At 40.5% G+C, this 128,370-nt stretch overlaps 6 protein-coding genes across 12 annotated transcripts in view; 4 read left to right on the top strand and 2 right to left on the bottom strand.

The window, feature by feature from the left end:
• The first annotated feature begins 12,052 nt into the window (after nucleotides 1-12,052).
• Nucleotides 12,053-76,939, top strand: vldlr (very low density lipoprotein receptor). Of its 3 annotated transcripts, XM_085413430.1 has the most exons (20): nucleotides 12,053-12,552; nucleotides 25,251-25,370; nucleotides 31,580-31,702; nucleotides 40,983-41,105; nucleotides 42,619-42,827; nucleotides 47,324-47,486; nucleotides 50,000-50,122; nucleotides 51,360-51,482; nucleotides 53,424-53,543; nucleotides 54,443-54,568; nucleotides 56,334-56,505; nucleotides 56,919-57,143; nucleotides 57,235-57,353; nucleotides 58,816-58,955; nucleotides 60,580-60,721; nucleotides 61,626-61,775; nucleotides 71,055-71,114; nucleotides 74,532-74,609; nucleotides 74,724-74,893; nucleotides 75,894-76,939. In XM_085413430.1, exons 1-20 carry the CDS (start codon nucleotides 12,480-12,482, stop codon nucleotides 75,927-75,929), a joined length of 2,595 nt encoding a protein of 864 aa, XP_085269556.1. In that variant the 5' UTR covers nucleotides 12,053-12,479; the 3' UTR covers nucleotides 75,930-76,939. The 3 variants fall into 3 exon arrangements, with proteins under 3 accessions (XP_085269556.1, XP_085269558.1, XP_085269557.1); XM_085413431.1 differs by lacking the exon at nucleotides 71,055-71,114 and having other exon boundaries at nucleotides 12,055-12,552; XM_085413432.1 differs by lacking the exons at nucleotides 71,055-71,114; nucleotides 74,532-74,609; nucleotides 74,724-74,893; nucleotides 75,894-76,939 and adding an exon at nucleotides 70,498-70,631 and having other exon boundaries at nucleotides 12,054-12,552.
• A 3,902-nt stretch (nucleotides 76,940-80,841) lies between these two features.
• kcnv2a (potassium channel, subfamily V, member 2a) lies at nucleotides 80,842-85,585 on the top strand. The gene is made up of 9 exons (XM_085411194.1): nucleotides 80,842-80,979; nucleotides 81,826-81,963; nucleotides 82,366-82,544; nucleotides 82,656-82,839; nucleotides 83,886-84,077; nucleotides 84,156-84,410; nucleotides 84,499-84,615; nucleotides 84,698-84,856; nucleotides 85,322-85,585. The coding sequence occupies exons 1-9, from the start codon at nucleotides 80,842-80,844 to the stop codon at nucleotides 85,583-85,585; spliced, it is 1,626 nt and encodes a 541-aa protein (XP_085267320.1).
• A 1,954-nt stretch (nucleotides 85,586-87,539) lies between these two features.
• Nucleotides 87,540-100,237, bottom strand: pum3 (pumilio RNA-binding family member 3). 5 transcript variants are annotated; one of them, XM_085413425.1, is made up of 18 exons: nucleotides 100,143-100,237; nucleotides 99,099-99,183; nucleotides 98,835-99,017; nucleotides 98,325-98,508; nucleotides 98,155-98,230; nucleotides 97,613-97,706; nucleotides 96,533-96,599; nucleotides 96,158-96,332; nucleotides 95,839-95,942; nucleotides 94,310-94,388; nucleotides 94,088-94,186; nucleotides 93,153-93,206; nucleotides 92,629-92,709; nucleotides 92,185-92,327; nucleotides 91,850-92,072; nucleotides 91,612-91,699; nucleotides 88,898-88,988; nucleotides 87,540-88,451 (listed from the first exon to the last, which is right to left on the bottom strand). In XM_085413425.1, the coding sequence occupies exons 2-18, from the start codon at nucleotides 99,169-99,171 to the stop codon at nucleotides 88,322-88,324; spliced, it is 1,944 nt and encodes a 647-aa protein (XP_085269551.1). In that variant the 5' UTR covers nucleotides 99,172-99,183; nucleotides 100,143-100,237; the 3' UTR covers nucleotides 87,540-88,321. The 5 variants fall into 5 exon arrangements, with proteins under 5 accessions (XP_085269551.1, XP_085269555.1, XP_085269553.1 ...); XM_085413429.1 differs by having other exon boundaries at nucleotides 98,841-99,017; nucleotides 100,143-100,234; XM_085413427.1 differs by having other exon boundaries at nucleotides 99,099-99,179; nucleotides 100,143-100,192.
• A 445-nt stretch (nucleotides 100,238-100,682) lies between these two features.
• On the top strand, nucleotides 100,683-119,344 carry cfap44 (cilia and flagella associated protein 44). The gene is made up of 34 exons (XM_085413423.1): nucleotides 100,683-100,911; nucleotides 101,974-102,127; nucleotides 102,739-102,901; nucleotides 103,480-103,582; nucleotides 103,656-103,872; nucleotides 104,069-104,183; nucleotides 104,629-104,793; nucleotides 105,444-105,602; nucleotides 105,690-105,737; nucleotides 105,971-106,070; nucleotides 106,389-106,483; nucleotides 106,564-106,773; nucleotides 107,058-107,168; nucleotides 107,260-107,412; nucleotides 107,942-108,151; nucleotides 110,524-110,666; nucleotides 110,776-111,055; nucleotides 111,348-111,397; nucleotides 113,013-113,175; nucleotides 113,355-113,485; nucleotides 113,818-114,029; nucleotides 114,106-114,250; nucleotides 114,356-114,509; nucleotides 114,664-114,905; nucleotides 115,042-115,294; nucleotides 115,384-115,587; nucleotides 116,300-116,495; nucleotides 116,568-116,684; nucleotides 116,887-117,017; nucleotides 117,139-117,255; nucleotides 117,974-118,175; nucleotides 118,413-118,573; nucleotides 118,704-118,838; nucleotides 119,123-119,344. Exons 1-34 carry the CDS (start codon nucleotides 100,845-100,847, stop codon nucleotides 119,342-119,344), a joined length of 5,328 nt encoding a protein of 1,775 aa, XP_085269549.1. The 5' UTR covers nucleotides 100,683-100,844.
• Nucleotides 118,686-123,102, bottom strand: LOC146665698 (tripartite motif-containing protein 16-like). Its single transcript, XM_085413424.1, has one exon. It carries the CDS (start codon nucleotides 121,499-121,501, stop codon nucleotides 119,810-119,812), a length of 1,692 nt encoding a protein of 563 aa, XP_085269550.1. The 5' UTR covers nucleotides 121,502-123,102; the 3' UTR covers nucleotides 118,686-119,809.
• A 3,398-nt stretch (nucleotides 123,103-126,500) lies between these two features.
• The window catches only part of LOC146665697 (E3 ubiquitin/ISG15 ligase TRIM25-like), a 7,269-nt gene continuing 5,399 nt past the window's right edge, over nucleotides 126,501-128,370 (top strand). The window contains exon 1 of the mRNA XM_085411192.1: nucleotides 126,501-127,271. Coding sequence (XP_085267318.1) covers nucleotides 126,501-127,271 — 771 coding nt within the window. The remainder of the gene's footprint in view (nucleotides 127,272-128,370) is intronic.

The following is a 128,370-nucleotide window of genomic DNA, read 5'->3' as shown; positions in this document are numbered from 1 at the left end:
AAAATGATGAGTGAATGATGTGAGTTTTCTTTCGGAGAGAATATGAAAAGGTTGTGTTGATTTGACTCAGTTGTTTAAGTTTCTGCCAAAGCAAAACATTTGTGTGTAACCAGTGTCCACTATTGAATCAAGTCAATCCAATATGTCTTTGTCAGTGAAAAAAAAAAAAAGGAGTTACGGTGCCTGTAGGCCTACACAATACAGTGTGTGAAGTTTTGGTTGATCTTTGGGTTTTGCTTGACACTAGGTTGATTCTATCAGTGAGGTTTGGATTGTTCTCTTTCTCTAAGAGAGAGAAAGATGGTTTGAACGTTGGACATGTTTGCAATGGGCCCCAGTATCTGTTATTATATGAGTGTTTTATTGTTTACGTTTGTTTTTTCTTTTGTTACAGTGCACTGAGATAAGAACATCTGAGAGGTGTGATCCACCGGTGGTGATATTTTGGTATTTTGTGAGTTCCTGATTTAACAAATCAGCTCTTTAATCCAGGCCTGAGAGATTGAACTTTAAAGCGCTATAAAATATTCTTATTGAAAACAGTCGCAAAGTATTTTTTCTCCATGATTATAATGAGCTTGGGAGAAAATTCACTTATATGGGACACTGATCCTGAAGCCTAAAAGGATTGCAGCGAGTCAATCCAGTCCAAAGAAGGAAAAACAAACAAGGAGCTGTTTCCTTTAAAATGATGACGTCATCTTGCTGGTGATGGAGCCTCGAATAGGCTGCGCGTGAGACTCCATTATCAGCAACTTCTGGTACGAATGTGTGTGAATGTATGCATGTGACTGGACTGGGATGGACTGACGACTAAAAGTTTTAACTGACTTGGTACTGAGACAAAAACGGTGCCGACTTTAGGATTATTAAATGTCCACAACAATTCACCCAGCCTGTAAAAGAAGGGTGGATGTTTTGTTTTGCTTTGTTTTGTCTGCAAGAACAGAAGAATGATAGAGACTAAAGAGCTGTAGTTTCACAGGAGTGTGAACTGCAGGCTGAACCCCTTGGTTGCTAATTTTGAGTTACTGATGTTTGCATTAAGAAAATTGTGTTTTAGTAGCTGTGTTTTAATTAATGTATCACATTATATTGTTGGGAATGTTAAATGCTAAAGTGAAGAAAAGGTTTGATCCCACTCATGACTGAGCATGTTATTATTAACCATAGTGGGTCACTATAGAGAGTCAATTAATTTTAGAAAAAAACAAAGAAACAAAAAACCCTCCACCGAGGTCTATGAATAATAGGGGAATGATAGACAGCCACACTCGAAATGGAGATATGTAATGATAAACACTGGTCCCCGTCTTTTGGGCGCTCTCTTGAAGTAGTCAACAATTTAAAAGTAAGATAAAATAACAGGGGCATGTGCTGAGGGGTGGTGCTGCACAAGAACAAGAGTAAAATAAAGAAAATATTGTTTTTAGTTTTGAGAAGTGCAAATTAAAATGTACCATTACACTCAGAGGATCAATATGAAGCTTGATATTTGTTAATTTTGAATGAAGTACATGACTGGTGACTGTTCTGTCCTGAGCTTTTGTTTTTACAGCACCCGCTTGATCACACCAACGGTTTCTCGCCACCGAAGAGGGGTACTTGCAAAAAATAAAGAATGGGGAGGAATATCATCAAAACGGGAAAAAGGTAATCCCCAAAGGGGGTGATAACGCCATAACTTTCACTTATGGTCAAATTCTCAAAATTTGACCCCGAACTCGAAAAATTCTTCAAACATTTAGAGACAAAGTGGAGATTTAGATAAATATAATGTCGTAAACCACATAAGGATGAAGTATTTGATTCAATAAGATGGTGAAATAATAAGCAGCAAAATGTTGATCATATTAAGTATGTTTATTCAAGGGTGCAGAGAAGATTATTATTATTAAAGACAACAAATGAAATAACGAAAACTAGAAGTGGAAAAAATTTGCGTTAACGGTAATAAAATCAAAACAAAAAGGAATACTAACTAAAACTGTACTGAATGTTCACAAAACTGACTAAAATTAACTAGATTTATAGCAAAATGTGTTTGGTTGCATTGATGTGTGCGTGCCCTATAGTGAAATTAAGGTAGTACGTTAGTCGAGTCGTCTGTGTTGCTGCTTCGTCCACGCGCAGAATCAGGTCAGGAAAAGTCGGGAGACAGCGCCAGAATAGAATTGAGGATGATTTTAATATGACTGTTTTGTAGACATAACAAGAGTCTTGTAGTGGAGAGGGACATAATGTCCTCCTGAGACCCAGAGAATAAGAAAAAAACAGGGAGAAAATATTTTCGTTTTTTCTTTTTTTTCTTTTTTTCCTTTTTTCTTTTAAATAAATCAAGTGTTATTAAAATAACAATCTCATAAGATGAAGATCAGGGACCAACCCAGAAGTCACTGACACTTCACTAGCTGTAAACTATTGGTTTAGGAATAAGTGATGGCACTGAACTTTCTATTTCACAAAAGTCAATTTATTTAGGATATCTGAGGAAGTACTGATTTTATTTGGAGACACAAAGGAACATTTGGCACTTCCCTCATCTCACATCTGTTTCATTGTTGTACCCAATCATTCTACAACTGAAATGCCTTGGACTGTTAACCATTTCAGGCAAGTGGAGTGAACCATATTTTGCTAGACTCTCATCAGATTGGGGCTTCCTTTTATTGATCTTTGGAGAGAAGTCTTCATTACTGGTATTATTCAGGTCTTGTTCACATGTTTGCCCCAGGGTTTCTCAGCCAAGAGGAGCTTGAACCCCAGATACTGTGAGTTCCTTTCACACATTGAGATCACTGATAACTTTCAGCAACGACGTGATCTCGTAGAAACAATTAGGTGTTATGGATTCAACTATAATTGCGACTCTTATTTTTTACTTTACTGGAAAACATTTCTGCATTTTACCCATATTTTATTTTTAACTCAAAATCAAAATTCCAGATTCTACTACATGTTGGTTTTGCACCAGATAGGACGACAGATTTCAGGTGGCCCTGTGTCTTTCTCTATTACATCTGCCACTGCATCTCGATAATCTTTGTGTGGCTTTTAGTGGGTCCTGACCCTCTCATATTTTGAAAAATCTATGTTTGAATCTCCCTTAATAATTCTGTTAAGAATTCTCTCCGCCTTTGTAAAAAGTTGGGTATTAGGAAAAAGTGAAATAAATATAAATATAAAGTCCCAATGTGTAGAGCACACATTAATAAATTAGTCATGTTCCCTGTGAAAGTAAATGAGCCTAATTCTTAAAGACCCCTGAAATTATTTACTAGATGTTTATTTTTTGAATAAAATAAGAATCTGAGTTTAACAAAACATTTTAAATGTAAATATCAAGCTTACCTTTCTCTCTTCCATAAAATGTGCTTGTGGGCACGCCAGCCATTTTGAAAAGGTGGGAAAAAAAACAATTGGCAAGGCCACACCCCCACGCATGTGATATAAGGTTAAAGGTACTGTTGTCCTCTCTAAGAAACATCAGGACTTAGAGGAGTGGCAAGTAGAGTATGAGAGCTACAAGCAAAAACTAAATGTGTACTACAGTGCGCAAAAAATGAATTACTGGGTCATCAGGGGGTCATGAGGGACATTTATGACACGAAAAATCCCACAAACCTTAAAAGTGCACTTGAAAAGCTCACACAAGAAGGTTAACCTAGCTTACCTAGAAGACCTCATCAGGGGGAGCACACTCCCCCTCCTTGAAGAGCTCCCCCACTTAACTCGCATCCCAAGAAAACAGCTAACCCCAGATAAGGCAGCGTGATGTATCCCGAGATAACAGGACTGGGACATCTAAATAAAGGTGTGAAACAATCGCCTTCAAAAGGTTATCAATTCACTTCAACCAAAATTAGGACCACTCGGTGCGGCAAGAGTTAATAGTCTCAACACCCAAGGATAACCAGAAGAGCATGATTGATATGATGGAACTGAGATTTTGTTACACTTAATTTTTGTAAAACACAAATAAAATTAAACTGAAACTAAGGATTTTCAGAAAATAAAAACTAGACTAAACTAGCAAAGAATTGGTAAAAACTAATTACAACTGGCAAAAAATTGAAAATCTGGAGTCGAAACTAAATAAAAAATAAAACCTAATGAAAATGGTGAAAAGTTTAAAACCCTGGTGCAGAGATTGGCAAATCTGACCAGGAAACGTTATAAAATGGATTGTCAGGACAGTCAGCGTTAAAGCCACTTTTGACAGTCCATACTAGGATGGCATTGGACATCTTCGGGGCGGAGGAGGGTTGGTGTGACCAAGGTGTGGTTTGGCTTGTTGTATGTATATTTGAGATCATATGGCTCTGGATGGACCAGTTACCAGGGCATGGAAGGAGGACAGACTCATTAAAGGAGGAGAAGGAATTTCCTGGGATTGGAGATCCTCTGGGTGAGTGGTTGATTAAAAGCATGCATAAAATAGAAGTTATCTGTTGTTATTGATTGGTAATAGATTGATAATTGGCCACATTTACAGCTGTATTGACTTGTTGTGGACGTAGTCGACTTCAGGTTTAAACACTCTAATTAACAGGTTGAAAATAGTGACATTAAAGGAAGAGTATGCAGCACCACCCTGTCAGACGCCAGTGATGGTGGAGCTCACTGATGAATCAGGTGAGCTGGATTCATGGCTGATTCAAAACTAAGATCCCCCTGCTGTGGTCAGTAAGGGGAGAACAGGGGGAAATAAAATCAAGAATAAAAGAGGCATTTATAAACGTTTAGGTGTCAAGTGAAACGGGACAAAAGGGGGTGTTATACTGTTATTTTCAATGTCAGCATTATTATTGTATGAGAATCATGCAACAAACATTGCATCGATGATCATTTATTGAAGCTTTTGACCTTATACTAACATCTGTGTTCCTGTGATTGTTATAACCTCTGATGAATCTTCTATTTACAGGTGTTAGGATAATGATATAATTTTTCATTGCAGGTGTAACCATGATCATTTTATACATATTGCAACTTGTTGCTCATTGTGGAGTTGTGCTCAAGTTAATAAGGGTTAAAAGCTACAGTCAGCACGAATGTCTGACTGATCTATTGAGGGGAAAGGCTTCGAGCATAGAAGGCCGCACGCGCTTACAAAACACTGATATCATGTTATTCTTTGTGATCTTTGCTTCACTTATGTCTTTAAGGTTAGTTTAAGTAGTGGCAGTTAATTAAACGACATTTATTAAAATATTAAATACCTGAGTCAGAACGTTACACGCAGATCACCTTAAGAGTCTGGGAAACTTTGTAGCTGCCTAACTTTTTTGAATGTTCTAGCTCCGTTGATTTGACACATTGGAATGTGTCAAAAAAGGGGGGAAAGTTGAGCTTTAACATCAAACCAGGATTATTTGAACATTTTATAACTTCATTTGTGTCTTTAATACCTTAGGAATGGTAAAGCTTAAGCTAATAGCGGTCCAAGAAGACGGACCTTTTAGAGAATCAGTGAAAAAGCATAAACTATCACTTTCATGTTTAATCATTACTCATTGAAATGAACTGAATAGCGCTTAGAAGATTTGTTAATTTCTTTGTCTTTTGTTAAAAAGAGGGGTTTCAATAATTTTCAGACACACCTTGCAAATGTGCTTATAATGAGTTGGCACTTGGTCTTTTGAAGGTCAGAAGCTTCGTTCGGCGTGATTGTCCGGACTGATATATTGTAGGTATTGACTTTGAGTGCAGAGGGCTAAATGCAAACACGCTTACACACACATAAGATATGATTAGAATAAGTCCCTGGGACATTCTGAATGTTTTAGACCAATTCTGAATCACTAGAAGGTCAGTAGATAACAACATTAGATTATTAGGGTTAGGAAGAGGGGTGTTTTGGTTTTCTGTCTCTTACAGAGAAAGGAACAGACACCAGACGAGGTCACAGAGATGCGAGGATCCTCCGTAGCAGAGACAGACACAGTGACTGCCGAGACATCAACTGGGTCCAAGGGTCATGGCGTTTGGGCTCCAGCTAGTCACCACAAAAGGATGGATCCCATAAACACAGCAATAACCATGAAGGGGTTGGCGGAAATCCAGGAACACCAGACCAACGAAGTTCGAGAGGCTTTTGGGCAAAAAGGGGGACACCTTCCTGTTCCTTTTCTGGAGAATACACAGATCGTTGTTTGAAATCGGGGCAGAATAATCCCCTGATCTGTGCCACGACTGAAGGGTTGTCTAACCCCTAAGGTTGAAGAATGAAGAGCAGAGGATCACCCAACTGGACGACACTGGTAGCTGCAGCAATAGAATAAAGGCTGAAAGCAGTGGGAGACAAGGAGAGTGTCATCTGGACCTGCTACTGTTGGAATCATAGTTTTTCTTGCATCTGAACTGCGCAAACACAGAGGTCATCCCACATATGGTTCGCCCCTCAGGGGGACAAAGGACCTCAGGAGTGAGAAGAGATGAACCCGGCCACACTGAATTGAAGGGTGTTTGTGAGGTCATTATTCTAATGACCTCATCAGGGGGAATTGTTAGATTATAATATTATTTTATGCCATGTTATACCCCTAATTAAAGATTGTGAATTATGTAGTTTTAGTTTGCATTATTCTCCTGAATTAGAAGAAGCTGATAACTATTACATTAGTTAAACTGATTTGCATTACATTAAACTGCTGACTTGTTGTGAATGAATGATATTGTTTTATGATGCATTATACTGCTGAGTTATAAGAAATCTAATTTGTCTGAGTAGAAGAGAACAGAGTGTGCTGGAGTTTTCTGCCCCATTTCAGCAGGAGCAGATAAACAGGAAGCCAAGGTCGTAGCTTAGGCGCTGTGTGAGAGAAAGCATGTGAATGTTTAGGCTTTGTATGATAAGGTGGGGGCACCAGAGGCTATAAAAGTTTGAGCAATGCTCCACCATTTTGAGATTTTGAGGCTGTCTGCATCAGTGTCCATCTCCCACGCGTGTGTTCATTAAAATCATCGTTTGACTCAACCCGGCCGGACCAGTGTTGTTATTGTGGTTTTTTCTCTTGTCTCCATCCCCAATATTTTGAACCTTAACACCATGTACACTGGTTTATATGCATGGTTAGAGATATTTAGAAGATTGTTTAGTTAGTTGGGCCAGACTTTCTTGTGAAATGGGATTCTTAGGATAACACATTTTTTAAAAAAAAAAAAATAGTACATAGTACAACTCAGTTTTATTTCAGAATATGCAGCCAATCTTTCCATCTGACACTACTGATTATATCCTATAAATATGGGCTAAAGAAAGCATTTGTTATCTTACTGATGCTGACATATTTTTTTCACCTGCGTGGTTTTTTACACAGGATAAATGGCTGGAGTGTACTGATTTCTTTTGGCCACCAGGAAGTGATTTTAGCTTACTAAGCTATCTGATGCTTGACACAGACATATCCTCATCATGGATTTGATTTGGACCTCATTTTGCTTTCAGGACTCCCTTAATTATTCATGGCATAGATTCAACAAGATGCTAGAAGCATTCCTCAGATATTTTGGTTTATTTCGATATGACAGCATCACGCAGTTACTGCAGATTTGTCACATTCATGATGTGGATCTCTGGTTCTGCCACATCCCAAAAGTGCGCTATTGGATTGAAATATGGTGACTGAGGAGGCCATTTGAGTACAGTGAACTCATGTTCAAGAAACCAGCTTTTGCGACATGGTGTGTTATCCTGCTGGAAGCAACCATCAGAGGATGGGCACACTGTGGTCATAAAGGTATGGACATGGTCAGCAACATTACTCAGGTAGGGAACGGATGACGATAACACATAAATAACTGTGTGTAATCTCAGTTTAATACATACTTTAAGTAAGAGAAATAGAGGGTAATTTAAGACAATATTATAAAGATTATTCTTGTGAAAGAAAACCTGCTGTCACTGTGAGGTTTCCTCTCCAGGAAATCAATCTCCAAGATTGGAAACATGTAAATCCCTCTAAAACCTTTTTTTTTTTTTTTTTTACATATTATTTGGTGCACAGATGCAACTCTGGTGCATTTCCAAAATGTCATAATACTCCTTTAAAGTTAGGGTTGCACAAGAAACACTCACATTCATTTCACTGCGGCTATTATGTTGACACAGTAGAAATACCAGTGTGCACCTTCCATTGTCTTCTGCAAAATTATCTACAGTTGCACTAGCTGGTAAATCAAATAGATAGAAACAGGCATTACAGCAGATTAAGATCAATAGCAATGGGCTTTTTTTTATAACTAACCTGCCAATCACCACTAAGCAGAGTAAAAGAAAGATGATCATTGTATCCTGAGTTGTGAAATTGTATTGTGCAGTATTGTAAACTGTTGTGAAATGCTATTGTGTCTGATAAGCATTCAAAATGATTCATTTTAAGAAATATGCATCAAGCTGGCAAATAAATTCTGAGCATTTTGTACAAGTGGAAAATACTACTTCGAAGGTTGTATCTCATACCAGACTAGATTTCTAAACCTTTAGATCTGTAATCAGTCTGTGGATGTTTGGAGATGACTGCTGTTGGGATTGAAAATGTTTGATTTCTTTTACCAAAATAAGTGGTTATAATCATTTTCATACATATACTGCAAATGTGCTCATAATAAGTTGGCACTCAGTCTTCTGAAGGTCATAAGCTTCGTTCGGCGTGACTGTCCGGACTGATATATTGTATTAAAGGGCTTAGAGTGCAGAGGGGTAACTGCAAACATGCTTACACACATAGATTGTGACTAGAATAATTCTCTAGGTCAGAGAGTCCCGAACATGATATTCTAAACCAACTTTGAATCACTAGAAGAACAATGGATAATAACATTAGATTATCAAGGCTAGGCAGAGAGGTGTTTTGCTTTTCTGTCTCTTACAGACGAGGAAGCAGATACCAGACGAAGTCACGGAAATAAGAGGATGCTTCGGAGCAGACACCAAGACTGCCACGTCTGTGCGGGAGGAAGATAGCCGCTATAATCTATGTTTTTGTCTCACTATATAATGTTGTACACTTGAGGGTCATCCTTTTTGTGCTACATGCTGTTGGTTCATGTAGAGGTCCACAGCATTGTGTAAACTTGTAATTTCAACTGCCAAAAGCAAAGTAAATCCTTTTTAAAAGACAAACCTTTCTCCTGAGATTCCTTCCAAAAATTCTGAACACGACACTACAAGAAAGACACAATCAGAGAGAAGCACTTCCTGTTACAGAATTATACAGTGGTTTCTGTATGTGTGTGTGTGTGTGTGTGTGTGTGTGTGTGTGTGTGTGTGTGTGTGTGTGTGTGTGTGTGTGTGTGTGTGTGTGTGTGTTTAAGGGGACGTGAAAATCTGGGACAGAGTGAGCCTAGGGGTGTATCAGCAGCCAAAAGCCATCACTAAGAATGAGGTTCAATCCTGTGATAAGAACTCTGAGAGTTTATAAAACCTGGCACCACGCAGCCCTGTGGAAATCCCAAAGGCCTGGTGATCAAAATGGGGGAGAAATAGTATCAGACTAAGAGAGGAAAAAAACCTACAGCTGAATTTGGCTCAGAAATTTGTTATTCAGTATTTGGAAAGTGAAACATATGCTCTTACAAAATGACTGGCAGTGAAACCAACACATGGTGCTCTTGAGGTGCTAGGTGATTTCAGTCTTTCTGTGCTGAAATGATAACACATTTGATCTCCAGGCATTCCACATATAAAAATGTGTAAATGGGATAATTCCTGCTTTTCTTATTTGGGTATTTGGATTCAGTACTTATATAATCTTCAAATGTATCACGTTTTATAGATAAAGCCTTATTTCCTCTTTGAAAATAGTCAAGGAAGAGCTAGAGTCCTGAAAAGAAATACTGGGATTTTTTGTTTTTTGCGCCATTGTTCTGTAATTACCACATGTGGCCACAGGGGCCGCTGTTAAACAAATGGTGCAGTGATTTCTTACTGAAAGGACACGAGTATATCCCGCAGACTTCATTGCACTGGTAATAAAGTCGAAAAATATATTGAACACAATACAAGGCTGCTGTTTTGTGAACCTATCAATACATTTAAAAAAATCGCCCAGGTCTTTTTTTCTTCTTCTAATCAGGATAATATATAGACTGAAATATGTCTGTGAAGGTATAGACTGAAAGTAATATACTGCAGTCATTAGTTGTATTGCTTCTTTTATCTGCGTTTATAGTTACTTAATGTAATCATTTAGATTTTTAGGGAGGAGTTGTTTTGCTTTTCTTTTTTGTCTCTTTGTCATTATTTTAAGTCTATCAGACGAATAGAGCCTTTTATGTGTCTTTGGAGTCCTTTTATGATCTTTTGTGTTTGTTTTGCAGTGCAAGTGCACTATTAAACTGAGAAACAACAGCGGCGCGTGGGGGTTGGTAGCTGAAAAAATCTTCCATTGCTTCTTTAACTGAGCGCTGTGACTTTTCCACTAAAAAGGTGTATTATAACCCTATCAGTAATCCAAAGGATAGGTAGCTTAATGAAATCAGACTGAAAATGGAAAACAGGACACAAAAAATAGCCCAACACAAGACACATTTTTGTCTAGGTTTAGGACATGTATAGCAGAATTTGTTTTATCCTTGTACTTTGACATTGTTGAAGGTTTAAAAATGAATCTATAATAGTATTAATAGTATAAAGCTGCTTTCCTCATGATCCCAACAACTCCTTTTTCAGTGGAGTGAGCTGGAAAGTGTTGCCACCCTCACTGGTGAAGGCAAAGGATTTCAAATGCATTACTACATTAGCTACAACCACCTGATTTTAGTGGACTAATAAAGATGGTAGGGTTCAGCAGATCCTATAATGATGCTTCCCGAAAACTTCCTATGCATTTTGGCCTTGTCTGAGTGTTAGGTCTATCTAACACTCAGGAGATTATGTCTCTTGAGACATAAGAGATTATGTGATTTGTTGTAAACGCCTCAGGGTCCCACCAGAAGAGCTGGAGGTGGTGGCTGAGGAGAAGGAGGTCTGGGAATTTCTGCTTAGACTGCTGGCCATGTGACGTGGGAGAAGATGGACGGCTGGATAAAAAGAAAAAGAAAAAACAGATACACTACTTGTGATCACCCATCCTCCAAATTAGCAAGGCGTGGTGTGGAATTAGCAATATCTTGCTCACAGAATTCAGCTGGCGCATGAACATTAACTTGTTGATTTAGAGTCTGTGCAACATATTGGAGCCAGTAATCTGGACCAGGAGTGTCAAACATAAGGCACAAGGGAAGGAATTGTCTCAACAAAGACAGTAATCTGGCTCCCCTGGATGGCTTTGGAAAACGAGACCTAAATTTTTTAATAGATTTTCTTAATGATGAAGTGGAGCTCCATTGTTGTAGTCCATTAAAGATAAAAGTATGTGCCCTACAGTTTGACATCCCTGATCTAGAGAATACAGAACATAAACATAACATATTCTATTCTAGTACAAGACCATTTAACACATGCCCAATCTTCTAAAATCAATGTAAATGAGAACTAGATTCATAAACAGACACATCATAACCTCACATTAATTTTATTTATTTATTTATTTTTACTGCTTTTCTTGCAGGAGTAGATCAAACTCGTGTTTCCATAAGTTATTTGCCCTTTATCTTTGATACAGCCACATGACAGACACTACTCAGGCTGATGACATCTCAGCCTATAGTTTCTTCATGTTTGATGCTAGCCCCACCCACCTATGCCATGTCACACCAATGAGGATGTGCAATTTTGATTATGCTGTTTCACAGATTTCACTTACCATTAATAATAAGAACAATAATAATTTTACCTCTTTAGGTGTGAAAACAAAGCTTATATACAGCACGTTTGCTGTATATAAGTATCGCAGTCATAGTTACTGCCCTTATGTTTGAAGTATATGCAAAAATATATTCATAATGGATATTGAAGAAGCCAACTGTGTCTTAATTTATCTTTGATTTAAGATAGAACTGCTGTGTTATGATACACAGTTACCAGTTTCTTTGAAGTGTTTCCTGCCATATAAAATGTGCTTTATTGTTTTATTACTTCATGCGGATAGCGAAGGGTTAACGTGTGCCGAAGACGTATTGAAGGAGGAAAAAAAAATCCTCCTCAGCTGTGGCACCAATACCTAACGACCTGACCGGTCTCCGCTCGTTACCGTCAATTTGGGGAAATGGATTTAGCCTTGATAGGACAGGACGGGAGCCGTGCGGGCTCGTGGTTGTAGAAGGAGATCAGAAGACGCGTGGTGTGCGCGGCGAACCCCTCCGTGTCTTATTCTCAGCGCTCCTCTCCCCTCGGCCGGACTCAGGTCTGTGTGGCGCGGCAGGCAAAAGCGGCCCTTCTGCTCTACTCATTCTTTGTGTGCGCATGTGTGGCTTGCGTGTGAACCGGCAAAATCAGAGAGCAAAGCAGGCCAGCGCGCGACAGGGAAGACGGGCAGTGTTGAGGTAGCCCAGCTAGCAGCCGCACGGTTTTTTTTTTTTTCGCACTGCCAGAGATGGTCACGTCCACACAGGGGATCCTTCTGCTGCCGATGCTAATATGTCTCCAACGCTTCGTTAACGTTCACGGTAAGTCCCGAGCCACCATTTCTTTTGTGTGTGCGTGTGTGTGCATTTGGAGTCACCGTACCGGCGAAACGCGCACCCTGTGCGGTGAGGTTAGCTAACCTTAAACGGAGCTGCACACCTGTCTTGGCTGCTCCTTGAAGAAAAGCCCGTGCTTGGCTGCACCTTGGGGCCACTCAACCCCTGCCGCTTCTAATCGAGGAAAGCTCTCAAACTGCGTCTTTCTTAAGGGGACAAAATGAGAAATACGTGCTTTAAATGAATCTGAGTCTGCATTATTTTAGCTCTATTAATTATTGGAAACTACAGGGAGGGGGGTGGCCCCGTTGGGTTCAACGCTGCTCGTTGGGTTCAACGCTGCTCGTTGGGTTCAACGCTGCTCGTTGGGTTCAACGCTGCTCGTTGGGTTCAACGCTGCTCGTTGGGTTCAACGCTGCTCGTTGGGTTCAACGCTGCTCGTTGGGTTCAACGCTGCTCGTTGATGCCCAATTAGCCCCACGGTCATTTAATTTAGCCCTGAAGACCCGCAGCCATTCAAATTGTAAACCCTTGTCGTCCTGATTTCTCCTTTACTTAGACTGTTGGGATTTTCTCCTGTCATCTCCACCCCCATCGAGCTTCGTAATTTATTTATTCATAAAGTGGAAGCGGACTGGGGAAAGGGGGTGGGTAGGCTGAAAAGCGTGGACACAGTGCGTTAACACGGAGAGAAAAAGCCACAAATAAGGGTAGCAAGCAGCCCCGCAGTTTCGGGAAAGGAGTATCAGCAGTTGACGGATTTTTTTTTTTTTTTTTTTTGGGGGGGGGGGGGGCGCAAATTACGTACTGCAGGGGATCCCAGTGAAGGCCCAATTAAGAGCAAAGTGGCCAAGCTCGAGCCGTTAGCAGCTGGTGGTACTTGTAGAGCTGTGCGCACTGGGGTTGCAGCTGTTGGTGATTTTCATGATTGGTTGTGGAATGGAGAAAGCGCTCTGGTCTGCAGAGTAACAGAAAATGTCACGGAGTGTCTGTTACAAGTTCAGAGCATAGCAACAATCAAAAGTTAAAAAGTTGCAGGGCTTTTGTTTGTTTCGGGTTCAGAAATGGGCATGTGGAGGTGGACTAAGCACAACTGGGCTGCATACACTCAAATATATGAGCAACTTTTTTTGGGAGAAATATTTGTATGTCACACAAACCCCTCACTTAAATTCTGTGATGCACCTGCTAAGTTATATTTTTTTAAACATTGTATCATATGGATACTTTTACATATGTGGATACAGACAAGGGGCTAATTAGAATGAGCTTTTAACTGCATTTAATTACTTCAGAACCATAGTCATACATCGATCCCCTCTAATCTAAACTCTGTATCAATGTAAAGATTGATGCGTAGATGTAGAGGGACCTCTAGAATTTATATATGGCTTTCCATAAATGGTAAACGCATCCATTTTTTGGCAACATCTGTGACTGAGAATATGAAGTGCTAAAATGTTGAGGAATTAAGCATATTGATTTTGGTCTCTATTGGTGGATTTCCCCCCCTTTAATAACTGCTAGAGAAGGTGATTTATTTATTTTTCATTATATTTTTAATAACTCATCTATCAGGTGTCCCAACACAGGCTTTTGTAACAGATTGTCTGTTACAGGGCCTCACTTCATCTAATTAGAGCCACTGAACTTCATGCTGCTTGGAGCATTTTTAATGGAATTGGCTGCCAAATAACATGGCTTGTTGTGTGATTTTTGGAGGTTTGTTAATGTTTAAGTAATATTCTAGTGTCATCAGTGTAGCATGGCAGCAGCTGTGATGAAGCCTCAAAATCCAGAACATAGCTTGTCTTTTTTCCCTTGATTAGGATGACTTCATAGTCTAATGGTTATCACATTTGCCTAACAAAATGGTAAATGGCCTGTATTTGTATAGCGCTTTACTTAGTCCCTAAGGACCCCAAAGCGCTTTACACTACATTCAGTCATTCGCCCCAGGGCACACACTGGTGCCCTGGGGCGCACTGACAGAGGCGAGGCCCTCTGACCACCACCAGTAGGCAACAGGTGAAGTGTCTTGCCCAAGGACACAACGACTGACTGTCCGAGCCGGGGCTCAAACCGGCAACCTTCCGATTACAAGACAAATGGCCAACTCTTGAGCCACGAACAAAAGAAAGATTACCAACTTGATCTTGAGAGAAGACTGAAATCCTTTGGGATTGTTTTGGGAATAACGGAGCAGCTGAAAGTAGGTTATTATAAAAGTGCTTCAGTATTGCTAGAGTTTGTTTCATGCATCCATCTATATTGGTCTAAACTGAGGTGCATACATGACTCTGGACCTGGTCCAAATGTCGGTATATGAGAGTACTGTCAGTGATTAGTTTCTTTTCTGATAATTGTGCACTGTGGATAGCTTAGTTTTAGCACAATGTTGCAGCCAATACTCGAGATTTTCCTAAGCCTTGTCAACACATACTATCTGGTTACAAGTTTCTGGATGCTTTCAAAGTTTTCAGCAACTGTGGCATTACTAGCAAAATGCTAAGTTTAGTCATTTACAAGCAAAGTTTAGGAATCTGGGCAGAACCCCTAAATGATTCATTTCCAAAGGCCTGAAACTTGTCTGAAACCTGCCCGAACCCCAAACTTTGTCCTAGTAATGTGGTAAGCTAATCAGAAGCACACACATAAGCTATTAACAGCTAATAAGAACATGACATAGTCAATCTCGCAATTAACATTTAAACATGTGGGGGATGTGAATATTGATGCTTTCATTGGCTTTTGAACTTTCCCCCCGCCCCCAACTTTTAACAGGTCTTTATGGCATCACATCATGTTCTTAAGCTATTTAAAGTGCTTTTATTTAAGGCTGTAAAGTCTCAAGTCCAGGAAAACAAGATGTTTGTCCTATATTTTTGCCTTCATGCCACTTGCTCAAAGATGGCATCTCTTTGTCCTCATGCAACTTGCATTAAGCTTCATCACTGTTGGATGACATCAGTTGTTTCCTAACCTCAAGGTCAGGTGTTGAACAATACCGTTACCTTTACAGAATTGAGCAGCTGCAGTATCACATGTGCAGTTTTTTTTAACATTGTACTCTAACTTGTGTCTATAGACATGTCTTACAAATTGAAAAATCTGTTAGTCCCTTAGGCCTGGCAGTATGCAGCACACTGGTAGAAACTCTGAACATGAAGTGAAATGCACGGATCAGTTACATCTTGAGTTTGCTCAACAGACCCAGATTCACCATTATGTATAATAAAAAGCATTAAATGCTGTGCTGTAGGGGTTATTGCACAGTTGAATCGATCAAACTAGTAATTTTGTGTGAAAATGGCTACATTGTAGTAAGAATTCAGTAATTTATAAATGTATCAGTCCCTTTAAGAAGCCTAAAAAACCCCATGTGTATCTTTTGATCAGTTTTATCCACTTATCTGAAGTAATGTTGTGGGAACATCAGGGTTTTCCAGACTTTCCTCCTGGAGATCCCTAAGGAGTTCCCAGGCCAATCGAGAGAGAGAGAGAGAGAGAATCCTTTCAGCAAGCTCTTTGAAATCGTGGATGCAGCACAATCACTGGTTAACCATTTGAGTGACAAGTAGTTAGGCAGTGGACTTACCCTCATAATTCTCCTTATTGGCTCTAATATTGACCAGAATTTAGAAAATAAACTTTGCTTTACTCTAAGACTGTGACTGGTGCTGGAGCTCATGACCTCAATGTCAGAGGTCAGAGTAAGGTGAGGGCTTCCCCCCCATAGTCTTGTTTTTGTTGCTTTTAATTTTTATTTTTTGCAGTAAGAGCAGTTGTCCCCTGCTGACCATTAGTAGTGCAGCTTTTAGACACTACTTGGTTGATTTATATTTTCTTTGGTTGGTGCTTGTTGAAGAAATTTTAGCATTTCCTTTTTGGCCCCAATTACTTATATTTTTTTTTAATCTATTGTTTTTTTTTTTTTTTTTAAATGTGTGTTTAACATTAAAAGGAAAAAAATGGCAATATTTTCTGTGCTTCACACCCTCCACTGGTGACGGCCCCTCCCTGAGCCTGGTTCTGCTGGTGCTCTACCTGTTAAAGGGAGCTTCTCCTTCCATCAGTAGTTTGATGGTTGGGGTTCTCTCTCTATTGTAGAGATTTATAATAAGAAGGCTCCATAAAACAGTGGTTGTGAGCTGGCAATATGTAAATAAAATTAACCTGTGCACGAAATATTAAATTTAATCATGAAACAAGTTATTGAAAGAGATGCATTCCCTGAATTCCAGCCTGCTGTGGAAAAATGGCCTTTGGGGGGAAACTGGTGAATCAGAAGTGCTTATAATGCGCACACACAATACACCCACCAGCAGCACCACCACCACTGTCTCATTCTCAGCTTCTCACCAGGCCTGAACGAACACACACACACACAGACCGTGTGAGCCTATTTGAACAAGATGCCACGCAAATTAGGCAACAGCGAGATCAGCAGCAGCAACCCTGGCCTGATTAAAATGGATGTATTTTTTTCCCCTCCATGGTTACTGTGATACCATGCTAGACCCAGATCCTCGGCTATAGAGGGGGGGGGCGGCTATGTGGGGGTGCGCTTGATTCTTGAAGTGGGCGGGGAGGTGGACAGGAGGAGGAGAGCACTGCAAACGTTTCTGTTACTGGGGAAAACTGCATCACCATGACCTCAACTGTGAAAGCAGTTCTATAGCACACAATGAGCTGCTATTTTGGGCAGGAGATGGTTCATTACAGCTCCATGCCTGTTGAATCTGTGGTTTAAATTAGGAGAGTACTACTAGCTGACACAGTTGGGTTGTATTTCTCACAGTAGTAATAGAGAATATTCTGTAAATTAGTCTTAAAGTAGTGTAGTTTTGACAGTTTACTGAGACATTAAACAGTTCGTGCTCTGTGCCCAGTAATGCAGAACAGTGCTGGTTCACAATGCTTTCCACCTCGCAGTGATGGAGAGGGAGAAGTGCTCTAATTTCTCCAGGAATGCCGACTTGGATGGTGGCAGATGGCATCGCTACATTTCAGTTAACTGGTGTACACGATATTAAAAATCTAAATTGCTTAAGCATCTTTTACTGTGGGTGTCAATGAGAAAGGTGGCAACCAATATCTGTATTGCACAAAACATGAAACGATGTCAGTGCGACAGGTTAGAAAATCAATAAAATTATTTAAAAAATGTATTGTTTTTTGGCTTTTTTAAGTTTTGTTTTTATATATTTGAGGAGAGAGTGGCTGCGCCACAGAAAATTAGTGCAGTAGAGTTTGTGGCAGTGTGGCCGTGCACATCAGTCCTTTTCTTCAATTAAGAATACCACGACTGTTTTGTGACAATGAATAACAGAACACAGTAACCAGCAGCCTTTAAGTGCTGATTCAACAGGGTTCAGTTGTGCTGGACAGCAGCTGGTGAGCGTAGTCTTCCTTTTGCAGAGCAAAAGCTTTTCAATTTGGCTCAAATTGTTTTATGCTGCAGTCTCTGAGCTCAGTGTCGTGTCACAGGAGCCATTTGGAGTTATGGATGGGCAACTATGTAGAAATCACACTTGTATTCCAGGTATCATCATCTGTTACTACACCAAAGTTTTGCTCGTGCTGCTTGTTCTGAAAAGTTGAACATTTTCAATCATGGTTGTTCAAATACTCCAGTGCTGCTACTAACCAAATATCCTGTGAATATTGTGGGAGTGAGGTGGATGCACACACTTAAAAGAGCATGCATCAACTGGAACTTAAAAAAGGCTATAAATCGATTTGGTGGAAAACTGCAGTCGGTGCACTCGAGCCAGTATTCTGGAAAATGACAGACCAATCTGAACCTGCTTCTGTGCTGCTCAAACAAAAGTAAACAGCAAATCAGAAATCGAGTTTTTATATACCAGATGGTTGAAAGTGAGACTAGCTGGACAGCAGCAATATTTAAATAATGACTACAATCAAAGAGGCCAGGTTTTTGTTTTATTTCTTGGACGTGTTGGGCTTCAAAAAAAAGCTGTATGCAGAGTCTGTAAAACATGGCTAAGTAATGTGATCTTTAGTCATGTTAAAATATTTAATGTAAAGGTGCAAACAAAGAATGACATTAAAGCAGAGCGACATTTCTCATGTCATTGTAAGCAGTAGTCCTCACTCTGTACAGTCTGGAGGGTTCAGGCTTCAACTCTCAGCTCAAAATTGAATCTGACACTGCAGGGAGAAGGAGCTCGTACAGGTTTGTATACTCGAGCTTACTACTGAGGTGTGTTGTTGCGATGTGTGGATCAAAGTGCAGTTTTCCAGACAGCAAGCCGATGGTTTTCTGTGTAGATATTGGAATAGTAACCCAGGAGGATACGCTCTTAAAGAAGCCAAAAACAGGAATATATTTACCATTCCCTGCAGCTTGGCTTTATGGTTACTTGTATGCGCCGCTGCACCCCATTTACTACACCTCATGTTTACACTAGCAAATGCTGCATATTTTTATATTTCTATACTGTGCTTTGGGCTTCTGTTTTCTTTTTGGATTCACTTTAGAGTCCCACAGAAATTGGAGGTGTATCAGTGTTGCTGCTGGACCTTCTATGATTTCTCTGGTTTACATGGTGGCGCTTTGTTTTGGAGTTAACAGCTACTGTGTGCCAGAGGCTCTTTATGTGATCTCACTCTTTACCTCAGTCAGCATTAAATGTACATCAGCAGTGTGATGAGTCAGGACTTTTGTTCCTGTAACATGCAGATATGCAGTTATTTGTCCAAACCCCCCTCTTCCCCCCCCCCTTCCCCTTGAAATGAAACATGAACAACTGGGCTGAGTAGTATGAAGGTGAACACTGTAAAAGGATGGACACTTCAGGGGACAAACGGTGCGTGTTCAGTGTTAGAAACTTGGAGGCCAAGGGGACTAGTAGGCTTATTCTAAAGTCACTCACCATGTAAGGGTTGTGTTGAGGAGTGAGGGTCATTCTCAGGGTTAACTTAACTGGTTGAAGGACTGCAGAACTGTCATTTCATAATTCACAAATTGTTGCTGCTTGGGTCAGATTTTAGTGAAACTTGTGCACAATTTGGGTGATCATTGTGCACAAGGTCAAGGCTACATTTGAATTGTGAATGAGCCTTATGGGTGACTAATATCAATGTTGTGGTTTTTATCTCGTTTCCTCATTCCTCCCCTCACCCCAACTGGTCACCCCCCTCCCTGTGCCTGGTTGTGCTTGAGGTTTCTTCCTGTTAAAGGCTTTTTCCCTTCCCAATGTTGCCAAAGCGGTTGCTTAAAGTATGTCATATTGTTGGGGGGTGGCATGGGAGATCAGTAACTTGCAAGTTGCTGGTTCACGTTTCAGATACAAATACTGCTGTAATCATTGCCCTGAGAGTAGTTGCAGTTGCACAGAATTGATTAAACTGTGCCGAATATGTGTAATCACTCGCTGAAAATCAAGTCTTGTATGCAGCACAGTATCCTGACATTTTTTTTTTCTTCTGAGAAAGTTGGAAGTTTGGCGAAATCATGAATAACTTTCTGCTTGTGTATTTTTATTTGCGTAGATGTGAATATGTTCAGAAGATGGGTCAGGAGTTGTTGAACCCAGTTAATGGATTCTGTTGCTCATTGAGCTGATGGCCAATGTCTCTGGCTTCATAACAGTTTAATTTATTTTCTTCATAAAATATAAGGTCTTCCCAGAAACACTGCAGTGCTGAGGGATTAAGGAAAACACTAGGTGCTGGATAAGCCCCCCCCCTTTTTTTTTAATTTATTTTTTTCTTTCATTGACACCTCAACACTTTTGCTTGGCAGTGCCTATTGAAGACTTCAGTGAATTCCCAGATCCAATGTGAATGTTAGTGAGGCTCTCGGAGTGCTTTATTTATTCAGCTTTGTCTGCTTGTTTTGGTCATCTTACAAATGGGAAGTCTTTATGTAATTGCTTGACTCATTTAGCAGTTTCTCCTTTTTCAAGGAAATGTATTTGTCATGGTCAGACTTTATTTTCTCAAGTCATCAGAAAATAAAACATTCTGACAGGAGTCATGTTTTTGGATGGATCTTCTTGTAGTAACTTTAATACTAAGTCTAATCTTAGTCTCCTATCATTTCTAATCATCTTGCCCGTTATAAAGTCCATATGTCACTGTCAAGTCGAATGAAACTTGGGACAAATGTGGCCATGAGGATATATAAGGGAAGGTTCTAAAGAAGTTGTGCAAAGTCACAATAACATGTGGAGTCATTTAATCATTCCTTTTAAAAATAGCATTATTTTAATTATAAATTTCCTTCCGCTCTTACAGACATAAAACCTATTGCCTTTTTTTTTTTTTCAATTAGTTTAAAGGCATCAACCTGACTGATTTCCTTCAGTTGGGCTCTTTTCATTGTCACTTTTGAGAAAGATACTTAATTCCCAGTCTTCTGCAGCAATAAAGCTTATAAAGGGCTGTTAATAAAATCGAAGCCTGCAATGGTAACAAGAGCCGTACTATATCAATGAGTGAAGTTATGGTGTAGCCTGTCAAGTTCAGTGGAAACATTTAAAATTTCAAAAATTGGAACAATGGCCTGTATAAATGTGGCTGCAGTCATAATTGACTCCTCTCAGTAATATGAAGTTTAGAGCTGTTGGATCTTATCCACTTCATTGTCGGTTTCCCACAGTGCCCTCCACCATTAACAGTTGCTATGAATAGTTTTGCATTAGATAAATATACTGGTTTTTTTTTTGTTTTTGTTTTTTTTTTTTAATAAATGTTTGCAGTTTAAAATAATTTGCCTTTACCACTGACCTTTTCTCTAAACATTTCCTCCTTTCTATGATTTCTGTCTTAATGATTTTTTTTGGTCTCTTTTAGATTGATTTATATTTTTAATATGGTGAAATTACTTGCCGTTTTCCTGATGTAATGGAAAATGAATGAAATGAACTCTTTAAGTACAGGTGGTGTAGTCTTGGATGAATGGATGTCTGCAGGCGTGTATTTGCGTCCTGTGCGGTGAAGCTGCTGGACTCTGATCAACAGCATGCTCTGATGAAGCGTTCAAGTCTTTGCTTTGTTAGTGCAGCGCTGTGCTTGTGTTTAGCATCTCTGTAGATGGTTTGACAGGAGTAAATTTGACTTCGGGATAGAAAGCCTGTAGTCACACCCTTAATCTACAAGGCTGTGTTTGTAAAAATATGTGAAAAGGAGAGCTTTGATTAACTTGACCCTGTTGACTCATTAAGAATGTCCTTCCCAAGTGTTTTGTTTCTTACTTGGGTGTATTATTGATTTGGTTGGTGGTGTTTTTTTATTTATTTTTTTTAAGTAAGCTTAAATGGTTTTTATCCCTGAAATAATCCTGCCACCTCCTGTGCTTTAGAATTTGTCAAAGCTCTGTAACTTCCAATATTTTCCCTGTAAAATCTTACATGGATACTTTAGCTGATGTATTAAGCTCTGAAAACGTTAGATTAAAAAAAACAAACAAAAAACAATAATGCTATAATACATTCAACAAATGTACCAACTATAAGTGGGAAATGTCAGAAGTCAAATGCAGTCTTGCCAGGGTGTAAAGCTGGCTTGCGTCATGAGCCCCCTCCCCTGATGCCAGCAGTGACATATTAAAGTTGACAGATTTGCATTTTTAAAGTGTCTGGCCTCTTACAAAACATTTGAATATTAGTCGTTGGTGTTGGCAGCATGTCTTGAAACTGTGGCATGGTTTCATTGATGTAGATCTTGAATAAAGTGTTGCAGCTTCAGCTAAAGGCCCGAAGCTGTTCAGGTTCAAATCAGTGTGGGGTGTTTTTCTCTCTGGAGGAGCTGCTGACCCACTTAAGTATCCTTCAGATGGCGTTTCAGTGTCTGAATGCAGTTTTTAGAGGCTTTCTGGCCTGACGGGGCTATAATTCTGGTGTGCATTCCTGCAGTGCTTTTGATCTTTTATACACATCTCAAGTTTTATCGGGGGGAAACTTTTTTTTTTTCATACATCTTTAAATTCATTGACCTCAGTGGCATACAGATTCAGTTGGAACCATGACTTCCTCTGGGCTGCTTTTAATCATTATGTGCTCCAGTTATCCACCTGGTCAGGCAGACAGTCGACACTAAAGCAAGGTCAGACTGTGGTATTTTAAGACCTGGAGTAGCGCCTCCAGTACTCTGGTAATAGACTGCACTGCACAGTACTGTCTACAAATCGGTGCTTTGCTTATGTCTGTTTTACTTGTAAAGTGTCAAAATGAGCTTAAGGTTTTCATTTTAATGTCTCTATTTAAGAGGCTTTGATATCTCATTGCAGGCTGTGGGTAGGTGCATTACAGTGTATTGAAAGTGGGATTGTGTTGTCATTTAGGACACAAGCAGACTTTTAAAACTCATAATTGGAATCTGGTTTTTATGGAGAAGCCTAAGAATCATTCTTCTGGTTAAGCCATCATTTTATTTTTTTCCCACCCCACTTATTTATTCCACCTTACTAAATTATAGTGATGTGGTAAACATGGTAATCTTGGCTGTTTAGGCTCCACTGAATGATCCTCATACTGTCATACACCAGAAAACTGCAATATTAGCTGCTTCTCAGAGTGCCACTGGGGATGGCAGCTGTCAGCTTCAGAGTCTGGTTAGGACAGTCCTCTGGGAGCGTAGAACTAGTCACCAGCTGTAGTCAAACATGGGGATGAAATGTTCTAAGGGGAAGCATCTGAATGACGTAAAGAACCGAACACAATAGCTACTTGGCTATAGGGCTAGATAAGAATGTCTTGGGGCTGGTTTGCAGCCATTATACTTTCAAGATAAGAGTGGGGGAACTGGTGGGTTTTGGAGCAGTCCAAGCACGTAAGAGCTTCCTATAGTTAAGGCACTGTGGGGAAATCCATGTTTTAACAAAATTTAACCCTACTTAAAAAAAAAAAAAAAAAGTTTCAAATTTTTCATATTCTTGTGATTTTTTTTTTTTCTTTTTATATATATTCCTCTTTTCACTAGCAAAGAGAACCTGTTTGTATAGTATTAAATCAGTTCTGCACGGCAGCATTATTTCAGATTTTTAAAGTTACTCGCTGCATATTTCTGGGTGATGGTTTGACCTTGAGACGATAGTTTGCACTGTTGCCTCACAGCAAGAACATCCTGAGTTCAGGCTGGGGTCTTTCTGTGTGAAGTGTGCATGTTCTCCCAGTGTTCACGTGGGTTCTCTCTGGGTACTCCAGCTTCCTCCCACAGTCCAAAGACATGCAGTTAATGGAGATTAGAGCAGGGCCAAAAATGTTTATCGCAATATAAATTTGAGAATTTGCGATAACGATATAACTGATATAATTGACACTAGACAAGATACTTTACAACTCCACAATTTTATTAGTGCAAAAAAACCAACCAAAACGTATTTTCACTTAAACAAGCAGCTGGGGTTTTTTTTTGTACATTAAAGTTATATAAAAATGTAACAGTACAAATTCCTTGCTAACAGTTTAACCAAAATGCATTTCCAGTGGAAATTGGCCAACATCCTCACCATAACCATGTTTAACATCCACAAAACTTAGAGGTTACACACACACACACAAAATACGGTAATATTATGTTGAAGCACAGTTCACATCACTCCGCGAGGCTCCTGCCTAATATAGCCGTAATGCTCCGACAATCCATCAAGCGGTGCGGCTTCGTAGCTTAGCAAAGTCGTACTGAAACATTTGACAGATTTTCGAGCGCAGTGTACGACATAAAATTGTTTCGAGGTCAGTAAACAAAACCAGAATCCATAAGGGGACCTGTCGATTTTCAGAAAAATCAAAGGATTGTTTTAAGTGTGCCGTATTTTCCAAACAACACGGTAATAACGACGGCCCGCTAGCATGCTCTACCAAAAATAGTGCTTTGTTGTGTATCTGACGGACGAAAGCTAAACCAGCTCCACACCACTGAAGTTGCAGCTTTTTTTTTTTTTTAACAAACAAATTCTGGTTCATCCGTTCCATTCAACGATCTGCTTTCACTCTTATTCTGCACCGTGCCTTTTCTGCCATGTATGTATGAAAACAGACACTGCGCATGCACGTTTTATCCATATTCTATCGCAATATTTCATTTTCCTATCGTTGCCCAACATTATACCGGTATTACCGTTTACGGTATAATATGGCCCAGCCCTAATGGGGATAGGTTAATTGGTAACTCTAAATTGCCTGCAGTAGTGAATGTGAGTGCGATTGGTTGTCTGTGCCCTGCGACAGATTGGCGACCTGTCCAGGGTGTGCCCTGCCTCTCACCCTAAGACGGCTAGGATAGACTCCACTGTACTTAAAGGCAAAATAGGAGCGTATTGGTGAAGTTAAAACAAGCACAATTTGTTATCTTAAGCGGTGAGTCAAAGTTGTTGCTGTAATTAAAGTGATAGTTGCAAAGCCCAACAACTACTCAGTTTACTGTTGCACATGTTTTTCAGTTGACATGAAATTGTCATTTCTTTGTGAAATACTAGTGTTACATTTTAGTTGTTGAAGTTTGAATTGTGAAACAAGTTACTGTGGATTTCCAAAATATGTGCCAACTAATGTTCTTTAAAAGGAGATTTAAGCACTGGAGCGAACCTTGATAGAACTAAAACAAAATGGAAATGACATCCCAGACTCCAAATTATATGTGGAAACATTTGGGACTATAATAAGTTGAGTTTTTGTTTTTCTTCTCTCTCTCAAACTGTCTGTCCTCTGTAGGTACGAAGACAGAATGTGAAGCCAATCAATTTCAGTGTGGAAACGGTCGCTGCATCCCGTCCGTGTGGCAGTGTGACGGAGATGAGGACTGCAGCGACGGCAGCGACGAGAACTCATGTGGTGAGGAAAAACACTCAGCTGTCACACAGCAATGCCAACAACTTGAAGTGTGAAAGACTAAGACTAATGCACGTGGCCAGATTTGTTCCATTATGAATCACTGGGACATTTGGAAACCATTTACTTCAGACTATAATAGATTATTATAGTCTGAATTTAAACATTCAGGTCATCAGACCTTTGCATATGTCAGGAAATGTAATTTACCTTTGCCACACACAAATTCTCATCTGTGTTCTTTGGATGAAGATCTTTTGAATATAGCTAATGCCAGATTCTGAAAACTGGCTAAAGTGTATTTAAGAAAATTCAAGTCTTACCTCTGTACACCACCACAGTGGAAATGATCGAGAGAGTTGAAGTGCACACTCTAAACTTTAATTCAAGTAGTTGAAGAAATGTATTCCACTTAAGCTGCTATGTCTTTGGGTGGTTATCGGCTGGTACTGAGAGGCACTGTCCAAACTACTTTACTGCATTTGGCTGAATCTGAGCTAAATGTTCTGATGCACATCAGAATTCATCCAGCTTCTCTGTACGATGCTGCACATGCCCATGCATCTCATAGACAGGCCTCGACTGTCTTTCTAATGAGGCTGTATGTTCATATCATGCCCATTCAAAGCCTCCGCAGTGCTTACTAGTTCCAGTTATCCTTATGCTGACTGATCTTCTATTATCTCTAAAATCAATGCCATTTTGGAGCGAATCCTGCATTATCTTTTTTAGATATGCATTTTGACAAATTCTGGAAATGGCCTTATTTTGAAACTTACTGGTTTGTACCCTGTGGTGAACTGTGCTCTCGTAAGTTTTCTTTCTTTCTTTTTTCTCCTCCTTGACAGACTTGGATAATGATCTGCGTGCCTCCCAGAGAGGGTTCCTCTCTTGACTGCATGTTCTGAAGGAATTTTTATTGGGGCAAAAGGGATATTTTCAGAATGTACCAACTCTGTAGACTATAAAAGATGAATGTGGTTTTCTGGCTCTGAAAAGCCATTTGTTGTAGGACAGACTTTTTAGTTTTCTAATGACCAGCAAGCACTGGACATTTATAGAAATCTTTGAAACTGACCTCGGCTCCCTTGCTCTGACCTTGATGAATGCTTTGCTGTCCTGAGTCCTTATTTCCAAGTTTGATGAGATCATTTTGTAAATTAGTCCTTGGTGGACTCAAAGGTTTCAAACACAAAGATTGCAAATGTGCTCAACTTGAGATTTTACAGCACGACTTTGTGAACAAAAGGATCGGTGACGTCGAGTGGTTACATTCATCACATCACCCGCACTCTTTCGGAGACACTTTCTGAGAGTGCTGCAGCCTGTAGCTGGGTTGGTTCTGTGCTTAGATCGCATTAACACAGGTTACATTTATACCTGCACACTTGTCTGTATTCTTGTTGTTATGAGTGAAGCTGAGCTGCTAATGTTAGACTTGGAGCTCATTGATCTTTCACCGTTAACTTTACTAAGAACTTTTAACTGATTAAGTCAGAGCTGTGAAAATGAGATGTGTCGTAAACACTGAGAATCCTGGTTAATAGAGTAGTGAACAAGTGACTTCCTTCCAGTGATCAGTAATAGTTTACACTGGATATTGCTACCAAATAGACCCATCAGTAGTTGAGGTCTCAGTCTCTGGAATGTGTAACTACATTCCTGGGATGCTACCTGCCCAGTGTGGGGTATGTGTCCAAGAAGCTTCAGAGTCCATCATCAAATTGGCTCAAACTTTGACCATTAAAGAGTCAAAACAGGTTTTCTGCATCTTAAGTTTTAAATCTATTGTGCTGACATACAGAGCTTGGAATTGCAGCTGTCCAGATATTTCTGGAGTTAAATATATCAAATCTTTCAAATCACCAATGAAGTGATTGTGTTGGTAACACTTAGTCTGCCAGGCTCCAGTTATACAAGGGTCTTACTTTCTGCTGTAGAGCTATGGTTATTGAGAAATGTGTAAAAATATACTTGGTGACATGTTCCTTTATCACTGTGAACACGTGGGAGTTTATTTTGACCCACTCCCACATGCCATCCTGCTCATGGAAGGATGAATTGGTGGCCTAAATGTCACCACCTCAGTTCACTTCTGTGGCAACACAACAAAACTGATTCTGGATTTGGTTGGCGTACAGATTATGTCACAGTCCCATCAGAAATGTAAACATGTGAAGTTAACATAATCCATCAAATGCATTACATGGGTGAGGAGTGAAACTAATAAGCCAGAATAAATTTGTTGGTCCCACAGTCAGGTCAGCATTAGCGTGGAACCGGGGAAGGAAGTAAATGATTAGAATTGCTCTTTTTGTGCTCATTTCATTATTGACTCTTATTCATGAAAGTAGGACCAAACTTCAATTTTACTTAGTTTTGAGGTGTGAACATATGTGACTTTTTTTTTTTTTTTAACTACTCCAAAGACGCTTGTCCTCAATACAGACCACAGACAGTGTAACAGTCAAAAATCAGATGGATTAACAAACTGATTTTTATTTGTGTCATCAGTTTAATGAGAATGTCTCTTCCTTACTTGCTCACCTCCTGAAAACCCTCAGCGTCAATGTTTGCCTGGAGCTTGTCTGCACTGCTCTGTGGATCAGTTGCCATTTATGTCTCTCGCTGTAACTGGGCTGGAAACTAATTATTTACACCGTTTGTGGCCTTTTGGAGTGTGGGCGACTGAACGACAGTCCCCCTTGCTTGCAATTAAACGACTTTTCCTGCCAATGTGAACAACATGTAAATTAAGCAGGAAATGGAGTCGAGCTGTCTGTAAAGGTCAGCTCACAGGGTGCCAGATTTGAATTGATTTTGTATTTACAAAACCTGTTAGAACAGGTACTAAAATTCTTAGTTTTGCACTAATTTTTTCTTCTTTTTATGCTTGGCTGCAAGGGACACACTATATATTAAGATTATATTTTTTATTACACCTGCTGATTACTGCTTATCCCATCAATTTATTATGTGCATTGTGTTTAAAAAAAAAAAAAAAAAAAAAAAAAAAAAATCCCTCAAAATTGCCTTTTACTCCTCAGCCATAAAGACAGTCACCATGCTAGATGGGTAGGCAGGCATCCATGGTGCCCGCCTACCCATCTAGCATGGTGACGAAGTTTGAAAGTAAGAACTTGAGTAAAGTGACGTGTGAGGTTCAAATTGATCCACCAATATTTAAGTCATAAAAGGACCTGACGAATGCTGCACACATTTTGTCTGTGATGCAGATAAATGCATTCGAATCACATTGTCCTCTTCTTTCGTATCCTTCACTGAGTTTTAAGAGTGGAGTTGATGGGTTATTCTCCTCTTAACATTTGCACACATGAATATAATCTCATGACATTCAGAACCTGCCATGTTGGCTCAGTCCCCATCAGGAGCTTTGCTAGGTTCCCTTGGGACATGATGACCTGGTGATGTCAAGGTGGCACATAGAGCAGAGCTAAATATAGTTACAGCTGTGTGTGTCTCCTATACTTTCATCTATCTGGGTCATGTGATGGTGCTAGGAGGGAGAAAAGAACAAGGGATGATGGGAGAGGAAGTAGGGCTTTGCTGTCAATTGAAATTATGGCTTCCAACAATTATTAAAAACAAGATAATTGAGATGGAACGATTATATTGCTCCTTTTTAAGAGCGTGTAGGTTTATCAGTACACAGTACTGTGCTTTAGCACTCTCGAAATGGCCATACTTAATTCCCAACAATGTTTTGCAGGATTTCCTGATGGCCAATTTTAATTAGACTGGGAACTCTATTTCAAACGGGTTTTGGAAGTGTACACTATACACAGCATCGAGTGACTGCAGGGAAGATTTGGAGTTTTACTTATAGCCAGTTAGAACAGAAGCAGATGACTGGTTTTGCGAACAGTGATGGTGAACTGAAAACTAAAAATTAGTTTTATTCCTTCACGCTCTCTCAGCTGCTGACGTGTTGTTGTATTTGAGTCTCAGACTGTTATTCTCTCTGGGAGATCAGAGCTGTTTTACTTTCAGCCCAGACTGAACTGAGGCTCACTGATGCGTGAAAGATGAGAATCCAGATTTAATTAATAAAAGAAGAGTTTGGTAATGAGTCCCACTGTGGCTGGCTGTTGTCATGAGCTTCAAATTGGAGTTGGTTCTGAAGTCTGTATTTGTATTCTGGTCAGATGGTGAAGAGGGCTGAAGTGTGTTCTTGAGCCTCCAGTAGAGATGCTAGTGTTGGAGTTTGTTGTTTCACAAGTTTTCTTGGAAACCTGTGTCTTCTCTACCGACATGAGAAATTAACATCTTTCCACATTTCTAGTCGTTCCTATCAGATTCTTTGAAACTTTGGTTTGGTTGAGATTCATCAATCCAACATAGCCTGGAGACTGCACTTGCATAAAGGTGTATTTTCCTTTTTAATGTGAGAGTGTTACTGAGAATAATTTAAAGGTTGTGTTATGAAGATAAGATAAGATAACCTTTATTAGTCCCACACGTGGGAAATTTGTTTTGTCACAGCAGGAAGTGGACAGTGCAAAAGTTATGAGGCAAAAATTAGAATACAATAAGAATAAATACAGTACACAACTGTACAGAATAGAATAAAATACTATATACAGTAGAATAAAATAAAATATACAGTAGAATAAGATAAAAAAATAGAATACAAATACTATATACAACTGAGTAAAAATACAACGATGACAGAAAGTCAAAGGTGTAACCACATAATTAACATGGCAAAAGGACAAGTAAACTATTATACTCCAGACTTTAAGTGACATTCTAGGAACAATATTCTCCTTCCAAAGGGAGTATGTGATCTTTTAGTTTGTCTGTTTGCAGTCTAGCTTAAACACTGGAAGCTACACCAACATTTTCAAATACTGTGATGTAGAGGCTAATAACAAAATGGCCGACCTAGGTACTAATGTCCCACAAGGCCTAAGCATTTGACCTTGAAATTCACTGTTTGCAGCCAAGGTCAAAATTGAATGCCCAGCTTATGGTACCCAAAGATTTCAGCTAGTTCTGCTCCAATCATGAGTAAAGAAAATTCACCCTTTTGGTATGTAATGCTTCAGTCAAGGGTCAGGGTCACACGAATTGGGGAGGAAGTGGATATTTTCAAAACCTCTTAAAGAAATATTAGTTATTTGGGAGATAATGAGCTCAAACGAAGATCGAAAAACATTTTTATACGTGTTATGGCGTCCCCATTAATGACACCTGCATCGTTTTCATAGAGCATTTGTGCCAATGCCAGAGTCTTTGTCATTCTAATTTCCATATTAACAATGCTAACAACGTAAGAAATCATTTTATTATAACCCTCGCCCTTTGGGTGGAGTTGCACTCTGAGTGCTCTTATGCATATACTGTTTGTAGAAGTTGACCGACCTGTAAATTATTACCTAATTACTACCTAGTTTTGTAAACCTTATGTTTATATGGTCTTTAAAATGGGGGAAGCTCATGGCTTTAAATGGTTTTAGCACTTTATTGATATTAATGGAGAATAAAATAAGTGTAAAAGATGGAAACCTGAGGCAGGGCAATAATTTCAAAGGAATGAACCACCAAGCCAGTCGTTCACAACCATTTATGGGCTTTGGGCATTCATGGTTCTTTGGCTATAGCACACATTTATTGTGCTTGGCTGTCTTCAAACACAAGTGAACTAATGTAGTTTCTAGTTGGACCATGAAGATTTGGGTTTAAACATGTGTCAGGTGGGGGCATGTAGCTTCAGCATAGCCTTGCATCACCGTAGTCTAAAAAACAGCAGTGCTTGAAATGTCAAAATGTTTGTGGTGCAATAAATCTGTAAAGCTAAAGCAGTGTGAGAGCTGCTGATCTTCCTTTTCATGACTGTCACTGATATGTTCTGTTTGAAGGGTTGTGAGGTCCCAGAACAGACCTACAACCAAATAAAAATTACACTTTATTTTTGTCTTCAGCCCCCCTTTGATGGAAGGTGAGCGAGACACTCGAACCTCCCGAGGACCGTATTGACTGCATTCCTTATGCAAATGTAGTGTTTGAATCTCGCTTAATCAGAACAGGTTGTAAACTGACCTTTTCACAGGAGAGGAGCAAAAATGAATTCATATTCATGAAGTGCGCCAGTATGGATTTGATCTTTCCCTTGATATTATGTGTTTTTCTTTGTATAATGTGAGACATTTCATTCAAACAGTGATTTCATTTTCTCTCCCATGTTTCAGTTAAAAAGACTTGTGCGGAGTCGGACTTTGTGTGTGACAATGGGCAGTGTGTCCCGAAGCGGTGGCACTGCGATGGGGAGCCAGACTGTGAAGACGGTTCTGATGAGAGCTTGGACATCTGCCGTAAGTAGATGGTTTTTGATGAACGCTGCGCTACACCAACAGTCAAGTGTTACAAGTGCAACTAAAGTAAATATGAATCTTTCGGTCAGAATTTAGTTTTGAACCTGTAAGCTGTTAAAGTGGAACCTTTCAGTTTGTAAGAATGTAATTGTCTAAATGCCTGATTATCTCATTAGATCAACCTTACTTTATTGTAAATTTCACAATGCAATCAATATGAAATGTAACCAACTTTAACGTGGCAGTGGTCATTTCAGTGTGCTGTTCAGTCTGCAACCCCATGTAAATCTTTTAAGAAAATCTAGGCTTGGCTGTAACAGAAACAGGAAGGGGATGGTGCTTTCAGTTTTCCCCAGCAGTTAAGAGTACGGTTATTATAAGACCAATGGGGCAAAGAATTGGTCTTGGGCTAAATAATCAGCCTCGATCGCACACAGTGAGAGCCCCAGAACTGAAGTCTTTTTAGTGCTGAGTAAAAGGTTTGCATGCTGCAAGATTGATTATTGTTCCTGCTGTATCTGCCGCTGGAGAGGACACTGCTGTATGCAGGTCGGTTACTCCTGTTAATTTATAAATTACTTGGAGGAAAATGGGTTCATTCACAGGTTTGCACAGCAGCCATCACACAGATTAAGATTAACGACAAGGAACAATATCATGAACATTAACGTGTGAAACCTGAGCTTGTATACACATCTCTCTCAGGAGGTCAAGCAGCATGAGATACTTTAATTCTGTGAAAGATACAAACAGCAGTGGAAACTGTAGGTTCAGCCCCAAAAAAACTGAGGATAAACTGACCTAAAAATTGTTTGTCCAGCCTTCTTTGGCTCACATCCTTGTGACTGGCTCACATCAGCCACAAGGATGTAGGCCACCACAGACAGGTCGGCCTTCCTCCCATGGGGTCGTGGCAGACACAAGCACGCATCACACTTGTAGCAAGCAAGCAAAACGTTATTTTATACCACATTTTAGTTGAGGTGGAAGTCCATTGTCACCCCAAAAAGCAAAAGTTGCACTATATGAATTATGGAAAACAGAATTGATAAGTGTAATAAGCTGAATTAATAATAGAATCATAACCAGTGATGATATAAAGGCAACAATAGACCGATAAAAATGACACACTGATTTCAAAAACCCAAATTTGATGTAAATGTGATGGCTCGTCTGACTTGTGTGGTTTTAAACGCTAGTCTTCAAATGTGTTATCAGTTAGTCTGTTGCTCCAGCAGCTTGGTGCATGAAAGCTAAAGCTGCTTCCCCATAACTGGTAGTGACTGGGATCCCAGACCATGCATTAAAAACAGTGAAAATATGAAATGAATTCTAAGATTAGAGTTGACAGTTGAAGCACACACGATCAAATGTCTATGCATGTTAGTTTGCATGTTAGTTTGCATGTTTGGTTTGCTGCCTGGTACAGTATTAGGTTTACATTGACTCGAGAAGCAGCTGCTGCTGGTCCTGTAATGCCCATTTGAGACCCACCTTTTACAGTATTAAAAGCATGCTTGCAGCCTGGTACAGAAACTCTTTTTGGGGAGAACTTGACGACGAACAGCCAGTTCAGTGACATTTGTGCGTCTTGGTGCATTTTAATTTCTTAAAGTGACCAATGGCTTGATGTGGTTGGTGAAGTTTGTGCTTCAGTTGTAATGAGTTAAATTGATTTAAAAGTTTTTTACTCTGCACTAATTAGCTGGTTTAAGATTTCATGGATGTGGCTTGTTGAAGCACTGATAGCATTTGCTGATAACAGTCCACACACTTTTCCATAAATGGTCACTTCTAGGCCCCAAAAACCAACACAATGGAAGTTCAAAAGTACTAATTAAAAAAATAAAATAAAATTCTTGGCCTAAATTTAATGAAATTGAATTTGCACACTGAAATGTATTCAAATAGTGCAGCGAGATGTTCCCGATGCAGAGCTTTCTACAGATTTTAACTGGTGTAAGTTTCATACCTGCCCTTTGTGGGAAGCTAAAACTGTGGCTGAACTTGTATTTTCAAGCACAGTTGCCTTTACTCATGCTAGAGCACATTTATAAACTTTAATAAGCTTTCCATGAGGTCAGACTGGGTTTTTTTTTGTTTTTTTTGTTTTTTAAGCTCCTCAAAGTGAATGGTAGTCTCCCTGCTGTTCATAACAGACGCTCATGCTGCTGCAGAAATTCAGCGAGGTACTTGAAAGCAGTGAGGGAAGAGTTCCCCCCCCCCCCCCCCCCACAAGCAGTACTGTCAAATAAGTTGTTTAAATGGGAAAGCTGCTGTGCTTTAAATATTGTGTGATATGAGGTCTCACCAAGGTGCTTGTTGAAATCAGAGATGACTCATGATGATGATCTTCAATGAATCACTTCTGTGTGCTGCCTCCACTGTGCTGCGTTAATGACAAATGGACTTTGGTGTCTCCTCAGGTGTATAGATAAACATCAGAGTGGAGATGAAAGTGGTTTCACTGCAGCTTTAAAATCTTGATTGCAGATGATAAAAATGCAGAAAGTATAGCTCATGAATGCTGCTGTAAAAGAATACTGAAACTCTGGTCTGGCACACATCAACACCCTTCCTTTGTTATTTTTAAAGCAGAAAATCAAACTACATTTTAGTCCTAAAGTCCCTGAAGAATTCCTATTATGTCATTTCTGTGACCTAGAACTCGACTTGCATGGCAGTGAAGGTTGGAAGGAACAGTTTTGTTGTGGGGGTTTAAATTATTGCAATAAATGGACTAAAATAATGACTTTACAGTTAGACAGTTTCAAGCTTGTTACAGACATGACTTTCAACATTATTTGGGGGAACACGAGCAAATGGTTAATGTTACAGTTATAGAACCAGGCACTAAATTTAACTTGGAACACGGGGGTGTCAACACTTTTATCAGTGTTTGGAGTGAGATTTGCTGGGGCAGCAGAGCATCTCAGGTGTCTGACAGGGTTGCGCACCAGCTCTGAGTTTTCACAATGAGCAGTCGTGTGTCTGGTATAGTCCCTTTCCTCCCACTGCAGTATTTCAACTCAGCAGGTTCAGTGCACAAACCTGAAAACGATACGAAAGTAACAACCAGCAGAAAAGCAACATCTTAGAGTTGGGGCCAATCCTTTCTGCACTCCTGTGAGGGGATGTTTGGTGCTTTCTGCCAAAACATGAGCGGGACCCGTTGGGGAGTCGTTTCAGCAGCAGTTGTTCCAAGCCGTTGGCTGTTAGGTGTTGCTGAGGCTACAACAGAATTCCTACAGTTAGAAAGACAAAGTGGGTGAAGTGAAAACAAAGACTTTTAGGCCTATAAAATGGAGAGAAACTCCACTGTAAAGTCGTCAGTGAAATGAATGAAAAGGAATTAAATCTCTAATTCATCCCCCTGTGCATCAGTTCAAACATTGAAATAACTTTGTATAATACAACCACTGTTAAACAAGACTTGGCTGACCACCTGCTGTTATCCATTCAGTAACTGCAAATCAGTGTATGGCTTCCCAGATGGGACAAATGAGAACTAGAATGTCTTGGAATACTAAGCAGCCAGGTCACGTTGTTGGATTGAAGACAAACCCTTCTCTGTGTATTTGACAATAAACACGTCTTAACTGCCAACTGTAGTGAAGCAAGTTGACATGGCTGAAAAGATCCAACAGTAGTTGTGTTTTTCTTTCAGTCGCTCCACTATTTGTTTTCGCCCGTGACGTTCAGTCAGAAGGCAGAAGCCTGATGGATGCTGGTTTGAACACCTGTTGGGAAGCTTTTGTTACTTATAGTAACACAGCATGCTGTGGTGACACCATTAAATATAATTTGACTTCAGCTGAATCTTGTCAGCTCCACACGCCGACGTAGGTTTCAGGTGCAAGAAAAGGAGAATATGGTGACTGTAAATGACAGCAGGATGCAGCAGTCGAAAGACTCAGTAAGGGGAAAAAATAACTTGCTGTTTTCTTTCACTGTATTTATCCTCAGCCTGTTTAGTTTTGGCCTAAGGAAAAGCAAATGCATAAGTGATGTCATCTTAAAGACCTTTGTTATACTTTGATTTTGTTATTTGGTAAAATAATTAAGTTGAACTTTGTTTTTGGGTTGGGTTTTTGTTTTTGTTTTTTTTTTTGTTTTTTGTTTTGTTTTTTTTAACCCATAAAATGATTCGGGGACTTCATATTTTAGCGCTGGTAATGAATTTGTACCAGATGTATACAAATGCCCGTAACAATGTATTGGATTGGACCACAAGTGGAAAAAGTAGTTATAGGTCACCAATTTTTAAAAGTATCAATACTCAACAGTAAAACCTGACACTGGACATTATTTTACTGTTAATACAAGAGCACGAAACCCCATTAGGGGCTCCAAAGGACACGAAGGGCCAGTCAGGCAAAACGCTAAAATAATGGGGGCGCAAACAAGGTTGGTGAGCTGCAGGTTAACACTCCTGTTATGTTGCAGGTCAGATTGACCCAGAACAGAAGAGATGTCACATGTCATCTGCATCACTACAGAAAATGAAACTAATCATAATTATAAAAGAAAATTGTAAAATCAATGCCAGTGTTTCTGACACTTTTCGATGAGTAAATTTCTCCCGGGTCAAATTAACCCAGAAGCATAACTCGTGTTCCTGGAAACCAACATAACAGGAGGGTTAGGAGTATTTGGGAGTGCTTTCAGAACTCAACCGCTCCTGTCAAAAAGCAGCTCTCATAAAGTTGTGCGTATGTAAAAAGTGTGTCTGTCCATCCACTAGCTTGGTTACAAAATGCAATTACAAATGCAACATACGCAGCACATACGTAGGCCATCAAGCAAATGTTAGAGGTCTGTATTGCAACATTATCAAGGTTTGAGCACAAAACAATGGAATAGAAAATATTTATGAATGGGAACTTGTATATAACTGGTGTTTAAAAATTCACATTCATAGATATTATTTATAATCAGAGGTGTTGTTTGTGTATTTATGAACATTAACTGACGAGTTGTTAGAGAAGCTTGAAGTGGTGAGACTCTCTACTGTAGTAACACATTTGAGGAGAATAACAACCCCAGGATAAACGGGAATGTTGGCAGGTGAGAGTATGGTCCGGTGGGTTGGAGGAGCCACATTCCCAAGTTTAAGAACAAAGTAACTTTCAGTTGCCATTTAACTGCCCCCCCCTTTTTTTTTTGTGTTTTTTTTTTTTTTTTGTTTTTTGTTTTTTCTTTCACCCCTGATTGAAGTCATGAAACTCATCTAAGTGTTTTTCTCTGAAATCAGCTTGAGCTTTTGTACGGTTTATGCTCTACAAAAGCTTGTAGTGCATGTCTCACTTTTCACTTGGAAAAGTGTCTCGGTCAACTGAAGGTCTTGACAGGGATATCAGTTTGCAGTCTGTGTGAGAAGTTCCAGTCATAACTACAGTGGTGTACATGCCAGTCAACACTGCTACTGTAGCATTTATCGCTGTACTGTTTGACCAGCTGTTGCTCATGACTTTACAGCAGGCAACAGAGTGACGTCGTCTGAGTGGCTACATGCCTGTTTTTCCTTCACATTTGCATGAAGGACTTTTGTACTGCAGTTGCATTTCTGGAAATTATTTCAGTTTATTTCCCTGTACAAAAACACTTGAGACCTCTTGGTAAACAGAACTTGCAGAACAGGCGTAGTTTCACTATGTGGATCTTGGCAGGATTCTTCCATGTTTGCTTTGTCTCAAGTGTCAGTTTTATGTGGCTAATGAGAGAAATTTAAATTGGTGTAAACTCGAGGCTTGGAAAGTGTTCATGATTGGAAGTAGCATTAAATAAGATTAATAATTTAAAGCTTGCTTCCTTGAAACAGTGTTAACATGTATTTAATCTTGTGGTATAATTGTTATACCAGTCAATGCCATTTTAGATTCTACGTAATTGGTTACTGGGAGCACTTATCAGTGTATTGAGGAGAAACTGCATGTGTATGTTAGCTTGGAGGGGCTCAGAGCTACGTTCAAAATCAGTAAAGACAAATGGACGACACAGAGCTGCCATTTGGTCTTTGATTTAATCACAGAATCAAGTCAAAGATTAAGCCAACAGCTGTGTTTTTGTGTACATGAGTGTTTCAGTTTTCAAGATTTTTCTTTCCTCAGATTCCACAAAAAGTCCAGTTGGATTCAAAACAACAGTTTGGTTTTTCATAGTTCAGACTTTACAGAGTTAATAATAAAATATGAAGAATTTTCAGGAAAAGGTAATGGAGGTTTTACCTGGAGGCAGTGATTTGCCATGAAGGTTAGAAGGAAGGGTCCAAATGGAGTTTCTTTCAAAGCCAGCTTCACTGTGGAAACATCACTAGTTTATATAGACAAATGATTTATTTCTAGTCTAAAGGGAGATGAATGAGCCTTTGTAAGCCCCTATAAAGGCCTCCTTAGGCAAAAATGTTAATGAGAAATGTTAATGTCATTTGCTGTGAAACTACCATAATCTTAAAATGCCATAATACAAATTTTATTCAGCTCAATTGTAGTTTGTTGGAATTTACCACTGCTAACTCAAATTTGACTTCAGTCACTTCATTGTTGTATACCTTGCTAGTACCTGGTTGGATAGGGATGGGAATAGAGAAGCAGTTCTCTACAAGAACTAGTTCCCAGTGGTGCAAGTAGTTAAATTTCTTGGTCTTGTTAAGCTTGGCATACACGGTGCAAAATTATTATTATTATTATTATTATTATTATTATTATTATATTTTTTTTTTTTTTTTTTTTTTTTTTTTTTTGGCCCATTTTGAGCCGATTTTTTTCAGTCGTCTGACTGTTTTGGGGGTCGGCCCGAGTTTCGGCTTCATCGTGTGTCGTGCATCGTGTAGTATACGTGGGGTAACGAGAAGCGATTAACACCTCACGACCAGCTTCCGATCATCAATCGCTTCGTCGTAAGAAAATCAAACCTGTTTGAAATCCTGTTGGCCATCGTGAGGGTGTCACCGCAGCCTGTCACACCACGCATGAGCAAACACAGAAATGAAAGTGAAGACGGAGTAGCACAACAGTGCAGCGTGTGATCTGGACACAAGTGATGAAAGCACAACTTGTAGAGCTTGCCAAAGTTCTACAAGTTGTGTTTTCATCACTGTTGTGCTGCTCAGTCTTCACTTTCTGTATTTGCTCATCCGAGCCTTTTCGATGTGGCCTCACAAAATTATCACGACCGCAACAACCGTGAAAATAGTTGGATGGACATTGCTGCTCAATCACAGCTGCCTAATCAATGTTTTTCATTAGCAATTTAGCAAAGTTGATGGTGGTGGTCTGTGTGTCACTCAGAGCGAGAGACAGATTTTGTTATAACCTTCATGTTATGGACGCACAGTGTGAGCACTGAGGTCGCATCAGAGCATCGGGCCGTATAGTGTGAGACCCTGCATCGTGAATTAGGAACTTCTAACCCCTGCGAGTCAATCGTACAGTTTGAGCAGGAGCTGAATAACGCGACTAAAAAAAATCGCAGTGTTTGCCCAGCTGTAGTTGGCTTGCCTATCGATTCTGCTTATTGGTTCCACTTCCACCACAATCAGCTGATTTCAATTCATGTGTCTAAGTGGGAAAATAATGGCACAGTTTATAGCATGGACAAGAGCGTGGTGCATCCAGGACAGAAACAACTGCATTATTCTGCTAACACAATTTCAGCTATTTGCAAGCATCTGCATAGCCAGCCAGCATGCTAAAGTTAAGCTAGCCAAGAAAACAGTGAATGCTAACCCCAGCCCAGCAGCCACATTCTGAACTTAAACGGGTAACAAAATCCCAGCATATCATCTGAAAGGCTCAGGTCAGCCTGTCTGGCACCAACAAGCATGCCATTCAGTGAAATAACCTTCATTCTGATGCAGACATCAAACCAGCCTGCTCAAGTACTTTGTGTGCGCGTGCAGTGTACAGACTATGCAGAAACTTGTACTCTACTGATTAATGGCTGAACTGGAACTTTTCACCCTGTATTCTTAAGAGTGAAGAGGAGACTGCAAAATCAACTAGTCAGTGATGGGGATAAGTGTTAGTGCGCACACTGGCTCCTGTGCACTGTGTGTGCAGTGTGCAGCTGAGAGACCAAACTGGGTTCAGAATTATGTCAGTATATCACCAGCCTGGCTTATCACCCAAACTACAATTCTCATAGTCAATAATTCATACATCTGTGGGAGTCACTCTTCTATTCACCTTCATCTGCTGCTCCACCGAGCAGCTCTTATCACTGCACAGCCAGTTTTATGTGCATGCTGCTTATCTCCAGTGTGAGATGAAGGGATAAGAAGCGAACTTGATCTTGGAGCTGAAATTTTATGGAAGAAAGTATTGTTAGGGGAATATGTACCCTGGGGGAGGAAAAAGGGGCTTCCTGATAGTTCAGTAGAATTCTGAGTCGCATTTCTGGAGATGGAATTTAACCCCTTTTCTGGCCATAAAGGGGATCGTATTGTATTAGTAGCTGGCTTTTAAAATAAAGTACATGATCAAGAAAGTTGACAATGCTAAAACAAAACCGAAGACAATGGAAAAGATGATGTACATTCTGACAGATTAACCTGGAAAATATTTGCACCGTAAACATGAAAGGAATCTCAACACTGGTGTATAAATAGTATTTTGCTGCATCAAAGCTGTTGCTGTTCCAGCTAAATGGATTATCTAACAGCTTGCAATTGTATGGTTCTTGAGGTGCTGTGAACATCTGACTTTGTTTTCAGTCGCACCTCAGTGCAGCATAACGTTGCCCCGAGCCCTCCAGCTCTCACAAAATGTCAGTTACTGTCATTGGGGCCGCCACGAATGAACCTAAAAGGTAACTGAGTCGCTGCAGCCTTTAGATGATACAGTGTTTTTGTTCATCACATAAACATGATGTGCATCGTTTCCTAAACCCATGTAAAGGAGTCTTGCATTCTTACCTCTGCTTACAAAAGCACGCAGACAGTTGAGCCATCTCAGCTTAAATTGGTCCTTTTTAATATCCCTGTAGAATACATCATTCATTGGAACAGCACCAGCAGTCAGCTGGACTCTTAGTGGTACATTTTGGCCTTTTAGTGACTGCAGCAGAACGCCAAACATCTCTGCTGTTCTGTCTTTTTGATTTCCTGTGTTGTTGGTAAAGGGAGAAAATATGTAATTTACAAAATATGTTAAACATTTAAAAAATATATATATATATATATACACACACACACACACACACACACACACACACACACACACACGGAATATATGACGGAGCATGAAAATATCTAAGATCTGTTTGTTTTCTTTCCATACAGACATGAGGACATGCCGGATGAATGAGTTTAGCTGTGGCGCCGGCTCAACCCAGTGTATCCCAGTCTTCTGGAAATGTGACGGTGAGAAGGACTGCGACAGCGGCGAGGACGAGGTCAACTGTGGTAGGTGGATGCTGTTTGGCTTGGAGTGCACATGACTTCAGTTGATTTCAATAACTGGCTATTCAGTTTAAGTGATGAGGATATTGTTCGGTGTTCTTGAAATCCTTTGGGATTTAAAACATTCCCAGGTTGCCATCAAACACTCGTGTAGTTTGTCAAAGCTAAGCAGTGACATCTTCATTTCTCATGTTTGCTGTTCATTGATGAGCACCGTGATGCTGGGAGCTGCAGAAATGCTGCCGTGGACGTAATGAATTGAGACTATCACTGTGAAGCCATTTGAAGTCTCCTTTAGAGCTGCAGCTGAGCAGTTTTCTTTGCCATCTCATTAATATCACAAGTGCGCATAAGTTCTTGGTGTGTTTAAGTGTTTCAGAAGTGTTCGAAGTACTGCTTATTACTTGTAGCATTTGGTTTCCAGCTTTTATTGAAGTATTAAAACTGCTTCTAATCGCTGGCATCAGTTTGCCGCCTCCAGCTGTTTATCCTAAATTCTTGCATAAACAAGCTAACGGCTTTTCCTGCACAGCCCAGTCTGAACGATAACACAATCTGACAGTGAAGCACCCTGTAGACATTTAGATTTTTAATTAGGGCAAATGATTACTTCACATACACATTAAAATGGCTTGCATACTTTTAAGCCATATCTTGGAAGATTTTAATAATTGGCTTTGCACATTTGTGCTGAGTGCGTGACTCATGTTGTCTAAAAGGTGCAAATTTTGAGCATTAGCACTAATGTGTGACACTATACATATATCATTGTTTAAATACTGCTTAGTATCAGCTCTGAAGCAGCTGAAAACACTCAGAAGCTCAGCTACGGGTAATTGTTTGTTCCTGTTGAGTCTGCACCCTTGTTGTCCTTGAACTGTGTGCTGTGATGACTTACTGCAGCGTAGCGTGCTTAGACGGTGACTTTTTTTTTTTTTTAAAGTGAGCTGCCACAATACAGTGTAAATCGCAATCTTGCAAACTCAATGTCTCGCGCATTCTTGGAGCTTCCAGTCGCTGCACTAAACTAACACTGGTGTTATTAGAGAAAGCAGAGAGGTGCACACATGATGGGTTTTGCTGTTGAGGTTTTAAAAATGGCTGTGAACTGGTCATCAAGCTGGACTTGTAAACACAAAATGCAGTATTTTAAATATTGAATATTTTGGATGGAAGTCGTTAACAGGCACACAGCAAGTTGTTGACTCGGTTCTGCCCTGTGTGAACTTTTCAGGACTCGGTCTGTGTGTGTTCATGTGACAAATGTTTTGCTCCAGCTGAAGCGTGGCATTGCGCTTGTTAATCTGAGACATGTCCTCTGCTGCTTGTCCAAGGAAACAAAGGCTGAGGCTTGAAACTTAAGTTTAGCCTATTGTTTTAAAGCTGTAATAACAGTAAACAGAGGTCATAAATTCTAGCTTTAAAAAAAAATGTCTTATTACTGTTACTGCATTAAAAATTCTGTGCTGTCAGTCCTTTCACAGCACACTCACATTTTTCCCATAACCCTCTCCAGGAAACATCACATGTGCCCCAAATGAGTTTACATGTGCCAGTGGACGCTGCATCTCCCGGAACTTTGTGTGTAATAGCGAGGATGACTGCGGCGATGGTTCGGATGAGGTGGAGTGCGCGCCGTCCTCCTGCGGGCCCAGCGAGTTCCAGTGTGGAAACTCTTCATGCATCCCGGCCAGCTGGGTGTGTGACGATGACGTTGACTGCCAGGTAAGAAAGAATGCCACACACTAATTTGCAACACACACTCTGACACAATTCTTAACTGAATATGGTCCTTGTGACCCAGCCTGTCTCAGTTATTTATTAATGGGAGCAGATGATTAGGGTCTGACTAAAGTACGGTCGCATGGCAGGAAGTGTTTTGGTGTTATGCTGATTCAAACTAAACAACCCATGTAGGAAAAAATTCTTATGGTGTTCTGATCAGTAAACCTGACCTTTGACCAGTGTAGCTTTTTAGCACTTATTTGCTTAATCTCACAACACTGTCAAAACTTGCCTTTGACTTTCTATGAGAATGTGTCGAACCCAGATCAGTGTTTGTTTTTAGGACCTAAATTTATTAAATCTAATGAATACAACCCAGCTGCAACCTCCAGGGCCAAAACATTAAGCCAACACAGATGTGCCAAAAGCAGTTTCCACAGTCTCGTGTTCTTTAAAACTGGATTTTAGAATAGAATTGGTGTGTGTGATGAAGTTGTGTTTAGAGTGAAATTCTAGTGTTAGTATCTTGAACTAATTAGAATTACAAGATACAGCGGTACAGTACCACTGTGGCGTCGCCAGTTGCATCACTGCTGGGCAGCAAAGGAGGTTGTTGTGGTGCTATACTATAGACAACATGTGGATCAAACACTTGATATAATTGACATTTATTTTTGACCATAATTGGTCACTGACAACATCCATCAGCACAACCATATTATGACTCCAGCTTGCTGTTCAACTGCCACAGTGCACGCCACCCTCTGATCTAAAAATGGTTACTTCTGGTACCAAACAAACTACCATAACAGCAACTGAAATACTACAGATGTAGTGCCAAAATGTGGAGTTGAAACCCAGTGGATGATGTCAGTTTTAACATCTGTCTTTAAAACTGTCGTATGGACAAAACAGAAAAATGAATGCTGGCTCTTCAGTGGGAGCAGTAGAGGGGATGAGGGGGATGTCGGCTGCAGACAACGAGTGCACCAATCCAGAAACTGCAAACTCGCTGAGTTAACTGGTCACAGGGCTCGTCCTGTGTCAGCATTATACACACCCACACACAAGCTGGAGGGGAGATGCATCTGCCACATGTCAGATGACACAAATCTGATCTTGCACTTTATTCTAGAGAACACTGAATGCCAGAACTGAAATCTGATTCAGAGGCGCTGAATAATGGCAAACTCCATGAAATGGATGGACATGACAAATCATTTTACATCAAGATAGTAAAAAGAGAACCTTTGTCAGGGTTGCAGTAGGGATACGGTCTTAATTTGAGGCAGACTGCCAATCAATGGTCCGATATTTAACACCCCCACATAGTTATTAACTGATACTTACTATACGTATTCATGAAGAGGTATTAAATCATTTTCTGCTCTTGTAATACTTGACCCTTTATATGCATTGTCAACTCAAACTTTAGTCTATCCTTAAAATACTGATGTTCTTCACATGATGAATAAAAGCTTAAGCTCACTCTTTCCTTTTTATGAGGAAACGTTTTTGTACATGAATACAATTTAGTCTCTTCTAAATCAGTCTTTTCTTTTATAACATTAAAACTTTATTTTAAGATCCTACATTGAATAGGCAAAATCTGTGACTGAGACATGCAGAGTTAAAACTCAGGTTTCCTGACTCTGGCTTTGCATCTTCACTTTGTCTTCAGGTGTTTTTGTTGAGCCTTAAGTATCTGCGGTAGAGATATCATAAATTTGGATTTCTGCCGATACGATAAGAATCTGATATAGTGTGTTTTTAATCAATGAAACTGGTTTTTTTTTAATATCTTGAGCATGACTTTATACAAGATGCAGCAAGTTTAAATAAACAACACGAGAAAATTAAGCTTGCAAAACTGGTGTGCATGGATGTGCGCGCCTAGGGATGTCATACTGCTTTCTTTACAGTGAGGCTACACACATTTAGGAAATGAGGGAGTGAACTTGTGCATCTTTGCTGTACACCTGCATTGGATTTCCCACATGCATTTCAGGTGTACAGCAAAGATGCACAAGTTCACTCCCTCATTTCCTAAATGTGTGTAGCCTCACTGTAAAGAAAGCAGTATGACATCCCTAGGCGCGCACATCCATGCACACCAGTTTTGCAAGCTTAATTTAGTCGTACCACCCAGCAGCCACTGACCTGCCTCACACACAAATATTTTCACACACTGCAGAACAAGTTCTACTGATGCAACAATATGCTGCATACCCATTAATTGGCTCACCGGACACAAACACTCACACCCACAAATATTTAAAGGGCTGTGTTCAGTGGGAATGTCGTTATTGTTCCCTCTCTGCTTCTCACACCCCGCCTGCCCTGTGTCAGTATTACGGAGCAGCAGACACGTGCGTTCTCACACTCCATTAATCTGCTCCCATGTGAGTCGGTGACTTTGTGAGATGATGAAAGTGTGAGAAACTCCTTCGTGCTGCTTCTCTTGCTCCTGTTCTGGTCTGTTTGGCAGAGATTAATTCTAATTAATGAGCTAATCATCAGAGATCTAAGTGCTAAATGCTTCTGGCTATGTTATCTGTGACCTGTATGCCCCCCTCCACTTCCAGATCATATGTAAATAATAGTGTGAGGAACCGTGTGTATGTGTCTGGGCTCTGTCCTTCAGTGGCTGATGGTGCAAAACTTGGTTTAAAAGTTTTAAAATGTCTCATTAGAATTATAAAACCCACAAATGGCCTTTGACATGCAGCTTGACTAAAGTTTCTCATACACTCAAACCAGACCCTAGTAAATAAGTTTGTATTAAAGTATTACATAACAGATGTGCTTGTTTTAACTTGTTTCAGAGCTGGTTTAATAAAGGACTCGTTTGCTTTTTAGTCATTGTATTTCAGATTACAGTGACTTAAACCTCAATTTCACACTTTAATATGAAATAAGCTGCTGATGGCCAGAGAATGTTTTGGTTTTTAAAAAAAAGAACACACCTGTCATTGCCAGGAACATCATCAGTAGCCTAGATAAGCAAATGGCTGGCCAGCCGGCTTGCCTGATAGGTGAACTGAGTCTGAGCCATCAGCTCTCCCTGCCAGGTTTACTAGCTTTAAGTTAGACACAATTTTGAGTTGGGAGTTTGCCAACAAAACTTTAGGATGATGCACTCAATGTTGCTTCTCTGCAAAATTAACTAGAGTTCAGACCTGTTGTATTTATGAATGGTGAAGGGAGGCAGTCTGTGCCTTCAGATTGTTCCTGTCTACTGGAATAATGTAAAGAAACCTTCACCCTCAGCTCCATCACCCACAGCTGTTGATACTCCAGGATGCCTCAGTGAAATCACTTTATGGAGGCTTTGTCAGTCGGCATAATTTTAAAAATAAATAAAATATTGTCAACATGAGTTGCTCGTGTGTGGCAAACAGTGTTGTTACACCTGGCTTGGCAAATCTTTTCTGTCTGCTTGGATCAGCTGGAGGGACTTAATGTTGCTGTACTGCTGTGCAAATTGGGAGTTTCTGTGAGGCAACTGGTGATGCTGTGATTAATTGAAAAGGTGGCACAACGGCTGTTAGACTTAACTTTTTTTTTTTTTTTTTTTTTTCTCTGACAAGCAGTCTCAAGTCCCCAAAAACCTCCTGAATTATGATTTTTGCCCAACTGAAAGGATGAATGGTTTCCATGGGTGGTCTCTGTAGCTTTCAAAAGTCCAAAAGACAGTCAGAGCGGAGTCTGACACCACTACAATGATGCTTTGTTCAACCAACACCTCAGACCTTTAAATTATGTAAAAGTATTGCAGAGTTGCACATTTAAAAAGCTGGAACCATTAAATTTCAGCTTTTCGTTATATAATTTACATGTAATTTTGGTCAGCACTGTGCATTTCCAGGGGATTTATTCAAAAGCTTCAATTCTTAATGAAAGCTTCAGATTGAAAGTGTAAAACTGACTAAATTATATATGCTAAATCAAAGAACTCCAAGGCACTCGTTTCAAATAAAATTTGAAGTGCTTTTATTCTCATGACATGGCTGTGCTTAACTTTAAACTCAACACAATTCAACAGACAAGTCTTCCAAACCCTTCCAAAGACCACGTCAAATAGAAGCGGTTTGAATTTGTGGGTTTTTTTTTTGTTTTTTTGTTTTTTTTGATAACTAGCACTGACCAAGAAGACAAATGTCCTTTTTAGACTGTACATGTTTGCTTTTTGCTCCTGCTGGCAGTCTTTAATCTGATGGTCGCGTAAGGTCAAACACTTATAACCCGTTTTCCATTGTAACTGGTATTTACTTTTACTTATGGCAGGCTCCCTTCCAGAAAATTGCTAGACGAGGCAAGAAAACTGCGCACAGAAAATTTTGCAAACTGAATATTTGCTGAAATAAACATCGCAAAACACTTTAACACCATTTAACCAATCAGGAGGTCCTATAATATGATTATGTCAGTTTCTCTGTAAAGTAAATGAGTATCAGCTCTTGCGGTGCCCTAAAAGTCACCTTGTGTCCTAACAGGACCAATCAGATGAGTCTCCATCCCGCTGTGGTCGGCACCCAACACCCCCAGCCAAGTGCTCGCCCAGCGAGATGCAGTGTCGCTCAGGAGAGTGCATTCACAAGAAGTGGAGGTGTGATGGAGACTCCGACTGCAAGGACGGCAGTGACGAAGCGAACTGTCGTATGTACACAAGCTTTGCTTGATTCACAATCCCAAATAATCTTTAGCTGATACTGGACAGAGGATAAACTACAGCTTACTATCTGAAACAAGCAGTTTGGGCTCCTTTCCAGCTCCATTTGATCCAGTGTTGTTCTGATGGGTAGCCTTTCCCAACAGCCAGCGGGTGGAGCTTCTGTTTGCACATAAAGTGAAATGGTCACACAACGATTATCACCCACCATTTTGGCGGCACTTGGCATAGAGCCACTACTCCTCCACATTGAAAGGAGGCAGTTCAGGTGCTTGACATCTTACTAGGATGCCTGCTGGATACCTCCTAGTTGAGTAGCTTTGGGCATGTCTTACAGGGGAAACGGTCCTGAGACAGACCCCAGGACACATTGGAGAGAGTGTCTCTCGGCTGGCTTGGGAATTCCTTTGTAGTCCTCTGAGGGGAGGTTCAAGGTTCTTTATTCATCACATGCATAGTTATACAAGTGTATATAACACAGTGAAATGTAACCTGACACGCTCCTTGACTTGTGCAAAAGGGGGGAGAGAGGAAGAACATTATATATTATATACATTAGGTGAATGTGCAGTAGTAGCATTGTATGCAGCAAGCAGGTGAATTCTGTACATTAAGTGAATTAAATAAGAAGAGACAATATGAACATATTTAAAATTAAAGGAATTTGAAATGTACATTGTGCCGGTGGGTTTAGTGTATAAAAGAGTCTTCTCAGTCACTTATGGATTATGTGAGAGGGAGCATGAGTTAGTGTGTCAGGGCCCGGATGGCTTGGGGATAGAAGCTCCTCTTGAGTCTCTCTGTCCTTGCCCGGATGATGCGGAACCTTCTACCAGATTGCAGAAGTTGGAACAGTTTGTTGCCAGGATGGGACGGGTCCTTCAGTATCTGCGCTGCTCTAGTCCGGCATCTCCTGGTGTAGGTGTCCTGAAGCGGGGGGAGAGCAATCCTGCAGCAGCGTTCTGCTGTACGGATCACTCTCTGGAGAGCTTTTTGGTCCCTCACACAGCTGTTCCCAAACCACGATGTCATGTTCTGTGTGAGGATGCTCTCCACAGCGCCTGTATAGAAAATCCTGAGGATCTCTGGAGAGACCCTGAACTTCCTCAGTTGTCGTAGATGGTTCAGGCGCTGCCTAGCCTTTTTGGTCTGGACCTGAATGTGGGCAGACCATGTTTTGTTTTGTTTTTTGTTTTTGTTTTTTTTAATTGTCACATCACATGTGCAGGCACACTGGCACAGCACATGCGAGTGAAATTCTTGTGTGCGAGCCCCACAAGCAACAGATGTGCAAACACAACAACACAAACGAGCAAAATACAAGAATGGCCAACCTGAAACTAATAAATATATGTACAATATATAATAGTGTATGCATTTCTGGATGTTCTGAGGAGATGTGGACACCAAGATACTTGAAGGACTGCACCCTCTCCACTGGAGCTCAATTGATGATAATGGGCTTGTAGTCTCTGTGCTGACTACTTCTGAAGTCCACCAGCAGCTCCTTGGTCTTGCCAACATTCAGCTGGAGATGGTTGTCCTGGCACCATGATGCCAGATTCTTCACTTCGTCCATGTAGGCCACCTCATTGTTGGAGATGGCACCCAACACCACTGTCATCAGCAAACTTTACAATGGTGTTGGAGCCGTGGGTGGCCACACAGTCTGTAGTGTAGAGGGAGTAGAGCAGTGGCGAGAGGACACATCCCTGTGGTGCTCCTGTGTTGATGGTGATGCTGTTAGCGCATCTACCCACCCTCGCCACCTGAGTTCTGCCAGTGAGGAAGTCCAACACCCATGCCCAGGTCTGGGCATCTCTGCTCCGATCGCTGCCCTCTGTTAGCCAAACGCAGATAAATGGCAGAAAGTGGATGCACACTTGGATATGGCATCAAACAGCTGTTCTAACAAGTGCTGAGTATCAATTTCTACAGAACAGATTAGCAGTATTGCTTCTGTAGAAAACTTGGCTTTCACTTGTTTTCATTTCATCTGTATCAAAGGAAAATGTTTGGTATAAACTGGCTTAAATTATTTCAGTGTTAAAGAGGTTTAATAAAACAAACCCTCCAGCTGTGGGTGCTACACTCCTACGTTTCTTCCATTAATTACCTGATAATCTGTTCGTTGCCTATCAGTCGATGCTCTCCACTTTAATCCATGCTGTGATTAGGATTCAGTAAAAAAACAAAACAAGATGTCAGTCATCTGCACATTTTTAATTGGCTTTGTTTTTTTACTTACAAGAGCTTTCGTGGCTGATAATTTTAATATGGTGCTCATGAATACAAACATAATTATCTAGTGATGTTTTTCTTTTCACTCTTTGAGTGAACAGCTATCACAAATTGGCTGAATTCAAACAAACTTGGGTATTTTAGTTATTCTGCACTGATGAATGGATTTTGAATGGTTCACTGAATATTCACAAATGTTTAGTGTTTAAAGAGTAGCCCATGTCAGCACATGTGCAACTCATGTTTGTGTCCTTGGCAGCTGTTCGCACCTGTGGGTCGGATCAGTTCAAATGTGACGATGGAAACTGCATCCTGGGCAGCAGACAGTGTAATGGCCTCAGAGACTGTCCAGACGGATCAGACGAGGCAAACTGTAGAAACAGTAAGTGTTGTGTGTTGGTGTGAATGTTCACAAACGTGTCACCTGAGTGCATTATCAGGATGTGGTTTTTTTATTTTGGGGGGGAATTCTTCTACAACATGCAAGTTTCCATTTCTACATCTTGAGGCTCACCTGAGGTACCAACAGTGTTTAATTTTAAAGCTGCTCTGGGCATGCAAATGTTGACATTTTTCAGGGGTTTTTTGTAACAGTCAACCTCAGGTGGTGCTCCTTGTTTCTTCAAAGGAAAGCTGTCACTCTCCAGATTTGTGGCAGTTTCATTTTTGTGTCCTAATCTAGAAGATGTATATTCGGTGTGAAAACAAACACCCAATTATCTTTTGCTGATTTTGCTCCAGTGTAGTTTTAGAAACTTGTGATTACATTTGTTATGTAATATTTACTCTGACAGATGGAAAAATTAATGAATATTAAGCAACTTCAGCTTTTTAAAGCGCTGAATGCTTATTTTAAACAAGTCTAGTTTTAAACCATGAGGTTAGTGCATATAATCCCTGTGAGACGTGTGTCTGACAGCAGATGTCCTGTAAAATGGGTCAGGCACACACCTTTAGCTTTGAGTTTAGAAGCTCTGCCCACATGTGCTTTTCCAGGATGTTTAGGGGCAGATAATGAGAAGAAATTTGGCTTAAAGGGGGAGGAGCTAATTTTCACACAGGATAGACTGAGGGCCTACAACAAGCCCTAAAGCAGTTTAAGTACAACCTTCCATAGTTGTATTTGCCTCCTTTTGCCTTTAGAACTGCCTTTGATATTTAATTGTATGGATTTTAGGTTTTACTGAGATTTTGTTCCATGTTAACATGATGGCATCAAACAGTTGAGGTCTTTACTTAACCACATCCCAAAGGTGCTCTTCTGGTTTGAGGTCTGGTGATGCTAGAAGCAGTTTGAGTTCACTGTACTCAACCCGTGTCACAAATTTCCATGTTCAAAAACTAGTTTGAGCTTTGACATGGTGCATTGTCCTGTTGGAAGCAGCCATCTGATGAGTTCATTGTAAACATAAAGGGATGGAGTAGCGATACACACGCAGCCTGTGATGTTTAAGCCACGCTCAGTTGGTACTAAGGAGCCCAGAGTGTGCCATCCCCTACATCATCACACAACCACAACTAGCCTGAACTCCCTGCTTTCATGTTTTAATTCTGACCCAAACATCCAAATGTTGAATGAGGTTATTCTTCTTCCTCCTACTCCTTCCTCCTCCCTGCAGTGACTCAGTGTAATGGTCCAGAGAAGTTCAAGTGTCGCAGCGGGGAGTGCATAGAGATGAGCAAAGTGTGCAACAAGGTCAGAGACTGTCCCGACTGGAGCGATGAACCGATCAAGGAATGCAGTAAGTGTTCATTTTTATTTTTTTAATTAAAAAATGTAACTGAATTCATCCATGACTGATTTTTCAACTCCGGGTCATGCCCCTCTTAGGTCACAGACTTGCTCCTTTTCTGATTTTGACATTGATGCCTCACTGCAATGAAAAGATGAAACGTGTTCAGGAGATGATTTGCTTTTCAGCGAATTCAGATGTCTTTTCCCGCGGGCCTGAAAGTATCCGGGAGAGTTTATTTCAGGCAATGACATTCCTTCCTCTGTGCTACACATGGATTTATGCTGATAATATGTGGATTTTTTTTTTTTTACGTAAATCAGTCCATGAATCTTTCATGCATCCTACAGTTCAGGTCTAAATAATTCTCTTTCATGGATCAAACAACTCAACCAAAAGTGACTATCAGGCTTTCCACAATCAGAATACTAAATATATGAATTCAGCTGCAGCTCAAACAACTGAAAAGATCTGGAAATAATATAAAAAGAAATCTACAATCACTCATGAAGAAACTTTGACAAATTTGCATGACAATTCATGACTATTTATGTAAGAATGTTACAGATTGTTGTACAGAACTAGTGTATATTGTCAAAATGCATATTGGGGTACATAAAACTTATTCTTGGTGGCCAAACAAGTGTTCAGAGTGCTGAAATGAAAAGCAATGGTGACATCCTAACCACCACCACCCCACCCCCTAGAAATAATAACAGCTGTAGCTTGAGCACGTGAAAGGATGTTGGCCTGTGGCTCATTAAGCCTTACACCTTAATAAATCACACTGTATGTTCTTAATGATGGTGAATTTCAGCCATCTCTGTACTGACACTCTCTGCCCACAGACAAACTAAAGCACCGTGATCTGAAGTTTACGCCAGCTTCTAAGCTGATGCCATGCTGAGGGATTTTCTTCAGTTTGTCATGCATTTGGTTCATTTTCTTCTATTTCAGCTTCGGGAGGTTTTTAGAGATTTGCTCTGACCACCCAGAACATGTGCTTACTGTTGTGATTGCAGGGTTCTGGGAGATCAGTCTCTCCCTGCTGTTGGGTTTATTCTCATAATAATTATAGTTGTGCATTTTAAGATTTCAACAAGCGCACTAATTACAAACATGGTCTTTGTGCTGTAAGTACAGCCTTTGACTTTGTGCTGATGTAAATGATGGTCAGCCAAGTGCATGTTAAAGGAGGTTAATCCTGACAAGGATAGCAGTTGTTGGTTCTTGTTGCTGCCTGTTTCATACACATGCTTGATGTATAAAGAACAAGAGGACGACAACTTCAGAAAGCCAGATTCCTTTAATACAACAGGATGAAATTGCAGTTTTGTTTTAAAGCAGATTTAAAAGAAATTAGGCCACACCTGTTTACCCAGCTTTCATTATGGCACTGATGCTCCAAAGACCTCAACACAACACTGGTTCGTGCCTTTTAGTTACCACTACATACTAAAGGCAAATAAGTGTCTTAACAAACATTGCTCTGAAAAATGAGTAAAAAAGCAGTTGGTGTCCAAAGAACCTTTAAAAGACATTTAAAAGCTTTGAGAATAACTAGTGTCTTTCCTTGGAAGCAAAATATTAAAAATTGGGAATGGCTGAACAGTCGCTCGTCATCACTCTGGTTTTCCAATTGGTTGCTTATCTTCTGGCTACCTTACACAGTACATTGCTTCACGTCCACACAGGTTACTGATGCACGTTTTAGCCTTTTTGGTTTTAAATGTTTTTCTTAAAAGTTATGGGGCTTTTCCATATTGTGTTCCACCCTCTGAGTCTACTAACAAATGCCAATTCATGATATTCAAACCTCTTGTGGTTTGAAGATCTTTCAGTGAATACAATCCTCGTTTAGCTTCGACTCAGACTTCTCCCAAACCACCTTATTGTAACCTTTTAGATCTAATTGGACACACAACTACAGAGCTGTTTCCTGTGTTCCAGATTTTAACGAGTGTCTCCTGAACAACGGTGGCTGCTCGCACATCTGTAAAGACATGGTGATTGGCTACGAGTGTGACTGCACGCCTGGGCTCCAGCTTATAGACCACAAGACCTGCGGAGGTATGCGATCTCTGCATTACACAGCTTGGTGAAAAATGCTAAAAGAAAATTTTAAATCAGTTTTGACAACACTGCAGTATTTAGCGTTGGGAAACTATTACTCAACACAGGATGAATGCATTTTTCTAAAAGGGTTCAAAAGTGTGAGACTGTCTGAATGTACACAAGTATAGGCATCCATCCAAAAACCAAACAACTTTGATACACTGAATTCAATCTAAAACCTTTAAGACTTAAGGAATATTTAATTATGCTTGCCCTCAAATATCTAATCACATGGGTCAGATGGGCTGGTGGTGTTGTGCACTTCTGGCCTCTGAAGGGTTTGGCGTGTAATGTGATTGGGCGTGTCGTAATCTGTTTTCCTAAAAGCAGAAATCCTCTTGGTTACGTTTAGGAGGCACTGATCCGTCACAGTTCTGTTATTGAGCCAATCTTGGCCTCAAACCCTGCTTTGGATATTTGGTAAACGTGTATAATCCCATCTGTATGAACCCCACTGGTTCCACAGAAGCGTTAATCTACTCCAGGATGTAGAATGATCACTAAACTCTGGAAAACGTTTGATAAATTTACATCTAATTCTGATGAGAGCAGCTCGTCGAGTGTTTTGGCAAAACATCAGCGGCAATTAAAGCAAGTTTTAATTTGCATTTTGTGTATTCGAGGCTCAAATCACTTTACACTCATGCAGTAGGAATCCCAGGAACATCCTATTTTTGAAAAGCAAGATAAATTTTCATCAATACACACGGACTATACAGCTGTTGAGCCCCCATAGAAAGATTTGATTATTCAAACTGAGGCATTTAGCAGATTTGATAGATGAAACATGCCACATACAGCTGTTCTTTCTTCACACACGCCTCATGATTCGCCTTTCTGCTACTCTTCTGCAGATATCGATGAGTGCATGAATCCTGGCATTTGCAGTCAGATCTGCATCAACCTGAAGGGAGGGTACAAGTGTGAATGCCACAACGGCTATCAGATGGATCCGACCACCGGCGTCTGCAAGGCTGTTGGTGAGTTAGCAGCTGGGTGATCTTATTAAAATTTCACCTCAACATTTTGATCATATTTGTCTATATTGTTGGCTCTGCCACTGTCTGGGTCCCGATCTCTGGATAATAACGGTGTTTTGCATCCCTCGAGCTAAACAAATTTGGTGTCTTGTAAAGTATTGTGGAAATGGGTCTTGTCTCCTGATAAGTAGCAAGAGTCTGAGCTGACCCCTCAGATCCTGCAGGAATAGTCCTGAGCAATGCAAACTTGGGCTCTTTTGAAAGATTATGGTGAAATATCATCTTCATGGCAGAAAAGACATTTCAGGATATATTCATGTACTGGGGGGGCAGCGGAGTCACTTTGATGCTCACATGTGTAACTGTTCATATATGGTGACGTCTGTCCAGTACAGACCCAAAAACTTGGATTTGTCCATCGTGATCCAAAATTGAGCCTCACTTACTCCTACTTTTCACAAACGGCTGCATCCAGTGTGTCTGAGCTGCAGTGGCTTTAGATGACACTGAACCCTTACAGATTGCTGATGTGACTGAACTGGCAGCTTCATGTCTGATCAGGGTTATGACCTTTGGTGTGCGTATGATTTGCTGCCAGACAGAAAAACATCTAGTGATTCACACTCGGTGTCTGAAGACTCTGTGTGGGAGAAAATTGTAGGCGTTGCATTTGGTTTGTCATCGCTTATAACCAGCAGCTTTGAGGCTTTAGTTGACTAACTGCTTCAGATACATCGAGGTAAGAGTGCTGAAAACACACCCACAGATCTATTTCTTCTTTGGGGGGAGTTCACTCGGATTCTCCAGCTCCTTTATTGCCAACAGTAATATAGTTTGCAGCCCAAAAGAACTAAGTGATAGAGTTCAACCACTATACTGTGGGCTCTCACTCCGAAGCAGCAGCAAGTTCACGCCATTGACTCAAAATGGTCCATAATTTGCGGATGCAAAGTGATGATAGTGCCTTTGTATGTCAAATCAGTATTAAACTTTTAGGCTTGTTCGCTGCTAAAAAAACCCCAAAACACTTTAATGTCAGGAGGAGGGATGTTGACAGCATATGAAGGTCCACAAGTTGAAATGGTCCGTTTCTCTTTTCTGAAAGGCTTTCAGAGTGGAAAGCAGCGTTTTAACACAGGGCTCTTGTTGGATTGCATTAGTATTAAATGGGTGAAGCTAATTAACTGTAAAAACTGTGGTTTTAATGCAGCTTTCAGCTATGGGAAAAAATCCAGCAGAATGACAATTCTGTGGAATAATGGGGAAAATGATGGGTTGGCACTAGAGCTGGGTGGTGAATTGATTTTTAAGGTGTATATTTTCAAAGCAGGCTTAGGATCACAACAATACCACGGCTGAACATTTTCATTTGTAAGTCGTTTTTTCGGGGGGGGGGGCAAAGAATGAGTTATGTACAACCTGAGATGTACTACTGTGTATTTGACAACACAGGGTCTGGTGTTATCTGGCTGCAGGTGTCATCCATTGTAGGTCTTATGTGTTTCTGCAGTTAAAAAAAAAAAAAAAAAAAAGCTTAATTGTTCAGCTTGTTGACAAAGATGACGCCTGTTCCCTTCCACTACTTTACTGATGAATAGAAATCAATGGGTGAAAACAAGCTCTCCTACTTTAAGCACACAATAATCCCAATTCTTAAAATAGTTTTAAGAACTATGACCAATAATTTTGTCCTAAACAATAAATGGAAGGCATAAAATACTTTGGAAAGATTGTCGTCATTCAATAACCCCTTTCCTGTCCTCAGGTAAGGAGCCCTGCCTGATCTTCACCAACCGCCGTGATATCCGTCGTCTGGGCCTGGAGAGGAAGGAGTACACTCAGATTGTGGAGCAGCAGAGAAACGCAGTGGCTCTGGATGCAGACTTTGACCAGCAGACCATTTTCTGGGCTGACCTGGGCCAGAAGGCAATCTACAGGTAGGGTAGTAAGTGATTAGAGGGAATGACGCAGGCAAACGGGCAATAGAGTATTGTTGTAGGACTATGGGAGGCATTGACAGTGCAGCACAATGTAGTTGTAACTTCACAGGGTAAATGGATTTTATTTGTAAGGTAAACTTAAATTTTTTCCTCTGGTCTGTTAAAGCAGTAAGTTTTTCTCGTGGCCGTGTTGCAATTCAGCTGCTTGATATTTTCATCAAAAAAATCTAAATGTGTAGAATGAAAGGTTCTATTTTACTGAGCTGCCTGCAATAGTTTTGAATTTTATGTGATATAGAGGTCTCAGACTGAAAGGATAATATACTGGGAGTCCTAGCAGCATTTGAAAAACTGTATACATGTATAAATTCTCTACGCATCTGTCCGATGCTGAACTCTTCTCCACTCAGCACTCTTCTGGACAAGCGTGTAGACATTGGCACCCATAAGAAAGTCATTGACAACGTGCAGACTCCAGTGGGAATCGCTGTGGACTGGATCTACAAGAACTTGTACTGGTCTGATCTCTCAACCAAAACAATCTCTGTGGCCAGTTTCAATGGTACCAAGCAGAAAGTTCTGTTCAACAGGGGCCTCAAAGAACCGGCCGATATTGCTGTGGATCCGCTGTCTGGGTAAGTGGACGGCTCATTTTGGTGTTGGATGAAACCCTTCTGATCTCCCGCTTATGGTCTGCTTTTACTTATGATTGTGTCGGTCCTACAGGTTTCTGTACTGGTCTGACTGGGGAGAGCCAGCCAAGATAGAGAAATCTGGTATGAACGGAGTGGACAGACAGGTTTTGGTGGCGACAGACATCCAGTGGCCTAATGGAATCACACTGGGTAGGAACAAACCAACAAGTCACTGCACGTTTTTCTTTAAGTCTGGGATGTCTACAGGTCATTTAAAAAAAAAAAAAAAAAAAAAATCTTAAATTCAGTCTGGATTGGTCTTAAATTTTAGTGATGTCACTGAGAATTTCAGCACAAGCACTTAAGCTGCCTGTGATTTTAATACTTTGACTATAAATCGCTTGGTATTTGAATAGTTCACTCTTTAACCTCCCAGGACCTGGCGTCCACATATGTGGACATCACATTTTGGGTTATTTAGACCAAAATACTGAATTTTGCTCTACGTGGGCCTGATATCCATTTACGAGGACATTATACCGCTACTGTTCTATCAAAATTTTAAACAAATGGCCTCATATTTGGCTCTTTTCTTAAAAAAAAAAAGGTTAAAAAAAAATAAATCTGGTAATTCTTTGGTTTTACATTCATCAGGCCCCAATATGACCAAATATCAAAGAAATTAAAAATGCATGCCGTGGAAGAGTTCAGGTCTTAGGAGGTAAATGAGAAAGAAGAAAATGAGTTGCAGAGAATCTTTGAAGAGGACGCTGCTCGACCCTGGCTTGCTGTTGTTTGAGTCTATTGTGTGATCTGTCAGTCTTTGATGTTTGCCCTCTGATGGAACTGTGTGTGGGACTTAACATGCAATTTGAATGAACTTTGGCTTGACTTTGGCCTCCTTTTCAATCAATTTTTGTAAGCTAAATTCTGAGTAACCAATTGTGCAGTCTCTAAGAAGAGTCCTTTTTTTTTCTTTTTTTTTTTTTTTTACCAGGTAACAACATAAGAGGGCGGCTGTAGTTAGGGGATTTTACATTAAATAAGCTGAAGTCCTGATGTATTCAGTTTAACAGAGTTGGTGAATTCATAGTAATACTAATCAATAGGCTAGTCTTGTTTTGTTTTTTGTTTTGTTGCGAAGTGATGGTTATGTTGCTGTAGCAGCTGTAGGTTAGTCAGGCGTTCTGGTGAAATACAGATTCAAATATGTGCCTGTACAAACCAGTCTGAGTCAATGTTCATTTTATACATTGTTTCCAAAAATGTCACAACTCCTAGGTTAATGTGTTTTAAAATTCTCATTCATCTGATTGTTTTGTTACATTGTTTCTAGTAAAATGGTGTAATCTCAGTATATACTTACAATAACTACAAGGTGCTGGAAAGCTTGAAAATACCTTACAGGAAATGCTTAGTGTTTTAAATTGACTTGGACAGTGACCTTTTACAGAAAGAAATGGGTAAACAAACTGCAGTGCGGCTTTCTTTTGTGACGTTTGCACCATTAAGACTAAAAGTCAGTTGATTCATCCTGTTAAAGAATCATCAGTACAACAATTTAATCTTTCATCTCATTCCACTTTTCTGTCTGCTTTCTACTTTCCTTCCCATTGTTCTCCCTTTAGTCTTCCCATTTAATTCCTGCTTTTTTTTTTTCTTTTTACCCCAGATCTGATCAAAGGCAGGTTGTACTGGGTCGACTCAAAGCTGCACATGCTCTGTAGCGTCGACCTAAACGGGGACAACAGGAATAAAGTGCTCCAGTCTTCAGAGTACCTCGCTCACCCCTTTGCTCTCACTGTTTTTGAGGTACTGCATTTGTCTTTTCTCTAAGCCAGTCTGGGTCAGTTTATGTTGACAGCTGGAAGATGAACTGTCTGACCTGTATGTTGGGCATTAGAGTGCTTTACATCACATGTCTGAGGATAATGAACAAAACATTTTAAAAATGTAGTTCTGATCCAGGAAATTGGTTTCATGACACAATCAGTTATTGCACATTGCATTTAAGAAATCTGTCTGGGAAAATTTGCCACAGACCTCATCGCCTGTGTACATGAGTTTATTTGCATGTTTTTAAATGTGTCTTTGGTGCCAGTTGCCTTGTCCTTGATGACGTTTCATCTACCAAAACAAACTGGTCCTAGTTTTAAGTAAAATTACAAAAATCAAACACAGGAAAGGAAAAGCTGCTCCCAGCTTCAAACCATGTACAAGTATGATAAAGACTTTTGTTGCACAAAATCCTTTAATCAACCCAGTCGCCCTCAATGTGTATTGTACATGATCTGCCAATGACCCACACAGCAACTATATGCAGACTAATGGAAAATGAACCAAAAAATTTTTTTAAATCTGTTTTTTGCATATTTTATAGAACTGCAATGTGCAGGTACAGTGTTGACATGTTTTAGTATCCACCAAAACACTTGATGTTTGTGTTTAACAACATGCAAAACAACTAGAAGATATTACCTTTCAAATCGAGTGTTCTGTGTACATTTTTACCTTCCAGTTCTTGAATAAAGACTTTCCCATGTGTTTGTGTGTGGGGTTTTCAGGTATTCTGTATAAAAGTATAGATGTGATGGCACATTTATTCACACGATGGCATGAGGTCTAAAACCATCATCAGATTTCTCCTAACAGCACAGTTTATAAAAATCCATCCATTTAATATCATCAGGAACATTTATGTTGAAGCAAAATTTTGCTTTATTTTGTCCATAAAGCTTTTCAGGGGTTAAATCGCGTTCAGTCATTATAAAAAGTCCTCGTCCTTATTTTATATTTTAATATATTAACACATGAACAGGCTTAACGTAAGCATCAAAAGCCATGTGGCAGCTTCATCAGAATATTTAGATGCAACTTTGCGTGCAGTGCAGGAACACCACACATGATCTGAGCAGATGTGACTTGTATTACTGTGGATTCATAAATTTCTTACAATTGTTGAAGGGCTACTCAGTTTACAGATTATTGTAGAATTAACTCTTATTTTATATTGGTATAAAACAATATCACAACAAATGACATGTAATTGTTTCTAAGATGTATAAATGTTATGTTATGGCACTGAAATTGTTTCTGATAATTTAATGAGTCATATTAAACGTGGTGTTGGAGGACTTAAGTTATGATTTACTTCTTAAGAAGTCATGTATTGCTTCCTGAAGGGAATACATTTCTTGTGCTACTTAGTGCTTTAGTGCTAACTCTGTTACAAAATTTCAGAATAAAGCCAAAGTTTTCATCAGTGTAAAAATCTGCCCAAATCTTAATGGGAGCAAGTTTTCTTGTAATGACACAAAGCTGACACTTTATTGGCACTTAAGCACTTGTGTGATGACAGTGATTTATGGAAGTTTTGTATTGCTGTGATTGAGAGGACTTCAGTGTTAAAGTTTTTATTCTTCTGCCCTTTGTCCAGGATCGAGTCTTCTGGACTGATGGGGAAAAGGAAGCAATCTACGGTGCAAACAAGTTCACAGGCTCTGACGTGGTTACGCTGGCCAGCAACCTGAACGACCCCCAGGACATCATAGTGTACCATGAGCTCATTCAGCTGTCAGGTAAGAAAGGAGGGAGCTGAAACTAGCAGAGGAGGAACTGACGGATATTAATACTTAAGCTTGGAAATCTTTACTCCTGCAGGCTCAGTGACATCACAGGAACCCCAGTATCAGAGCTGATGTCACTTCTGAGTTAATGAAAGCTAATGAGGGGAAGTAATCAGAAATTACTGTAATTACACATGATCAAGGTACAAGGAGTGCCAGTGATTATAATTTTAAGCTGTGATCATGTCGCCATTATTGACGCGAGTTTTAATAGCTAATGATGCAACCAAGTTGAGAATCATGTAAAGGGTGTAACAGAGGAGGCTAGTACGTCGAGCCCCAATCTTTAATTTATCCTCACATGTTTGTGAAGCCTTACAGTCACATGTTGTGCTCTGGATTATAAAGGGAAACATAAGCCAGTCGATCCTCTTAAAGTTCTCATAAGAAAGGTAAAGATCCATGACCATTGAGCTCTGTCAATGGGCTATACCTGTATCAATGAGATCACCAGTGGGTCCAACACAGTACTTGTATAGAAACTCAGCAGTATTTGTTTCCATGATGTACAGTATACTTATGTATGCAATACATACCACCACTTTAATTTTGTACACTTAGAAGCTGTAGTTTCTTGATATTTTGTGGTTAATCTGTAATATTTAAACACTTAGTCTATCAAAATGTGTCCTCTTGGTTTATAATGATCATGTGTGCGAAGATCCATAGGATGAAAATGTCGACGATCACACTATGGATGAGACTTAAGCCCTAATTTTGTTCCGTCAACCTGTGGATATACTTCATAGTAGAAGAGGCCGTTAAAGCTCCTTTCACTGTGGATTTAATGTACCCATGTGACACTTGTTAACTGAAATGGTTTGATTAGCTTTTATTTGCTAACCTTTGTGTGCAGGTACTAACTGGTGCTCAGAGAAAGGTGAAAATGGAGGCTGCAGCTACATGTGCCTGCCTGCACCACAGATCAACAAACACTCCCCCAAATATACCTGCGTGTGTCCTGAGGGCCAGGAGCTGACTGCTGACGGCTTGCGCTGCAGACCTGGTGAGTCACGGCACCCTCGCGGGCTTGAGTTGTGTTTTGGCACTTCATCTGTGTTTACACCTGGCTGAACCCCGGAGCAAATCTCACCAAAGCTGCAAACTTGAATGCTACAACATAAATTTTGACATGTTTATATAATTGAAACAAATACTAATGATTTGTGAGCATTTGAAGTACGAGCAGTATTCAGATACATCTGAAATGTGCCAGCAGCAGTTGTTTATAAAGTCTGATGGTACAAGTCATGATCTGCGTACAAGCTTATACTGTAAAATGGTCCAGCGCTTGTAAAGATGCCATACAGTTTTTTGTTTTGGTGACATGAATTTCATCCAGCTCTTTAATGATCTCTCATGTTTGGACAAGCATTTGCGCACATACTGTAATTATTATCTATCCCATGCAAAGGCGATGTTCTGTTCTCTGCATTTGTTTTCTCGTGTTAGCAACTGTCATTAATTTGTATACACAACAGAACTTAGTTGCAGCCACCATTTATAAACAGGGAGTCAAGACTCTGGAGACGGTACCACAGGCCTGGCAAAAACCAGACAGGGTGGATCTTTGCTAGTGAAAACAATGCTGCTGTTGCACAAACATTAGCTACACACTTGGTGAGCTAATGACATTGACTTGTCATTAATGTTAAACACAACACTGCATGCTTATGAGTGATGGCTTGAGATGGTGCATGCAGTATTTGGGCAGTGTCCAGCCTCTAGATTGGATTTTTTCTTCTTTTTTTTTTTTTTTTTTTTAAAGTATTTTCCTACTTTTAGTCTGGTCAGATGGTCTTGTTCAATAAAAGCTGTATGGCCAACCACATGACACTGTGTGGATTAGTGGAACAGCAGAGCTGTCTGTGGTTCTCACATTACTGCTTCTTCACAAGCATACTTTTTTTTATTTTATTTTTTTCCCCCACTTGCAGCATGAATTAAAAAGTAATGTAGGGTTGTCAAGAACATAAGAGCTACAAGTTCAGGAAGTAGCCAAGCAAGCATTCACTTATGTTAAAGCATCTTAAAAATAAATGGTAACCACTCCCAGTGCTTTGGTTCTGTGGGCTGCCGGGCTTGAAATATGCTGACGGAAACCCTGGACTGCATGATCTTAAAAAATGCAAATGCGGTGTTAATCTAAACACAATGAAATATTTTATTAGTTGTAACATGGAAAGAACATGGAGGGAAAGTAAATCTTCAGATTTACATGAAGAGAAACCAAATTATTCAGCAGCAGGAACATCCCATCAGAGGTAGAGTGGTTTCTTGATGAATTGTGAGAAAATTGTGCACACTCCTGTCAGTTCTCATTTCAGTCACTATTGTGAATCTCCAGCAAAGTGGCTTTAAAAGCTCTGCTGTTTTTGTAGTTTGGACATTTGAAGCCCTAAAACACAATACAATTAGTAAGACATTAATACTGCATGAAAGTATTAGGAAAAATGGAAAGCAGGGAGGTGCCAAACCTCAGCGGTTCTGAGAATGTGTACACCACCTCATTGTGTTCACACATCCACCTGGTTTTTGTTTTTGTTTTTTGTTAAGCCAATTGCTTCCCTTCCTTTCTGCTTCATACCCCCTGCTGCTCATTTCAAATGTGACTCTATTAAAGAAAAGGTAAAAAGGATCTTAGGTTTCACAGGTTAGCCACCAAAACACAAACAGCTGGAAGATGGAATAAATTCAGTCTAATTCTACGGTTTTCCAAGCATGTTTCCATGGTGTGTGCTCCCACTGTGTCTTGGTTTCTATCTGTATCCATGCCAGCCAAAACCCCAGCTGTCTGTTTGTATTAGTAGTCTGACAGCTGAACAGTAGCTGAGTCACTCGGTGTTGTGATCCAGTTTTTCAGCACCTTTTTGGCAAGTCTCAACATCGTCCTCCTTCACATCTCAGCTGCAGCTTCGTCTCCTCCTGCGTTGGGAAGTGTTTCATCCTGACAGCTGAAGTGTCGGATCCTGACGTTGATCCCTCTTCCACTCAATTGTTGCGTTTTGCTGCTGAAAGTAACCCCCAGCTCTTGTTTTTGTTTGGTTTTTTCCCCCCTGGGGGTTAAGTCCCACCCTGTGCAGTCTTTATTTCTCTGCACTGAGTGGAGCGTGACTGTTAGTGCTGTAGCTGAATGGACACAACACCAACCATGAGATTGTTAAAGGTTTTCATTTCATTTTTAAATCATGAGAGCAAGTCTGTGGCTGACCTCGGCTGCTGTGGAAAGATCTGCCACAAGATTTTGGAAGCTGATTGCAGGGATTTGGTCTGGTTCTGAGAAAGTGCTTCAGTTTATCCCTCCAGATCTCTGACCTCAACCCTTTGGGACAATGATTTAATTGATACTATTGCCGTCATCAGTCCTTGTTCTTTATTGACCAAGTTATTGAATCCTGATTTATTTCTGTTTTCATAAAAAGGCATGAACAGGTCTTTACAAATGCAGTGCAGCTATCTTGTCTCAGATTCTGAATGCAGAATCTGAAAATGGAATTTGTATGAAGTCCTTGCATGTGATTGAGTTGTCACACCAACCTGCCAGCCTTGATGGATGAATGAAGCTTTTCTTAATTCAACATCCTGAGTTAAGGCTCCGTGCATACCAGTCATACCACAGCCCACATCACTCTGGGCCTGGCTCGTAACACCGGCAGCATTATGTAACACTGGGTCAAAAAGGCCAAACAAACTCTTACCATAGTGTAATTATAATTCAAGACATTTATCACTGCTGAGCCTAATGGGTCCAAATTCTGAAAATGGCCCCAGGCTGAAATCTTGTTTGTTTCTGATGAAGAATAAAACTAAAACCTTAATTTCATGAGAGATGAAGTTGGCTACTGATTTCAATCTACAATCCCCAAGCAGGGACGGATATTATTAAATAACTTAGAAAATGCAACTACATACCAAAACGAAAGCTGGAACCAAAGAAACATAAATTATGAAGAAGCCCTAAAAACAAGTACACAAACTGTACTGTGTGTAACACCCTCCTTTCAGTATTAACCAGACTGTCATAGTTGAACTATGCTTACAGATTGATGGGATGACTGGTTTAAAAAAAAAAAAAAAAAAAAAATGTGCTGGACTGGCTTAATCTTGACATGAATAATGGAAAAGGCTGATTGTGCCCGTTTCATGAAAGACTTGCACAGTATTGTGAAATGAACGTCCTTAGGAAATAAACTTGTACTCTGAACTTTTGAAGCTTGATTATGAAGGATTTCACCGGTTCCATGATTCCTCTTCAGTGACTGGAGGCCTCTTATTCACATTAACTCAAAGAAACAGTCTTTTGATTGTTTTGACACCGGGACCAAATATTCTCCAGTTCAGTTGTTTAACTGCTGGTTCCCCTTTTGTAGACAACTAGTTAAACCACATAAGACACATCCTTTGCGTGAGAACTTCTGTAGACTTCAGTAAATATTGACCGTAACTATTGTTGAACTGGAGTTTAGTTTGACATTATTGAGAAGATGAGGGGGTTGGTTTCGGAGCAGAAGCATTACATGTGGCCGTGCAATAAACATCTCCTACTTTTTCATTTTTATTGGTCCGTTGAATTGCATACTTGTGCAACACAACAGCTTTACTTACTAGTAATTAAAGCATTGAACATTTTCCCTGAAAGCAATCTTTTCGTCTAATTACTTCACCAGTGTTGGGTAAGTTACTTTAAAAAAGTAATTAATTACTAATTAGTCAATATTGTATTTAAAATGCGTATCTAATTACTGTCAGAAAAGTAACTTAATTACTAAATAAGTAATTTAACTAAATGCTACTAAAAATCCCTGTAAACCTTGAGTGGACAAACAATAGAAATTAAACTCTTTAAATAATAAATACACTTTTTAAAGACGGAGACTCTACAGTACGCAGCGGTAGCATCTCTTCCACAACGTAGCCAGCAATCATTTTTTTTAAGCTCACCTTCAGACTCTTTCTGTGCTGCTGAAGTAAAATCTAGTTTTGCCTGCTTAGCAGGAGTTGCCGTGGTGTTATCCATGGATGATTAACAAGGATCAAGTGTTCGTCTATGCTCTCGTGTCAGGCGCTTCAGTAGATTACTCGTGCTATTAACAACGGCCGACAGTTGTTGGTTTTTTTTTTTTTGGGGGGGGGGGGGGGGTTTGTCTCCCCAGGACATAGCTTACATATTACTGTAATGTTCTTGTCTGCTTGTTTCAGAAAAGTGAAGAGTGTGTCAATTTCATAAAACCGCCACTCGCTTCAGCCGAGTCCGACATCTTCCGCTTTAGAATACGACTATGCAGCAAACTGGCGAAATGACGTGCAGCTGCACTACAGCGATGTTAAAGCGGCAGAGTTTACTTCTACGTTTAGAAGACAAATTATTGAAATTAAATAATGATATTCAGCGAGTTTAATTATTTTACAATGTAACACAAGTGCATTGTAAGTAACTGTAATTAAAATACCTAAAAATGAACAGTAATTACTACTTTTTCAGTGGAAAAGTAATTTAATTACAGTAACGCATTACACCAACACTGCACTTCACTGAAGTGTGCTTTGTGCTCTGGATGAGACTGTTTGCTGATTTTTGGCTGCAGAGAAAGCTTACACTGTGGCATACTGATAAAATGAAGGCAAACACTCCTGTTCCTTTTACTGAGGCTCATGCTTTAAGATGCACGGCATGGTGCTGAGATGGATCTAACAAGCCTGTATATGGAACCTACATGTAATATATTTGCAGGCAGCTACCATTTAACGATTATATGGGACCCTAATCCCTTCACAGCATTCTTCAGTAACTCTGACTTTAGTTATGGACCTGCATGTATTCCATATTCTGAGATATTATAGGGAAAGCGGGTTCAGGAACGGGTCCTTGGAGAACTCCGCACTCCCACTGTTTGATACCTTTTCAGATGTTTCCAGTAGCACTACTGTAGTTTAACCTTGTCTCTGTACTTTGACAGCTGAGATGGCTTTAATGTGATTGCAGATTTTGCAAAAGATAAGTTTCAAGTGAAGTTTTCAGTGTTTGTCTAGAGCAAGACTACATCTGCTTTAGGGCTGCCACGATTAGTCGACTAGTCATGATGACGTCGACTATTTAAAATCGTCGTTTGTGGCAGCCCTAATCTGCTTGCATCGGCACTCAAATTTCCGGCAACTTCGTAAGATTTATTTTAACTTCGAAAGCAAGGAGTTTGGACACCAGAAATGGCCAAGTACCAGTGTGTTTGTTACTGTTAGATCTGAGAATTGTAAGAATTGTAGTAGTGCACTAAAAAAAAAAAATCAAACTGCAGCCCTTCTCTCCTTCTGCCTCTTTTATTTGCCAGGGAAAGGTTGCCTAGAAACACTGTCCTCTTCCCTTAGTAGTTTCTGTCTTGAGCAGTCCAGCTCCTTTTTTGCTGCCACAGATTATCCTTTTCATAGTGAAGCACTGTAAGATAGGAACCTGACAGCTGAATTCAGCACACACTCTCTCCTAATTGGACTAGAGCTGTAGACCAAGACACTGGTGTACACAAAGTACTGGAACATCTCCGTGACGACTCTCTGCACTCCTGTCCTCCAGTGTGAAAGTCTCTCTAGTTAGCCTGTTCGGCTTTCTTTAAGAGTCTTCTCCACTTCCCTCCTCATTTTTGAGTTCTGGGAGTTTTGACAGGTTTTACAGCTTTTCTTAGTGTACAATATCTGGTGGTTTTTAAAGTTTCATTTTCCTCAGATCTATTTTTTACTCCCCCCTTTTTTTTTTTTTTCTTTTTTTTTCTTTTTAAATATATAGGTGAAGTTTTATCAGAGTCCCTTGGCCTCGTGCACAGCAGGTCAGCTCTGTAATGGTCTAAATGTTAAAGGCGGGAGCTCGTGAAAGGGAAACTCGCTGGTTCAGTCAAATACAACTGTTCAACAGTTTCCAGCTGATTTTAAATATGCTTGAGTGGGCACTCAAACAAATTTAAAATTCCTCACTGACCTCAGCATAATCCTTGCAGCACATTCCAGACTTTTCAAACTTGATCCATTCAGCTGCCTCTCCAGAGAGCCTCAGGCCTCCTCCAGCTGTACCGTCTTGGACTGCAGCTGGTGATTTAAAGATGTGCTGCAAGCTGGAGGGGCACTATAACCTGAGCTTGCAGCAGATGGAGAATTGGCTCATGTGTCACTGTGCTGAGCAGAGCAAGGACTAAATTTGTCAAATGCAGTCAAAGATGATGCCTAGAGACCTCAGCAGCAGATTCTATTGTTTTGTTGCAAAATATTTGCCGAAGAGTGTCCAAAACTTTAACTGAAGGAATGTCTTTCTGTAGGTGTGCATGCCTGCATCTACAACCAGAAGATCAGAGTAGGCCCATAGTTCTCAGTGTGGTCCACAGTGGTGGCCCTTTAGAACACTTTATGAAGCTCCCAGTGCAAAAAGCATCCACAATAGGTCCTTTCTCTTCAGATTCTCTGTTCAGTTTCTCTTTAACTTATAAGATGAATTCTAGATGGTCAGCTAGAATGAAAAGAGAAAAGTGCAGGTAAATGTTTAAGCGTTTTAACTTGAATTCAACTTGGAGCATTTTGTTTCACTCATTTGATTTTAAAAATTGAAGTGTGGGGCATGAGCTCTAATTCAGCTTTTGGTGGGTCATTCAGAAAAAGCTTGAACCACAGCTGTAATAGTGTCAGGGTGGTAGAACATAGTTATCACTGCTGTAGTTAGAAAGTTTTAGTCCAGCCTCCGACATTGCTGAGCATGCAGATTGATGCTGCTGGGGTTGCAGAGGGGCATGTAACAGTGTTTTCTGCATGATGGTGGTGGGTAATACTGTGGTTATGAAGATTCCCAGTTGGCATTTGGGTCATTAAAGCTTTGATGCCATGAACTGTGCACCAATAAATTCCTGGTGCTCTGCAGCAGACTTTACAGCCTGGGTTCTTTGCAGATATACAAGGCCTTCGTGTAGTGAGCATCCCTGCAGCCTGAGTCACCATCTCATAGACTGTTAGGGAACCTCGAGCTGTCTCCAGACTCTAATAACTGGAAGTACCACCCTGACTGGCGGGATGTGAAAGTGCATACTTGTCTTTATCTCCTTGGCATCTGTGTTTGCAGTTATGAGATTGATTCTGTACAGACCTGTTTGTATATAGTTTTTTTTTTTGTTGCTGTCTTTATATGAAACTGTTTTCACGCCTGTCTGTCCTGTTAATAAATAGTGAGAATAGTGTGGGAGGAGTTAAAATGGGATGCCTGTCACTTGCTAAAAGCGCCTCCACCTTCCTCGTAGTCAAAGGCTTCGTTGTCACAGGCCTCGTTGCTCTTTACTAAACCAGCAGATAACACATTTATCCCATTTTACAGCCGTCGCAGCTGGACCGAATGGGGAACTGTAGAGTATTGTGCAGCTGCAGTTTGGACCGGCCCTAATCTTGTTAGTGTGGCACAGGGGGGGAGAGAGAGTAATGAGCATTGCTCTTCACTTCAGGGTTTGGACCTCAAACTACTACAGAGGGATTCGTATAACAGTCTTTAGAGGCAACTGGGGAGTGTTTTTCCTTCAGACTGCACCATCTCAGGCTGAAATGCAGTGCGTTTCATGGATTTTGCAACTCTGCTGAGACTTGTTCCACTGTTTATCATTTGGTATCATTCATCACAGGTCCCATCTTTCTATAAAGCTGCCAATATTATATCCAAAATTTCTGAATTATCTGAATGAAACATTGTCTAATTAAATATGCTTTTTTTTCTTGCCGTTCATACACAAACCTATAAAAATGACAGGCTGTTTATATTAAGCAAAATGCATACTGAGACCACTGTTTTACAGACTCTCCTAAATGTCCTTGCCTTTTATCAGATAAGTTTTCATTGCATTTGGAATTTATTGATTATTGGATTAAAGTCAAATGTGAAAGTCAAAGGAGTGTGGCAAACACGTGCTTTACCCTTCTGCAGATTCAAAGGCTGAAAGCTTGCTCCTGGCTTTTCCTGTTTGCCCAAAAAGTAAAGTTGAACCAATGCCTCAAAGATGAGCCTTAGTTTGCAGGTGCTTGCTTTGTCTTTTTTTGTGTGTGTGAGTTTGGGGACATACTGACATGTTGGAGTGTAAAACCTTTCTAGGGTCTGGAGATGTAGTTTTGGAAAGGAGATATTTGGTGTTGGAAGGAAAGAGGTGAGCTTACCAGACACATGTAGCACATTGCTTATCTCTACTTAAGGCTATGCTCGGGGTTATGTTAGCTGATGCTTGTATAACATACCTGAGACTTTGATCAACCCGTCAATGGTCAGGGTTACGTATGTAGCAGGTTTTTCATGATGGCAATCTGAGCTTTTTTTCTAAAATGACTGCATTTGAGCCTAATGATGTAAAACCAGAGCGGTGTACATTTTGCTTCCCAATTATACATTTGCTTTTGTTTCCCATTGACTGCTTATAGCCATCCAGCTAGCCCCACCTTCTTCATGACACATGACAAGTGTCATAGAAAAAGTGGTCTGTTATGGAAAAGGGAAGTTTTGACCTGACAGTCGCATCATAACGGCCAAAAATATTGTGCCGTCTGAGTAAAGATAATTGCAACCAAAAGAATTAATGGCCCTCACACAAAGTTACTGCAGTTCAATTCCAATTTTAATCTTTGCAAGTTTTATGAGTGATTTGATCTGAAAATGTTTTTCTTTTGTAGATAAAAGTTTTGGAAACTGCTTTAGTTTGGTCTTGACTGTGTTAATATTGCTTTTTCAGTCTGACTTGTTCATTTCAAGCCCTGAGACATCCTAACACTGCTGCCTCTGCTAATCAAGATCATATTGATCCAGCTATAAAGGTTGTATTGTTGCTGTAGCTGTCCTTCCTGGTTGTACAGATGCTGGTAGAGACGTCCTGATTGATGCCTTTTTTTTTTTTTTTTTTTTTTTTTTTTTTTTTTTTTTTAATATAGTGCGCTGCAGCTTTCAATCTGTGAAATTGCCTTTGAGTCGTCCTCTCACTTGTCCAGCATTCGTCATATCAAAGCAGGAGAACCACAAGGGTAATGTTAAAGATGTGACATTGCTGCTGTTGTGATGGTTCTCTACTTGGCTTGGCTTTCCTCTCACTGAACAAAAATGGATCAGTGCTTCAGAGCATTTATTTACTAGCTTAGTCTCCTGAGATCTGGTCTATATTCAAAGGCCTACTTGCATGTGTGCTGCTTGGGGTTTTTTTTTTTTTTTGGTTTATAAATAGGACACCCTCTGTTAAGTTTTGTGTGTGTGTGTGTGTGTGTGTGTGAAGCATGATTCTTGGCTCTCTCTGTACAGACCCTACTTTCAAAGGTCCTTCAAAGGATACTGGGAAAGGTCTAATACAGCCACCCTCAGGTAAAACTGTTGGCTGCGCTGCGTTTGTCTCTGGCTCGCTTTAAAGAATGTTGGGCTTGGTTCAAAAATGATTACAAAAAACAGGCTTTTCTCCTCCCTCACCATGGATCAAGGAGGCATTTTCATTTGAATTGTTAACTGGGGAACAGCTGACTTAAATGTTTTTGGGTACAGCCCATCCTTCCCCCAACCTACTCATTTAATCAGCTTTTTGTTTGATTAAAGCCAAAATTAAAGGTTTCTTGTGTCCATGGTGCTGTGGAGATGTTTAACCGCTTGGAGCTTGCTCTTTTTTATTTTTTCACGTCTGTTATGCTAGCTTCTGCTTGTGCTTTGGTGTTTATCTGTGCTGAAGATGCACAGGTGTTTGGGTTTTGTTTTTTGTTTTGTTTTTTTAATATAACACAGTGGGCTGATTTCAGGTAGTCAAGTAGCCTGCTGGTGTCAATATTAACCCTTTCAGGCATAGTGGTCACTACAGTGGACAGCTATTCAAAGGCTGTTTTCTTGTATTGGTATCAGTGCTGATGATATGCCTGCACATAAACCACTACATTGGACCCTGATGTCTCACTCCATACGCTGCCACCCACTGGTTGTTTAATTTTACTATAGATGTGTGACGTGTGTCATTGTAATTATCTAACCCTGTCATGCATGAATTATGACATCAATCAGGATTTTTTTTTCTCAAGTATTTTCATCTTTTCATGCGGGTACAGGCAAAGAGGATGGCCATTAATGTTCCATGAATCTGTAAGTTCTCAAATGTGATTAATTGGCCTTCGATTACTGTAACGCACTTGGTTGATAAGCTTGCAGGAATTAGAATTGCAGACACATAACTGCAGTGTAACGGGCAGTTGTTGCATCAGTGTCTCGGTACAGCAGTATTTGTGCTCAGTGATTTTAGAGTCCATTCCTCTAGTGTTCCCCTTATTGCTGCCCACAGAAAATGATGGGAACTCATCTTGGCTTTGTCCAAAATATAAATTATGGAACCCAAATCTAGGGACAGTCTGCTCTGTGTATACACATATTTAACAAAATATGAAAATGCCTGGGCCACAAAATATTTGCTCACCCTCTCAACATCCAGCAGGTCAATAAGCTCCTTAACAGAACTACCTGTAGCCAAAACGACACAGTAACTCTAGACGAGTCACTCTTGACCTGATGAAATCTTAGTCTGAGAATATCTGCGCATGAACATTAATGAGCTGATATAAGTCTCTAAATATATTTGAGTACTATACATTTTGCACAGAAAAAACGAATATTTCATCCAAAGGGACAAAGAATCTATTAGTTTATTTAAAAAAAAAAAAAAAAAAAAAAACTAGGATTATGTCTCCTGTGCTGTTAAATTTGATTTTCAGGTCATGTTATCTAGATTTCATTTATTTCACTCAGGTTAAAATTTTATTTAACCTGAGGAGCTGAGAATTTTGTTAAATCTCAGCTGCATAAATGTGCTTCTAATCTCAGGTTCATTGTTTTGTGCAGATAAATGTAATGTAGGACTGTGTGTGAGGAAGTCCTCTCAGGTCTCTTGTTGCATGTTTAACGTTTGTTGGAAACAAAGCGGGCATCATGTTGGATGTGTGACTTGTCGGCCATGTGTCAAACATATCAGACTCACAAGGTCTAAAATGTGATTACTGCATAAACAACTTCAGGAACTTTGTTCTAATCCTCTGTAAAATGCTAAAAATGCATACAGCAACCCTAATCAGAAACACAAGGTCTGCTGATGAGATCCTCCCCGTTTCTAAAGTGGAGTTTGTTCTCATGAATCTCATTTGACCACGGAGGGTCAAATGAGATTTTTTTTTTTTTTTTTTTTTTATGCTGTACTTAGAGGGAAAAGCTGTTGTTTGCCTCTGTTTCAGCTGATTAAACCACAGTTCATTACACTATTAAGAGCACAGCACATGAGCAACACCTAGTGGCAGGAACAAGGAAGCTTCATCACTAGAATCACTTTCCCATTTAAAGTTTGGCATAATCTGGTAATTAAGACGTGACTGTTATATTACTGCAACACAAAGGGATTGTAGCACAAATCCTTCAGGCATCATCAAGAAATGAAGTCGTGCAAGAGAAGCAAGAATCAGCAATTCTCAGACTGTAACCCCCTCCTTCCCCAACGCTGCTTTTCAAACTGTGATCTCAGCTTTCTTGGGAGAGCATAACATTTGTGCTTACACCAAGAGTTAAAGAAGTCTTGCAGTCCTGAACATCTTAATGTCCTATTTTTAGATGAGGTGTTGCAGGATGTCAAAAATCAAAGAAAGAAAAATAGACTATCAACAAACGACAGAACAATGAATTAATCCTCCTATGAAATCATGCCCAAGTATCCAAAGCCTGCTATATCCTCTTCCTGTCACTGAGCTCCATTGTTGCTGCAAAACACTGTTGCATTGTTCTGATATCCTTCATTACCATAAAGACACAGGCTGTAGTTTAGTTTGACGCAGCTCCAAACACTTTCTTCTGCTGATGGAAATGCTTTATTTAAACTGTAATAAGCTGTGAAAGAGCTTCCACTTTACTCCTGACGGGTTTTTTGACACGTTATAGAAACTAAAAACCATGTATGCTGGTGAATTTTAGAACTTGACAGTTTTGTTTGAATTTAAGCCATCATTCTATTTATAAAAAACTGTCCCACATGGAACAAGAGAAGTCTGAGCTTATAACTTTGTCCACAAAAGCTAAACAAAATGCCCTAAAGTCTCTTTATCCAAGTGAACCTGGATCTCAGACTGAAATCTTCTCGAACACAAAGACTGTTTGACTGTCTGTGTGTTTCGCTTTGATTTGGTAGACAAGACATTTATTGCAGCATAATGATTCTAGCTGATATTTGGTAAACAAAGTGAAGCTAAGGATGTTCTAGCTTTAATAAATCAAACCAAAGATTTGGACAGATTGAACTTTGATTACCTCTATTGATTTTGTCACATATGCGGTCAGCACTCCAAAATGATGGTTTACGCTATTTGAAGGGTGAGGTATGAATTCATTGAAAGGATGAGGCCAGAAGTTTAATATTTTACTCTGAACCAAAATGTTGACATGTTGCAAGAATTTAATAGTTTCACAAAGGGGGCCAGCTGGTAGTACGAGCAAATCCAACTTTCTCTTCTGAGGTCTGTTACTGCGTTCAGCCAAGCTTCTTTTCCGCCCTCACTTGACACTGATACAAGAACACACTGGGTAAAGTAGACTGGGGAAATGAGAGACTCATCAGATGCTGTTTTCTTTAAAAGATTAAAAACCAGTTGCCAAAATGATTTTGGATTTTCACTTTATTCTGCTTCTTGATTGGAAACCTAACTGGTAGTCAAAGTCTAAGGAAATGTTTTTAAACTTGTTGGCTGTTGGCATGTGCCTTGTTTTGTCTTTCAGAAGCCAATGTGAGCACATCAATTCAAGTGAATTCGACAGCCAGAGGTTCTGCTGCTGCCTGGGCCATACTACCCGTCTGTGAGTAGATGCTGCCCACACACTTGCGCAAACTAATTAAAATCCTCATTTCAGATCCTTGGCACTTTTTGGGGGGAGTTGATTTGACTCCTGACTGTTCGTCTCTCCTCTCAGTGCTACTGGCGATGGCGGCAGCAGGCGGCTACCTGATGTGGAGGAACTGGCAGCTGAAGAACCAGAAGAGCATGAACTTTGACAACCCAGTCTACCTGAAGACCACAGAAGAAGACCTCAACATTGACATCACGAGGCACGGCGCCAATGTAGGACACACGTACCCCGCGGTGAGTGAAGAATCCACGAACAACGTTAACTCAGGGTAGTGATTAACAGTTCGTTCCAGATGAAAATTTAGACTGGGAATTTGGAAATTTCAGCTCGAGACATTTTGTTGGTGAAACTTTGTAAAGGTCTGAGCTGCAGGAACAGTTTAAATGACGGAGCTTTGATTCACATGTTGGTGTGCAAGGCATCAAAATAATAAACTATTCTAAGCAAATAAAAACAACCCAGGAGTAACTCGGTGCACCTGTCACCTTAGGTTGTGAGCAATCACTTACAAAATGTTAGCTCAATTTACTCATAAACTATTGGAGCTGTAAATAAACCATGGCCTCAAATCACCAGAGTAACTAAAACACGCAGCTGCTTATTTATGCAAACAATACCATCACTGTACATGCATTCAGTCAGTAGGTAACCAGGCGTGGGCAGTGGTAGAGGACTGGTAAAGAGTCCTTGTAAGTTGTCCTTAACAATGCCTGTCTGTTTTTTACCCCCTCATACACCTCGCCAGCGTTTTGTGTAATCCTCCCAACAAATGAACTGAACCAGTCACGTAACCTCCTCAGCAAAGGTGAAAATAACCACGAGCTGCAGTTTGAGCAGCTTAAATGATTCCAGCCAGGCTTCGGAAGATGGAGCCTGCATGTTAATGACCTCCACTCTCACCATGACCTTGTGGCCCGTAGTAATCCTTAATGTTCATTGTTGGCCGTCTGCAAAGCATGTATACAGATTAAACGGATTAACCTAAGCCCGGCCGGGGCCACAAGATGGACACGAGCCTCTGCTATCGCCCTCACAGCTGCAGCAGACGTTTCAAAAGGCAACATGAGTTCAATACCTGCAGCACACGCCTTCCCTTTAAACCAGCACACTGTCTTACTTCATGAATGAAGCAGACGGTGCAGCTTGGAATGAACGAGCCTTTAAAGTGCTGTTGTTGTGAGCATTTCTAAACCGGTCTTCCTCTCTCCTCCCCCTCCCTTCATCTTCCTCCAGATTTCGATAGTGAGCACAGAGGATGATTTATCCTGATCGTGTTGGGTCTTTTTTATTTTTTCACGGTCACACCGCGCCGCCTCGTTCCAGTGCCGACGCTTGACCGTAGCAGCAGCAGCAGACCTTATAGTACGACCACATGCCTTCTGAAGTACATTAGACCACTGTGTGTGGTGAAGAGGAAATGTTATTTATATGTAAATATTGCAATGAATTCTGTCCCGACTGGTTTCATTCCACATCCAAAGTTGTAAGGATTTCTTTTTTTTTCCCGTTATTTTTGGGCCACAGACATTTTCCAGTCATTTCTTTGTCCCGCCCTCTTTAAGAAGCTTGCTGGCATCGTGTCGCAACAGTTGAAAGGGATGAATTGTCAGTTTGATCTCCTCATCTAGGCTCCCAGAATCTGACACGGTGAATGTTTGAAGACTGCACAAAACACGAGGGGTCAAGGGTCCTTTAGAAGTAAGGCTTTAATGAGGAGAGGATGCGGTCCCGATTTTGTTGCTTCCTCAGATGTGAATATTTATGTACGATCATGTTTGGGCAGTAATATCTCAAAACTAAGTTTTCTTTCATTAATTTGAGTGTTTTCTTGCCATCACCACCTCTTAGAATGCATTCTTACAGGATTATTATTATTATTATTATTATTATTATTATGCTTGTGAAATAACCATGGTTACAGCTTTTGTAAACACTGTACATATTTGCCCATCCTTTGGACATGATCGTCAATCAGGACTCTTCAATGCACTTTGATCAAATGCTCCTTGTGTAAATAAGATTGTATACATTTGACTTGATCAGTTTTTTGCTATGGTTGGGTGTCATACCAGCGGCTCAATGTATTTAAGAAGGAAAAAACAAAACACAATGAATTTGGTAAAACTATTTTGTATGTTTGTGCTGTTGCTGTGAACTTTTTCTAGCCTTGTACAAAGAAGGGGGGACACCAATAAAATGGGAAGACTCTGTATCTGTGAAGAAACTGATCTGCGAATCACTTCGGAATTAAAATTTAATCCACAACTTTGCTCAGAAAATCTTGTTCTTTGTTTTTTTTTGTCATGCATAAATGTTTTGTGATACATGGCCTCTATGACCTCACCCACTGATTTGTGGACTGTTTTAAAGCCTGTTCCTGAGCTGTACAAATTTTTTCTTTTGTCAAATCTTGGTTATCAAGAAAACTATAGGTGGTAGGTTGCAGGCAAAATACCAGAATTTCACTCAGCAGAGCTGATTATTCTACAAAGCAAGTACAACATTACGTTTGCTGATTTGACAAATGCTAAAATCCCACTTGTACATGACTAATATAACAACAGTAGTTGTAACTTTGTCTGTTAATCAATGACTGTAGAAAACAGTCATTGGTTAACCATTACAGCCATACTATATCTGCATGATGCTGGGCAATGTTGTGCACCAGCAGGAACCTGGAGCTTAGGACCCACTGCATCAGCATTGGGTCTGATGATGGGGTCAAAGGATTTCATCCCAATACTTGATTGCAGTTGTGGTGTTGTAAAGATCTGTACGTCCCTGCATGGGTATTCCAGACAATCACAGACCTACCAAAACAGGTGGTGCAAAGCAATGTTTCCATGGTCTCTCCAGACGTCATTCACATGAGAGCTGGTTTGCCACGAGTGTGCCAATTCTGTTATGCTATGGCAAATCCCAGGCACTGAACAGTAGGCCCATTAGAGGATTTTGGGCCCTCAGGCGACCCTCATGAAGTCAGTTTGTTTGTTCAGACATTCTCTGCAGTGCCCAGCTGAAGGTCATTTTGCTGTGCTCATCCTGTTCCTCCATGCACAAAGGAGCAGAAACATTGCTTCTGCCCAGCTCTCTTGGAATTTTCTCCGTATCCTTAAATCTGTAAGGGGTGGGAGAGCAAACCTGACAATGGCACACACTGATGTGCCATCCTGGAGGATTGGACTGCTTGCACAACCTCTTTAGGGTCCATGTAAAGCCTCATGCTTCCAGTAGTGACACTGACCTGAGCAAATGCAAAACTCCCTCGAGGGGGGGGGGGGAAAAAACAACAACAACACAAACCTACACACACAGAAGATGAGGGAGAAATATGTGATTGGCCTCCACCTGTAAAGCTATTCCTGTTTTGGGGGTTGTCTCATCGTTGCCCTTGTAGTGCACCTTCATTAAAACAAAACCAGCTGATTAACCAACTCTGACTAAACTGGCCAGATGGATATGCCAGAGATTTAGTGCATTTTGGGTTGGGTTTTTTTTTTTGGGGGGGGGGGGGGGGGGGTGTTTAAAGTTGCAGTGTATTTACTGAAAGCATAACTCCAAAAATATGTAGTTCTCATGCTCAAAGCAAATTATAAAGGTAAATTTGGGTGCAAGAGAACTAAAAATGTTAATGCATGTGCGTGCGCACCTCCCCATAGACCGAGTGGAACAAGTAACAGCACAACTTTCATCTAAGTCTAAGGACTTCCCCTGCACAAGCAGGACTGACTCTGTATGTAATGACTTAAACTCTCCTCCTCTGCTTCCAGCACAGTTTAATCTACCCTCAGTCAGATCAGGGGCAAACATGAGGATGCGTGTATGTAAAGGGAAGTGGGTCGAGAAACTGAGTTTGCCTCCATCTTTTTATTATCCCTGTTTAACTGCAGGAAGGATTAATCTCCACCTAACTACTTGAGTTATAATTGCAGCAACTGCATCAAACGCACACACTTGGATTAAGGCACAGATTTAAAATGCGAAAGTCTGTTGCATCTGAAGGAAGGCTACATCAGATATTTGAAAATCGAGGTTTGCTGTGATGCATTTAAGGAGCGCTCTGAACAACGGGAAATACTTTCCCAAGATCGTATCAACTGAAATATCCAAACTTTGTGTCTTAAAACCAAAAATGTCTTTTATTTGACTGCTGGGAACAGTAGATGCCTTGCTTTCCATTTTTTATTTTTTTAGAAAAACTAATATTTACTACATAAAATCCATCTGTTCATCCACAGTTGGCTCAAGGTGACAGCAGGTTAACCCTGCTGTTATGTTGCGCAACAGGAGAGATGTCACATGTCATCTGCATCACTACAGAAAACAACAAAAAAATCAAACTTATAAAAGAAAATCAAAGTCATCAATGCCAGTGTTTCTGACACTTTTGGATGAGTAAATTTGCCCTGGGTCAAATTAACCCAGGAGCATAATTGGTGTTCCTGGAAACCAACATAACAGGAGGGTTAATTTAGTTTTTCCATACTGTGGAGGATCCTTGAGTGTCTTCTGGATCTCTTGCAAGCTGGAAACCCTCAAATGATCAGATGCCCGATTCATGTCAGTTAATTCAAAGGAGCGACTCAACCGGCTCGGTTCCCCTCCAAGCCTCAAAATACATTTTTCAGTGAAGTGAGGCTTCAAACCATGTACTGCATAAAAGATGGACAAAGATGCTGCAACATTATGTCAAATCATTGATATTGACAATTTTTGATGAGCCAGAAATTACCATATTTGGACAAGGCGATGTGCCGAGTTACTAGCTCACAAGTTTCTTTCATAAACTACGCTATTCAAAAAAAAAAAAAAAAAAAAAAACCTTAAAGGAACATTTTAAGAAAGACTGTAAGAACACAAAAAATCAGATCTGAGTGGGGGGGGAAAAAATCCCAGGTAGGGACCAGGGATGAACGGAGGTGCAGCCTAGCAGCATTGGTACTCTGTTTGTCCCACCACGTGCTTGTATGTGTGTCTGTCAATGTTGGAGAAATCTCCTAATGACACAGTGAATGAAGTCTAAGGGGATCATCTCCCAGATTTAGACTGAAACATAATGTCCCTGAGATGTTCTATTGGATTTAACACAGGGGAGTTTGGGGCCAGTCAGTGGTTTTCCTACATCGTCCCACTAGTGGCAGATCTAACAGTTCTGGTCTTCTATGGCAAATCTAAGTCGGACTCCACGGTGTAGTGAGCACAGAGCTTACTAAAGGATGTTGGGCCCTCAGATCAACCTCTGGAAGCTGTCTTCTGATTGCTTGGTCAGATGTTCACACCAGTGGCCTGCTGGAGGTCATTATGCAACTGTGCTCCTTGCACAAAGGAGCAGATACTGGTCCTGCTAAAGTACCTTCTACAGGCCTGCCCAGCTCTGCTACAGTAACTGCCTATTACCTGGAATCTCCTCCATGGTTATGAGACTGTGCTGGAGGAAACAGCAAACCTTCTGGCAATGGCATGTATTGATGTGCCAGCCTGGAGGAATTGGGCTCCCTCTGGAAACACTGTAAGGTCCAGGTATCGCTAACAGTAGTGTCATTGTACTAAAATGTACACCAAAGCAGATGAAACTGATCAACAATCCCCTCAGCTACTTTACGGACCAGATCAATGTCCATGTGTAGTGAAGTATAACAATGACAGAACTTTAGATCTGCATGTGTTCTGTAGGGTACAGAGATTTTGACACCTACAGTCACCTACAAAGAAATTGCTACTCTACTTTTTTCCTATGCTATCTGTTGGCAATGAATGTCAGAACTGCATTTTATAGCTGCTCTGTATCATTACGTTTCAGATGCTGTTGTAAATTAAGAGTTTTCAAATACTGTCTTGTACAAAGCAGTGGACTGACATCTTAGAATAGTATTAAAATGATCACATTTATGACCCTAATTTACCAGATTTGTAAACTTATGTGAAAGTGGGAGGAGAGGGAGAGCTTGAGAGATCAGGAGATGGACAGAAGAGGATAATAGTATTTAAAACTTTAAGCACCCGGATCATCTCAGTCAGCAGCATTAGGCAAGGAGAATCACTTCCCTCATCACTCTGCGTGTGATATCTCTCTGTCAGCTGCGTGCATGTGTGTGAACAGTATGATTTCTTTATTACTGAATGTGTCTGTGAATGCGACGTGTCTCTGTGCAGTTTACATTTAACACTTAAAGCAGCGATCATGTTTAACCACCTCAGAGCTCGAAGCAGGAGTTTATTCTCCAGCTACAAGCCCGGCAGCCGGACTCAAGAGGTCAAAGAAACAGTGGAACACCTGGACTTGATCAGCGCCTTCATTAAACCATGGAACTCCATGCAGGTCAGTCACTCGGTCCATTTGGGATTTGTTTGATTTGATGGAGCTATTTTTAAAAAACAGATTTGAGCTATACCTTTGGATTTTGGTTATGTTTTGTTCAGATTCAACAAGTTCAGTGAGGCTGAGACAGCTTCCATGGTTTTACGGCTGTTGTGTTTTTTCAGCATTGAACCACATTCTAGTGCTCAAGCTAAGACTCTCAAATATAAGATAAAGTAGGATTCATGGATGCATAGATATGGAGAGGTAAATGGGTACTTTATTGATGCCACAGGGGAACTTGCCGTCTCACAGCAGAACGGTAATGAATAAAAATAGTACAGGCTACTATAAGCAACAAATCAACAGCAACATTAAAGTAAAACTGGAACTTAAATATACAGATGTGGAGCTCTTCAGTGAAATCTTTGACAAGGATGCCAAGCAGGAAGTGGAATTGGACTTGGTATTCCATCTGCCTTAAGCACTGTGTTTTCCTCAAATCCACGGCCAGTTCAGAATCTGCTATTTAAATTTGCTGAAGTACTCAAAGCAAACTCCACGCAGAAGACTGTAGATGACCAGGTGAACTGGGGACCTTCTTGCTATGATGTGAGGCAGAAATGCTATTTAGTGAACCACCATGCCACTTGTTTTTCTCATAAGTTTGGAAAGTGATCTGTCACGGCAACCAATAAGGTAAAAATTACACAACAGGTGCTACTCTACACCAGGTTTGGTGTAGAGTAGCATTCACCTAATTGGAACTGTGATGAGCAAAAACAAATCTACTACTTTACTACGATCATATCTAAGCTGATATTTTTCAGTTTTTCTGTTCATTTTGTGTTTTGTTATATTTTGAAGGACCTTGGCAGAGACATCTACGATATTTATGCAGAGTATGAAAACGAGGAGGTGGAAGATCGATTGCCAGTGTCTCCCTCCCGCTTGCTGAATTCTCCAACCAAACACTTCATTCTCAACATCAATGTTGGAGGAACGGTAACTCCGCTTAACTTTTGCATAACTGCTAATATTTTTATTTTACTGTTAGGACTGAACCTGACACTTATTAACAAGCAGCAGAGGTGGCACTCATACATCATTATCAGACTGTGAGCTGCATATCTGTCACAGCCGTCTTGCTCAGATGTTACTGCTGAACCCGTGGAATCAGTGGTTCTGATCCAATCCCATAGAAACTTACAGATTCAGGAGGTCTCCTCTGAGTTCACTCTGACTTTTTCCAGTAGCAATGAATAAAAACTAGATTTTTTTAAACTGGTTTTGTACATTGCATATTTTTTGTGATATTAGCATTTTGTAATTGTAATGAAAAATTTTCTATGTTTTTTCAAATGTCTATGCTAAAGAGAAGAGACTAATTCTCTTTTTATTTCTCAGGTGTATCACCTGCCTTACAGGTTAGCCGCCAGGTATCCGAAGACTCGGATCGGTCGCTTGGCCACATACACAGACCACAGCAGGAAGCTGGACCTCTGTGATGACTACGTCGTCCAGCGCAACGAGTTCTTCTTTGACCGCGACCCAACAATTTTCCACAACATCTTTAATTTCTACAGGTGACATAAAACACGTGAGGTTATAAGTCAACACAGGGACACTTTAATCTCCTTTGTGATATCTTGGAATGATCATGGATGCTGTTTTCCTGTCTCTTTCCTCTCTGTCAGAACTGGAGTGTTGTGGATTAAAGACGAGCTGTGTCCCCGAAACTTCCTGGAGGAGATAAACTACTGGGGGGTCAGAATCAAAAACAGCCAGCGCTGCTGCCGCATCTCCTTTGAAGAGAGGCAGGACGAGCTGAACGAGCAGCTGAAAATACAGAAGCAGCTTATTACAGAGATGGGCGATCTGGTGAGTAATGTCACACTTTTTGTGCATTTTTACTTAAATTGTGTGTAATAAATAAACATTTACATTATTGTGCTCAAGTTCACCTCAGTTGAACAGACTTAAAAAACCTTTGCATGATTCACAGTTCACAGTATTTATCTTATACCACACCGTAGTGCAGGCGCTCAGTTCACCATCTGTCTGAAACAACCTTTATAGCTCCCTGTCTCTTTTCTTTAAACCAGTTTTCTTCTAATTGGCTGACCCTCATAAATAAATATTTTGAATTACAGGTGGGTGGGGCTTTTTTCATGGATGCTAAATGTTAGAGGACCAAATAGGAAACGTATCTTTTATGTGCTGCGTTTTATAAAAGGTCTGAAAAATAAGTGCAAGATCTCATGTCAGGATCCCTCATGTTTATCTTGTGACCCTTTTGGGATTTCCGTCTTCAAATGTAACACACACACACATATACATGGCCATGGATTTTTATTTGCAGCCCTCACAGCCTAGAAAACAGTAACTTTCCCTTCTCCGTAAGAAGTGGATAATCCACAGGACACAGGAGGCAGTTTGTAATCAGTGACTTTATTTATTTTACCACCGGTTCGACTCCATATGTTTAACAGTGCTGCAAAATAAAATGTCACGGGTTCATCACCTACTGCTGCCTCATTGGTTCAGCAGTTATTTTTTTAACTCTGATTTGGCAGTAATCTGCTGGCTGACTCTGAGTCTGTTTGACCTACATTATAAATCAGCGCTCTGCTCTGCTGTCTTGACAGATGGGGAGAAGAGAATAAGCTTTTCCTTGGCACAGATTTATACAGATGTTTCCATTACAGTTTGCTGTGCCCGTTTTTTAGTTTAATTCAAGCGCGTTTCAGTTTGGTGACTTGTCTTGACATTTCATTCGTCTAGTTTTATCCTCAATGAAAAATAAGATGTTTTTATACTGCCTATTTTTCTGGTTGTTTCTAGTGAGCATCAAGTTTGACTCCCCTCTAAAAAGCAAACAAAAAATGCTGTTTGTATCCTGTTGCTGATGCATTTCCATCCTGCAGGTAGAAACAGAGGAGAATGAGGTGTTATTTAACGGCATGGCCTTTGGGCAGACCCGGAGGAAAATCTGGAACCTAATGGAGATGCCATTCTCCTCGATCACAGCCAAGCTTGTGGCAGTCGCATCCTCCATGTTTGTGCTGGTGTCGCTGGTCGCCATGACCCTCAACACCGTGGAGGAGATGCAGTACAAGGTGTCTATAACACTAAAACCATGACTGATCCTTTATTGTTTCAGAACAGAAGCTGTATCTTTATATTCTGTGTTCTAGACACCATCAGGTGAGCCCAGTGGCAGGTTCTACGGCGAGTACGTCGAGACGTTATGCATCACCTTTTTCACCTTGGAGTACCTGCTGCGCCTGATCTCCACCCCTGCCCTGAAATGTTTTGGACGCAGCATGCTGAACACAGTTGATCTGATCGCTATCCTGCCACACTACTTGCAGATGATCTTGGAATGCTTTGAAGACAAGGACATCCACGTGCACTCTGGAGACATTGAGACAGTAGCACGTGTCGGGAAGGTAAAGAAAAGATGGGAGAGTTGTTGTTGTTAAACTTTAAATATGGTGGTCTTATCCATGTTTAGTAGTGTTTTTTCCCTCTCTGTAGGTTGGGCAGGTTCTGAGGATCATGCGTCTGATGAGAATCTTCAGGATCTTGAAGTTGGCTCGTCACTCAACGGGCCTCAGAGCCTTTGGCTTCACGCTAAGACAGTGCTACCAGCAGGTCAGGGTTTATCTGCAGGTTGAGAGAAATATGAAGAAAGTGTTTAACTAAATGCTGAAATTGCTCTAAAATATCTCTCCAGGTGGGATGTTTGCTGCTCTTTATCGGCATGGGAATCTTCATGTTTTCAGCCATGGTGTACACAGTGGAGCACGATAGCTACAACACCAGCTTCACCTCCATGCCACAGGCATGGTGGTGGGCTGCTGTGAGTCGACACACAATTACACCAACAATTTTTGTTAAGTACACTTGCTCAACTGCTCATTAATGCAAATAAGTGGTGGAACAGGAGAGTTGCATCAGGGATGTAAGTCCAACAAATCTAATGCTATCATGTTAATATGGACCAAAATCTCTGAGGAATGTTTCCAGCAACTTGTTGAATCTTTGCCAATTAAGACAAGCAAGGTGTAACAGTAAATGTACTTTTGCCTCTTGGCATCTATTAATGTCTGTGTTTCTGGATATGAAACCCCTATTTATGACTTTTAACTCATATCCACTGATTCAACGTACACAAAATGAAGATCTTACACTTCATTTTAGAACCAGTGTTTTACATAAAACATAACAATGTATACAAGTAAGTGTTTGTGTGGTGGGACAAAAAAGAAAGACATGTTTCAGTAAATCCTACCTAAGATCATTCAATCTCTGTGTCTACCTTTGCATCCTTATAGTTATTGTCTCTTTCACCCCTCAGGCGAGTATTTCCACAGTGGGCTATGGCGACATGTACCCAGAGACCAACCTTGGACGTATCTTTGCCTTCGCCTGTATCTCCTTTGGCATCATTCTCAATGGCATGCCCATCTCCGTCCTTTACAACAAGTTCTCTGATTATTACACTAAGCTCAAGGCCCATGAGTACACTGCTGTGACCAAGGCTCGTGGGAAGATGGGCTTTGCCAGGAGGGCAGCAAAGAAGTTCTCAGAGTTCTGCGATGACAGCATTCACCAAAAGTGATGACAGTAGCTTGTAGAAGTTTTAAGAGAAGAATTACAAACATGTGTTTGTGACATGTGTGACAGGTTCCTGATCACACATACTGCAGACAGTACCTGAAATTTCCATAACAGCTAGACTCTATCTGGATGAACTGCCGGATGGTGAGATGCTTCTGGAAACTTCCACCACCAACAACACTTTTCTGATATCAGTTTGGGGGTGTACAGGTAAATAGAAGCCAGGAATTGTACTTGTCATTCTACCTCTTTTTTTCAGGTTATTCAGTTATTTTTACAAATTGTTCTCGCAATGTTCAAAGCAATATTATTGTTCATAATAGAACTATTTGACTATTCAGATGCCAGCAGTGGTGGAAGTGGAAACTAATGTGGCAAGAGACATTTCAGTGAAACAGCTTCCAGAAGCCATTTAAAGTCAAACTTGAGGACTTTCTGGCCAAAGAATTGGCAAACCTGTTTATTTATGCATACTTTCATCCATCCTCCCATTATACATGATGTAATCCCGCCCATTAAAAAAAAACAAAAACACAGGTGGTTTAAATTTGGTTACTATACTCTTGCTCTGTTGTGCTCCCTGCAACTCCTATTGGCTTCGCAGTGCACACCTTTGGGGGTGTATGACCTCAACAGATAACCATGGACCTGATAAACTGACTTAGTTGGTGTTTAATGCACCACCACCACTTCTTGCTAGGTCATGCTCTCCTGGCTGCAGTGTTTAAATTTCTTTGTGTGTAAACTTAGATTATTTAGAAATTGAATAAAAACTCACATTTCTAAATGAGCCGATGTCAGTCTCAATTTTATGTTTTAGCTTTGTGAGCTGGGTAGCAACAAAAATTCATGTTATAGGCCAGAAGTACCGATCCTGGACAAGCCCCCAAATTTATTTTTAACCAAGGTTTAAATACCTTTTGTAGAGGCATATCTGCCTCTGTTCATGAACACTCCCACAAATGCTCCTGGTCACATTCCTGACCCGAAGTATCCCAGGTCTCAACTCTCACAAGCAATGATCCTTGGCACAAAAGTCAACGGTTAGTTTTACACAGAAGGGATTTAAAATGATCAGGACAGGATTTCTAGAGAGTGACCCAAACTGAAAGCAGCACTGTAAACAGTTCAGTGGTGCAAAAGGAGATAACCTTGAAGGGGGGCTGTGGCCAAATTTATATGTAGTATCACTTTTGCTTATTATTGTTGTACAAGGTTTTTTTTTTAAATTCCAATTCTCAAAGTCAAAAAAATGTCCTCTGAATTAAAGGTGTTTATTTATTCCAAACCTGTCTGTGGTGAAGCTGTTAAAGCCTCCATCCCCGACATGGGACCCGATAACATTGAAACATCCAACATCTGGACAGTGCCTGAGAGACCTGTTTATCTGCCCCATGAGTCTCTGTAAGAATGAAACTGTTTCTCATCATCTTGTCTTCAACAGTTTGTGTACAGAACTTTCTATCCTCAAAATATGAACTGTATCTCTGGAGCCGACAACCTTCTTTTATAAAATATCAGATTTTTTTTGAAGCAATTTCTTGCTTCAAATGGCAAAAAGAATTGAGCCAGGTTCTTTCACAAGAAAGCAACATTTTAAAAAAGCGATGTAGTCAAATTACACGTATGACATTGTCAAAGAGGACCCATTATGTTCATTTCCCCTCCATATTTTTATTCTTAGGCTCTACAGGAGTGGCTTTGCATGATTCAGAGTTAAAAATTATTTATCTTACAGGTATTACCAGTCCATTTACCATGAGCACCAACCATTGGAACAATATCTATGGCAAAAATGTGACAGGTTCTTCCGCTCACTGAAATAAACCAACATTTTAAAGTCTACTTTGACAATGCTCGTTGATTACTTGCTTGCTCACACTCATGTTTTGGGGTTCTGTGTCAGCATCACATAAATAAATCTCTTATTTAAAAAAAAAAAATCATAATTCATATTATAATTGTCACAATAGTCTTTATTTTGCAAACACAGTAACTTTGTAGCTGATGCTTACAACATATAAAATCTTACAAACCAAATCTGAAGGCTGATCAGATGAATCCTAGTTCACACAAATTACCAAAAAACTTTGGGCTTTGTCATGTTATGCACATGGTTTTACTTGTCCAACCTGCAGAGTGTTGGCCTGAACATAGATTTTAAAATCAAGTCAACTGGAGAAGACCCCAAGCATAAAATAAGCAGGATTTTCTCTTATAATTACAGTAAGTATAAGAGACCTCTGTTCATTTCTTGAAGATCTTGTCATGATTCATTCAGTCATGCTAAGCTCATCAATCACAGACAGAGGCCGTTTCCCATTCACTAATCAGCTCTGTATCTAAACATTTTAGCCTCTGTCCATGAAACCCATCACTTTGTCCAGATTTGTTTAATGTAAATGATGAAGTGCTGAGTTTCAAAGACAGTAATGGACTCGAAACTGATTATCTGAGAATTTATGTGTGTTGTCCGTTGACTTTTGAACTGCCAGCTGTTCTTCCATGTTTGTAATCTGTTTTCTTGTAGCGGTGACCATTTTTCCAAACACTTTTCCTAATTTCCCAGATTCCAAACAAATTCCCATCCACTGTAATTACACAGCAGTGTGTCAGGTTGTATCCACTTCCTGAAAAATGTTCCCATTTGCTGCTTCAATCACTCAGTCATGCAGGTGTTGGTGCCACAGAGGCAGCGATGGGTTAAACATCAGCAGTTTGTTTGGAAGAAACAGGTCTACTTGTTCAGATTCTCCAGCAGGATTTCCACGCCTTTGTTGTTGCTGATGCTGCTAAGCTCCGACCTGATGGACTCCAGCGCCGCCTTCACCTCCGCAGCCACAGACTTGTCACAGCTGTTCAGCAAACTGCAAAGAAACCCCGCCCCCCAAAACTTTAATTTACAAAAAAAGAGGGCAAACGGTTTCTTTGTGATACCAGAGTCGCCCCCTGTTGGTCCTTAGAACAAACACATAGTTATCTTCAGTTTAAAATCAGCTGGAAGTGCCATGTTTTCACATGTTCTTTGAGCATGTTTTAAAATCAGTATCGATTATCTGCTCTTGATAGATTTTTAATCACCGTTTTATCATCATCTGATAATATCTAGGATAGAAGTAGGCAGCACGCAGAGGTTATTTTGTGCTAAAGAAGAGTCATGTGACATTTGACATTATGATACCCTTCATCCCTGACTGGGGTTTGAGTTTTTGTCCAGCCAGTTAATAAAAAGACTATCTGAGATGAACTTCAGTTGTTATACAACCCTCAAGAAACACCCTCTGAAGTGATAGAAATGTGTTTGTTCACCGACCTGCAGAGCACCATGGCTCCTCTGTTGACTTTGGCCCAGCTCTTCATCTTATTTGTTCCTACTGTGTCCACGAGGATCCTCCCAAATCGCTCTGAGAGGGTAAAACAGACAGGCAGAGATTAACAAGATACAGAGATAAGAGATAAGAAGATATATAGTTTCCACTTTCTAGCGCTGATGTGAAGTGATTTTCCTGCAGGTATGTAGGAGTATTGCAGTTTGTGGTGGTTTGTGGTTCTGTTGTTCAGCTCAGCAGAGACACACTCCAAAGCTGTGTGTTTGGCTTTTAGTCCACTGAATACCACCTGTCTGCTTCTGGCGTACTCGTGTTTTTAAAAAGTTCAGTTCTTTCTTTTGATCCATAGCTATAACTGACTAAATCCTCAATCGGGTTAGAGGGGACAGGCACTAAGCTGTTTTCACACATGTGGCCATTAACATTTGGAGACAATGCTCTAGAGAGTTGCCAATGAGAACACAATGTCCAGCTCAGTTGAATCAGGCATTAGCTGGTCTTTAACCTGGCGGTATGTTAGAAGTGTGACAGCTGGACACTGGACCTTGTTTTTACTTTGGGTATAACTATTGATTTTATTTACTCTGAGGACATTTTTATTTGTGATCACCATGTTATTGTTTTTAACATGTCTTTTAATGAGCTTTTGTTCCCTGTTCAACGGATACTTAGCTCTCGTATCTTAGACTCCTCCACAGCTAAGACATTTGCAGATGCTTTTAACCTACTATCTCCTCATAATGATGTTGATTATTCAACCAATCTTTTGAATAATTATTGCCTTTCTATTTTAGATTAAATTTGTCCGGTTAAAATGAGAGTTTCTGCTTGCAAATCTCCTCCTTGGCTAAATGACAGTATTTGCGGTCTAAAACATGATTGTCGTAAAGCGGAGCGCAGGTGGAGGAAAACCCATCTAAATGTTCATCTCCTCTACCTAAAGGACCTTTTAGCTTCTTTTAATAATGCTATCAGAGATGCGAGGGCTGCCTATTTCTCACACTTAGTTACAAAGAGCAGAGGTAATCCTAAGGTGCTATTCAACACAATTAGTGACATTGTTACTCCTGCTCTTCCTGCAGCCCCTATTTCATCTAATGAGGACGACTGTGACAGTTTTCTTTCTTTTCTGCTTGCAATGATGAAGAATGTAAGAATAAATTTTTCTCATTCAGCACCTGTTATGTCGATCTCAACCCCATCTCGGCACGTCATTTTGGATACTTTCTCTCCCGTTTCACTACCTGAGCTGGTAAAACTAGCGAATTCAGTAAAGACATCCTCTTGTCCACTTGACATTGTTCCTGCATCATCATTCAAAAATGTCTTCCAGGTAATTGGTCCATCTGTGCTCACTCTAATCAACTCTTCACTGGCGTCTGGTATAGTTCCGGTTTATCTTAAAAATGCTGCTATTCTCCCACTTTTAAAAAAACCTCAGCTAGACCCCACTCTTTGGAGCAGCTACAGACCTATCTCTAAATTACTGTTAATTGCTAAGCTTCTAGAAAAGGTTGTGGCTAAGCAACTTATAGCAGCTCTGGACAAACATAGCATTTGTGATAAGTTTCAGTCTGGCTTTCGCCGAGCTCACTCCACAGAAACAGCCCTTCTTAGGGTCTCAAGTGACATTCTGATGAGTAATGATGCAGGAAAATGCTCAGTCCTACTTATGTTGGACCTAACATCGGCTTTTGACACTGCTGACAACCGCAGCCTCCTGGAAAGGCTTAAACATTGGGTTGGTGTATCGGGTACTGCTTTGGAGTGGTTCTCCTCATATCTACATCACCGATCTTCTTCTGTGGTGGTCTCCGATTTTAGGTCATCCTCTACTTCCCTTACTTGTGGTCTCCCTCAGGGTTCGGTCTTGGGGCCTTTATTGTTCTTAATATATCTTCTCCCCCTCCAGCATATAATGGGCTCTTTTGAGGACATTTGTTATCACCGTTATGCTGATGATATTCAGTTGTACATCTCTTTTAAGCCCCAGGATTTATCTAAGCTTCAGCTTCTGAATGATTGCTTAGATTCCATCAAACATTGGATGCTGCAAATTTCCTCTAACTCAAACTGAAGTCCTCGTATGCGCTCCTGACAGATTTTTATCCCAGACAGTGAAAGCCCTTGGTCCTCTTTCAGTGTATGTCAAATCCTCTATCAGGAATTTAGGTGTAACTTTTGACACGACTCTCACATTGGATGGGCATGTGAAATCTCTGGTTCGATCTTGTTTTTATCATTTAAGAAATGTGGCTAAGTTAAGCCCTATTTTATCTCACCCTGAACTGGAGATTGCCATACATGCATTTATTTCCTCACGCTTGGACTATTGTAACTCTTTCTTTATGTGTCTAAGCAAAGGTTCTCTGGATCGTCTACAGGTTGTGCAAAATGCTGCAGCTAGGCTGTTGACAAAATTTTATTTATTTATTTACAGCTGCTGCTTCCAAGCAGCTGTCATCTGTCCTGTCTGCTTGTCTAAAAAACACAGTGTTCCCAGCATTGTGAACACATCTAAACCCAGCCTGATTCCCCTGCAAATATCTGGAGTTTGTGTGAAAATGACTCAAGCTAATCTAAGAAACCCACTTAAACAGGTTTTTTTAAATGCTCAGCACGCTGTCAGAAATGACCCTGAATTCAACAACATTCTCATTAAAACCAGTTTACTGTGTGTGTGTCATGGTGTCCTTACCTTCCTTGCCGGCCTCTGCCAGCGTGACGTCCTGCTCTATGAGCCACTTCAGCACCAGGTGTCCTGCTGGATGCTCTGCCATGTGAAGCTACAGAGGGCACAAAGAGCACAGCGCATCAAACATAAAGTCACCATCAAAGCTTTAGTGAATATCCAAGTAAAAAAAAAAAATCCTTTCATATTCATATTTGTTGTTTGTTGACACTTTTGTGCTCGGTTTCTAACTGCTGTCACACACCTCGCCTTTAATCCCTCCTGGTACCAACTCCTGATTGGCCAGCTGAGCCACAGCCGTCATGGCGGGCCGCAGGTCCCCACAGGCCGACGCCAAGATGTCGCTGATGGTGACGCTGGTCGCCTTGTCCATCGCCATGGCAGCTGCGTTGTTACATAGGTACTCCAGCAGCGGTGGGGAGACAACTTCCAGCAGCTCCTTCCTCCGAGTTGCTGTGTCCTTTTTACTGAACAGAGCAGAAACATGTGACCTTCACTCCATCTCAGATTTTTATATGTTAGCATTACTATTTATTTTTACTTTCTTGGATTAAACAAAACCGTCCATATTGCTGTTACCTGTGTGCGTTTCCGTCTCCCTTCTCCAACACCTTGATGATCTCCGGCACCAGGTGAGCCGGGTCTCTGGGGCTCAGCAGGTACACTAGGACCTTTTTACCGTACTTGTTACCTACGACCTCATCCAGAGATTCTAGGATCTCCTGGAAAGGTGGGACACAAATGAGTTTTTAATGGGGATACTTCTTAAACATGTCATGCTTTGCATTCTCTCCCCTCCCAGTCAGGAGCATATGAGTCCAGGAACCATCCAAGTCTGAAGCTAAGGTTTTTTTTGCTGTGGCAGTGTGTGTCTGCCCTGTTCCTGTTCAGACAGATTTGCACTTTGGCTCAGGCCACTCACAGTCATTTTTCTCTACACTCTCTACTCAGTTTGCAGATTCCTGCTGGGCTCCAAAACCATTTGAGTCTGCATACCAATGAAGTATTTTGCATTTGACTTACTGAGAGCACGGCCTGTTTGACCAGCTTGGTGTCGTCCACACAGTCAAATATGGCCAAAAGAACCAGGTGAGCAAACTCCCCCTGTGGATACATACATATATCAGTCCTCACTCTTACTCACTCTGAGGAATTTTAATTTCTGAACAATGTGACTTTAAAGAGATTAAATAATCAGCTGCTATTTTCTAGTTTTGAACAATTGTGCACATAAAAAGTTGTCTGAGACGTTTTAGAAGATACATCAAGAACAGAGAATTTCATCACAAAACATCTGAAACTGACAGAAATCCACAAGAAAAATAAGACTAATGAGAGGTAGAAGTGGAGGTGAGAATACAAAGTACAGAAATGACAGTGATTATTTTTTGGCAGACATACAACCATGAAGTTATTTTACACTACACTAAAAACATCCAAACTGTTTATAACATACTTTAATTGACCTGCAGACACTTTGCATGAATTGTTAACATATAAACATAGGTTTTGGTTTAATCAATCAACACATGATTAAATGAACTCACCATGGCAAATTTCACCATGTAGGTCTTCATAGTTTTTATGATGACTTTTCGGTCCTGAAACAAAAAATAAAACAATGACTTTGTGTAGCAGACGCTTCCATTTCCTGCCAGTCATCAACATTAGTTACATATATATGAAGTTTGGATGGTGCCAATCTAAAGATTATGAGGAACTGAAGAAGCTTTAATGTGCGGCTGGCATGTTAGAAAATAATTATGATCATCCATCTTCTGCCACTTGATGTCCATCAGGAATCCTAATCAGATGCATGAACCACCTGAACTAGCTTCTTTCAATGAATAAAGCAGCAGCTCTACTCTGAGCTCACCCCTATTCTAATGAAGAACAGGCCATCTTGCATCTTCTAGAGGAAACTCATTTCCCCTCATCTTTTGGTTGCTACCCAGAACTTGAGGGTAAGAGTGTAGATGCACCACTGAACTGACAGCTTTGCTTTTACACCGCAGAAGAAAACCTCTTTGATCACCACAATATCAGTTTACCCTGGGGCTTGTGGTACATGGAACAATTCTGATAGGTAATAATAAAAAAACAACTTTCAGCCTAACCTTTATTTCCCAAGGGGTCACAGTGGATGGACCTGCAACCCTGTACTGGCTTACTAGTACAGGTAAAAGCCTGGGTTTGTGTGTCCTCCTGCTAACCTCATGAACCGATAAATAAACACAGGTGATGACTTGAGGTCATTTATGCCACCGATTTTAAACTGGGTACAAGAGTCTTTACGTAAACAAAATCCGATCAGGCTCTCTCTTCGTGTATTTTGAGCCCATAAGTTTTGTTTTCGAGCAGAGTTTTTTAAATGACTCCCATGGAGGAAAAAAGAAAAGAGTGAAGGCTGCTTCTCAACTGTCTGTAACAACAGAACTCCTGCATGTGCACGTGCAGTTGTTGCATTTGAGCGTGTGCGCACCTTGGCTGTGCCGTGCCACAAGCTGTTCATCGCCACTCGGGCTCCGTCATGAGTGTGGGCCATGTAGACGACAGACTGTCTGATGGACTCGATCATCTCCTGCTCGAATCGCAACAAACACAGAGCAAGGAGAAACAATTATTATTCCATTTTTAGTTCCAATGAAGCAGCGATATTCAGCTTCTGTTCTTTAATACATGGAAACTTTAAAAAGAGGCTCACCGTTCTCTGTTTCTCAGGAGCACACTGGAAGAAATCCAGGAAGACTTTGTGGACTAGAGAGTGTTTGATCACTTGTTCCCTGAAATACAAAAAAACAGTCCAAGTGATTAACAAACATCCAGATAAAATAAAATATAAACAGAATTTTAAAAACAGAGCAACTGCAGTTAATGGCATTTCCACTTTAGATTCACTTTTCATCCTTCCATTTGACCCATACAGCAATCCTGGCATACAACTTCACTTCCTGTTTGACAGCTTTGCAGCGAATTTCAGTTAACCATATCTAAAATCCATCTGATAGCTTCTGTGAGCTTTGGTCTGAAGATTAAAAAGTTTGGATAGAATATTTGTGGCATTTCAAAAGAGGTTAAACCTTTAACTTCTAATGGTAGAAAATCCACAGTGGTGCCAAATGACGTAGGCCACTTTCACCCTAGAACTAAACCAGTGCTTCATTTTTCAAACATGTAAAATCACCTCCTTCTTCCACCCATATGCACAACGTGCAGACTTTGAGTGAAAAGAATGACAGTAACTTAGGTCTGAATCAGGGCACCAAAGAGCCATTTTAGCCCCTCAGGCTGAATACTGGGAGAAACAGAGCCGTGTGTCTGTGTCTGGGGTCCAGCCCTGAACGTAAAACTCAGGGTCAAAAACATAGAGATATTTATTGAAAAATAACAGCATATTAAATGCTCTTTTAATGCGATTTCTGTTTCTGAACATCACTGCAGAGCTTCTCCATATCAGGGCTGTAATATTAATGCAGTACTGCAGTGGCATCAGTCAGGAAAGAGCACCGTTTGGACTTCATGTGGTTCATGTTTGAGAAAACCTTCTCGCATAGGTATACGGATCCAAAGATGGACAGGACTCCGAAATATGGAGAGAAATTTGTCTCAGTGCGTACAATATGATCTGCAAGTATAAATTAAGTTTAACAAATGTGTTCAATGATTTGTGTATAACTTTTGAGGACGCATGTTTAAATCCACACAAATACAAAACAGAAATACCAAATCTGACCTAAAACCATTTTACAAATGCGTACATCCAAACCCGAATAAGTTCAGCTCACCAATCCGATAATTCTGACTTTCAAAAACCTTTGTGTGCGTACAAATGTCTAAAACAGCATGTAACATCTCTCTCACTTACAAAACCTTAAATATGTGTGGACGAATCGACTTCAAGGTTTTATTTGTAACTTTTAAGTTCAGTAATGAAATTTTATAACTTTAACTTTCTTTTAGGTTCTAATTTATCTAAAAGAATTAAATTCTGACCATAAATGCGTCTCAAACCAAATCAAAGTTTCCACATCAGCTCAGATTTGTTCTCATCTTTAGGAAAAACATTTTAAACAATGTTTTTATTGAATCTTTTGCCATTTTACCTCAACTTAATGTGAATTGCTTTATTCATTAGTATAACAAAAACTGAAAGCTTTAACCACACTCTGTCAGAAAACATTTGTAAAGGACTTCAAAGTCAAACTTAGCAGGTGATTCTTTTCCTGGTCTTACTTCTGGGCCATGGGTGTGAGAATCTGCTTCATCTCGTCCATGATGTTGTTCAGCTTGTCCGGGTTCGTCCTTACGACTTTCTCAAGGGTGTTGAACTCGTATGACTGGACACGGACAAAGAGACGCACAACACCAATTAATAAACACACCTCTCAAAAATAATAATCACAATAGTGGTCGGCCTGTTTGTCTGCCCTCTGGTGGCGCTGATACAAAACAATAGTTTTAAGCCTCTGTGTGTGTGTGTGTGTGTGTGTGTGTGTGTGTGTGTGTGTGTGTGTGTGTGTGTGTGTGTGTGTGTGTGTGTGTGTGTGTTTACCTTGCAGACAGTGTAGGTGTTGCCGTACAGCTCATCTGTGAGCATGAGTCTCTGTGCGAGCACCGCTTTGTCATTGTACGCATACTCGATGATGGACGAGGCAGCGGCGTGCCGGAGCATCTGTCGCACGTGACCTTTAAACCTGTTAATCACTGCTGCCACCAGCTCTTTGTTCCTGTGGAGGAAGTAAATACATAAATAATAAATACACCTAAGATTACACTTATCTACTGCAGAACTTCATTGTAGCTGCTGAGCAGTTTATTCTGTCATATTTAGCTGAATTCATTTAAGCTGGTTGGACAAAATAATAGAAACACCTGTTTCAAGATGCTTTTGCAGAAAGGGGAAAAAAACTCCTCTAAGCCGACTCACCCGTACACCAGCAGCTTTTTCACCACATGTCTGCCGTACTGTGACTTGCTCAAACTCAGGATGTCATCTGTTAAAAGAAAACAAGGACACAGTCGTATAACTGGATCTTTTTATATCTACTCACATCTTACTTATTGAATTTTGATGTAAAAGGGAAAATGTGCTGCCTGTTCATAATCCGTGGATGAGGTGTTTTGAAAAAAGCGGCAGAAGCTAGTTTCAGTAGCAACAAATATGACTTTGGCGCTGATGGATTTCTGTTGGTTTTGATAAAAATATAAATTTTCTGGAGGGAAGTAGCAGGGAAAACCCACTGGACCCAAAAATCATTCGTTACCAGCAAAGTTATCAGGGCCGTTCCTGCATGAGTTGAAAAGGTCCAAAGGAACCTCACTAGAATTCTAATATTTTTAACCAGTTTTGCTGGTCTGTAGGCCCATTTACTCAAACATATAAGACATTTTTCCCATTCATCCATCCTTTTTCGCTAATCCTTATCAGGGCTGCAGGAGAGCTGGAGCCTGTCCCGGGCACCAGAGGCATGGGTACACCCTGGACAGCTCACCAGTCTGTCACAGGGCTAACAGAGAAAGACAGACAACCATTCATACTCTCATTCACACCTATGGCCAATTTAGAAACAGCAATTAACCTAACCCTGCTAAATATATGTCTTTACACTGTGTGCTGAATTTTTATGCCAGCATAAAAATGAACGTACATTACTCATGCACGCCAGGGTTTTCTCAGATTCTGGCTGGTTAAAGCACCACGTGTGGTCAATTTGTGATTTCCCTTTCTTGCTAAAAGCCTCGTTGCCATTTCTAAAAATTCTTCTGTGCAAGAATAAAAAGTTAAAACAAACAAAAAATAAAAAATAAAGGGAAAACTATCCACTGTCACATTAAAATCCAGAACTGCTAAATGCCCACAGCCCATTCTGAGTTTTCTGTCTGTATTGGGGATATTTTCTAGACGTCACCTCTGAATTAACTGGTGATGAAAAAGCTCAGAGTTTGGGGTAACTCACACGCAGACTGTAACACTTCCAAAGACAGTAGATGAAATTATGATGCTCACCTTTGAGCTCCTCAAACACTTCCTGCCTTTGCTCGTGGTTGCTGAACTGAATGTAACACTGCAGCACTCGCACGGCGTCGTGAGCAAACGCCATCTGGAGGAAGGAAAGCACGGTCACATAACAATCCAAATCATTCCATAAAATTAAAACAAAATGCAAGAAACTGCTTGTTTTCCTCTGTTCTGTTTTTATGATGTTTTATGATCCGTGTGTCCACTTTTAAGCCTCTTTACTTTCTGAGTCAATTGCAGACATGATGAACAATCCTAAGAGAACTACATTTTAAAAAGGTACATCTTATTGGAAGGCTATCCTGTTTGTTCTTTTTTTCCGTCATATATGATTAGGCTAGTGTATGTACACGTAATCCCTGTGAGCCAAATACTTAGATTTCAGGAGGTTTTTTCCCCACTGTATGATGTCAACAAGAGTGAATGTCCATAATATGGTCATTTGAGGATGGGTTCATTTTAAAGAAAAGTTAAACAGGTTTAAAAATAAAGATAAATCCAAATGTGCAGTTTCTAACAAACAGACGAACCTGTTTGACTTTTCCATGGATCAGATCACGAAGCTCTCTCAACAGTTTCTTCTTCAGGTCTTTCTCGCAGTTCTTCCTGTTAGCACAAACATCCAATACTGAACCGACCGCAGCAATACAAACGACGGCCTTGTCTCCGACCCTGTGAGTGAGTGTGTGTGGACATGTACCTCCTGAGGTCTCCCCACATATGTTTGGACTGATTGATGATCTCATACATGTCCTTCCTCTCAGCTTCCTGTCGACTCTTCTTCAGGTCCTTCTTTCTCTGTTGCCTGTTCTTCTTCAGCTCCTCCTTTGTGAGCTTCTCATTTGGTTTAAACCCATCCTTCTTCACCTTCTTAGCCCCAGGACCTGATCTCACACAAAAGAGGAAATACAACTTTTGCTTTTGAAGACCGTCCTCTAACAGAAAGGCTCTCAGGAGAAGCCGAACACAGAATCAGTGATTTAGAGCAGAATGCGTCATTTCAGCAGTCTGACTGTCCACACTGTAGCACAGAGAGTGTATCTCATGTATTTATTTATTTTTACTCTAAAACTAACAAGCAGTGCGTTGATAACATGTGCTGTATATGTGCAGAATGTATGTGTGTTAATTATGTTCAGCTTATGATATACAACCAACTCCAATGTTTACAGTGTCAGATTTGGTCTGTAAAGAGCCGATATTTCCTCACCCTCACCTCCTTCATCTTTAGCATCTGTCAGTTTCCTCTTCCCTCCTTTAGAGAAAGAAAACTTTGTTTGTCTCTTGTCGCCATCCCGGCCCTTCCCCGGTCGGCTCTTCCTCTCTGCGTTGTTGTACTGTTTGAAGGGCTTTTTGCTGCCCGGTTTTCCACCAAATTTGGTCCCTGTGGAATCTGGGCAAAATGAGACACCGCAATCACAAAACTGGTTTGATGTGATGAAGCTTGGAAGCGTTGTTGTAAAAGATGCTTTACCTTTTCCTTTTCCTTTCTGCATGAACTTCTTCCCATTTTTAGGAGAAAACATTTTTTTTGATTGAGTTTCCATCCTAATGTCTGTCTGAGAGAAAAAGTGAGACAAGAGTAGGAAAATTAACATGTCACATACACGCAGGTGACAAATTAAAGTAAAAAAGAAAGAAAGAAAGGATGGAACGCCAATCTCCCACAAGCGGTTATCTGGGTTGAAATTTGTTGGTTATGGAGAGTGTAGCATGTGATCAATATCTCTTTCATACTCATCAAAACCACTGCGTGACCGCTCATGCTGTCACACATAGGCTGTATACAACAAGAGGCTTAGCAGGCACCACAATCCTTCACTGTGTGCTGCAAAGTGATGATGAGATTTTCTATCCATCAGTTACTGCAAGTACAGTGTACTTTGCTGTGATCTGCAGGAGAAGCAGCACTACAGCTGGTGATACTAACAGACTGTACAAACTGGAATCACGAAGACTGGTTCTGTGATTGCAACTGATGAGAACTAAAAACTTGCTATGCTATCACTCTCTATAACACAATATATCTGAAAAAGAAGCACCTGACAGATGTTAATAATAATAATAATAATAATAATAAATATTAGTATCATCTGATCATTATTTAAACTGCTTTAATAAGTAACCAAATATGGGAAAAATAAAGTATTCCTGAACATCTTACCGAGGCAGTGAGAAGCTTTGTTGGACTGGGCGAAAGTGTCTGACGATAACGTTTCTGATTCTAATTGGATTTAAACTAGAACCACAGACAAGAAACTACACCAAGCTTTTTTTCTTCACGTGCTGTTAATGACGAAACTCTGCTTAAATTTTAATATTAATGAACCACTTTTCCATCAGTTATAACAGTTTTGAAATGTGTTTTCGATCCATAAAGCGCTTCTGGTGCTTTTACCCATGCTACTTAGTTAGCAACATATATAACACAAGTTAGGAACTGTTATTGCGCAAATAAAAATAGCATTTTGTTATAACATAACGACGTAAACGTGATTTTTTCGAGCAGTTAACTCACATTTCAGATGTACACGCTACCTCAGCTCCGTCCCATGTGTTCTATAACCGACACGGTTTACGGCACCAAGCGTCCAATCAAACTGAAACTCCACTGCCGTAAAACGTTGGTTGTTGCGACAATTCATTATCGCCCAAAAACGCCGCACCGATAAATTTATTCGTTTCAGCTCCCAATATTTAACACTTTGAGTGGTTGTGCAGTCCCAAAGTGTACTGACAAAAAGTGAACTTTTTTTTCGATTTGTGGAGCTCTGAGCCACTGTAACGCGGCCAATGTTTGTTTACAGACTGTCATTTAAAGGGGCAGACCTCGTTACTGTGGTTACATCGATGTGAATTAGAAATTGACATTCTTTAAAATTCCTTAAAAATCAAGTTAGTTTAATCTAATATTAAAGTTAATCATGTTTGTAAAAATTATGTCATTTTCTTTAAAATTACGACCCATTACGCTCCAAACGCAAGACAACGGTTGAGAACTACATAACCCACAAGGCTTTGCAACTCACATGTTTCCCGTTGCCCGGCAACGTAGCAACAGACTTTACGGAGCCATATCCAGAAGATAGGACTTTAAATCCATCTGGTGGCATTGTGTATTATCATATTCTAAAGTTGAACTTCCTTCATTTCAAGCTATAAATACCTTTGAATAATAGACTGCCTGTGTGTGTTTCACAGAGCAGGTAACAAACAGGAAATGTTGGGAGAAAACGGAGCTTTTGTTAGTGAACAGACTGAAAGCACACGGACATCTTCACATGAAGGTCAGGCAGCTTAATGCTATTTTCCCCCAAGTTTAATTAATAATTGTTTTTTTAATGTCAGCTATTTTAATTTACTTTATTAACCCGCTTTATTTCAACTTTTAATGAATGAAAACCCATTATTATTAATTATTAATTTATTTCATATTTTAAATTTACATATTTACATTTTAAACTTAAAATGTTGTATTTTTGTTCTAATTTTCTCTTTTTACTTTATTGAGACATTTATTTTGATTTTGAATTTTATTGTACTGTAACGTTCACAAGAACCAGACGGTTGGATCTCAGTTTTTTCCGTTTATTCGGTAACACAGGCAAACGGGCCCTCGTACAACACTTCACTTCAGCCCCGCACCGTCACACAACAACAAGGGCCCCCCCTCCCCTTCCTGCACACATTAACTCCCTATTTCCTGCAGCACAACCAAACATGTATCTTAAAGAAATAACAACCGTGTGCAGAGATAACCAACATGTCACTGTAAAATAACATTTAACCATCGTTATAGTACATAGCAATTTCCTCATTCTACCTATTTAAGCTTTGTTCTAGGTTGTGTTAAGTAGTTTTGGCTAATGTAGCCCAAACTTTGGGGTAAATAAAGCATGTATTCTCATGAATGTACCAAGTTAAAGCCAATCAGTTTTAGATACTTCGTTGTTATTGTAGTTTGCTGATCATTTTATGTCATGCACCACGTAAAACCCCGTTTCACTAAAACCATTTTACAATACCCGATATCGGTGTTTTGCCTTTAGTGTAAAGTTTGCGTTGTGAGGTGGTAGCACTATCACTTTAAAGCAAGAAGGTCCTAGGTTGAATTAGAAAATAAATTGTGAAGACAGTGTCCTGGAGGAAAGGTCTTGGCTGTAGATTGTTACACTTGGAGTGGGTGTAAAATTGATACATAAATGTGATTAAGCACTAAAAAAAAATCATGTGGCTATCCCTTGTAGTTCCTAAGTTATGAGTGCTAAAATGCTGGAAAAATAAAGTTAATTAAATGGTACAAGTCACCAGTGACTAAAAACTGTTTTCACATCTTTCCTTCCTGGCAGAATGTGATACCAAGCACTCAGCAATGCAGCAGGAGGCTGGGAGCCAATCAAAAAAGCAACTCCCTGCAGACATGTACTACAAATATGAAGAGCTTCACTCCAGACCGTACATCACACCCGATTCTGAAATCCCAGAGAACCTCCTGCATCTCTCGTATCCTTTGCTGAAAATTTTTTTACACCTTCCATTATAAGAATAGTGCACATAGTTTATTTTGAGTAGTTTTTAACTTCAGCTTTTATGTATTCAATTCAATTAAGTTTTATTTATACAGCAGCAAATCACAACAACAGTCGCCTCAAGGCACTTTATATTGTAATGTAAACACCTCACGATTTTATTTAAATATGTTATAAACACTACCTAACTCTATATCGTGCTAATGTTTGCAGCCATTATATGTTTAGCTTGTATTATATAAGTGTATGTGTAAGTATGAATGCTCAGTATAATATACTGTACATTTAAACATGCGTTGTGTATATTGTAAGTAATATGTAGTGTAGACTAAGCAGTAATATTGTTTAATACAGTAGCATTATAGTGCCATTATCTTATGGTATGTGTCATATATTTCTCTGCTAATACTAATGCTTCTAAATTAATAGTATGTATAAACAGTATGGGGGCCAGAGATATTAGTATATTTATACATTATTATAAAAAAGCAGTTGTCATTTTCATGGGACTTTTGCTAAAAAACATTTTTCTATAACACTGATGTGAATTTTAACTTTGATATCCTTAATTAATGATGCAATCAGTCACTCCTTTGGCTATGACTGTGGACGCAGGGCAAACCTGAAGCTGCTGGATGACAGAACTCTGATTTTTATAGCGGGGAACATGCTCGTCCTGCTCGATGTGAACACCAAGGAGCAGAGATACTTGCGCTCCTGCAGTGGAGGGGGAATTGGAGCAATCACGGTAAGGGGAAATTACTCATCATGCAAGGGAACTGTCCCACGGAATCTGCAATCTCTGTGACGGACAGCAGGCACGTTGAGGAGTTAAATAATGCTACTGGGGATTTAAGCATTAGCGGGAAATCTACGGCACAACTACACCGTAACCCCAAATTCTATCGCTTTTCTGCTGTAGTCAGAGGAGCTTGCAAAGAAGTTCTGCTGTAGTTTTATAATTTAACAGTGCGGCTAGCATCAAATGTAAAACTCCAGGATAAATGCCAGCAACCTGGTCGGCTGCTTATGTGGGTTATATCGTAGGCACTCCAAAGATTTCCTGCAGAAGTGTACATTTATGCACCTACAGTTTTCAAGCAGAAATGATTGAGGTACACACAATTAATACCTCAATTGTTTTAATGCAGTATTTACAAGAAGATTTACAATCCCTTATTATAAAATGCATTTGGTCCAGTTGCATAATTAATCACTTGATGACTGCATTTTCTCAGACATGTGTGTGTGTGTGTGTGTGTGTGTGTGTGTGTGTGTGTGTGTGTGTGTGTGTGTGTGTGTGTGTGTGTGTGTGTGTGGTTAAAGGCCCACCCTGGCAAGGAGTACTTTGTTGTAGCAGAGAAGGGAAAACAGCCCAACATCATAGTCTATGGATATCCTTCATTGGGACCTTACCGCATCCTCAGAGGTACATCGGATTCATTTTACAGTTATTATCTTAATGTTATTTGATGCTCTTGATTTAACCTGCATGTCTGTAGGTGGTACTGAGCGGGAGTACAGTTTTGTGGAGTTTAACCACAACGGAAGCATACTGGCCAGTGTGGGGAGTGCACCTGACTACACGCTGACACTGTGGGACTGGAGGCAGGAGGAGGTGATACTGAGCTGCAAGGCCATTTCACAGGAGGTCTATCGAGTCAGCTTTTCCCCATATAACCCAGGAATCCTCACAACGTCTGGATTTGGGCACATCAAGTAAAGTCAGAGTATAGTCCTCTGAAAATGTTGCAAAAACAACTTTGAGTTAGTTTCTTGTTTTATGCAGAGGATATTGTGGTAAACTCTGGGGTCAGAATAACAAAAAATAACTGCAGTCATTTCTGACTGCAGAGTTGAGGTTTTTACCCTTTTGCAATGTCGAATGTTTTTGTTTTCTTTCTCTCTCTCTTAGGTTTTGGAAAATGGCAAACACATTCACAGGTCCTAAATTACAAGGACTTATAGGACATTTTGGGAAAACTGTACCAACTGATATCGAGGGCTACGTGGAACTTCCTGATGGAAAGGTCTGTACTCGAGAGCCAGAGGCTACCTCCAAGAGAACCTCTTAACTTCCCATTAATCCATTTAAATTGAAACTGGCCACACATCATGTAGTGAAGTCTCCAGATAAAAAGCAAGAATTTTACTTTTTTACAACTATAGTATTGATTACATGTGTAAATTAAAGTGAATAGGTGATTTGTTATTAACTGTAGATAAGAGGTAGATTGAATTATACAAGTGCATGAAATAAAGCTCTGTGTGAAAGTATGGTTAAATGTAGCTTTTAGTCTAAAGTCCTTTGAGAGGTCGGTGACACTCAGAAAGAAGTATTTACATACCACTTCATGTTTTAGTCAAGAGTATGGAGCCTCGCAAGGGACATTGGAGCAAAAAAATGAAGATGAACTTTTGCGAGATTGGCTCTGTACAAGAGAATTAATATTTCACCTCATCTTCTCCTTTTAGGTGTTGTCAGGAACAGATTGGGGCAATTTGCTGCTGTGGGATGGGAACACCATCAAGGTGGAGATTTGCCGTAATGATGGCCGGACCTGTCATGCAGGGACGGTCCAGCCGTTTTCCCTAGAAGATGGACAGCTGATGACGATTGGCTCTGATGGTGTTGTCAGGGTAAGATCCTTGCTACACCAATCACAGCATTAAACCATAGAGTCCCCTTATTTTGCCAAAAACAAAAACATTTGACCTGTCAGAGCATGGCCATGTGTCCCCTGGGTGTGAACAGTAGTAACTGCCAGCAGATACTTCTTGTCCTTCAGCTTGTTCCACCACATGCCAAACATGCTTGATCCTGATGGAGGCTACTGCCACAGCAAGTCAATTTTGTACAGCTAAAATTAACAATGAACTTTTTCTGAAGAAGGAAGAAATGATTATTCTTTCGGAAACTATGTTGGGGACTATTGCCCTAGTGGATTAAAATACATTATTTTTAATTATTAGTACTTTATTGGACAAGCATACATTTTTTAATTAAGGGCTAGAGTAGAAATATAGAGGCACTTTCTCTTTCTCTTAAAGAAACTGGAATTTGTGTTGAGCGTGGATTTGAGCAGATGGATTTATTGAGATCATGTCAAGCAGTTATTTAAAAAAAAAAATGCTGACATTCTCTTTTAAGATAATCTTGGTGCTTACAGTACAACCAATTTTCTGTAATATTTTCACCATGACCATTTTTATCAATACCATTCTTTTTTTCTTTCTAGTTGTAAAATTGTATCAATGTGTGAATAGCAAAAGTAAAATTTTCCCATCAGGTTTGGGACTTTGAGAGGATCAACACAGCTGACAGTAACAGTGACGGCATTAGATTTGAGATGGAGCCCAATAATGAGCTGGTGGTCGGACGCAATGTGTGCCTCTCTTCTGTGGTGAGGAGGAGCTCCCTGCCTCACTCCTTCGTTTGGTTTGCCCAGGTCAGAAAAAAAGCTTTGCACTTGGAAACCATAACACATGATCCACACTCACCTCGGTCCTGATCACTCTCCTGTGTGAACTTGTAGGATTCTAATGGAGCCATCTGGAAACTGGACCTTTCATTCACCAACACAGTAAGTTTCCTGCATCTTTTGTTTCTATGGAGAAGCTATGTAAATGCAGCAATTTGTTTATTGGGGATTTGAATGAACAAGTAACAGTGCAGGCATTTCTAAATGGATGGATTGTAACTGATAAAGACCAAAATGTTATATTCTCCGTTCTTCATAGGAACTTCGTTAAACCATTGTGTGTCATAATACAGTGCGCAGGTTCCGGCCTGTGTAATAAAGTCTTTTGTGTGCAGAGTCCTGATCCAGAGTGCCTGTTTTCGTTCCATGGTGGGATGATTCAAGGCCTGGACGTATCAAAGAAATCCCACCTGATGGCAACAACCACTCTGGACTGTGAGTCCATGTGTGCTTACATACCTGTACCATGCTCTCCTTTTCCATTGATTCAGTGCTAGTGGCCAGTCAACCACTAGCAGTTCTATGCATTTCAAAGAAAAATGCTGTTACACTTAAACTGTCGCCACACCCCAAAGCTATTGGGCCCAGATTTGGAACCACTTTCATGTCAGTAGATATTAGAAAAATCACCAAAATCACACATGCCTGTTCTCAAGAGCTAATACTATAGATATATAGTTTATATAAATATACTATATATGTGAAAACACATTCAAACTCTGTAAGAGCTGCTATTTTGTCCATGTCATCCAGGCTCTGTCAAAGTTTTTGACTTCCTGGCAAAACGAGAACTGACCACCAGACGCTTTAATCAGGGAGGAACTGCTCTCTGCTGGGCTCCAGCTAAGGTGAGTGTGTCAGTGAAAACAGAATTCTTCTTCCAGTGTGACTCAAAAGGCTCAACAATGGCTCCGGTGTTGGCTTTAAGGTGAGCCAGAGTGGAGGTTTACTGGTGACCGGCTTTGAGAATGGAGTAGTTCGCTTGCTGGAGCTGTACAACCCTCAGAGGCTGCAAACTATCACAGGACAGAGCCCCGAAGGAGATGCCGAGCTGCGCCTTAGACAGCCCTTCAAACCACATGATGCTGCTGTTACAGCTGTGGCATATGAACGAAATGGAGAGATCCTGGCCACTGGGGTAAGCGGTTTTCTAGTTTACTACTGTGGAAGCATATAATATGGAGTACCAGTAACAAGGCTTCTTCAGATAGGCTAAATTCATCTGCTACACAAAGCTAGGTTTTGTCAGCATTTATTGGCTTTGGCAAGAAGGAATTTCCACCCATTAAAAGTTCAGCTAGAGCTAAGCTAGCTAGAGGTGAAGTTTGTAAAGTTTCTGTAGACACTTTATCAGTCTAAGGTTAGTTTTGGTGTTTGTTGTATCTTTCTGATATCTCTTCTTATTCTGATCTTTCTCCTCAGAGTGCTGACTGCACTGTGTTCTTCTTCACTGTTGGAGAGAACTACAACCCCATCGGTTTTATCCACGTCCCTGGGCTGGTAAAGGCGCTGGAGTGGTCACCGCATTCTCACGTAAGCTCAGTGTTTAATCATTGCTGCTGTGAATGTGAAGGGTCTCTGTGATAGATTTGCATAACGTTGTTTTTTGTACGTTTTTATACAGAACGATAACAATCTGGTCATCCTGTGTCAGAGCGGTCATGTGGTTGAGGTGCACAGTCCTGATCTGGCAACTCAGAAACCAACCAACACCTTTCATCTGTCAGAGCTGCCCAGAAGATCCTTCAAGTTTAAAAGCATCAAGTCTCGAATCAAGGTCTGAAAGTGGTCTTTCTTGACTTTAGTCTGTTTGAATAAATAAATTCATTTTCGTCAGCACCGCTAAGGTAAAGAAAGATCAACCTTCACTTCTGCGAGTGTTCATATTTTGGCAGTACAGCTCTGTGCTGGGTGGTGAGAGGTGAAACGTCTTTAGGCAACTTAAAGAAGTCCAGATGCTCCAAGTCAGCAATAGCTGAGCTGTGACAGAAGTGGTTTGTGAAGAGGCTTGCAGGTTCACAGTAACTGTGAGCAGGTTAACCAGCTATAAAATCTTAAGTATGTAAGTTTTACTACTTGGATGTGTAACCACTAACTTTATCTACCAGTACTGTGGCTAAGGTTAATTGTGCGGCCTTTTTGAATTATCGCTGTTCTTAACTTTTATGGCTCCATTAACTGTGTTTTTGTACTCGGTGTTTCTTTATTTCCTGCCTTTTTACTCTGTTTAAAAGAACTGCTGCTTGAATATGAATGGAAACGTCATTTCAGATCAGATGTTTTGCATTTTAAATTCTGTGTTTCAGAGAGAGGAGGATTTTGCAAGAAATAAAGCTATAAAGGAGGAGAAGAAGAAAGCGAAAGAAGAACGGTTAAAAGATACAAAAAAGCTGGATGTAGAGCAAGAAGAAGAAAAAGAGGAGAAGGAAGAATTACCTCCTATCTATATCCCTGATCCACCAAGTCCTCTCTGCTGTGGCTTCTATTCACAGCCTGGACACTTCTGGCTCTCCATGGTATGCATACAAACACAAACACACACACCCATAATATGTCTGTTTCTTAGAGTCATACAGGAATATGATACCAAGTTCCTTCACCCACAAAAGTAGAAAATAAACTAGAGTACAACCTGCATTTGCTGTCAGTGAGTAAAAACATGTAAAATTCACAGTTAAAAAGGGTGAGGTACCAAATCTTTTTTGATAGCTATCAAATCTGTTCAAAAAACAAACCATTGTGCAATATCAGATATAGTCCAAAAACAAGAAGACTAGAAAACTCATCTCCACTTTCAAATATATTGTACACTCTGAGAGTCTTTAGTGCAGAGGTTCCCAAACTTTTTTTGCTGGGCCCCCCTTTGTTTTACAAGAAAAATGTTCACATCCCCCCCCCCTTCCACGCGCACGCACGCACGCACGCACACGCACGCACAAACACATCCTCCAACCACACACACCCGTATTTTGCTCCATTGCGGTTTATTTCACACCTCAAACATTTAGTAAGCAATTAAGCAAATACAAGTAATCTGCAATAAATGACAGGTAGTAAGAAAATAAACTACTAACTCTTTTACGTTATATCTGCACCTACACGGGTATTTTTGAAAACTCAGCTGTTTCGTCCACACATAAACGGCGTTTGGAATCACAGAAAACGGAGATTTTTTAAAACTCATTTTTTGCGTTTACGTGCGGACGAGGAATACAGAGTTCGTTACTCAACGTCAAAGGTATGTGCCTTTTTCACGTCACGCTGTGCGCCACGTTATTGTTTACATGAGATGAATTGCAGAATGGCAGATAGAGACAAAATACTGTTAATCTGACTATCTGCAGGTTTTACACGCTTACATATAAACACGCAGTTACTGTCCCTCCATTTACAAAGGCAGAGGCATCACGGTGTAATTATTTTACATGTAGTTGTTTTTTTCTTGTGTAATAATATTCAACATTGCTATCAATACATTTTTCAAAAAATGGCTCTCTGTGCAAAATGGGTTTAAAAACATAAACAACTGTAGGATACTGTTTGTCCGTGATTTGGAGAGCTCAGCTGTGCTGACGAAGGGAAAATCAATTATGCAGGGGAGACCTACCTTGGCATTTGTGCAGGTGAAACCAAAGGGAAGATTTGTTTCACCATATTTTCTAGTCTTTGGCTTAGAATGAAGTTGGTTTGGAAACATATACTGTTAAAAAAACATCTTAAAAGAACGGTAATATTCCGGCAGCTGGGGCGCCAAAATACGACCGTAAAATAACAGAAAATAACTGTCCCATAAAAATACGGTTATTTTCAGTAATGAAAATAGAGTTTGTTGCGCTAATTTTACATGGGATTCTGCCTTTTCCAAGTGCTTTTAGACATTAAATTAGGAACATTTTAACGTGATCAAACAATGAAATTACCTATAAACAAGGTCAATGAATGTGGCAATATGAATCATAATACGTAAATGTACAGAAATATACAGTTAACAGTTGGTTTAAATAATAATGGATTGCATGCCCTGGGACAGACTGACAGAGGCGAGGCTGCCATATCGCACCATCGGCCCCTCTGGTCATCACCAGTAGGTGAAGAGTCTTGACCATGGACACAATACCGAGAGTGTCCGAGCCGGTGCTCGAACCGGCAACCTTCTGATCACAAAGTGAACTGCCAACTTTTGAGCCACAATCGCCCTAAATAGCAATGATAATAATACTTATGTGATGTAACACAAGCTTATAGGAATCATGTTATATACTTTTCCATAGCATTACATTTGAATTCAACAGTTCAATCTTTCAAATAACAGACAGATATTTGTGAAATCATGATACATTTGTGAATGTATTTTTACAATCTAAATATGCATATGTACAAGAAAATATATTTACAAAACAAGTAAATTGTGTTTTACTATATTTACAGTGATGTTATGTTATTTTACCTTTGACATGTAAAATCACAGTCTACTTATGTAAATTTAATGATATTCTAGAAAGACAATACAAACTGTAAAATACACAGTAAGATACTTTGACATTACTATTTTTTGGAACAGTGTATTCAGCAATGCTTCATCTCCCGCTTTGCGTTTGTGTGGGCGCCCAGTACTAGCAGCGTCCAAGCCTTGTTTTTTTTGTTTTTTTTGTTTCCCTTTTCATATCGCCCCCCCCCCCCCCCCCCCCGCAATGGCGGGCCCCACACTTTGGGAAGGTCTGCTTTAGTGTAATTGAATGCAATGGCCACACATTACAGTCACATTCATCAACAAGGAGTTAATGATATCTGTTTAGCTCTGGAAGTTGATGAGATATAGGTAAATATCCTGAAGTGTGATTTTTTTTTCTTCACGACTAACTGTTTTCTGTCTCTCTGAACCCTGTAGGGAGGCTTTGACTCAGGCTTCTTATATCACTGTAAGTTCTCTGAGAATCAAGACGAGGATCCTGAGCAGCGGCAGGATGAACCATTCAGCTTTCTGCCTGTACATAACGCAGAGGATGACCCCATCTGTTCCATCACCTTCAGGTAGCCTGAGGACAGACGAGCTTTTCTAAACTTTTGTGCAGCTGTTTACACTTTACATGTTTTGAATGAAAAGGGTGGTGATTGAAGTGCAATTCCTGGTGCTTTGCAGCTCCAACAGACAGCTGCTTCTCTGCGGCATGAACTCGGGCTCCATCAGGATTTATCCCCTGCAGCCTGGTGATCACAGCCTCACCTCCATGCAGGCATACTGGACTCTCAGCGTCCACGACAACCAGTATGGACACCTGCGACACATCCGCTGTAGCCACGACGACCTGTTTGTGCTGACAGCGGGAGATGACGGGAACATCTTCTCCTTCAGTCTGCTTCCTCCGGAGGAGATGCAGCAAAGCCTACAGAGAAAGAGAGCCAAGATTCCTTCACCCAAGGTCGGTCACATTTTGATGGCGCATTGTCTTTAAACCAGTTATATAATAATCAGCTTGAGTTTGTAAGGGACTAAAATTGAGCTAGTTCATAAGTTTAAGTTTAAAGGGGCACTTTATAGGCCTAAATGCTGAACTCGTGGTCACGTGTTCCCAAGTAAAACAGTTCAGTAGAAGACAGACACCCCCCCCCCCCCCCCCCCCCCAAAAAAAAAAAAAAAATTAAAGAAATGTTTAATAAAATTGTTTTATATGTGTGAGGTTGTATCAATATCATCTTTTTTGCATGATTTAGATAACTCTTGGGAATGAGACTGAGGATATTGAAGATCCAGCAGCCTACAGGTGAGAATAAATAGCAAGTTTAGTTATAATTTTGTATCAATTAATAATTTCTTCCTCTGTATATCTACCATTTTCTCTTTTTGGGACTCTCATAAACTGTATATACAGGTGAAACTCAAAAACTTGAATATCGTGCAAAAGTTCATTTATTTCAGTAATTCAACTCAAAAGGTAAAACTAATATATGATATAGACTCATGACTTACAGCTTACCCCAAATTCAAAATCTCAGAAAATTAGAATATTGTGAAAAGGTTCAATATTTTAGGCTCAAAGTGTCACACTGTAATAAGCTAATTATTCCAAAACACCTGCATGAGGTTCCTGAGCCTTTACATGCTCTCTCAGTCTGGTTCAGTAGGAATCACAATCATGGGGAAGACTGCTGACCTGACAGTTGTGCATAAAACCATCATTGTCAGCCTCCATAAGGAGGGAAAGCCTCAAAAGGTAATTGCAGAAGAAGTTGAATGCTCCCAAAGTGCTGTATCAAAGCACATTAATAGAAAGTTATGTGGAAGGGAAAGGTGTGGAAGAAAAAGGGCTAAATGAAAAAAAGAACTGGTCTGTTGCTCAGTGGTCGAAGATCCTCTTTTCTAGTGAGAGCAAATGTTGCATCTCATTTGGAAACCAAGTTCCCAGAGTCTGGAGGAAGAATGGAGAGGCACACAATCTAAGATGCTTGAAGTTCAGTGTGAAGTTTCCACAGTCTGTGTTGATTTGGGGAGCCATGTCATGCTGGTGTTGGTCTACTATGCTTTATTAAGTCCAGAGTCAACGCAGCCATCTACCAGGACATTTTGGAGCACTCCATGCTTCCTTCCGCAGACAAGCTTTATGGAAATGCTGACTTTGTTTTCCAACTGGACTTGGGACCTGCCAACACTACCAAAAGTACCCAAAACCTGCTTCAATGACCATGGGATTACTGTGCTTGAGTGGCCAGCAAACTCACCTGACCTGAACCCCATAGAGAATTTATGGGGCATTGCCAAGAGAAAGATGAGTGACACGAGACCGAACAATGCAGAAGAGCTGAAGGCCGCTATTGAAGCAATTATAAAAAATAAAGGTTTCAAATATCTTGCTTTTCATGTAATGAGTCTATATCATATATTAGTTTGACCTTTTAAGTTGAATCAGTGAAATAAATGAACTTTGCATGATATTCAAATTCAGCTTCACCTGTATATGATGGACATAGCTCACCCGATCTGAAACATGAAGATACCTTAATCCTGCATTATTTCTAATGGCCAGTAGAAGGACACTCCTGTTTCACAAAGACATAGAACGAAAATAACCTTACAACCAACACATCTGTGACCTAAGTAAACATTTTCCTGATGAGTTAATGGTCTCAGTCACTACTTTTAAGTCTTATTAATGCATTATGTTTATTTTGGACATCAGAGTTACACATACTTTACAGGGTTGACAAGTAGGCAGAATATGAGCGTGCAGGGTTCCTCGGATTCATAGCTCGTGACATCATGTTATAAACTGCCAAAGTGGGGGTGTTGAAAGCTTGACTCTTCACAATGAAACTTTGCTGTGGCTCATGAAAAGTATCAAGTTTTCTCTCTTCTAACTTTCTAATGTCTCCTTGTTCCAGCTTAGAGATGGCTAAGCAAAAGCTGCAAAATGACCAACTGCAAAAGGAGGCTGAGCTAAAGGTTTCTGAAAAGCAGAAGAACCTGAGTGAACTCCAGAAGAAATTTAAGAAAGTGCTGAATGACAACCAGAATCTGTCGGAGCACATTCGCCTGAAACCTGAGGTACAAATGCAAATCTGGGATGTGTATGTGTGCACTATCCCTGAGTTGGGAAATTCAGCTGCGTTGCCACTGAAACTGAGATTCAATGAGATGTGAAAAATAATCTGATCTGGAATGTTTTATTAAGGGATAGACACAGTAGATTGTTGTTAGATGTATGTGTTGTTGTGTGTCTGTAGGAGCTGCAGCTGGACCAGCGATGTTACAAACAGGCAGAGAGGCTGAAGGCCCAGCGCGTGATGGAGGTCAGGAAGCAGCTAGCCTGGGAGCAGGAGCGCTGCAGCATAGCACTCAAAAAACTACAGGACTGGTACATGCAAGTTTTTATTCTACAACTATTTATATTATTCACAAATCAAAAAAATAGTAATTTGTCTTAAAAAGAGCCTTTTTGGTGTGAAACAAAGTGTTAGCTCCTCTCCTTCTAAGGTTAGCGTCCCTTTCAGCCAGCTTTGTTCTGATTCTGACTGCCTGCCCCTCAAACAGAAAGCTTGAACAGCTGGTGGGACAAAGCTGTGTTCCTGACTTGACCACTGACCTGCACAGACTACATTACTTGAAACTTTGGCCAAGTGAAATATGAGCGTGCATCTTTAGAATAGTGTATGTAGCCAAATGACAAACACCTATGCTTGATGTCAGGTTCAGGGACTCTCTTGGTGGAAAAATGGTCACTGTGGTTGCCATCCAGACCAGCCACAGAGTCTCCACTTACCATTTACCGGAGCCTGCCGAGCTTTCAGCTCAGGTCAGGCATCGGAGCACAACCAGAGAGCCTGTTGGACACAGAGATGCTGCACTAGATTGTAGGAAAGTCAGAGCAGAGACTGCAAAAGGCAGCACCAAAATTGACGGTAAGAAAGTGATTGTGTCTTTGTTTTACACATCAAAGATATATCTTGACCTGCATTGTCACCTATGTGCATTCAGAGGAGGAGGTGTTATGCCACCCAGTGATTCGTACAGCCAAGATCAAGCTGGGAGATCGTCAGGAAGAGAGACTTCGAAAGGCTGCAGAGAAAGCTGAGCAAGCTCGAGCCAAAATAGAAAAGAAGAAGCAGGAATGGGCACAAATGTGAGTGACTCTGCAGTGTCAGGTTAACCCACTAAGGAGTAGCTGGAGCTTAAATGATTACTATGATGCTGGTTCAAAAATGTATTTGGATTTTTGGTGTCTCAGTTACGCAGAGAAACCAAGTGAGGACTATGAAGATCCGAAGGACGTGGAAGCCATCCGTGAAGCCAAAGAGAACATCGGGGACTACATCGGGGTGAAACACCGGAGGGTGAACGCTGAGATGAAGAGAGAAGAACTGATTTCCTTGGAGGAAAATGTACAAACTCACACTAATACCCAGATGTTCACATCTGCTTTAAATATACTTTGTGCTATCTATTTCACACCTACGTGCAGGCATATAATTATGGTCCTTAAATGTCATTATTAAATTATCTGGATAATCTAATGACTCACTCCATCATCACTAGATGCATGAAAAGCAGAGTGAGCTGAACAGACGGATCGTGGCATTGCGGGACTCCAAACTTCGTCTGGTGTCTTGGTTGCGTGCTCAGGCTCAGCGGCTGCAGAAGGTCCAGCAGCGCCTGGCGGTTCATCTCCGCCGGCCTCCACCCATCCTGCCCAACATGTTAACAGAGGAAGTGCCAGAGGAGAAGCTGTGGTACAGCCACTCCACCTTGGAGCGATACCGGTCACTGAGGGAGCAGAGGTACAGAGGATGGCTGTTCTCTGAAAACCAAAACTTTAAATGGTTTCAGTTGGTTTGCTTGACATTGTTGCTACAATGACATGAAAAACATTAGAAAACAAAAACTGTAGATTTTTTATGTTTTGTTTTTAAAAAGGTTTAGGGATTTGGAGCAGGAGGGAGCAGCGAGTTTGTTGGAGCAGCTGGAGAAAGAAATGGAGGAGGATAAAAAGGAAGAAGAGCAGAGGAGAGATGTAGAAGAAACTCCCAGATTGTCTGTTTCATCTGTAACCAGAGAAGAAGAGGAGACACCAGTGGACGAAGGATCTGAACTGAGCGAGCTGGAGGAGGAGCTTCAGAAGGAGGAGGAGATCAGACTGCTGCATGAGCAGAACACTCTGCTGGAGGAGGTCATTGTCATTAATTTGATTTTTAACTGAATAACTAGTTGGAATGTCTTCTGGATAATAACTGATGTGGGGATGGATTTTATCCTCAGATGGAGACTGCGGTTTGTCAGTTTGACGCGGAGCTGCTGCTGCTGTGTCGACAGAAGCTGCATCTGGACTGGCGGCTGAAGCTGGCTGACCTCCGCCTGGTGACGCTCTTTCAGGAGATGCTGCTCCTCAAACAATTTCAGAGGAGAGAGGGAGGCTTACATGAGAAGCTCAACACCTGCATTATGGAGGAGAACAGCATCACAGTAGGTGGATTGAATTAGCCTGGAGTTGGTGTTTTTATTTAATAATACGCTATAGTAATCTGCTTAAAAGGATATAGCAGCGTTCTTATGTTTTAGCTCACCTATGCGCATCCACATGCATCGTTATTTTGAATGGACAGTTTAGGGATAAAACAGAGTGGCTCATTTGGTGACGAGCAGAGGAGAGATGTTGGGCTTATTGAAAGGTAGATGTTAAAGATGGAGAAAGAGAAAGAGGAGGTTTTTAGTGTCAGAGGGCATGCAGGTGACTGTCATAACAGGAAGACGTGGAAGCAAGTGGTTTGTTTGTTTAGGGTCGGCACAATTGTCAGCTTTTAAAAAGCTTGTCACTTGCATTCATCAGTAGTTGTTGTACTCTTGATGCTTCTGGTGGCTTCATACATTGCTATTTTACAGTGACATTCCTTATTTTATTTGTTCTGCTGCTAAATGTGCTTTAAAATAACACTGACTTACTTTAAATTGATAAAAAAAAAAGACTTGAAAACAGACCTGAAGCATGAAGATTTTATCAGATATGTGACTCAAATTTACAATTCATTTTTTCCACACATAACTACAATAACTGTGTAGTGTTTGCTGCCAAACACTGGTGGCCTGGAAATCATTATTTGCCAAAAAACTGTGTAAGCACAACACTGGACCTGCAGTTATTGTAGTCCTCACACTTCCTTCCTCTGATCACTCACAGTCAAAGCTGGGAGAGTGCAATGAACAGCTGGAGATGAAGAGGAGAGACATAGCCAAGCTGCAGGAGAGGGAGAAGGCTCTGACCGCTGCCTTCCAGGCTTCGCTCGGGGAAAACAATAAGTATGAAGAGTTTCTGACCAAAGTCTTCAAGAAGAAGATCAAACGTGTGAAGAAGAAGGAGCAGACGGGAAATAAAGGTGAGGGAAAGTAACACAGTGTGTGTAACGATGTGTGCATCAGTACTTTATGATCACAGTGTGTGTTTGTAGAAGAAGAGGACAGTGATGGAGACAGTGATGGAGACTCTGAAGAAGACGATGACTGGGATGATGATTATGACAGTGAAGAAGGAGGAGCTGCTGTGAATGACAGTATTTGCCCTGAAGGTCAGTAAAGTGGTGAAAAACATTCATCTCCTTTAATTTTTTAACAGTGAAAACTTTTCTGTTGTTCCAGCAGGAGCACAGAAACGTTTCAGTACTTTGAAATGCACCATTAAAGACAGATTTCAGGTCATTTCATTTTTCAGCCTGAAAACAGGTCTCTTTAATTTGACTTTAAGCATAAGTCTGTGTTTGTGTGTCTCAGGCTGTGAACCTGAGCTGTTTGAGAACACACTGCAGCTGCGTGAACGTCGACTGGACCTGGAGGAACTGTTAACAGAGGAGAAAAAGAGCGCTGAAGCTCTGAAGAAGGAGAGCGACAGCCTCGCAAAAAAGGTCAAACTCATCGGTTTTCATCACTGTTGTGCTTTCTGTACCTTGCTCTTGTTATCACTCGTGTGTTTTGCACTCATGTTATTGTGCTTGTGTTTTTGCGTGGATTTGATCTGCTCTGCAGGAGAAATCGGTGAAGAGCAGCCGGGCTGCACTGGAAGACGACTTGGATTTAATCAACAGGGAGAAACTGCAGAAAATCAGTGAACTGGATGTTGTGGTTCCTCTGAGATTGCACCAGGTAAATGGGATGTCATGCTGGATATTCTCTGGTGACAAAACTGCTTCAAGCAAGTCATAACAACACATAACAGATGATTGTCTGCCTGCTGTCAAAAATACTTATAGTGAGAAAGTACAACCAGCTCAGTCTGTACAAAAACAATTGATTAGTCCATTTCACCAAATATCCAAGCTTTTACAAAATCTATACAAATCCTGCCTTTTTTTTTTTTAAATTAAAAAATTAAATGTATGTTAATTAAAAATACACTTTAGAAATTATAAATTTTAAAAGAATATTGCAGGAAATAAAAGGTTTTTCTCAGAATAGGCATTTGGACCGTGGCGATCACACAATATCCACAAATTTTAATAGCCATTAAAAAAACATTCTGTGTACATGTTTTTTTTTTGTCCTCGTAGAGATGTTTAAGTCTTTAAATAAAGTGAATAAAACAAAAATTCAAATGAAGAAACGAAGTAGAAGAACACTCTTTTGCATGCGTGATTTTATTGATCTTTATTGATCCAAAGCCAAACAGGATTAAAACAAAACATTTTCATGGATTTTACAGATTTTTATTATGAATATTGACCATAATAGACTTCCATGCAATACTTTGTGATGTTTTATTTAAAAGAAATGGTTACAGTGCAGTTTAGTCTATATTACAGAAGTTCTTGAACTTTTTCTTTTTGTTTTCTCCTTCCTTCCACTTTCACCCTGCGTCTTCCAGATTGAGTATGTTGTTAATGGCTCAGTGCCGTCAGATCTGAATGAGGCGTTGGTGCTGGACAAGAGTGAGCTGGACAGGCTGAAGGGGCGCATCCAGCAGCTGCAGGGGGAAAAGCTTCATCAGAAAGATCTGCACCGTCAAGCTCGCCAGCAGCACACCAAGCTCATCCACGACCGCAGAAACATGGCTGCCACCATCCAGAGTAAGAGTCTCTGACATGGAAGAGCTGAAGTGTAAAGATATACGAGAAGTTCACAGGTCACATGTAGACATTAGCTTTAAAAGAAAACACACATGCAGATGAAAACAAATCCAGATTTGTGTTGCAGGATTTGCCACATGGCTTCAAGAAAATATTCCTGTGACTTTCTTCATGCGTAGATTTGATCATGTGTTTGTTAATCTGTGCTGTTGGGTGCCTGCTTGTATCTTGGTGCAGCATTGGACCAGCAATGCAACGAGTTGATGAGAACAAAGTTTGGGAGGCTTGTGGATTTGGAAGCTTTGCAGATGCTATCGGGGAACAGGAGGCTGGAGGAGCTGAAGCAGGAAAAACTCCTCAAAGAAGCCGCATACGCCAAGGAGATCAGACAGTGGGATGTATGCTTATCTGTGTGTGTGCGAGATGTCTACATCTGTGCTGTTTTGATCATTTGCAAAATGAACATTTTAAAACCACTTCGGGTTACATTTTTTTTAAATCTTCTACTTGGGGGGTGTGTGTGTTCAGGCTAAGGTAGAAGAGGCACGTCAAGCTGTGATGGAGGTGACCACGTGTAATACGGAGCATCTCCGCAGTGCAACGAGTCTGAATGAACAGAAGAAGGAGCTACAGCTTAAACTCAGCACCAGCCAAAAGAAAATGGTAAACAATGTGCAAGGCTGATGAGCCTGGGATCCACGGTGTCACACACACATATATAAACAAATAATGCAGTTTATTTTAATAGTGTCGTTTAACATAAATACTTTTAATATGTTAATATTTCATTTTTGTTCCGGATAAAAAGTGAATCCCGCTATAATTATGCAATTCTGCTTTTCTCATTCAGATCCAGAGACTTATACAAAATATACAAAATATTTGTTGCTATCATGTGTTACTTTGCCCATATACTCTATAATCTATATATGTGTGAATGTATCCAGGGCAGACAACAGTTCCAGGACTACAGGAGACGCACAGACCAGGAGGCTATCCAGAATCTCCAAGACTTGGTGATAAAGCAGTCTCAGCAAGCTGAAGCCCTCAGGAGAGAGATCCACCTCCTGTCGTGCAAAGGGGGTCACATGTTGCCCCCTGATCAGACCAGACTGCCACCACTTTCCCCCTTGCGCACCCCCATAGGCAGCATCAACACTGGAAAATAAAGAATGTCCACATAGCGCAGCTGAACAGAGTACGAAATATACATGTACCCATTTATATCATGAACACTTTGCACACCAATAAGGCTTAATAATCATGGAGTGTTGCTTTTCAGTGACCCTCATCACCTTTTCTCTTCTGCTCTTCTGCTATTAACACACCTAAAGAAACATTAAACGAATAAGCACCCAGTACAGGGACACTTATTTAATGAGATATGATTAGAAACATAAATGAAGTTATGAAATATGTAGTATTTCTGTATTTTGACCCCACAAATTACAACACCACAACCAGATGAATAGAATCAACTTTTTGGGACTTCCTTACCTGCATGTTTGAGCATGCATCGAAACTTCCCACAAATTACTGTAATTAGTCAAAGAAATGATCATAGAAGCATAACAAACATCATCATGATTAGTGTAGCTTCTATCCACTCGCACCAGCTGTTAAATAACTCCAGTCTATTTGAGGTCAGACAGCTTAGCAGTGGATCCCATATCTAGTCCGAGTCCGGCACAGAGGGGCTGAGTGAATGTGGTCTGGACTCTGTGGAGGAGAGTCATGGTGCCAGAGACTCTGTAGAAGGACAGAATGCCTGCTCTGTGATCCAGGTACACTCCTACTCTGGACGGCCGGCAGACTGAAATGGGAGTCTTTCTTTTGTTATGTTTGAAAAAGCATCTTTGGTCAACACATTGCAAAGCCCAGGATTTGTCATTGTGTCCGAATTCACTTTCTTCTTGCTGCTTCCTGCTGATATCCCGGTATGTGACTGCCACTGTAACCCCTCCGCCGCTCCACTCCACCTCCCAGTAACAACGTCCAGTCAGAGTCTCTCTGCTCAGCACCTGAAACCTGTTAGTGAAAGCATGTGATTCTGGTTTGTTGGCATATAAATCCACTGCCAGTTGCACTGCCGCTAGCAAAGTGGGCATTCCTGTTACTTTCCTGTTCCCTTCGGACAATATCAATAATGAGTTTGCCGTGCTCTGATCCAGTGTGAGCTGACAGGAATACTGTAAGAATGTAGCTCTTGTTTTGGGATCTGGTTGTGGCAGTAAAACATCCACTTCACTCACTGTCTGTGAGATGTTGGTATAAACATCACTAAACATTTCCTGCATTTTATCCCTGGCTTTTGCCACAGCTGCTGTCACATCCTTAAAGTAGCGCAGAGGACGGATGTTGATGCTCGGTGAATCTGTCCATTCGCTGATGTGTGACAGTGAGGTGTAAGTGCAGAGAAACTGTGTGTGGTCCTCCGTATGGAAAAGCTGCTCCAGCTCAGTGTTTCTCCTCCTCAGCTCAGAGATCTCCTGCTGCAGCTTCTCCTGAAGCTCTTTAACCCGACTGACCTCAGTTTTTTGCTGAAGTCTGATCTGCTGGGTCACATCAGATCTTCTTTTCTCAATTGTTTTAATCAGTTCAGTGAAAATCGTCTCACTGCACCTCACAGCTTTATCAGCAGAGTGATTAATGGCCTCCACCTCCTGCTGAAACACTCTCTTGGCTTCCTCTCTCTCCTGGAGTCTCTGCTGGAGTTTTTCATGACTTGCCCCGAGTGCTTTCTGCCTCTCTTTCCTTTCTGCTTCAGCGGAGACAGTGCAGTGACCTTTATGCTCATCCATGGAGCACAGATAACAAATGCACTGTTGATCAGTGCGGCAGAATATCTTCATCACCTCATTGTGGCGAGGGCAGATAATCCTCATCTGGGAGGGGTCCACCAGCTTGTGTTTTTTGAAGGCAGGAGATTCATAGTGAGGCTGGAGGTGCTGCTCACAGTAAAAGACCAGACACTGCAGACAGGACTTGACAGCTTTCATTTTTTCCCCAATGCAAAAATCACAGGCCACATCTTCAGATCCAGCATCGCAGTGATCAGCAGGAGGAGCTTGGAGTCCGCTTTTCTTCAGCTCCTCCACTAATTCTGCCAACATGGTGTTTTTCACCAGAGCAGGTCTTGGTATGAAGGCCTGTCTGCACTGAGGGCAGCAGGGGATCTCCCTCAGATCACCTCTATCCCAGCAGCATTTGATGCAGTTCATGCAGTAGTTGTGTCCGCAGGGAATAGTCACAGGATCTTTCAGTAGATCCAAACAGATCGAACAGCAGAGTTTGTCCTGGTCGAGCTGAATTCCTTGCTGCGCCATTTTACCTCAGAGAGAGTGCGTGTGTGAGAGTTTCACTTCCTGCCACCCGATCCAAACCAAAACTCAGTTCCTTTTTCTTGCTTTGCTATCTTGTCAGTTGTCTGCACTCTGGCATATATTTGGAAGGATCAGAAAACAGGAAGTTATGTTGATCAAAGGGCAAACAGGAAGAAGGGGGAGGGTATTTTATGGTTCAGATAATTCCAGGAAGAGGAGTGGTTTCACGAAACAGGGTGTGTTTTTATGTCCTGAGTGTTAGAAATAGAAAAGAGTAAGTGTGATATAAAAATGCCTGCAGACAAAACAAAGCAGAACCAAACCAGTGAAACCAATCATCACTGGTTTGGCTGTAGTGTTGATCCATGGGTCTGTAGATCTGTTTTCATTGAACAGTTTGTGGCCTAAATTGATTCATGAAATACTAAACATGATGATGTACCAATTCAGTGTAATGTAAATCATGTTTGATATGTAATATGGGTATCGTGTTTTTTCCTCTTGTAATCAATGAAGCAGTTTATGGGAAAGTGCTCTGGTGCTCTTAACACATTCTTTATTTTATTTTATTTTTTTAAAGCTTATGTTTGTAATAATAGAAATAAAAATGATTAAAAAAAAATCAGTCACTTGGTACACTTGGTCTGCTGCTTGTTAGTGCAAATGTCTAATCAGCCATTCATATTGCAGCAACTTGATGCATTTAGATAGGTAGATATGATCAAGACAGCCTGCTGAAGTTCAAACAGCATCAGAACGAGGAATGTGATGAAACCCCAAAAAGTTGATTCTGTTCATCTGGACGTAGCGTTTTCAGGTGGATAAACGTTTCAGCTCTCCCACTGAAAATGCAACGTCCAAATGAACAGAATCAACTTTTTGGGGTTTACTGACCTGGATGATTAAGCATGCATCAAGAATGTGATGAAAGTGACCTTGACCGTGGCGTGGTTATCGGTGCGAGACAGGCTGGTATTTCAGAAACTGGCAATCTATCAGGTCGATAAGCAGCAGAAGAACAAACCAGGTGCCATTCCTGTGAGCTAAAAATACAAAAGTGAGGCTTCAGTTCACACTGATTCACCAAAACTGCACAATAGAAGATTGGTGAAGTGCTGCCGGATCTGAAGAGTCTCAGTTTCTGCAACATTCGGAGGGTAGGGTCAGAATTCGGTGTAAACAACATATGGCCAGCAGATCTGTATGATCTTAGCAAAATCCCTGAGGAATGTTTCCAGCAGGCTGTTGAATCTATTTCATTCAACTGGGTACTAGGTGATTTTTTTTTTAGGCCCAAGCATCCCTCACTAATATGATGCTGAATCAACAAATGTGGAAGTGAAGTCAGAATCAAAATCAATCAGATGTCAGGTGGTCTTGAGATGTTTTCTTGAAGCAAATCCAACCAGGATGTAAGGTGATCATAAAGATTGTGACTATCATAACTATAGAAATCTTTAAGCAGTTGTGTTCAAAGTTCAAGGTGTTCCTCTTCCAGGACTGTGAAACACTCACGCTGTTATTTAGTGCATATAAATCAGCTCATTATACTCTGTTCATACTCTGTTCAGTAAAATGCACAAGTTTACATGTTGTTCCATTAAATTTGCTGCTTTTTTGTGTCGTGAGTTTCGCCAACCTCATTTTCAGTAAGAATTTTTTAGTTTAGTTTTATTTAACTGTTTACAGTGGTATGCAAAAGTTTGGGCACCCTTGATAATTTTCATGATTTTCCTTCATAAATCATTGGTTGTTTGGATCAGCAATTTCATTTAAATATATCATATATAGCAGATGAACACAATGATATTTGAGAAGTGAAATGAAGTTTATAGGATTTACAGAAAGTGTGCAATAGTTACTTAAACTAAATTAGGCAGGTGCATAAATTTAGGCACCCCAACAGAAAAATTACATCAATATTTAGTAGAAATACCAGCCTCCAAACACTTCCTATAGCTTCCAATGAGAGTCTGGATTGTGGTTGAAGGTATTTTGGACCATTTTGTTTTTACAAAACATGTCCAGTTCAGTCAGGTTTGATGGTTTCCGAGCATGGACAGCCCGCTTTGTCATGATCTGGGTGGGTACCTGCAGGTCTCCAACAGCGGCTCCTCCTTTAGGTGGAGTTTGGTTGCTCCTCCCTGGCTGACCACCTGTGAGCAATTATTCCGGCAGTATATCAGACCTGCGCACTCAACCGTTCATCGCCTGAGTATCTACTATCCCCATGTTAGTCAAGTGGAGCGTTATTGCTCTGTCCAGAACCTGTGTGATGACTTGTTCTCAGAGGTAGCACCTGGAGTGGAGGTCTTGTCTCCCTCCTTTCCTGGACCTGGGCCGCTTGCTGCTGATACGACGTTGCCTGCCGGCCCACCACTCACTTGCCTGCCTCCCCACATCTCGACCGCTTCCGGGCCTTCCGCCCCACCTGTCCCCTCCACCTGAAACCAAGTAAGGCAACTCAGTTTAACTGTGGAGGATCGTTGATTGTCTGCTGGATCCCACTGACCGTGATCTCCTCTCATTCCAGTGCCCCGGCCCCTACATAGTCCTGCTTCCACCTCCCCGCTGCCTCTGCTGTTCAGCTGTCTCCTAGAGGTGTCTAGGTCACCCTTAGTTATCTTAGATTATCCTACGCGCCACTAGTGTGGTGGCGTCGTTTTGTTTTTGCTTGTGTTTGCCTGTGGGTGAAAATAAATCCTTTGTTCTCTTACCGTCTCGCTTCCGGGTTGGTTTCTGCACCTGTGTCCATCTCTGTTCCCTCGTGCCGCTGGGCCGTGACACGCTTTAAGTAACACCTAAGATTTTCAATAATATTCAGCTCTGGGGACTGAGATGGCCATTCCAGAACGTTGTACTTGATCCTCTGCATGAATGTCTTAGTAGATTTTGAGCAGTGTTTTGGGTGGTTGTCTTGTTGAAATATCCAGCCCCGGTGCAACTTCAACTTTGTCTCTGATTCTTGAACATTGTTCTCAAGAATCTGCTGATACTGACTGGAATCCATGTGTCCCTCAACTTTAACAAGATTCCCAGTACCTGCACTTGTCACACAAACCCCACAACATGATGGAACCGCCACCATATTTTACTGTGGCTAGCTCTTGGAATGCTGTGTTCTGTTTCCGCCATGCATACCGCCTCTTGTTATGTCCAAATAACTCAATTTTAGTTTCATCAGTCCACAGCACCTTATTCCAAAATGAAGCTGGCTTGTCCAAATGTGCTTAATCATACCTCAAGCAACTCTGCTTGTGGCATGTGCGTGGAAAAGGCTTCTTCTGCATTACTCTCCCATACAGCATCTCCTTGTGAAAAGTGCGCTGAATAGTTGAATGATGCACAGTGACGCCATCTGCAGCAAGATGATGTTGCAGGTCTTTGGAGCTGGTCTGTGGGTTGACTATGACTGTTCTCACCATCCTTCGCCTCTGCTTATCTAAGATTTTTCTTGACCTGTCACTTCCGGCCTTAACTAGAACTGTGCCTGTGTTCTTCCATTTCCTCACTATGTTCCTCAAAGTGGAAACTGACAGCTGAAATCTCTGAGATAGCTTTTTGTATCCTTCCCCTAAACCATGATGTTGAATAATATTTGTTTTCAGGTCATTTAAGAGTTGTTTTGAGGCTCCCATGTAGCCACTCTTGAGAGAAGATGCAAAGAGGGGAAAAACTTGCAATTGGCCACCTTAAATACCCTTTCTTATGTAGGTCAAGGGTCAATGAGCTTACCAAACAAATTTTATGTTCCAATAATTAGTGCTAAAGGTATTCAAATCAATAAAATGACAAGGGTGCCTAAATTTATGCACCTGCCTAATTTAGTTTAAGTAACTATTGCACACTTTCTGTAAATCCTATAAACTTCATTTCACTTCTCAAATATCATTGTGTTCCTCTGCTATAAATTTAAATGAAATTGCAGATCCAACCAACTGAAGATTTATGAAGGAAAATCATGAAAATTATCAAGGGCGCCCAAACTTTTGCATACCACTGTAAATGTGTGTTGGTTGCATTCTAGGATAATATTGGAGTATTTAAACTCAATACATATTCATTAATACAGTTAAATGTATGACATTTAAGCTTATTTTTCCAGAAATGGAACAGTTTAAGTGAAAATATCTTCACTCAAAATTCTCTTCTTAAAACCATCTAGTTTCAGCTGCAGCAGCTCATCCTTGCCTTTTGATCATGGGGGCGTTAAAATATCCAAACTGACTGTTGTATTATTGGACTGCACAGCTGAGGTCTTTTGTGTTTTCTGACAGATGAAATTCCTCACTAGGTGTGGACTCTGTGTTGCCATGTTTTTATACTCTGACACAAGAAAGAATGGTCTGATAGTAGAAATGTAGCTGGTTTCCTGGTGACATCTATGCAGTAATAGCAGCCTCGGTCCCACTCCCTGTGAAGCGCTCCCAAGATCTTAAACTCCACATCTGAATTTGGGTTCTAATTTCCATTTGTTAGCCTCAAACGAGTTTGTAATCAGCATTGAAATACCTAATGATAATCTTATGGATCTGACAGAGTGATAAATGCAAAGCGGTACTCACTGATCCATTTTAAAGAACATTGTTATTTTGAAATTGTCTACAAATTGTCAAGGACTGAGTTAAGGTTGTGTAAGGTGTCTAGTATTTGCATCTTATACTCTGTGTTGTCAACAGTGGGTAGAACCACATGGTGCTTTTCTCAAGAGTTGTGGCTTCGTGGCATGACTTGCAGGCTGAAAACTTCCTCACTATTCACAAAATCAACCAATTGCGTTCAGTCTCAGTGTTTTTCTACAGCTTCACTCTCACAGATCTTCTCAGAAGTTAAGACATCAGGATGCTGTTACAAACGAGCCGCAATGCAGATATTGAAGCACGCATAAAGAAGATGTAGTTTCTGTGTAATTTGCTTTTAAAAAATCATTTTTAATTTTAATGCGGTAGTACTATATATATATATTTTTTTTTTTTTATCATTCTGTTATCTGAGAGCGATAATGGCACGGCAAACAAGCAGACTGGATGAGAAAAAAATCTGCTGTTCGATCTGTTTGGATCTCCTGAAGGATCCGGTCACTGTTCCCTGTGGACACAGCTACTGTATGAAGTGTATTAAAAGCTACTGGGATGAAGAGGATCAGAAGAACATCCAGAGTTGCCCTCAGTGCAGACAGACCTTCATACCGAGGCCTGCTTTGAAGAAAAACACTGTCTTGGCAGAGTTAGTGGAGGAGCTGCAGAAGACTGAACTCCAAGCTTCACCTGCCGATCATGGCTATGCTGGACCTAAAGATGTGGCCTGTGATGTCTGCACTGGGAGGAAACTGAAAGCCATCAAGTCCTGTCTGCAGTGTCTGGTCTCTTACTGTGAGCAGCACCTCCAGCCTCACTATGAATCTACTGCCTTTGAGAAACACAAGCTGGTGGACACATCAAAGAGGCTTAAGAAAATCATCTGTTCTCAACACAGTGAGGTGATGAAGATATTTTGCCGCACTGATCAGCAGTGTATCTGTTATTTGTGCTCCATGGATGAACATAAAGGCCATGACACAGTTTCAGCTACAGCAGAAAGGAATAAAAAGCGGAGAGAACTTGGGGTGAGTCGAAAGAAAATCCAAGAGAGAATCCAGGACAAAGAAAAAGACATAAAGGTGCTTCAGGAGGAGGTGGAAGCCATCACTCAGTCTGCTGATAAAGCAGTGAGGGACAGTGAGAAGATCTTTAATGATGTAAAACAGCAGATCAGATCTCGTCAGAAAGCTGAAGTGTGTCGTGCAAGAGAGCTTCAGGACAGAATAGAGAATGAGATCACTGTGCTGAAGAGGAAAGATGCTGAGCTGGGGCAGCTCTTTCATACACAGGATCACACCCACTTTCTCCAGACGTACACCTCACTGTCACATGTGCATGAATCTGTTGGATCACTCAACATTAAAACATGTACTTTGCAGTACTTTGAGGATGTGATGACAGCTGTGTCAGAGTTCAAACGTAAACTACAGGAAATCCGTTTTGGCACCGCAGTCTCACAGTTAGAGGGGGAAGTGGATGCAGTAATGTCTCGACCTGAACCCAAAACCAGAGCTGAGTTCCTCGGACTATCTCAAGAACTAACGCTGGATTTTAACACAGCAAACACAAGTCTCTTATTTGAAGGGGACAAAAAAGTCAAATGTATGAGTAAAAAATTTTTATATAGTCATCACTCAGACAGATTCATCAACAGACATCAAGTCCTGAGCAGAGAGAGTCTGACTGGATGTTGTTACTGGGAGGTGGTGTGGAGTGGAGGAGCACTTTCAGTGGCAGTTTCATACAAGAATATCAGCAGAACAGGAGATGAAAGTCTGTTTGGGAACAATGACAGTTCTTGGGCACTGGAGTGTTTCAAAAATGGTTATGAACTGAGACATAACAAAATCAGAACTGTCATTTCAGGCCCTCAGTCACCCAGAATAGGAGTATACGTGGATCACAGAGCGGGTATGCTGTCGTTTTACAGTGTCTCAAAGACCATGTGTCTCCTGCACAGAGTCCAGACCACATTCACTCAGCCGCTCTACGCTGGATTTTGGCTTTATGTTGGATCGTGTGTTGAGCTGTGTGAGCTCAAATAGTCTAGAAAAAGAGGTCTCTCCTAAAGAGGTCAGGCAAAATATATAGCATAGATTATAAGTGCAGTGATGTAGCATGGGTCTGTGTTACTTGCTATAAAAATTAACAAAAACAAATAAAAGTAATTAAAAATCTTTAACTGGAGGTGAGCAGACAGTGTGTCACAGCTTCCCCATTTAAGCAAAAACAAAAATTGCCTAAAATTGATTACCTCAGTAAGTGTGTGTGATATAGATGACTTCAGATGTT

This window comes from Rhamphochromis longiceps, linkage group LG7 (genome assembly GCF_057381845.1).
Source record: "Rhamphochromis longiceps isolate RC_006_pf linkage group LG7, R_longiceps_female_GT1.1, whole genome shotgun sequence".
Taxonomy (NCBI): domain Eukaryota; kingdom Metazoa; phylum Chordata; class Actinopteri; order Cichliformes; family Cichlidae; genus Rhamphochromis; species Rhamphochromis longiceps.
Note: the sequence above shows the minus strand (reverse complement) of the source record. Positions and strands in the feature narration are given on the sequence as shown.

Bases quoted from the DNA above. Each gene is read 5' to 3' on its own strand.
- vldlr (XM_085413430.1), top strand. From the start codon at position 12,480: ATGGTCACGTCCACACAGGGGATCCTTCTGCTGCCGATGCTAATATGT. The intron at 57,354-58,815 runs GTAGGAACAAAC...TTTTTACCCCAG, and splicing joins GCCTAATGGAATCACACTGG to ATCTGATCAAAGGCAGGTTG. The intron at 74,894-75,893 runs GTGAGTGAAGAA...ATCTTCCTCCAG, and splicing joins TAGGACACACGTACCCCGCG to ATTTCGATAGTGAGCACAGA.
- kcnv2a (XM_085411194.1), top strand. From the start codon at position 80,842: ATGTTTAACCACCTCAGAGCTCGAAGCAGGAGTTTATTCTCCAGCTAC. The intron at 84,411-84,498 runs GTAAAGAAAAGA...CCCTCTCTGTAG, and splicing joins CAGTAGCACGTGTCGGGAAG to GTTGGGCAGGTTCTGAGGAT. The intron at 84,616-84,697 runs GTCAGGGTTTAT...ATATCTCTCCAG, and splicing joins TAAGACAGTGCTACCAGCAG to GTGGGATGTTTGCTGCTCTT.
- pum3 (XM_085413425.1), bottom strand. From the start codon at position 99,171: ATGGAAACTCAATCAAAAAAAATGTTTTCTCCTAAAAATGGGAAGAAG. The intron at 98,509-98,834 runs GTGAGGAAATAT...GTGTGAGATCAG, and splicing joins TAAAGATGAAGGAGGTGAGG to GTCCTGGGGCTAAGAAGGTG. The intron at 95,943-96,157 runs GTAAACACACAC...GTCCGTGTCCAG, and splicing joins ACACCTACACTGTCTGCAAG to TCATACGAGTTCAACACCCT.
- cfap44 (XM_085413423.1), top strand. From the start codon at position 100,845: ATGTTGGGAGAAAACGGAGCTTTTGTTAGTGAACAGACTGAAAGCACA. The intron at 107,413-107,941 runs GTCTGAAAGTGG...TCTGTGTTTCAG, and splicing joins GCATCAAGTCTCGAATCAAG to AGAGAGGAGGATTTTGCAAG. The intron at 110,667-110,775 runs GTAGCCTGAGGA...GGTGCTTTGCAG, and splicing joins ATCTGTTCCATCACCTTCAG to CTCCAACAGACAGCTGCTTC.
- LOC146665698 (XM_085413424.1), bottom strand. From the start codon at position 121,501: ATGGCGCAGCAAGGAATTCAGCTCGACCAGGACAAACTCTGCTGTTCG.